Here is a 144,179-nt window from a genome sequence, read left to right on the forward strand (position 1 = left end):
CAAGAGGGCAGTATATGCTGCGGGTAAGGGGCTTTAGCCCTTGGTGACCCTATTTTTTTTATTTGAGGCCATTTCCGAGCCTGTTTTGGAGGCGGAAGTTTTCTGCACGCACTCAGGAAAAGACCCTATTTTATGCTGTGCGACCACTGTTCTACAGGTCGGTGAAAAGTTACTGTAGAAATTGCATCATATGCTTGTGCGCAGAGACATTGGGAGTTACAGAATCATCCTTGGTTCCTATATATGCAAAATCGTCACTAGGAAGTGACTGTGTGGTCAAATACCACTTTCGCCAGTTTTGCAGATTTGCCCTTGTGAGGGTGAAGCTGTGTTTTTTGCAGTGACAGAATTTTTTGCAGTGTTCTGTAATGGCATCTGATTCTCTCTCACACATTGTAACTGAAAAGCTTGACAAGAACAACTTCCAAGTATGGAAGTTTAGAATGACGAATTTCCTTATGGGAAAAGGATATTGGGAATTTGTTGTAGGAAATGAAGAAGAACCAGTTCTTCCTGATGTTCCCAATCAACAGCAAATGCAGGCATTCAAATCATGGCATGAGAGAGCCAGGAAAGTTATGTACTAGTTGTCTATCAGTATTTCAGACTCTATGATTGTGCATATTCAGGATGCAAGTACGCCAAAGGAGGCATGGGATACTTTGTCAAAAATGTATAGCACAAATACGCAAGCCAGGAAAATGCAGCTCAAGCAAGAGTTGCATAATGTGCAAAGAGAAAGTATGAGCATCAATGACTATCACATGAAGGTGAAGAAGATTGCAGATGCACTTGCTTCCATTGGGTCGCCAGTGGAAGATGATGATTTAGTTTCTGTGACCTTGAATGGTCTAGGAAAGGATTATGCACAATTTCGGACATCCATTTCAGTTCGTGAAAGATTTCTTGATTTTGAGGAGTTGATTGCTCTTCTAACTTCTGAGGAGCAAAGAAATGGTGGTGCATCTTCTTCAGGAGGAACTTCAAAAGAAACTGTCTTCTACTCAAATGCTGGAAGAGGTAGAGGCAGAGATAGAGGAGGCCGATTTGGAGGCCGTGGTAGAAATCAGAATATGCAGCAAACTCAAGAAAACCAGTCCTATGGAGGAGGACGTGGTAACTCTAGAGGCAGGGGGAGCCAAAGAGGTCGTGGTGGATGGCAAAGAGGCCAAAATGCAAACAGTAATGTTGAATACTACTACTGTGGTAAAATGGGTCATATGGCTAAAGACTGCTATAAAAAGCAGAATGACATCATGAATGGAAAACTGCAACAAGGGAATTATGCATCTTCTAGTAGACAGGGTGATGACAGAAATGAGCATTTGTTTATGGTGCAGCACATGAACAATTCTGTGACAAGTGCAGAAGAAAGCAATGATGTATGGTATATTGACTTAGGTGCATCAAACCACATGACAGGTCATGCAGAATGGATGGAGGATGCAAGGAAAATGGAAAAACTAGGATTTGTGGAGACTGGTGATGATACTGCACATCCTATTGTGCATATTGGAAAAATTCCTTTGTCTATGCAGGATGGGAAAAAGAAATACCTGTCCGATGTATTTCATGTCCCGAATATCACCAAGAATCTGGTTTCTGTTGGTCAAATGGTTAAGCAAGGCTTGCAGGTCAGATTTAATCCTCATGGATGCTTTGTTGAGGATATAAAAAATAAAGGTCGCTTGATAGCAAAAGGAAAGAAGAAGGGCAGAATGTTTACGTTGGATGCAGACATGTCTGAATTGAGTGCAGCAATGTTTGCACATGGAACCGGTGTAGTTACAGATATTGATATCTGGCATAAACGCATTGGTCATGTTAATGTACAGCGACTTAAATCAATGCAGGCCCAAAATATTGTTGCAGGATTGCCTAGATTCAAGGTTACAAAAATGCATAAGGTATGTGAAGCCTCTCAGTTTGGAAAACAGGCAAGGAAACCATTTCCTAGACATGTTCAAGAGAGTAAGAAGCCATTGGAATTAATCCACTCTGATGTGTGGACTACTAAAGCTGCATCTCTTGGAGGCTGTCATTATTTTGTCACTTTTATTGATGACTATAGCAGAAAAGTTTGGGTGTATTTTATGAAAAAGAAAAGTGAAGTTTTTGGGCATTTCAAAACTCTTAAAGCTATGGTTGAAAAAGAAACAGCAGGCCTGCAAATAAAATGCCTAAGTTCAGATGGAGGGGGAGAGTACCTCTCAAATGAGTTTGCAAGGTTCCTGCAGGAGCATGGCATAAAGCAGCAATATTCATGCAGTCATACCCCACAACAAAATGGAATTGCAGAAAGGAAAAGCAGGCATATTGGAGAGGTATCTCGCGCCATGCTCAATGAAAAAGACTTGCCAGATTTTTACTGGGCTGAAGCAGTTGCTACAGTAGTCTATATAATGAACATGACTCCCACTGCAGCAATACATGGGATGACTCCAGAGGAGAGGTATACTGGTAGAAAACCAGATATTCACATTTGAAAATTTTTTGTTGCATTGCCTATGTACATGTGCCAGATGAGTTGAGATCCAAGTTGGATCCAAAAGCTGAGAAGTGCATCTTTATTGGTTACTCTCTGCAGCAAAAAGGGTATAGATGCTATAACCCTTCTACTCGTAAGTTTACAGTGAGCAGAGATGTTGTTTTTGATGAGATGAGTAGCTAGTATAAACCAGTAAATGTGATTGATGATGTAGATGCACAAAACGGTAATGCTGCACAGAATTCTCAACAGCAGTCACAAGATATTAGTGGACCTGGAGCGTCCTCTAGCACTGGTTCACATTCTTCGCCATGGACAGGCAGATTGAGATCAGGAGAATCTTCTCAAGGCAGTGCAAATAGTGGTATGCAGGTGTCACGAAAAGGAAAAGAGAAGGTAGATCAGCCCATGTTTGATGTGAATGCAGGTCACTCTTATGTGGATGGTGAATCTAGTGGCTCAGAACAGAGCATTGATGATGAGTTGGGTATTCCTTCTATTGTTACACCTGGAGTAAGGAAGACCAGGGATGTTTTGAGAGCACCTAGGAGTGAACCTACTTTGCGCAAGTCAACCAGAGTTAAGTATCCTGTGGATAGGCTGAAATATGATGGATTTACAGCCATTCACTATGCATATATGGTCAAAGTGATACAGGAACCAGAACCCACTTCTTTTGAGCAAGCCATGGGAAAAGAAAAATGGGAGAAAGCCATGGATGAAGAAATGGATGCCTTGGAAGCAAATGCTACATGGGAATTGGTACCTTTGCCTAAAGGTAAGAATGCAATTGGATGTAAGTGGGTTTATAAGGTAAAGCACAATTCAGATGGTTCTGTGAACAGATACAAGGCAAGATTAGTAGTCAAGGGGTATGCACAAACATATGGCATTGACTATGAAGAAACATTCAGTCCGGTTGTAAGGATGGCAATCGTAAGAGTAGTCATTGCTATGGCTGCATCAAAGGAATGGTCTTTACATCAGATGGATGTAAAGAATGCCTTCTTGCATGGTAATTTGCAAGAAGAGGTATATATGGAGCAGCCACCAGGTTATGTGCATGCTGTTCATCCTGAGTTTGTTTGCAGGTTGAAGAAAGCATTGTATGGCTTGAAGCAAGCACCTAGAGCATGGTCTGACAAGATAGAACAATATCTTGTCACTATTGGCTTTCAGATTTCCAAGGCAGATTTCTCACTTTATGTGAGAAAAACAGAGAAAGGTATTATGCTACTTGTCATTTATGTTGATGATTTGATTATGACAGGTGACAGTGATGAAGATATCCTTCATGTGAAAATGCTATTGAAGCAGAAGTTTGAGATGAAGGATTTGGGAGAGCTGCGTTATTTCTTGGGCATTGAGGTGATTAGATCACCAAGTGGGATACAGCTCTTGCAGAGGCAGTATGGATTGGACATGCTGTCCAAATATGGGATGACAGGCTGTAAGCCTATTTCAGTTCCTTTGGAGCAGAATGTGAAGCTGAGCGCAGATGCAGGTGAGCTTTTGGAAGACCCTACTATGTACAGACGCATAGTGGGAAGTTTGATTTATATGACTATTACCAGGCTAGATTTGAGCTATGATGTTGGATTGGTAAGTCAGTTTATGCAGGCTCCAAGGAAATTGCATTTGGATACGGCTAGACGCATACTCAGGTATGTGAAGTCCACATTGCAGTATGGACTATTTTATGAGACTAGGGTTCAGATAGAGTTGCATGGATACACTGATGCTGATTGGGCTAGTAGCATTTCTGATAGACGATCTACCAGTGGATATGTGTTCTCTTTTGGGAGTGCTGCAGTCACTTGGAGCAGCAAGAAAAAGCCTACAGTTGCCTTATCCAGCACAGAGGCTGAGTACAGGGGTGCAGCAATGGCTGCATGTGAGGTAGCTTGGTTGCATAAGCTACTTTATGATATGCATCAGCCTACAGATGGGCCAATTGTCATTTATTGTGACAACATGAGTAGTATACACTTGGCAAATAACCCAGTCTATCATGCTAGAACAAAGCACATTGAGGTGCATTATCACTATGTGTGAGAGAGGGTTTTACTAGGTCTTATTGATCTAGTTTATGTCAGCACAGAGGATCAGGTAGCTAACATATTTACGAAGGCATTGGGCGCAGAGAAGCTGCGCAAGTTCAGAGACCTGCTTGGTGTGCAGGAATTGGGATTGAGCTCGAGGGGGAGTATTGAGAGATCGAGCTCCACTTGTGATATGCCAGGGTGACTGTTGTGCATTTATGTCACTGACTTGTCAGTTTTGCAGATGCGGTTGGTACACCGCCCATGAATAATAGCTACATGATAGCTATCCTTATCTACTCTAGTTCGTGGCTCAGTTAGTATGCCACCTTAGTTAGTTGAGTTTGGTTTGAGACCCATATATAGGGTTCTTCTATTTCTTTGTATTAGAGTTCTTTTGGCTTACACAACTAAGAAGAGGAAAACTGTTTTCAGCCTCCACCCTTGTGTGTATTCCCCCATTGTGGAAGCAAGAAAGCTACAAGTGAGACTCCTTCCTTCTCTCCCACAATCTTGACAAAATATATATATGCAAATTTTGTAATGAGTAATAAATGGGTGTATTATCAATATACAAAGTTTATTTCTCCCGATATAATAGGATCACCCTTACCGAGTGTGTAAAGCCAAAAATTTATGAGCTTCCAGAGTATCCCAATCTCCCAAAATCTTATCGATTCCTAGAGATGAAGGCCAAACCACCTTGTTTTATAATAAAGAAGTTATGGAGATACATTACTTAACACTTTTACTTTCTTATGATAATAAAAATATCTCTCTTTTTCTTTTGATGAATGTACTATGGTATTTCAAGATTTTGAACTAACTTATAATCAATTTATGGCATTCAAACTTATGTACAATACTGCTTGGCAATCCTTGAACATTGAGTTTCGAGAATCCATAATGACAATTCTTGAGAATATGGCAGACCCTCACTACACCTAAATCCAACAACGGGGTTGGTTTAGAGGAATGCCATGGAGAATAGCTCGCAACTTCTTCACAATCAACCTTAATCATACAAGGAACCTCAAGACCCGATCTCAAGAGAATTCGGTGGCTTGAAGAACTAAAACTAGTTTGATGTTTCTTATTTGAAGGGTAGAGGGTTAATGATACTATGACAATTAATGGGGAGAAAATGACCCTACATCGTTGAGTGTATGAACAAGTCATCCAAATTATACCTCCTAACCGTTTAGTAGTCTATGGGAGATATGTCTGAAATGGATACTCTATCAGAGGATACCCTCCTTTAACCTAATGTTATAGAGCCTTAGAGATAGATAAGAAACCCCCTTACTTTGTAAATGTACCATTACATGAAGTTCATGACTGATCTCCATTGTATTTCTTATTTTGATAAATAAAGATTATCTTATTTTCTAAAGTTGACTAAGAGAGAGTAAGTACTGTAACTCTTGGAAAATCAAATCTAACATTCATCTTGTGTGGTAATCAAAATCGCCAACTAGTGTGAATTGATTAAACATACAAGGAACTCCAAGAGAAGAAGTTTCTTCTCAAGCAGACAACACCACCTAGTTTTAGCAATTGAAGGCTTGAAGGGAGAGGCAGCTTCAATTACCCCCGACTGTCTGCATGACCCTAACCAAGGGGGTTGTTAAACCGCGTGGGGAAAGTGGACCGAACCCGCCACGAGAGGTCTGTCCATTGAGCGCTACTTGGAGCAGGAGGACGCTTGGGTGCCAGGGGGGACTCTGGCCATAAATCCCTCGCCTTCCGCGCCCTGCACAAGAGGCTAACATGACTCGGGATTGAATCTCGAAGCCCACATACTAGTCTACGGATAGAAACTTGGATTGGTAATCCCTGTGGATTGCTAGATAGCCTTCGAGCAGATTGTGGATAAGCCTACGAGCTGGAATTTTTGTATTTCAAAGATAAATATGATAACCTGTTAATAAGGAACTTGTTTGACATTGTTTTTCTATGTCAAGTGATATGATTATGTGAAAGAATCAGTGCCTAACGAGCTAAATAAAGAAGCTGATTGATACATGTCCAACTAATGTATTAGGTAATTAAATAACTAGAACAACCCGTGAAAAGTGCGGAGGATGGGCCATAGGCCCGTCTTACGGATGAGTGTTCCCGGTTGGCCGGGAACTTTCTCAAATCACGATGGATAGTAGAAAGATCATCAAAGAACACGAACAACAAGTATGATTGATCCCAATTTACACTCTTTTAGGGGAACAGAATGGGACTATGCCTTATGGCAAAGAGGTTGAGCTTTGCATCCCTCTCATTTCCCATTCTCCTTGAACCAAGTGCAGCGTGAATCCGCTTCGGACCTGGCGTTTCTGCGTAATGTAGTTCACTTGGGTCCGACGCTAGTTGTCATTAGGAAATGACCAATAAGGAAAACCCTAATTCAGGTCGATCCTAAGTGGGAATTGTTGAGAGAGAGAGAGAGAGAGTACAAGAGAGATACACAAGACATGCTCCCAAAGAATGATTCATATTGATGTAGAGTTAGTATATATAGGTGAGACCCAAGTCAAGTGAGAGATGATATATATAGTTGTAACATCCCCACTCAAACAAAGGTCTCTGGCTGCGAGTGAAAAAACCCTTGGGGAGAACAAGGGAAAATCCCGAGCCCCTACACATACCTATGATACAAAAATGATTTACTATAAAGTTTTCTTGAATACAATGATACATGCCTCAATGAGTGAGACAAGAACTTGGAACAATACCAAGTGCATGTCTTAATGAGCTAAAGCGAGCTTCACTAAGAGCTTTTGTGAAGATGTCTGCAACCATTTGATCACTGGGACAATGCTCAACCATAATGGAACCTTTCTTGACTTCATGTCGAGCATAATGATAATGAATAGCAATATGCTTTGATTTACTATGTTGTATATAGTCTTTGGTAAGACTAATAGCACTTTGGTTATCACATCGACAAGGTGTACTAGATGATGAAGGATGCCCCAAATCTGCAAGTAGTTGTCGAAGCCAAACTAGCTCGCGAGCTGCTAATGATGCAGCAACATATTCGGCCTCAATTGTAGAAACCGCAACACATCATTGTTTCTTGCTGGACCAAGAAACCAAACATCCATTTACAAAGAAACAATTCCCACTTGTAGATCGCATGGATAAGTGTGAACTTGCCCAATCAACATCTGTATATCCAATAAGATCAAGAGAAGTTGAAGAAGATAAAGAAGAATCCTCTTGACGACGATAAATAAGACCAAATTCCTTAATACCCTTGAGATACTTAAGAATACGTTTTGCAGCACTCCAATGAATAGTGGAAGGGGAAGAAAGATACTGTCCCAAAAAATTAGCTGCAAATAAAATATCTAGTCTTGTGTTTAAACCAATAAATTGAAGACAACCAACAAGATTAGCAAAAGTTTGATGAATGGTTGATTCTTCATTGCGTGTTGTAGATGTACCCTTGGTAGAGCTTGAAAGAATGGGAGTGTTGGCAGAGTGCGCATTTGTCAACCCAAACTTCTTAACAATATCATTAATAAACTTTGTCTGGCGAAGAAGAAGAATGCCTTGTTGTCGGTGTCGTTGAACTTGAATACCCAAACAAGAATGTATCTCACCAAGATCCACCATTTCAAATGCAGTTGATAAAAGCTTCTTCATAGCATCCAAGAAAGCAATATTATTTGACAGAATAGTATCATCAACATATAGAGCAAGAATAATAAAATATTTATCCTCCCTTTTGATGTAAAGATTTGGGTCAGCAAAACATGCAACAAAACCTTTAGATGTGAGGAACTGATCTATCTTAATATACCAAGCACGAGAGGCTTGCTTCAATCCATATAATGCACGATGAAGCTGGCATACAAGATGCTCCTTTCCTGCAATCATAAAACCTTCAGATTGCTCCATATAGATTTCTTCTTCAAGATCTCCATTGAGAAAAGTCGTTTTAACATCAATTTGGTGAATTTCTAGATCAAATAGTGTTGCAAAAGCCAAAATCATACGAACAGTTGTGGAGCGCACAACGGGAGAAAATGTTTCTTGATAATATACTCCTGCAATATGTGAGTAACCTTTTGCAACAAGTCGTGCTTTGAACTTATCAAACAAGCCATCAACTTTGGTCTTGGTTTTATAAACCCATTTACATTTGATAGGAACACGATTTGGGGGGAGTTCAGTAAGAATCCATGTACCTTTGGAGATTAAAGAATCATACTCAGTTTGCATAGCTTCTTGCCATTGATCTCTTTGAGACAAATTGATAGCTTCCATATACGATATTGGATCCTCTTGGACAGACATAGCATCATCAAAGACATCATATTTAATAGAATAGAATCCATGCTCTATCTCAATAGGAAGATCGACATAGATCTCCAAATTTTCATCAATCTTCTTTGGAGGTGAAGGAGGTTTATGATCATCAGAATTAGTAGAATCACAAAGCAAGTAAGGAAATGCACTAAGCAAAGACTATGTATCATCTGAAACATCTGACGACCATGTGCCACCCATAGTCTTCTCATCAAATATAGCATCACGACTAATGATAACCTTTTAAGTAGAAGGATCATAAAATTTGTAACCTTTGGAATGATCTGAATAACCAAGAAAAATAATCTTCAAACCTGGAGGATCCAACTTATGTCGAGTGTCCTTGGGCACATGAATATAAGCAATGCAGCCAAATATGTGAAAGTGAGATACTGAAGGTGTCTTCCCTGTCCAGATTGTTATAGGAATTTTATGAGCAGGTGCAGTAATTGGAAGATGATTTTGAATAAAAACGGCTGTTAGAAGTGCTTCAGTCCAAAACTTTGGAGACAAACCAGAGTGTATAAGCATGCAACGTATAGCATTAAGAATAGTGCAATTTTTGCGCTCAGCAACACCATTTTGCTGAGGAGAATAAGGAACTGTAAACTCATGATGAATACCTTGATCCTTACAAAAGTCATCAAATAGATTGGATACATATTCACCGCCATTGTCACTGTGAAGCGTCTTTATAGAAAATCCAGTTTGAAGCTCCACACTTATCTTGTATTGTTTAAATATAGATAAAGCCTTAGACTTATGTCGAAGAAGATAGACATGTGTGTACCATGAGAAATCATCAATGAAAGTTATAAAATATCGATATTGAGACTTTGAGGCAGGAAAAGGACCACAAATATCGGTATGAACCAAATCCAAAAAAGCATAGGAATGTGATGAAGTAGAAGTGTCGAAAGGCGAACGATGGTGTTTTCCAAGTGCACAGTACTCGCATATTTGCATACGTGGATGAGATTTAAGATCCATACCTTGCACAAGACCATGACGATGAAGATCAAGAATTTTGGCAAAATCAGAGTGTGCAAATCGTTGATGCCATAATTTGCAATCTGCATCTCCAGGGGCAGTAACAACATTTGCAACTGTATCGTTCAATGATAGCTCAAATAGATTACCATGTCGAGGAGCCACTGCTATAGTATGCCCGTCTTTCTCTATACGACATTGATTATGATCAAAGCCAACAAACAAACCAAGATCAACTAGATGAGCAACATAAAGAAGATTTCTTTGCAAATCTGGAACATGAAGAACTCCTCTTAATATTCTAGTGGATGAAACAGTCCCCAAATATAAATCACCCACTCCTTTGACTTGACAAGTTGTATCATCTGCAAGGTAAACAAACTTCTTGATAGGAAGAGAATGATAATTGTGAAGCCACTGCGACTGGTATGTCATGTTTCCAGTGGCACCTGAATCAACGATGAATAGAGAACCATCATGAACATGAAGTACCTTTTCTGGAGAGATATCATGATGGACGAAATTGAGCTCCTGATGAGTATGATCATCATCAGTTGTAGTTTGTTGAACAATATAAGCTCGAGAACGTTCTTCATCATATCTGCGTTTATAACAACGACGAGATGGATGATCTGTATGTGCACAATAATCATAAGGAGGAAAACTTTTGGACGAGCGAGGTTGCTTTGTAGTAACTCCATGCTCCTCATCATATTGACGTGCCCAGCAATCAGAAGCCACATGACCTTTCTTATCACAATAAGAACAATGTTTGTTAGGATAAGCAAGACGAGAAGATTTATTACCTTGATTAGGGCATCCACCCTACTAAAAACGTGAAGCGGGACGCTTGCGAGCAACAAAAGCAGCATCAAAATCCCCTTGTTCGCGAGTGACCAAAACAGCATCAGATTTTTCCAAATGATGCTCATGACGTTGAGAATATTCAATAAGAGATATACATGCTTTGTCAAAGTGGATATCATCCTTGTTAGACAAAATAGTGATGATATTATCATATAAAGGATCTTTGATAGTATGAAGAAGTTGAGTAACAATCTGATTTTTAGCAACAGGAGCGCCGGCAGCACCAAGCTGATTGATAATGTCTTTAAAAGCCTCGATATGAGAGTGCATAGAAGTACCAACCTTATATTGAAGATTCTTTAAACAAGTTTGGAGATATAAAATTTCGATGACCGATTTCTTCTCAAACGTTGAGATAAGATACTCCCAAATAGCATGAGAGGTTTCCAGATGAAAGACATTCAACATAAGTGAGTCAAGAATTGCAGACAATATATAACAACGAGCCGCTTTGTCATGACGAATCCAATCAGTATGATCAATTTTCCATTGTTCAAATAATGGACCATCAGTAATCACAGAATTGTTATTCATCACATCAATAGGTTGAACTGGGCAAGACAGGTCAACCAAAACAATATCAAATAATTCGTCACCTTCAAGAATTAGCATCATCTTTGCTTTCCACCCAGGAAAGCCTTGTCCTTGGAAGAAGGGAACCGAACGTTGGCCAGACGAATATCCATTAACAATTACGCAATTAGCCATGCCTGTATGTCGAGAGAAAACAAATAAGACAAGATCGTAGAATCTGCAAACCATGATCAAGACGAGCGTAGTTGAGATGCATGACAATCAAAATAGGGATATGCATGTAAGAACGACGAAAAGTATTGAGTGACTAAAAAGAAAGCCCGAAATAGAGAGGAGTAACGTGCAAGACGAGATGACGCATATAAGAAAAGTACTATTTCGGTCGAGTAAAGAACGTGAACGATAATCAAACATCGCTAAAAATAGCAAGATGTTTGCTTGTCGTAATCAACATCATTAATGAAGATTAGCAATTAACACACTGTAATTGGGGATTAACGAGCTATAATTAGAATTACAGTTTTAAATAAAGAATCTCAGATTCAAGCAGAATTGCTGTCTTGAATCTTGAACTGTTATAACTTTTGATCCAGAACTCCGATTGACAAGCGGTTTTGACAGCATTCGAGAGCACAACGAGAGCTACGCACCTGGACAAGTACTTCTAATACTTCTAATTTGAACAAGTAATACTTCTAATTAACTAATACTTCTAATTTGAGAGAGAGACAAAATTAACTAATACTTCTAATTTAAACAAGTTCATGTATCAAATCATCACTTGTGCAAAGAATTCAATCAAGTATAAACAATGAAACAACTTATCTTCCTTGTTGTTGCTACGCATCCATAGCTCTGATACCATGTTGAGAGAGAGAGAGAGTACGAGAGAGATACACAAGACATGCTCCCAAAGAATGATTCATATTGATGTAGAGTCAGTATATACAGGTGAGACCCAAGTCAAGTGAGAGATAATATATATAGTTATAACAGGAATGGCCGGAATACTTCCGCTATGTGGCTAAGTGGAAAGCCCTAGATCGCAAACCCCATAACATTCCATGGGAGTGCCGGGCAGAGCTTTCTAGACATCCTTTCCGATGGACTGCTAAGACGTGTCCTGAAGATACAAGTGGATACGTTACAGTTGGTATCAAAGCGAACCAACGAAGAATTTATTTTTATAAAATCTTAATAAGATAAAGTAAAGCAAATGCTGTTGTCTGAATATTTCCTTACTTCCAATGTTGTCTTGCAGAACTATGAAGCATGGAACAGGTTCTTGGTATTTCGATTCATGTTTATGACCGTGATGCATTCCCCGCCTTACTGACAAAGGGTTGAGATGATGAACATCCTAGAGCGAATCTATAATCCATCGCCTTTGTACATGGAACGAAGATGGACGGGTGCATCAGGAATCTACTATATAGCTGCCCATCGGTTTGCTTATCTAAAAACCAACCTAAAGAGGATCAAGTGGTTGGAAGACTTGAAAGTCGTGAAGCTGTTTATTTTTGTGGAAGCTCATGTAAGCTCAACTTTACATATTCGAGGTCGAAGGGTTGAGATGAACTCATATGTATATGAGGAAGTAACCCGTGTGATCCCTGTCAATAGGATTAAAGTATTGGGGCGCCAAGAGAAGAATGGGTTCCAAAGGAAAGGATACCCTGAACTTCCAATGACTTACCGATTCCTGAAGATCCATGACCCGAAACCATACTATTATACAATTCCTATGGATAAATGTAATACAACATTGTTCTTCCCAAACTAAATGTAACAGTCACTACAAGGGTATACACATATAGCGATGCTAAGTAGCGACTTTTTTTTTGCGTCGGTATTAGCGTCGCTAGAAACGTCGCTATTTGCGTCACTAAATAGCAATGCAAATAGCGATGTTTTTAGCGACAGAGATAGCGACGCTAATAGCGACGACTTACCGCAGTAACATTTTGCGGAAACCCGAACATTTCTTTCAAATGAGCGCACGAAGGCGGAGAGAAAGAGAAAGGGAGGTGAGCAAGGAAGCAAGCCGCGAGCCGCACGCGAGGAGAGGAGTGTCTCCCGCACAAAGAGGTCGTGGAAGAAGAAGAGAGCACGACGGTATGCCCTGTTTTGGTTTCTTTACAATCTTTGTTTTGCTTTGCAATGTAGGTTAGAAAGTGTTGGTTTCTCTTCGATCTTTGTGTTGCTTTGTGTTGCTTTGCAATGTAGGTTAGGAAGTGTTGAAAGAGAGAGAAATGGAAGCGAGTGTTTTCAAATTTTTTCTTGAGTTGGTTTTTATTCTTTGTAATGTAGGTATGAAAATGTATGTATGTGAGCATAGATTAGAGCCGACCTCAAAGATAGATAAGTTTAGAGACGAACTCAAAGAGATATGTACGAAAATTTTTAAAAAAATACCTAAAATATATATAGTGGATTGGTCCCAATATACAATATAGAATCGTTATTAAATTATCATTCCATTACATCGTAGTCAAGATGTCTAGCACTCACAACCAACATGGTGGTGATCGCGAGGCTTGGCTCAATCAACGTGCCCCTCTGTCCATGCACGCACGTACTATATGACATGTAATTGATTTAAGTATAACAATTTGGGGTTATCTTACAAGTTAGCTCCTTAACATCCTTTACAGGGTCAGGGCCATGTCGATACATTGCAGTCCGCAGATCTCTTGCGTCCAGTAAGACGGGTTCGTCCGCGCTCGATACAAATGCCGTCCGAGATAACTAATTGTCTCATAGAAGGTGATAACTCTCAACCCCCTTCTATGGGTGAGAATGTTGGAGACATGGACGATCCTCCTGCTTTTTTGGAGCCCGAGTTAGAGGACATGATCGAATCATTACTTCCAACGGACTCGGAATCCCAAGATCCTTTAATTGCGGAGGCTGCCATTCCATTGTATGATGGGAGTCGGGTATCCCGTTTGAAGACACTTCTTGCATTGTTGAGCATACAAACAAAGTATGGATGGAGCGATGCGAGTGTGACAAAGCTATTCAGGTATATTATGATGTGTATGATTCTTTATTGAAAGCCATTAAAATGTGCTATGTAGTACTCTAATAACGTGCTTCATTGCAATTTGTAGAATATTAAAATCTTACATTTTGCCTACCCAAAACATGATGCCTGAGTCTCGTGATGATGCAAGACAAGTGCTACGAAAGCTAGGCATGGATTATAATTGCATTCATGCTTGCCCCAATGATTGTGTTCTCTTCCGGGCAAAGTTTGAATTGTTGGCCAAATGTCCCAAGTGCGGTGCGGACAGGTATCAAAATGACTTGCAAGGACAGACTATTCCGCAGAAGGTTTTGAGGCACTTTCCGTGATACCGAGTGTTCGTCACATTTTTCGGACCAAGAGTTTTGCAAATTTGACTACATGGCATGCGGAAAATGTTAGCTATGTATAGTCTGTCTATATATAGCGCCCTAGGTCCCCTCTATATATTCCTATCATGTGTGCTCAGTTGACACACTTCTGGGGTTCCACTTCCGGTGTCTCATATCTCTCTTCTCTCCTCTCTTCCTTTCGTCTCTCATCTTCCTTGCAGTTTCCAACAGAAAATCGATCCATTGATGGTGTACAGCATACACCAGCTGACTCAGAAGCGTGGCATCACATTGACGAGACTTTCCCTAACTTTGCAAAGGAGGCGAGGAATCTACAATTTGGTCTTGCCATGGATGGGGTAAATCCTTTTGGTCTACGTTCCACATCCTATAGTGTATGGCCCGTGGTCCTTGTTAACTACAATATACCGTCATGGCTTTCCACCAAGAAAGGACACCTTTTGCTCAGCTTGCTTGTGCCTAGACGATACAAAGTCAAGAATATGGATGTCTACCTCTCTCCACTGATTGATGAGCTAAAGGAGTTGTGGGAGGGAATTGTAGTGGAGGACGTAAGCAAACATATTGGTAGGCGATCCGCAACTATAAGGGCAATTCTTATGTGGACCATGCATGACTTTCCAGGTTATGGAGAATGCTCTAGTAAATCCTGTTTTCTTATTTTGCTAGTTTTCTTTGAGTGATGTTGGTGTTATGACATGCCTCGTTGTACATGTGTGTTCTCAGGGCTAGTCATGTTAGGTTACCATGCATGCCCTCTGTGTGGACCAAGGTTGGATTCTCGTATGTCAAAATCTATGAAGAAGATGGTATTTGAGGGACATTGGGTTTTTTGCCAGAGGGTCATGTCATGAGAGAAGGATTTCTTGGTCACCCTCCTGCGAGAATGAACGCACTGAGATGGTTTGATCGCAGGATGGTGGACCAAGTCTTGCTTCCCTGTGGAATGCGATGCTTCTCAATTTTCTATGAGCTGACTTATTGGAAAAAACTATAAATTAACCACCTTTTAGATCCCATGCACATTTTTAAGAATGTGGATAGCTTGCTATGGGACCATGTAATATTTCCGTGTGATCGTACCGTAAATATTAACCTTGCGCACGCCGTGTAAACCCTGTGCAAAGGGTATTTCTCGCATTTAAATTATTGACAATATAATATGTGACCCGCGCGCGTGAAATAGGGTCCTCCGCTTTGGTAAATCAAGACCGGGAGATAAAAACCGCAAGAACCGCAAAAACACCCTCTTGGGAGGGGCAATTTAATTAAATTAATGCAAATTTTTTTTATATTTATCCCTTCCCCCAGCCGATGCATGGCTGGAGGAAAGGGAGTGTGGGGGGGAGGATGGCAAAGTGAGGGTTGCATGGGGAAGTTCTCCACGTGGGTGGAGACCCCCTTCCCCACCCCCAAGGCCTATAAAAACACCCCCCATCAAGGGGGTGTGCTTAGGAAGAGGAGGAGAGGAGACTCTGTGAGGAGGAGAGGCTGTGTGAAGGGAAGGCTGAGAGAGAGAGGGAAGGAAGAGGCTGGGGAGGAGGAACGTGGAGTCGCCTTGCTGCCGTCATGAAGGGAGGAAGCACCGCCATCGTCAGGAGCCGCCGTGCAAGAGCCGCCAACACCTTCCCTAGTCCGCCGCTGCTATCGCCCAGGCCGCCAGGCCGCTGACGCTGCCACCATTCTGTCCGCCACGTCGTCCACGACCCCCCTGCCCACGTGGAGCTGAAGAAGCAGAAGCTTCTTTAAAGAAGCTTCTTTAGAAGCTTCCAAAGGGGGCCTCATTAACCCCTTTCCCACGACACTTTCCCACCCTTTTCCAAAGGCTCTTTCCCACCACCGTCCCGAAATACCCTTTCCACCACAATTCCGAATAGGTCATTAACACCCCTTTCCCGGGAATCGAAGAGGGCCATAAGGATCCCACTAGACCATCGGAAAAGGTCCCGCAATAAGTCTTTTAAAGGCCCTTCACCGCAAGCGACCTACCGTTAAAGAATCTTCCGCCTACGAGGAGAGGCAAAGGCCGGAGGGTTGCTCGTCAAGGCAAAACAATCCGTAGGCGACGAAAGCGAATTCAGAAACCGAACCTACGTGTACCATGGCCCCGAAAAGATCCCAAGAGGCGACCCCGGGAGGCTCGATTCCGAATGTACAAGTGGACATCTCCCCGACTCCACAAGTCCAGGTTCTTCCGTGTTAATTCCGCATAAGGAAATGATTAGGCGCACTTAACCCATAAAAGGAAATTGCATTTTTCGCTTAAATTTCAAAGCATATGGAAATGGGAAAGAAATACATCTCTTGAACATTAGGTAAGATTGAAATTGTCATGAATTTGAACGATTAGAAGGTTAGAGGCATGCAGTTTTGGTACCGTTTCAAGGCAATGAGTCTAAACCTAGGCAAAGAAATGGAATTTATAAGTGCATTATCTTCGTCCTAGACATGCTAGAAATAAGCGTATACTGCACATTAGGTAACATACTTCTCGTAATGATTTCATAGAAAAAGGTTAGCACCATAAGGTATCATTCGGAAAGAATATTAGGGTACTAAAGTGAACGTATGACTTGCAAATAGCTTGTAAGATGGAATAAATTAACACTAGTTTTGCATGAGTTTCATCAACTACTTCGTAGCTAGGAGAATGTTATAAATTGCGTAATCGTCATGGGAAAAATGTCATTCATTAAGAGCCGCAATTAGGAGTCAAAGCATAAGATGCCAAAGTGTAGACAACAAGGTTGTAGGTACGACTATTGATGTAAGACCTAGAAGGTCCTAGGAAAGTTAGTAGCCAGATTATCGTGCACCAAGGAAAGATAAAGTTATCATGGATCATGTGATGCGTAAAGGCAATGAATCGCATGATTATGCGTGTTGGTGTAGTTGTAAGTATTGTTACTCGTTAGATTTAGATTATTACCCTTGAGAAGGATTATCCTTGTCGCAAGACAAGCATAATTGAATTGATTAAGTAATCTAAACCACAAGGATTCGTATGGACATGACTGAGTCAATATGATAGGAATCCTAAGTGTTAACTAGGGTTTAGTGCAATAATAATTCAACCTAGCTTTAGGCAAATACCGTGAATCTAAAGATCCTACACACATTCACAAATTGTCAAAGCAATTGGATGTTCATGTATGAAATGATCTAAGGTTTTATCCTAAGGATCATTCGTCTTAATGATGGAACTCCGACAGATTTGCATATTCTAGAACCAGGGCCAACCTAATTAGGAATGGGTTGGGGGATACCCTAAAATCCTGTTACTCGATGGAGGTAAACTCCGTGATCGGGAAACGCTAAGCAACGGATAGAAGGATTCTGTGGAATAGATGCAATACTTGTGCACAAAGCCGCAACATTGTTGACAAGTTATTGAAAGAATTTAACTTATAAGAGGATGGGTAATCATCCTGTTACTCACTTTTCTTGGGGGATAACTGCCGAGGAAAAGGAAAGGTTAGGTGTTTGCCTTGAAGTAAATGACCAGACAATAAACTAAAGCGACATGGTCGCTGGATCCTGCCACAACAAAACCTAAGGTATTGGTAGGGTATGACCCTAACCCAAGAATGATAGGAATCTTGCCAAGTTGCAATTGATTCCGGATCGAATGCGGGTTGCATTCGGAGAAAAGGAGTCACTCCTTAACAGTTTGCAGCTAAACGACCATTGAAATTGATTGTGTTTGTAACAGTTTAGAAAGGACTGTTTGCATTGTTTGCTCAATGAACTAAAAGATGAGAATATATCTAAATACTTCAGGTTGAAGGCCTGACCTGAAGGGAGTGGCAGCTTCAGTTACCCCCGACTGCCTGCCTGACCCTAACCAAGTGTCAAGATTGTGGGAGAGAAGGAAGGAGTCTCGCTTGAAGCTTTCTTGCTTGCACAATGGGGGAATACACACAAGGGTGGAGGCTGAAAACAGTTTTCCTCTTCTTAGTTGTGGAAGCCAAAATGAACTCTCTTACAAAGAAATAGAAGAACCCTGTATATATGGGTCTCAAACCAAACTCAACTAACTAAGGTGGCATACTAACTGAGCCACAAACTAGAGTAGATAAGGATAGCTATCGTGTAGCTATTATTCAGGGGCGGTGTACCAACCGCGTCTGCAACTAACACGTCGGTGACATAAATGCACAACGGTCACCCTGGCATATCACGAGTGGAGCTCGATATGTCAACACTCCCCCTCGAGCTCAATCCCAATTCCTGCACACCAAGCAGGTCTCTGAACTTGCGCAGCTTCTCTGCGCCCAATGCCTTCGTGAATATGTCAGCTACCTGATCCTCTGTGCTGACATAAACTAGATCAATAAGACCTAGTAAAACCCTCTCTCGCACATAGTGATAATGCACCTCAATGTGCTTTGTTCTAGCATGATAGACTGGGTTATTTGCCAAGTGTATACTACTCATGTTGTCACAATAAATGACAACTGGCCCATCTGTAGACTGATGCATATCATAAAGTAGCTTATGCAACCAAGCTACCTCACATGCAGCCATTGCTGCACCCCTGTACTCAGCCTCTGTGCTCGACAAGGCAACTGTAGGCTGTTTCTTGCTGCTCCAAGTGACTGCAGCACTCCCAAAAGAGAATACATATCCACTGGTAGATCGTCTATCAGAAATACTACCAGCCCAATCAGCATCAGTGTATCCATGCAACTGTATTTGAACCCCAGTCTCATAAAATAGTCCATACTGCAATGTGGACTTCACATACCTAAGTATGCGTCTAGCCGCATCCAAATGTGGTTTCCTTGGAGCCTGCATAAACTGACTTACCAATCCAACAGCATAGCTCAAATCTGGCCTGGTAATAGTCATATAAATCAAACTTCCTACTATGCGTCTGTACATAGTAGGGTCTTCTAGAAGCTCACCTGCATCTGTGCTCAGCTTCACATTTTGCTCCAAAGGAACTGAAATAGGCTTACAGCCTGTCATCCCATATTTGGACAGCATGTCCAATCCATACTGCCTCTGCAAGAGCTGTATCCCACTTGGTGATCTAATCACCTCAATGCCCAAGAAATAACGCAGCTCTCCCAAATCCTTCATCTCAAACTTCTGCTTCAATAGCATTTTCACATGAAGGATATCTTCATCACTGTCACCTGTCATAATCAAATCATCAACATAAATGACAAGCAGCATAATACCTTTCTCTGTTTTTCTCACATAAAGTGAGAAATCTGCCTTGGAAATCTGAAAGCCAATAGTGACAAGATACTGTCCTATCTTGTCAGACCATGCCCTAGGTGCTTGCTTCAAGCCATACAAGGCTTTCTTCAACCTGCAAACAAACTCAGGATGAACAGCATGCACATAACCTGGTGGCTGCTCCATATAGACCTCTTCTTGCAAATCACCATGCAAGAAGGCATTCTTTACATCCATCTGATGTAAAGACCATCCCTTTGATGCAGCCATAGCAATGACTGCTCTTACGGTTGCCATCCTTGCAACCGGACTAAATGTTTCTTCATAGTCAATGCCATATGTTTGTGCATACCCCTTGACTACTAATCTTGCCTTGTATCTGTTCACAGAACCATCAGCATTGTGCTTCACCTTATAAACCCACTTACAGCCAATTGCATTCTTACCTTTAGGCAAAGGTACTAACTCCCATGTAGCATTTGCTTCCAAGGCATCCATTTCTTCATCCATGGCTTTCTCCCATTTTTCTTTTCCCATGGCTTGCTCAAAAGATGTGGGTTCTGGTTCCTGTATCACTTTGACCATATATGCATAGTGAATGGCTGTAAATCCATCATATTTCAGCCTATCCACAGGATACCTAGCTCTTGTAGACCTGCGCAAAGTAGGTTCACTCCCAGGTGCTCTCAAAACATCCCTGGTCTTCCTTACTCCAGGTGTAACAATAGAAGGAATACCCAACTCATCATCAATGCTCTGTTCTGAGCCACTGGATTCACCATCCACATAAGAGTGACCTGCATTCACATCAAACATGGGCTGATCAACCTTCTCTTTTCCTTTTCGTGATACCTGCATACCACTATCTGCATTGCTTTGAGAAGATTCTCCTGATCTCAATCTGCCTGTCCATGGCGAAGAATGTGAACCACTGCTAGAGGACGCTCCAAGTCCACTAATATTTTGTGACTGCTGCTGTGAATTCTGTGTAGCATTACCATTTTGTGCATCTTCATCATCAATCACATTTACTGGTCTATACCAGCTACTCATCTCATCAAAAACAACATCTCTGCTCACTGTAAACTTACGAGTAGAAGGGTTATAGCATCTATACCCTTTTTGCTGCAGAGAGTAACCAATAAAGATGCACTTCTCAGCTTTTGGATCCAACTTGGATCTCAGCTCATCTGGCACATGTACATAGGCAATGCAACCAAAAATTTTCAAATGAGAAATATCTGGTTTCCTACCAGTATACCTCTCCTCTGGAGTCATTCCATGTATTGCTGCAGTGGGAGTCCTGTTCATTATGTAGACTGCTGTAGCAACTGCTTCAGCCCAATAAAAATCTGGCAGGTCTTTTTCATTGAGCATGGCACGAGACACCTCTCCGATATGTCTGTTTTTTCTTTCTGCAATTCCATTTTGCTGTGGGGTATGACTGCATGAATATTGCTGCTTTATGCCATGCTCCTGCAAGAACCTTGCAAACTCATTTGAGAGGTACTCTCCCCCTCCATCTGACCTTAGGCATTTTATCTGCAGACCTGTTTCTTTTTCAACCATAGCTTTAAGAGTTTTGAAATGCCCAAAAACTTCACTTTTCTTTTTCATAAAATACACCCAAACTTTTCTGCTATAGTCATCAATAAAACTGACAAAATAATGACAGCCTCCAAGAGATGCAGCTTTAGTAGTCCACACATCAGAGTGGATTAATTCCAATGGCTTCTGACTCTCTTGAACATGTCTAGGAAATGGTTTCCTTGACTGTTTTCCAAACTGACAGGCTTCACATACCTTATGCATTTCTGCAACCTTGAATTTTGGCAATCCTGCAACAATATTTTGGGCCTGCATTGATTTAAGTCGCTGTACATTAACATGACCAATGCGTTTATGCCAGATATCAATATCTGCAACTACACCGGTCCCATGTGCAAACATTGCTGCACTCAATTCAGACATGTCTGCATCCAATGTAAACATTCTGCCCTTCTTCTTTCCTTTTGCTATCAAGCGACCTTTATTTTTCATATCCTCAACAAAGCATCCATGAGGATTAAATCTGACCTGCAAGCCCTGTTCAACCATTTGACCAACAGAAACCAGATTCTTGGTGATATTCGGGACATGAAATACATCGGACAGGTATTTCTTTTTCCCATCCTGCATAGACAATGGAATTTTTCCAATCTGCACAATAGGATGTGCAGTATCATCACCAGTCTCCACAAATCCTGGTTTTTCCATTTTCCTTGCATCTTCCATCCATTCTGCATGACCTGTCATGTGGTTTGATGCACCTGAGTCAACATACCATACATCATTGCTTTCTTCTCCACTTGTTACAGAATTGTTCATGTGCTGCACCATGAACAAATGCTCATTTCTGTCATCACCCTGTCTGCTAGAAGATGCGTAATTCCCTTGTTGCAGTTTTCCATTCATGATGTCATTCTGCTTTTTATAGCAGTCTTTAGCCATATGACCCATTTTACCACAGTAGTAGCATTCAACATTACTGTTTGCATTTTGACCTCTCTGCCATCCACCACGACCTCTTTGGCTCCCCCTGCCTCTAGAGTTACCACGTCCTCCTCCGTAGGACTGGTTTTCTTGAGTTTGCTGCATATTTTGATTTCTACCACGGCCTCCAAATCGGCCTCCTCTACCTCTGCCTCTACCTCTTCCAGCATTTGAGTAGAAGACAGCTTCTTTTGAAGTTCCTCCTGAAGAAGATGCACCACCATTTCTCTGTTCCTCAGAAATTAGAAGAGCAATCAACTCCTCAAAATCAGGAAATCTTTCACGAACTGAAATGGATGTCCGAAACTGTGCATAATCCTTTCCTAGACCATTCAAGGTCACAGAAACTAAATCATCATCTTCCACTGGTGACCCAATGGAAGCAAGTGCATCTGCAATCTTCTTTACCTTCATGTGGTAGTCGTTGATGCTTATATTTTCTCTTTGCACATTGTGCAACTCTTGCTTGAGCTGCATTTTCCTGGCTTGCGTATTTGTGCTATACATCTTTGACAGAGTATCCCATGCCTCCTTTGGCGTACTTGCATCCTGAATATGCACAATCATGGAGTCTGAAATGCTGATAGACAGCCAGTACATAACTTTCCTGGCTCTCTCATGCCATGCTTTGAATGCCTGCATTTGCTGTTGATTGGGAACATCAGGAAGAACTGGTTCTTCTTCATTTCCTGCAACAAATTCCCAATATCCTTTTCCCATAAGGAAATTCGTCATTCTAAACTTCCATGCCTGGAAGTTGTTCTTGTCAAGCTTTTCAGTGACAATCTGTGAAAGAGAATCAGATGCCATTACAGAAGACTGCAAAAAATTCTGTCACTGCAAAAACCACAGCTTCACCCTCACAAGGGAAAATCTGCAAAACTGGCGAAAGTGGTATTTGACCACACAGTCACTTCCTAGTGACGATTTTGCATAAACAGGAACCAAGGATGATTCTGAAACTCCCAATGTCTCTGCGCACAAGCATACGAAGCAATTTCTACAGTAACTTTTCACCGACCTGTAGAACAGTGGCTGCACAGCATAAAACTGAGCCTTTTCCTGAGTGCGTGCAGAAAACTTCCGTCTGCAAAACTGGCCCCGAAATGGCCTCAAATCAAAAAAACAAGGTCGCCAAGAGCTAAAGCCCTTTCCCGCAGCATATACTGCCCTCTTGCTTCACCGCGAAGGGCGTCTCAACCTGAGACAATGCACTCCTGCACTTTCCGGCTGTGCTACCTGCAGAGATCTGCTCCCAAAACAGAAAATGAAAGCAACACTGCTCCTCTTACCAGAACACCGCGAGCTTGGCTTGCTTTCTTGAGCTCCTTACCACGAACAAGGCTCTGATACCATGTCAAGATTGTGGGAGAGAAGGAAGGAGTCTCGCTTGAAGCTTTCTTGCTTGCACAATGGGGGAATACACACAAGGGTGGAGGCTGAAAACAGTTTTCCTCTTCTTAGTTGTGGAAGCCAAAATGAGCTCTCTTACAAAGAAATAGAAGAACCCTGTATATATGGGTCTCAAACCAAACTCAACTAACTAAGGTGGCATACTAACTGAGCCACAAACTAGAGTAGATAAGGATAGCTATCGTGTAGCTATTATTCAGGGGCGGTGTACCAACCGCGTCTGCAACTAACACGTCGGTGACATAAATGCACAACGGTCACCCTGGCGTATCACGAGTGGAGCTCGATATGTCAACACCAAGGGGGTTGTGAACCGCGCCGGGAACGTGGACCGAACCCGCCGTGAGAGGTCTCTCCGTTGAGTTCTGCTTGGAGCAGGAGGACGCTTGGGTGCCAGGGGGGGCTCTGGCTGTAAATCCCTCGCCTTCCGGGTCCTGCACAAGAGACTAACGTGACTCGGGATTGGATCTCGAGGCCCGCATACTAGTCTACGGGCGGAAACTTGGGATAGTAATCACTAAAGGATTACTGGATAGCCTTCGGGCGGATTATGGATGCGCCTACGGGCGGGAACTCCTTGTATTTCAAAGATAAAAGGATATAATGATAATAAAGGAGTTGTTTGACATTGTTTTCTTTATGTCATGTGATAAGATTACGTGAAGGAACCAGTGCTTAACAGGGCTAATCAAGGAAGCTGTTTGTATATATCAAACTAATGTGGTAGGTAATTACATAACTAAAACAAACCGAGGAAAGTGCGGAGGATGGACCATGGGTCCGTCCTATGGATGGGTGGTCCCGGTTAGCCGGGAACTTTTCTCAAAGTCTTCGACGAACAGAAGGTTGATCAACATCACCGAAACAAGTAATGAGAACGATGACTTGGAAGTACCGATTACCCGATTCAGGCTGTTTTAGGGGAACGGAATGGGACTATGCCTTTTGGCAGAGAGGTCGAGCCTTGCATCCCTCCCGTTTCCCATTCTCCTTGAACCAAGTGCAGCATGAATCCGCTTCAAACCTGGCGTTTCTGCGTAAAGTAGTTCGCTCGGGTCTGACGCTAGTTGTTGCTAGCTAATGACCAAACAGGGAAACCCAAATTCAGGTCGATCCTAAGTGGGAACGGCCAGGATACTTCCGCTACGTGGCAGACTCGGGAAGACCTAGATTGCAAAACCCGTAACATTCCATGGGAGTGCCGGGCGGAGTTTTCTAGACATCCTTTCCGATGGACTGCTAAGACGTGTCCTGAATGGTTCTAGTGGACACGTTACAGTTGGTATCAGAGCGAACCAACAAAGGATTTGTTTTTAGGAAATTTTAATAAAAAGAAGTAAAGCAAATGTTGTGTCCCAAACATTTCCTTACTTTGATTGCTGTCTTCCAGAATTATGAAGCATGGAACAAGTTCTTAGTGTTCCGAGTCATGTTTATGACCGCGATGCATTCCACGGATTATCGACAAAGGGTTGAGATGATGAACATCCTAGATCGCATTTACAATCCATCACTTGTGTACGTGGAATGGAGATGGATGGGTGTTACAGGGATCTATTATATAACTGCCTATCAACCTGCGTACCTTCAAATTAACTTGAAGAGAATCAAGTGGATGGAGGATTTGAAGATCGTAAAGCTGTTCGTTTTTATTGAGGCTCACGCAAACGCGACCCTACAGGTTGGAGGTCGAAGGGTTAACCAGAATAAGTATGTGTACGGAGAAGTAATTCAAAGAATCCCTGCCGACCGAATCAAGGTTTTGGGGCGTCGTGAGAAGAATGGATATCAAAGGAAAAGATACCCTAATCTTCCAATGAACTACCGATTCCTGAAGATCAATGACCCCAATCTGTACTACTACTCAGTTCCTGTAGCTGAATGCAATAATATCTTATTCTCCTCGAATTAATGTATTAACTTGTTCCATCGGCCCAAGAAATAATTGTGCCCCGAAAGGGCTATGTTGATATGAATGGAATAAAACTTTTTCCCGATTGTCTTGACTATGAATATTGATAAAAGTAGTAAAGTAAATTGGTCACTTGGCTGAAGGAATACATGGACGTAGTTCTGAAGAGTTAACAGAACTTCCGCTTTAAAGAGAAGTAGATCTTGAGATCAAGCCAGTAATAGGAGCTGTGCCAATTGAGAAGGGAACCTATAGTATGTCTATATCGGAAGCAATTGAGTTGAAGGAACAACTCAAGCAACTGTTAAAACCAAGGTTACATCCGGCCTAGCAATTCACCATGGGGAGCTCCAGTCCTATTCCAGAAAAAGAAGATGGAACACTTCGACTATGTATTAATTACCGTGGGTTGAATCAATCAACAGTCAAGAACAAATATCATATTCCTAGAATAGATGAGCTTTTTGATCGCCTTCAAGATGCAAAGATCTTTTCCAAAATTGATCTCAGATCAGGCTACTATCAAATCAGGATCAAGGATGAGGATATTCCAAAAAAGGCCTTCAATACAAGATATGGGCACTTTGAATTCTTGGTTATGTCATTCGGACTTACAAATGCACCTGCCACTTTCAATAGGTTAATGCAGGATATTTTTAGGCCATATCTTGATGATTTCGTACTTGTCTTCTTCGACGACATTTTAGTCTATTCTAAACAGGAAGAAGATCATGAACCTCAACTACGGATTGTTTTGGAGACAATGAGGTATCATAAGCTGTATGCAAAAATGAAGAAGTGTGCATTCTTCAAACGTCAGATTGAATATCTAGGATTCATAGTATCATCAGAAGGAATATCAATAGATCCAGCCAAAGTCAGAGTTGTGCTTGAATGGCCAATACCAGTATCTGTCAAAGAGATACGTAGTTTTCTTGGCTTGACAGGATGGTATAGGATCTTTATCAAAAACTATGCTTTGATTGCAAAACCCATAACATTCCATGGGAGTGCCGGGCGGAGTTTTCTAGACATCCTTTCCGATGGACTGCTAAGACGTGTCCTGAATGGTTCTAGTGGACACGTTACAGACCACCTCACTGGGCAGCGAGACACACTAGGAGCGAGGATGGATTTGAAAGTAGTGGGAAAGATGGAACCATATTGGCCTGTAAGTGGCGTTGACAGTCGAGTGCAATTGCCGCGCACTCCTTGGGTTTTGTCTGGCAATGAAGTGCGATGAGTAAAGGTAAACATCAAGTCCTTTCGCACGCCGACTGGCCTAATGCGTTCTCTCAAGACAGCATTCACAAAGGATGACCAACTGACAGGACTCAAATCCCATGATTGGCATAAGATGTGTCAGGTATGTACGGTATGAAGCTACGTATGGCATGATTCTGCATATTAGATTTCAGAATCTCCATTTGTTTATACACAATATTAATTACATGGTTTTCACAATTCGTATTGTCGATCGCAATCGCGGCGTCTTTGACATCGAAGGTACGGACAGCCATTTACAAATTGTCCGAATTGGTTCAGTTTGTCTCCCAAAAAGAGATTCACACATCATTGATTGAATCCGCGAAATGCATGGCAGTAGAGACTCCTTGTCTTTTGGAGAAGTATCTTCCCACTAGCATGCTCACGATACAAACCCATCTTCTAGTGCATATTGTAGATGAATTGCAGGTTGCAGGTCCAGTCCATAGTCGATGGATGTTTTTCCTTGAACGGTTCATGAAGACCTTAAAGGGATTTGTGTGACAATGGGCTCGTCCTGAGGGTAGCATGGCTGAAGGTTGGTTAGTGTCGGAGGCCTTGGTGTATATTTCTGAGTGGTTGTCAATTGTGGACCGGGACAAAGGCTTGATATGGTCACTTAAGGAGGATGATCATCTGAATGGAGATGTCCTAGTGGGAAACGGAATAGAGAAGAAGATGGACGCATCCATGGAGTCCAAGGTGAACCGATTTTGTATGCTACATAGCGCTACGATGGAGAAGTGGCTGCAAAGGTATGAGGATGCTCGAGCTGAGCGAGAGTCTGTAAGATCTAACTTTCGACGGAGTATGCGGCAACGGCCCATTCGATATCTGAAGGGCTTAGAGGAGATGCCTCTACTCATGTCCACTAGATGGCTACATGAGGCCCTAACCAAAGCATCTCAAGATGGAGAAACAGTTACTGAAGAAGAGTGGGACTTCTCACATGGATGAAATCCCAAGGTATGGATGCAATCCCAAGGTATGCAATCCTAAGAAATTACAATCTATATTGCAAATCGCAACAAATATACTTGTTCTTCTCCCAGTATAAGGTCCATAGTGCAGCATGGTCACATGGACGACATTTCAAAGTAGAGCACATCGATAAGTTACACTCGACAATGGACTGTGGAGTGATGGCAACATTTGAGTAGGAAAGCCGATGACGTGCCACAGATCCAAACCATGTAGTTGCAGAGATGGAGTATTTCGGATGTTTACAGAGTATCCTTGCAGTGGACTATCGAAGTTTCTCCGTGAGCATATTTGATGTGCAATGGTTCAAGGTTACTCTCGAAGGAGTAGGTGCAATTGTTCGGCGAGGGCCAAGTGGCTTTGTTGAGATTGACTCAACGAAGAAGTGGACCGATTTGAGTGATACATTTGTTTTGCCAAATCACTGTGAGCAGGTGAGAGTCCCTAATACTTGACGCGCTTTAGCAATCTCAAAGTGGACTTTTATACTAATCGTAATCTGGATCAGGTCGTCTTTTTCCCTAATCTGCAACAACCTCAATGGTGGTATGTCATTCCCATGACATCTATCCCCATGTTTGCCAGAACCCCCATACCGATCGTAGAAGAGACACCTTTAATAGTGGCAATGACAGAAGGCATACAAGAAACTAGGATGAACCGCCTGGAGGACGACCAAGACATCTCACCTATGGAGATAGAGAATGTGTTTTTTGAAAATGAAGCAGAGTCCTCATTTTGTGGAGAATTTTGTATAGATCTCCCAGTGTATACTGAGCTATGTCAAGATGAGATTGTGAAACCCTAAACAAAAGTGACTCGATCAAAACGTTCCTCCCTCTACAGCAATGCCACTTTGTGCAAATCGGTTAGGAGAGTTTGTATATTTTTGGAGTATGGTGTTTTGTATTATCTATTTTTTTATTATTTTAAAATAAAATCTTGCAAATTAAGTCTTAGTTGTATTATGTCTTGCAATTCATTATCTAATTGACTTATTTTTCCTTGTATATGCAGGTTTAGGATTTGGGCACGGACGACAGGATGAGTCGGGATTTTACAGATGACAACATTGACGCAATGCTAGCGCGTTTCTCATCGGAGCAGCTAGCACGGGTCAGAGATAGAGCCGATGCACAGCTTTCCCGTTCCACCTCAGCACGATCGGCAGAAGGTCCGATGCTTCGGTCTCCAGTAGACACAGTCGCAGGTCTCGCTTTGCTTTAGAGTCACGTAGTCAAGGAGGAGGTAGCTCCTATTGTGGGGATACAAATGCAGTCTCTCCCACTCACACTGCCACCAAGGAGTCGACACCGTCTTTCACTGGCGGTGGCGGGTAGACATCTACTGCTTCCACTCCTTCACGCACCCCACCGATCACCCCCACGGCCCGACAAGAAGTACACGAAACCCACTCTTCCAGGTATGTATTTTCGCATCTTTTTTCGTAGTAGCACTTATCAATTCAAGTTGTGTTTGACACATTTGTATTAATGTCATGAAAGTACCCTGTTGCAAAATCTTGCAGGTTACTCGTATCTCATAGATAAGGCCTTTGGCCATTTATACATGAATGATGATGGAAAAGCTGTCATCTCTAGGATACATGAGTTGTGCCAACAAGTATTTCGGCACAACATTACAAACAAGTGGAAGGAGATCCCAGATGCCAACAAGGAGTACATAATCGATACATTGTATCGAGAGTTCCCTCAGCCCTCTAGCAATGATAGATTTTTGAGAGGGTGGATGATGACGCGTATGCGTGACTATCAGTCGCATAGGCGGTCTGATGCACACGAAGCAGTCAAGCAGGGCAAATCAAAGCGGGAGTGGTTGGATACAGAGGACCGGATTAATCTCCAGGATGAGGCAACATCCACTCCAGACAAGTGGAAGTAGCAGAAGGATGCAGCAAAGGTGCGCTTGGACACAAGATCGGTGCATCACCATGGTAGCGGTGGCCACGCAACATTCCTAGCAAATTTCGTAAGTATTAATAGGGTAGAGTACTCTAATTTAATGACATCCATGTTGATGTATGTATTTCGAACATGAATCTCAAGTACGTTGTTTTTCAATGTTTGTGGGCCACAGCAAGGTTTTATGAATCGCGACCCGACTGCACTAGAGGTGACATACGGGGAGAAGCATGGCTTGAGTGCCCTGATCGAGAAGCTCTATGTTTGTGGGGGACCGGTAAGTAGTAATAAATATCATTCCTAATTTGAGAAATCTGTCATTATATGTCAGTTTGTATTTGGTACTCACAATTATATATGTATTTGCTGTTGCAGACTCCCTTCGATATGCCACTACAGCGAGAGGAGTTTTCTGATGCGGATGAGTCGTAGAGAGCATATTAGGCTACGTAGGATTACTCCCCATCTTGTATTATGTAAGGCCTTATGGCCTCTATTCTCCATATGTAATAGCAAAGTGTATATGATTCGGACTTCTATGTTGTAGTATGACTCCATATTTGCTTTGTCGCAGTAGCACTTCTCAATTTAAGTTTTGTTATTTTCTTTATCAATGCAGTGCACATTTTTGTTAATTAATGTCATGAAAGTACTTGTTTGCAAAGTCTTGTCATTATTTGGGATTGATTGTCTAACTTCTTTGACAGCAGGAATTGTCTCCTAGCCCTGTGTGGCTCTAACTGTGGCAGGGCTATATCTGCAGCTCTGCCACAAAAAAAATTTATTCTCTGCAATCGTCGGTATCAATGTCGAAAAATAATTCTGCAATCATTGGTATTAGCATCAGAAATTCCTCTGTAACTGTAGCTATTTTCGTTGCTAATTTTGTCGGTATTAGTGTCGCTAAATAGCACGACAAAAATAGCGAGGCAAATAGCGATGGTTTTGTAGTGACGCTAATATCGACGATAGGGATATTTTTTATATATAAAGAAAACGTCATTATAGCATGTATATGTTGTAGTGAGTTGGCTTATCATCGCAAGAAATGTTGTATTCTGAAAGGGGCTATGCCCATATAAATGCAAATAAGACTTCCTTTTTATCAATGTCTGATTGTGCATTAGAATTTATAAAAAGTTAAGTGGTTAGATTGCTTGGTTGATAGCGGAATTGGAGATGTAATATAAATCAATAACGATTATCATGTAATAACATTAAGAAACCTTTATCCAAGCACAACCCCAGGTACAGGTTCCTAGTTCGCCTCCTACATCAAGTACTGTTGTAATCCAGGAGAAGAAGTTTCTTCTCAAGAAGATTAAGGCGCCCGAATTTGATGGGAGAGGTAGTTCCGTTCAAGCAGATACTGAAATTTGGATTGAATCCATGGAGGATTACTTCGAAGCGGTCGGTACTGCACCCGCCAATTAAGCTACACTCGCCAAGCTAAAGCTCACTGGCGAAGCCAGGCTTTGGTGGAAGCAATGGTGCAGGGATCAAGGGATCGCAGAAGGATCCGTTACCTGGGAGAAGTTGAAGAAAGCAGTGCAGGGAAGATACCTACCACCTGCATATCGCACACAGAAAATGAATGAGTTCTACGAGCTAAAACAGCTAGGACTCACCCTTGATACATACTACTCTAAATTCGTCCCACTTTTAAAGTATGCACCACAGATGGACATGACACAGCAGGTGTCCAAATTTTTTGATGGTTTAAGTCCCCCAGTAAATACCTGTCTCGAATCTATGCATCCATCAGATCTTCAGGACGCACTCATTCGAGCTATGCCTATAATTCAGGAGGTGCAATCTAGACCAAGGGGTAACAAAACCTAGTCTTATAATGATCCGAACAGAGGAGTATTCGGGCCTCAAATGAAGAGAGTTCAAGGTCATAATCAAGGATAAAGAAAGAAAGCAAGGACTAATAACGTCAACAACTTTGTTCCTACTCAAAGCAATGGCCAAGACCTCCATTGTTTCCACTGCAACGAGCCCAATCACTTCAAGAGGCAATGTCCCAAGCTTGGTGGAGGACATCGCCAAGCACCTTTCCAAGAAATGGGCCGTGGTCAAGGAGCCGCTACCCGAGGCAAAGGAAAAACCGCCTGCGTTGCCAATAGGCAAATGTGCGAAGAAGAAGAAGAAGAAGATCCGACCATGGAAGCAGAGTTTGAAAGGGCAATAGTCCATGCTGCTCTACACAAGAAAGGCTTGAATCGCTAGTTCTCGATGATTCAGACACTGTCTGACTATCAAGCATTAGGAGAAATATGGACTCTCTTTTTTGCCCCTTAAGGGGTTTCTCTCACCTCTCTCTCTCTAAAAAGAGATTCCAAAATAATATTATAAAAAGAGATCTTCTACAATCAAGCAAATCTCATTTTTGTGTTTTCAATAGATTTCACCTATTATTTTATTCCCAAACTGCAGGATAAGGTCACTTTTTCTCAAAATCCTCATAACTAAAAAAATACAATTCTATTTTTTCTAAAAACGTAGCCAATCATTCTTTAATGCCCTCATGACTCTTTAATGCCCTCTTTAGTGCCCTCATGACTTTTCAATCATTCTCATTCTCGCTTCTTAAAAGGGCGGAAGTTAAAAAACGATATAAAATGACGTACACATCATATTTTAAGATTATTTTTTACCCAGAGACACCTTTTTGACTCGAGAGTTTCCTTGTAAATTTTCATCTTTTTTGGACAAGTATATACCAATTTCTGGGCATTTTTTCATTCCCTCAAAAAGCTCTAGTTTTGTCCCAAATTTTGTGCATTCTTCTCTTTCCCTCCAGAATATGGTTTCTTGCATACGAGTTCTTCTGAAGCAGCATTGAGGAGTAGTTTTGATACCATTTGTTGAAATCAAAGAATCTCTATCTACAACACACTCTACCCTGCTACAAGCCATCTTCCTCTTCAGAAATATGCAGTAAGAAATCTCCATCTTCAACAGTCTATACTACAAGCAATCCAGTGATAATGGAGGTATCTTTATTTTTTTAATCTTTGTGATGTTATTATTCTTCTCAATTGTTGTTCAGTCCTTAAGCATCAATTCATAGAGAGAGAGAGAGGGGGAGAGAGAGAGAGAGGAGGGGAGAAGGGGGGGACAGAGAGGACTGTGTGAGATGAACAAAGAAAATAAGTGATAGAGTGACAGATAGTAAATTAGGGTAGAAGATAAGATGATGTTATTGTTTTCCACTAGCCAAGCTTCAGTATGAATGTGTTTAGGGTTTCCTTGATGAATTTTTGTTGAGAGAGAGAGAGAGAGAGAAAGAGAGAGAGAGAGAGAATATTTTGGATAGAACAGAAGATAAGATTTGATGCTAATTAGAGGTAGATTAAAAGCCAAGATTACAGGCTGATTAGGGGTTAATTAGGGTCTATCAAGACTGAAAGCAAGAGAAAGAGACAAGAACCAACTGGGTTTTAAAAAAAACATAGATATAGTGAATGAAAGGGGTGTAGTTCTGCGATTTGAATGTTAATCCAAGTTAACATTTGCATACTTTTTTTTTTGCAGAATGCAGGTGCAGGATGTACCAAGAGAAAGAGAGATATTCACTTTCAATTGGAGGATGAATATGCACCAATGTTCAAAAGAACTATGGAAAGAGATGATGCAATAAGATGCAGGATGCAACAAGAAAGAAATGCAGGGAAAAAAAATGTGGACCTTTGGGTTGATGGGTGCATTTATCCACCCGATCCACTCACTCGAAGGCCACCACAATTTGAAGGGCTTACATCATTTGTAAAGTTTGCTTGTGAAGGCAATGAAGGATTGTATGGATACACATGCAGACTTGTCACACAAGGATTAGCAGGGGCTCATCAAACCTTGACAAATATGCAGACAAGATTACAAGGGAATATGCAGTCTTTGATGGAAAAGGATAGATTATTGGCTGAGAAGGATAGAGAGAACCAGAACCTACAACAAGAAATGTCTGTCATTGAAGATGCTATGCATGCTACACACGTGCAGAATATGGACTTACAATCTAAAGTCAATGACTTGGAGAAGGAGAATCGAAACATAGAGAGGAAGCTCACAAAAACTTTGGAGATTGGGCCCACTTTAAAAACCAAAGAGGCACGTCAGCGTATCCGATCCGTTAAACCAATTGGCCAATTAGCCAAAGGAAGTGGACAATATCATAGACGGATATATGCTCAATCTACTACAATGAGAAATATGTTTCCTCATGTAGAGAATGATACTATTGCCACAGTCCTTAGCAAGAATATGGTCAAAAATGCATTGGAAAATCGTAAATTCAGGGACATTGTGGATGGTGTTGCTAGTGAACGTCTTAGGGATGTGAGCAACTTGTTTACTGCTACAGATGCTCAGGGATTTTGTGACAAGGTGGGAATGAGTTCTGAGTCATATAGTATGCTCTATCAACAATTGGATACAGGTTTTAAGCAAGTCTTCAATACTAAGCGAGTAATGCCTCTGCCAAAACCATTTCACGTGAAGAAGGCTCAAAAACAACTAAATGAGAAAGTTTTAGAACTAATTGGTGAGCCTACGCATCTGGAACACACACACATATTGAAGTATGGTTCCAAAGAAGTTGCCTTTGTATTGAGTGCATCCAACAACTTTGTATTGGATATATGTAGGGTTCAGATTGCTATGGTCAAGTTTTACAATATGTCTATGGAAGAATGTAGAGGCAAGCTTAAGTTTGTCCTCAAACTTGATGAGAGTGAGATTATCAAGGGGCAAAAACTTGAGCGTGTGAGTATAACACTTATGAATCAAGCATTGGATCCCAACATCGATGAAAAACATAATTTATACTTCAGTGTACAATCGAAGAATGAAATATGGTGGCTTGCAGCATTTGAAGTACCAAAGGAGGACCATGAAGTACTTAAAGTTTCTTTTAACCTCACTAATATACCCAGTGTTATTCAACAGCAAAATAATGGAGCAGTTTTACACGTTGAGGGGTTTGGGGACTATCAAGTTGAATGGCATCTTGCAGGTGATTTAAAAACATTGAAGTGTATGTTTGGTTTATCAAATGCAGCAAATGCAAAATTTCCATGCATATACTGTATGCAAACTAGGAAGAAAGGGAAAGATGGAAAGAAAGAATGGCTTGCCAAGGCAGGACAACAGGGTGCTCCTCCGACACGTGATCAGAAAGTCATGAGAAATGGAATGCTAATTCCAGTGGATCCAAACTGGCGCCCTATTTTGGAAATACCACTAACAAGGGTTCACTTTTGCACATTGCATTGTTTGGTTAGAATAATTGAGAAGCTAGTATATGAATATATATGCTTTGCATACAAGATGCAGCCCGTGTCAGAATCTGATGCTACATGCAAGAAGGTAGAACAAGTCCTCTCTAAAGTTGGATTGCACGGAGGCCAAGTAGAAATAAAAAAGGACGAGAAAAAATTGGGGAAGAGTGGAAATGTTCCTTGTAAACCATGCTTTGGCGGACCCAAGGCTAGGAAGTTTTTATCTCCACCTCGAGATGAGGAAGGCAATATACCAGTAAAACAACCAGAGAAGTACGAAGCATGGAAAAAGTTGCACCTTGCTGTTTCAGATTGGAGCAATGGGGGACGAATGAGGATTGCGATGTCGTATTGCTGCGCATTCGAGGTGTGTAAACCACCCAAAAGTCATGTGTGTGATTTGATACTTTGTACATACTTAGTTGTTATGTTTGCTCTTTTATTTTATGCTGAAGACGAAGAAGAACAAGGAGTTTTGGTAGACTGGTAACTCGAGATGCAATCTCATGGCTACACTTATTTCAAGATATGTCGATTATGGGCTTCGTGAGGATGTTTCTAACATCTACAACTGGATGTTCTATGTGTGAAATGGCAGTAGTATGGGCACAGAACCAATTGATCATGATGAGTTTGGAGAGCTTATCAAAGCGTATCCTAGCAAGATGTGCGAATGCCTTCCAAATCTGAATGGAGAGAGTGTTGTGGAGTGTGATCAAGTTTTTTCCATGCTCACAGTGACCTTTACAATAGGAGGGAAACATTTTGATCTTACGCTTGAGTAGTATATCTTGAAAGTTGGAGAGGGTAATGAAATGTAATGTGTTAGTGTATTTATGGGTCTGGATGTTTCTTCAAGGCCTCTATGGATTCTTGGAGATGTTTTTATGGGCATTTATCACACGGTTTTTGATTATGGAAAAACACGTGTAGGCTTTGCAAGGAAAGAGCTTTGTTTTGAATCGGAAAGGGGGGGGGGAAAAAAAATGATACTCTGTGGCTAATTAGAGGAGAGCCCAAAAGGAGACGATTACGGGAACAGAGGAAGAAAATAGACGAATGATGAGAAAAATAGAGGAAGGGGGAAGAGGAAAAACACGCAGGAAAAACAGGGAAGGGAGCTTTTTCAATCAGAGAGGAAAATAAATGGTACTCTGCATGCTGGACGAGGAAAAAAATAGCTGGAAACGGAAGAGGAATCGTTGTGGGGAAGAAAGATTTCTCTGGGAAGGGGATTGAGGAGATAAGGAGGGAAGAAATGGAGTACTAACGCATCCAAGTGGAGGTATTCTCGGACCAGAAGATGGAATGCAGGAAAGAAGAAGGGTTCAGATCTTTTTTAGATCATCGATAGAGTGCAAGGTTCCAGAAAAACGTTTTGAGGAAGAGGAGCTGTACTGCTTTTGCGCTGCGATGAGTGGAGGGATTAAGACACCATCACCAATGCTTCAACTGAATTCTTGTGGTCGCTTGTAGCTGCATTTTCCTTGAGGGAGGATAGATTGGAACAATGTTTGCTTTAACGACTACAATAGAGTGTGGAAAGACAAGTGATGAAACACATGCAGAGAACAAATTCTAAAGGTATATGTTTAGGATGAAGGTTCAGTCGTGAAAATCGTTTGTAGCAACAGGAAAGAAATTTGCAGATTGATCGGATATTGGAGGAATTCTGAGAAGGGAAGACAAAGCAATTAGTTGCTTCGTTGCTGTGATGTTTGAAGTGGAATTGGAAGCCTTCGTTTGGGAGTCTCCCAGAGATTGGCCGCCATAGCTAAACGGAAAGATACGAATCGCACAGGATTTTGGAGGGAGCGATACTGCACACGCCACCGCCCACGCAAATTGCCATGTCCTGATAACACTTTTATTCTTACTGATCAATCGTCGGGAAGGAGTATCACAGATTCACACCTTCCCTTTTTGCCATTGTGTCGTCATCAGAAACCACAAACCACCGAACATTTGGCAGACTCAGTTTGAACATCTCCACAAGAATGCGTGCAATGCGGATTCCTGAGGGACTGCCTATAGGATGTGTAATACCCCATCTTGTAAAACATTTCATTGGAATCATACTTCTCAATATTCTCAGCAGGATATCAGTTTTTTTAAAAAAAAATTGTGTCGTCATCAGATGTTATCTGTGCAAAGAAGTGGCCGAGTGAAATGGCCTAGAGCTCTTTTAAAGAGGAATATGATCTAGAGAAGAGGAAAACTCAAGCCTCTAGGATTCGTGAGAAGTATCCTTACAGGATTCCTGTAATAGTTGAGAAAGCTGAAAGAAGTGACATTCCAGACATAAATAAGAAGAAGTACCTTGTACCAGTTGACCTTATTGTTGATCAATTTGTCTATGTTATTCGGAAGAGGATCAAATTAAATGCAGAGAAAGCAATCTTCATCCTTGTAGACAATGTTCTTCCGCTTACTGCTGCAATTATGTCGCCTATCTATGAGGAGCACAAAGATGAGGATGGCTTTCTTTAAGTTACATACAGTGGAGAGAACACCTTTGGGTTGTGATGAAACTGTACATATGAAGAACATACAATGATGAGGGTGTTCGCAGGACATTGGAATCATAACATAACAGCATATTCTTGAATTCTTATCATCACCCATAAGTCCAAAACTTATCAAGGGAAAATTGCAAAGGCTAGAACAACGATGGAAGATAAAGAGTTAATGGATTTTCTATTTTCTTTCCTGGATTCGGGGAGGATGAACTGAATGAACCGATTTCTTCATCTTGAACCATTGTTTTGTTATTAATAGAAGTTAAACAAAGACTTGGCATCATTTTCTCATCTTGCTTACTTGCATGATGGATCTTCTATCCTGAAATTTATGAAGGACTTCTGAAGTTGCGACTTTGCTTTCGAAACCCTTCGACATCTTTGGTGAACCCGACGTGAAAGCATCGCAGAAATTTCAGGATGGGAGATACTTCAGCCTCTATTTCAGCTTCTTCTACAATTCTAGCTGCCTCTACTTCAACTCCATCAATGACTGCTGCGTCAAGTACTTCAACGGAGGATCTAAAGCAGATTTTGCAGAATATGTCCATGTATATGCAGCTCCAAAATCAACAAACACAATTGTATATGCAGCAGCAGCAACAATTGCATCAACAGCAGTTGTCTCAGCAAAGGCAACTCTATTCAGAGCAGGAGAATGCAAACAGCGCGACTAAGGCTATTGAAGCAGTTGAGAATGAGAAAAAGCTATTTGACGGGCGTAATGTTTGAGCATATTTGAAGACATATGAGATCAAGATGGGGTTTTTCAGAGTTCCAGCTGGACTTATGAGTAAGTACTTCCTTCGTCTTGTCACACCTACTTTGAGGACAAAAGTGACTGATCTTTTTATTCAAAATACACATTGGCAAGATTTTAAGAAGGCCTTGAAAGAAGAATACTTCCTTGAGGACTTTGGTATGGCTACTCGGCGGTCATTCCGAGAGTGGGTCTACATGCCAAACAAAGGTCTCGCTGCTTCGAAGTTGATTCGAGAATTCGAAGAGAGGTATAGTCAGATTGATGCCATTGAACAAAGAGCATTGGATGTTGAAAAAGTTGACCTTTTCTTGCAAGCTGCAGATCCTACTCTTCAAGAAGAATTGGGTGAGCTTCTTGAGGATCGCACGAAGCCTATGGGTCTTAAAACTGATTGGCAGGATGCTCAGGATGCAGTCTCGACTTTGACCAAGAGGAGGATATGGAAGACTCGCCTACAGAATGGTTCCATGCCACCTACACCATCATCAGCTCCTATGCCTACTTCTATCCCTGTTATTTCTTCTCCTCCTCAGCCAGTTTCTTGGCCTATGCCAGTGCCTACTATTTCCACTCCACCTATTCCTCCTGTTCCGCGACCGATGCCTACACCTTCTGCTCCAAAACCATCCACTCCATCGGTGCCTACCTCTCTTGATGACATAATCAAAGGCATCACAGATTTGACACTGGAGTCAGTCAAAGCGGAGTTGGTGGGAAAGTTGAAGGAGCAGTTTGCTTCGACTGCGCCTACTGCTTCTTCTAGCGCTCCTACTGCACCTAGGAATGCTCCTAGTGCACCTAGGAGAGATCGGAGATGTATTTGGTGTGATAGTATGGAGCATCAGCATTGCAGGGATTGTGAATCTTTCCAGGATGCAAGGAGGCAGAATTTGGTATATTGGGGGCAAGATGGTAAGATTTGGTTGACTGAGACAGGAGCTCCACTTGCTACTAACTTTGGTAAAGGTGGAATGAAGAAGTTAGTGGAGGACATGGCTGCGCGTTGTCGTAGAGTTCACGCAAGGGCTGCAGAACACGGGGTTCAAGGTACAGCAATGGAAGAGACTAACAAGAAGAACTCAAAAATTTGATGCCAAAGTTCACTATATTCCTTGTCAAATGAGTTACAAGAAGTTCATGTTTAGAATAAATTGAAGTTTATCATAAACTGTTTCCATTCAGGTGTATGTTGACAGTTGCACTAGGAAGAAAAACATTCTTCACTTTAGCATGTTCATTCATGGCAGTTGCCCTGTTCTTCAATTCAGCATTTATTGTAGTGATCACCTCTTTCGTACATGAAAAGCAGTTACAACAAGTTGTTCATCCTTTGAGTTGTTTAGGAATGACACAAGATTGACAGCTAGTTGTGAGACATTGGCAAAAAACTCCTGTTATGTAGCCACCAGCAAAGCTAATTGCAAGCTGTATAGTATCACAAATTCCATCTTGTGTTGAATGGATTCATGGCTAAAGGAAAGGGCAATGTCACAGCTAAAAGTTCAAGGCATATGTAGCCGTTGTATCCTACTGTGACTGTGGAAATTAGTTGCTCCTGCTGCAATTTGTGACAGAACAGCTTCTACTTCTGTTCAATATTGAAAGGCTCTTTTCATGATGAAGACCCTAAGCACCTATGCCAACCATACTTTCAGGTTTCAGAATCTGTAGATGATTTCTCAAAGTCTGCGAATCTCATGGAATGCTCGATGCGCAATCATCACGGACAAAGCTTCCAGTTTGGAATTGATTAGGAGTATGTCTCCCTCTGGAATTTGAATCAAGAAGTCCCTTTTTCATGAGAGCTTTAGAGCCCAAAACCTCAATCTGCATTTCTTACTCTGTGACATCAAAACACCAGAATTTAGACGTTGTTTTCTGAATTGGATATAACCATCGATTTCTCTGCTAACCGCCAATGAAGCTTCCTCGCTGTCTTCAAGACTGTCCGTTCTTTCATCATCCAATAGCTCGGCTAGAACACATCAAAATGCTGGTATCACTGGAGCAGAACTTCATTGGAACTGTCTATCTCCTTCATAGCAAACTTAATCAAATTGTTTACTTCAGGTGTTGCATGGCGTGATTGAGCATTGGCAAGAAAAAGGACAAGATGCTCCCATTGATTGTTTGCATTATCTCTTTCTTTGTGCCGAGACCAGTTGTTGTTGCCTTTCGTCATCTTCCTCCCGGAATTGTGCATACCCATTGCCAACCTTCTTGAATTTGATAGAAAGGGCTGCTTTTTCCATCCGATTGACAGACAACACCCGTCAGAATTAGTCTCCGTCCTCTCCATCGAAAACCATCCCCTTTGTCTTTTTTCCCACAGGCGGCTCCTCACAGTTTCCCCCCCGTAATTTCCCCTTTTTCCATTATCTTCCGATTTTTGCTTTCCTCCTCCTTCATCATCATTTGCAAGCTCTCGTTATTCCTCTTTTATAGTGTTTGTCATCGGCTTTTCTTCAATTCTGCGTTATCATTGTTCCTCCTTCTATGCCTCTAAGAACGTGGAACATGCCCAACGGCCAAGCTGCTCTCATAACACTGTAACGTCCTCCGTACAAAACGAAGCAGCATGTCTTGATTTCATCTACATTAGTCGAGAGCTCTTATCAGCATGTCTTGATCTCGTTTGCATCAGTCGAGAGCTCTTATCATGCTCAATGATTGCAAGAGCTTGACGAATTGGTTTGTCCCCAAACTCCATATCCAGCACACCTCGTGATGACAGAAGTCATGAGAAGAAGGCGAGTATCGTTATGGGACATGACTGATGCATTCATTCTTCTTGAATTTGATAGATAGGAAATCAAGTTCGTGTTTTAGGCCGTCAAGAGTACAGTCTGGTTATGGTTCGTAAAGCTGCTCAGGGCCGGCACCCTTTTACGTCAGACTGAGACTACTCTGGGACATTGCGAAAAAACCTATCCTCCACCTTCAACCTGCATATTCCCTTCCGATTCACAGACGGCCCTCTGTTTTTAGTTTTTCCTTTCTTGTTCACTGCGTGTCACAGTGCCAAAAATATCCAAGGAGAAAATAGAGCCTGCCAGCATTATTTTTAGCCATCGAAATCAAAAACCATTTTCAGTATTGTATTTTATTCCAAAGTCCTCATGAGGACCACCTGGATTGTGACTTGCAGTCAAAATGAAAGCACCATAAGCTTTTTCACCATTAAAATCAGCTCTGTTCCTGATGACAGCTGAAACAGCTGGTGTTGACAGCAGCCCATTTTGCCCAACCCACACTTGGCTCACACCATTTGTTGCAGCAATCTTTATTATGATCTGAATCACTTCTTTCGAAAAGTATCGGCCGTCACCAAAGACAACAATTGTCGACCCTTTTACTTTTTCAGCAGGTAGTGCATTGATTGTTGCTTGCACAAAGTTGTGTAGATAATTTGGTTGCTTGAAAACAGTAACCTTTTTCCTCAACCCTGAAGTTCCTGGTTTTTGACCTTCATACCGAGATGTGTGGCATGTGGTGACCTTAAAGACTGTCATTGCACACGAAACTAGAACAAATAGCAACAGGACAAAGATCCTTTGGCATCAGTTTTTCATATTTCTCTAATACACACACATCATGCATCCAAACAAAATCATACACATGCACTAAGGGAATATGTACACTGGATGCAGATTATCGAAATGCTTCACACAAACAATGAATCACACGCAAAAAATAACACAAATGCACAACAAAAGAAATGGAGGTGTATACGACTCGAATGCGCAGCAGCACAACATCCACCCCCTCTGAACCTGCGCATCCTCCGGATGTGCCAACTATCCAGGATCATTCAAATCCACAAACAAGTCAAGTCCATCATCTATTTCTAGTAGACCTGTTTCTCCATCAGCTTCATCATCTATGTTCTCTGTTTCTTCTGCTTGTCTTTCTTCTACCTGCTCTTCTTCTGTCAATGCTTCAAGTGCATATTCTTCATCTTCTCTTCTCTTGAAAATCTTGACTCGTTTTCCAGCAATAGGCACCCTCAATACTGTTCCATCTAATTCAACCAGCTCATAGGTATCATTGTCAAAAACCTACTTCACTTCATACGGTCCAAACCATCTTTGAACCATTTTTCTCATGCTACTATGCTGATTTTCTAGACTACTGTCGTAGACTAGAACCCAATCTCCTTCTTTTATGGCTCTAGGCCTCAAGCAATGCCTCAAATCAAACCTGTCCTTATTTCTGAGATGGGCTGCCTTCAAACGATCAACTGCTAGCTGCACATCTTCTGTCCTTCTTTCTAGTTGACAAATCCGAAGGGCTAGCAGCTCTTCCCTTGATAAATTCTCATGCCACGGAAGAACACTCCAAGTGAGAGCACAAATTTCAGTAGGCATGACAGGTTTTTGCCCATACATCAACTCCGCAGGCATATATCCAGTAGTCACACTATGTGTAGAGCGATCAGCCCACAATGCAAAAGGTAGTAATCTCGGCCAATCTCCAATCCGACCTCTACAAGCTTTTGCTAATGCTTTAACTATTGGCGGATGTCCTCTTTCACTTTTGCCATTTCCCTCTGGATTATAGGCAGTAGTAAGAGCCAATTTAATCCCAAGCCGTGAGAAGAATTCTCTAGCCTCATCTGCATCTAGCTCTCCACGATCAGCTATAATCTTGCCTATACATCCATACCTGCAAAATATTTCTTCCAACAAGAATTTACATACTGTAGTGGTGGTCTTCGTCCGCAAAGATCTGCCTTCAACATAGTTTGTAAGATCCTCCCTAGCCAAGACAAGATATCTCATCTGCCAAAGTCCCACTGGCAAAGTAACCAAGTCTACTACCCACTTATAATGCATACATAGTGGATAAGTCGGATGCAACTCATCACGATGTCGCACTAAAGAGTAAAGCTGGCAGTCCCTGCAAGTCTCTACAAAGTGAGAAAGATCTTTATACATCCCTTTCCACCAGTATCTTTCTTTGATTTTCTCATAGGTAGCCCACACACCTCTATGTCCAGCCCATGAGCTCTCATGAAACTCTCGCATAATCTGTATTTGCATCGCTACATCACAAACTACTCTCAAGGGCAAGCCTCCTCTCTTCTTTGGATGCTTCCAAAGAAAACCATCTTTCAAGAAATACCCATAAGCCTTCCTTCTGATTTTCTTGAATTCATCATCTGTCCAATCAGCTCTTCGAGTCAATGAACTTAGATACTGTCCAATTTGCAGCCACTCATCAACATAAAGTTCTTCAATAAAGGCTTCAACAATAGATACATGACAATCATGAACAAGGACAGAAGCAGCAAAATCTATCTCATCATCTTCTGCAAGCATTGACTCCTCATCCTCATATCTCGCTCTAGATAGCATGTCAGCAACTGGATTATCTTTCCCTGCTATGTGTCGAAATTCTGGATTCAATGATTTGATATAGGCAATCCATCGAAGCATCGCTATATCTGGAGTCGAACAACTAGTAATCATGCCAAGCAAAGGCAAACAATCTGTTTCCACAATAACTGAAGCTCCAATAAAATACCCTTTGTCACACTTCAGTGCAGTGACTACTCCCCACAACTCTCTTTTAATCTGCGGATATCTCCTCTGTCGCTCATTAAGAACTTTAGCTCCAAAGCGGATAGCATATCTATTTCCATCAGCGTCATCCTGTCCCACAGCCCAACCTATGCCAATAGGGCTAGTATCAACTGTCAACATGATCGGCCGTCCACACTGATAATCCACCTTGCGTAGAGTAGGAGCTGATTGCAACAGCTTCTTGAGCTTATGCATGGCTTTTGAATGCTTCTCATCCCAATGAAATTTATGCCCCTTTCGAAGCAGCTGATAGAGAACATCTGCTATATGAGCAAAATGAGGAATCCAAATCATGTAAAATACACAAGCTCCCACAAATCTCCGCACCTCTGAAGTAGTCGAGCAATACTCTATAATCCTATTTATGGCATCCACCTTTGCAGGAGAAGGCTTTCTGCCATAATATCCAACCATATGCCCAACTATGATGAATTCATTAACACCAAAGACAGATTTCAGCCCTGAAAGTGTCAAATTTACCTCCTCTAATCGTGTCAATATTTTCTCACAAGCAATCAAGTGGTCAGCCACAAATTGTCTACATCCACGCAAATCAAGACTTTCATTCTTTTCTTCTTCCCTTAATAGGCACATCATCTAGAAAAGGCATGGTATACTGCGGAATATAGTCTCGTAAAACTCTGTGCATAGCATTCATCATATGAGCAACTGAGTTTGTGGCACCTTGAGGCAAGGTACACATCCTCACAAGACCAATAGGTGTCCGCATAGTAGTAATATCCCTGCTTTCCAAGGCAAGCTGAAACTGATCATAACCTGAATACAAGTCACCTAGAGAATAGATGGCTCGTCCTGCAAAAGCCTCAGCAAATTCATCCACAACTGGACGTGTTCCCACATTCCTGATTGTCACTTTGTTCACGGGCTGCATATCCTGAATAAATCTCAAAGTACCATTCTTCTTTGGTATAGTAAACCACCTGTTAGAATAGGGTGCAGAAGAGGGTTCCAAAATCCCCATTTTAATCTTCTCATTCAGCAACTCTATCAGCTTTGGCAAGTGTGCTTTAGGCACAGGTATAGGACGTATATTCCATGGTACATGAGGAACAGTGAAGATGACCATAGGTGCAACCAATTCAGGACTAATGCAACCAATTTCATGTGGAAAGAAAGCAAATGCCTTACCATGACGTCCAAGCATCTCTCTAAAACATTCTTTTTCCACTGGAAGCAAAAATTCATCATTTCCAATCTTCAATTCTGCAAGAGTTTCAGCTGTAAACTTATGTCCAATATTTGCAGGGTCCCTCAACATAGGCTGCTTCATAGCTTTTTCAATCTGTTCATCACTATCAGAAGGAAGCGAGCCTGCAACCGGCTTAACCTTCTTATCAACTGTTTTATATTTTGTGTCAACCTTGGCATCACTCAAGCACTCTTTTCTTTGCTGCAATTTCTGCAATTTTTCAGCAACTTTCAATTCTATTGACTGAAAATTTTCAGCCTTTTGCTCTATGGACTGCATAGGTGCAGCCTGAAACTCTGTATACAGAAATTTTTCTGCATTCAACTCTGTTGGCTGAATGGATTCAGCCCCATCGGCTCTATGGACTGCATAGATGCATCCTGAAACTCTGTATGCAGAAATTTTTCTGCATTCAACTCTGTTGGCTGAATGGATTCAGCCCTCTGCAATTCTGTTAGCTGATCAAGATCAGCCATAAATTCAATTTGCTGAGTTTTCTCAGCCTCTAACTCTGTTTGCAGCATAAAACCAGAAATTTCCTGAAACATATCCAAGGTTTGCACAGGTATGATCTTTGAACCCTTACATACATCAGTTTTCAGCATTGCTCTCATCTCAAACAATGTATCTGCATAAGACATCCCTTCATACAATCCATCTACATGCTCTTCTGCTTGCAAAATACCTGCATTCTTCAACTCTTTCTCCTTAGGCCAATGTACTGCCTGGCAGCTCTAGACAAATCTGAAATTTTCTGATAACTCACTGAACTATCTGAAGAAAAACCAACAAAATTATTGGAGAAATACTGGCTCCCAGGAGGCGAGATCTCCTCTTTTCTCCGCTCTGTACCACTGGCGTCTCGCAAGACAGCGGTACCTAATGAAAATCCAACTCCTTCGCAGGTAGTGGTGCCTCACGCAAGGAGTCCCTGTTTCTCGGATGATTTACCCCAACAGTCATAAACTGAACAGCTCGCATACCATCTTTACTGCGTATCCGCGCATAAGCTGACCCGTCATCCATCACTTTCGTTTCCATTCTTGCTTCTGTAATGAAAGGCTGTCCAAGAATAATCGGATAAGAGCATGAATCCTGAACAAAGCAATGATAATCCTCTTCAACATTACCAATAGAAATTCTGATACTTGGACAAGCAGCATACATATCACCAGAAGTATTATTGGCGGCTCTCATGCGCCAGCCATGCTCTGCATCCATAGGCCACTTGCCACTCTCATAAACACCTCGAGCAATAAGATTAATCTCAGAACCATGATCAACTAAAGCGACCAATGGAATTTGTTTCTCTCCAATCCTTACCACTGTCTCAGTGGTTGCTCTAGCCCAATGACTTCGTGAAAAATGGCTGCGAGGAATGAGAATAGGGGTCTCATCATCTTCATACTACATAGGCTGCACTATTTTCTCCAATTGCGGATTAACAGAAGCATTCTCAACCATCACTACATTATCATGCTCTTCCCCAAGAGCTCCATGCCACAATCCCTGTAAAGCAGGTCCTTCCATCGCATGTCGTTTCCTCCGCAAAAGATCTTGCATCTGATCCTGTATTTCTCTTCTAGCAATCCCAAGAGCTTCTCCAACAGTAAAAGTAACTTCACTATTCAAAATTCTTTCATGAAAAATCTTACTCATATCCGTTTGCATTTCAAGATCTGACAAAAGCTTGAATCCTGGCTCTTTTCTTGGTTGCCTCTTTTCTTTCAACTTGGCTCCCATTGGTTGATCAGAACCTGTTTGAGCTGGAGAATTTGACATAGGTGGAGCTGTAACAGGTGGTGAAACAAAGTCACCCCCTCTAGTCTTTTTGGAGGAGCTAGGACCTTCCTCATCTCTTCTTCTCTTTTCCTCAACCATGGCATCTAAACCCTACGTTTTAGCCATATAAGCAAAAATAGAATACCTATCAACAGGAGAATCCCATCCTATTTCTCCTCGGATGCTGGAGCCCACACAAGTCATAGTAGATGCCTGAACTTTCCCTCTTCTCGCTATCTCCAAGGCAGAGGACCATAAAGCAGAGTCTCCATCAGATTTCTGCTCAAGCTGGACTCCAAAAGCTGAAGCATCTCCTCTAACACTCACATAAGCTGATCGCACAGCCATATCATCAACAAGCTTCTTTATACCTCCCTTACCAAAGTTCGTGTCAAGAGGAGCGCCAGTCTCTGTCAGCCATATCTTCCCATCTTGTCCCCAGAACACTACATTCTTCTTACGTGCTTCCTGAAAAGCATCACAATCTCTGCAGTGTTGGTGCTCTGTACTATCACACCAAATACATCGTCGCCCTTTTCTTTGACCAGCTGGAAAAGCAGTCGCTGGAGCAGGCGCTACAGCAGGTACTGACATAAGTTGCTCCTTTAACTTACCAACTTCAGCTTTGACTGCTTCAATCGTCAAATCCGCCAAGCCTTTAATAACATCATCTACAGATAAGGGCACTGGAGCAGCAGGAACTGGTGGATTCACAGCAGGAGGAGTAGGCTTAGGCAAAGAAGTTGCAGCAGGGGTAGAAGAAGAAGTCTCCAAGGATTTTTCAGGAACTAATCCTGTGTTTCGATGCAATCTTACTCTCCTGCGCTGCTTCTTAACAAGAGCATTCACAGCATCAATGACATGTCTCCACTCAGTCTTTAAACCTGAATCAGTAGCTTGATCTTCCAAAAGATCATCCAACTTTTCTTGTAAATCAGCATCTCCAGCTTGTAAAAATAACTCCACTTTCTACATCTCCAAAGCTTGTTGTTCAGTCCCATCCAACTGATCATATCGGCTTTCAAACTCTCGCAGAAGAGCGGTAACAGAAAGTCCCTTATTAGGCATAGAAACCCATGCTAAAAAATTCCTGCGATTCATAAGACCTGTATCTTCCAGGAAATATTCATCTTTTAATGCCTTCTTAAATTCAGCCCAACCTGCATGTGCTTCTTGAATTTCTGCAATTCGACCTTCAAGAGCGCGCACCACGATCCGCAAGAAGTAGCGGCTCCAAACATCTTGAGAAACCCCAAAAAAATTCATCTTTTCTTCATACAAATGCAGGTAAGTTGACACTTGCTGGCCATTAAACTGCTTCATCTCCTGTTGGACAGCTTTCAAGGCATCCATAGCATCACTGTCTCGTTTTGCATGAGCTTGCTGCTGCATATACATGGTAAATGACTGAAACAGGTTCTTCATGACATTATCATCTGTCATCTCTTCTTGCGAGTCTCCCATCTTGCTGAAAAGTGACACATCACTTTCACGTCGGGTTCACCAGAAATGTCGTAGAGTTCACGCAAGGATTGCAGAACACGGGGCTCAAGGTACAGCAATGGAAGAGACTAACAAGAAGAACTCAAAAATTTGATGCCAAAGTTCACTATATTCCTTGTCAAATGAGTTACAAGAAGTTCATGTTCAGAATAAACTGAAGTTTATCATAAACTGTTTCCATTCAGGTGTATGTTGACAGTTGCACTAGGAAGAAAAACATTCTTCACTTCAGCATGTTCATTCATGGCAGTTGCCCTGTTCTTCAATTCAGCATTTGTTGTAGTGATCACCTCTTTTGTACATGAAAAGCAGTTACAACAAGTTGTTCATCCTTTGAGTTGTTTAGGAATGACACAAGATTGACAGCTAGTTGTGAGACATTGGCAAAAAACTCCTGTTATGTAGCCACCAGCAAAGCTAATTGCAAGCTGTATAGTATCACAAATTCCATCTTGTGTTGAATGGATTCATGGCTAAAGGAAAGGGCAATGTCACAGCTAAAAGTTCAAGGCATATGTAGCCGCTGTATCCTACTGTGACTGTGGAAATTAGTTGCTCCTGCTGCAATTTGTGACAGAACAACTTCTACTTCTGTTCAATATTGAAAGGCTCTTTTCATGATGAAGACCCTAAGCACCTATGCCAACCATACTTTCAGGTTTTAGAATCTACAGATGATTTCTCAAAGTCTACGGATCTCATGGAATGCTCAATGCGCAGTCATCACGGACAAAGCTTCCAGTTTGGAATTGATTAGGAGTATGTCTCCCTCTGGAATTTGAATCAAGAAGTCTCTTTTTCACGAGAGCTTTAGAGCCCAAAACCTCAATCTGCATTTCTTACTCTGTGACATCAAAACACCAGAATTTAGACGTTGTTTTCTGAATTGGATATAGCCATCGATTTCTCTGCTAACCGCCAATGAAGCTTCCTCGCTGTCTTCAAGACTGTCCGTTCTTTCATCATCCAATAGCTCGGCTAGAACACATCATAATGCTGGTATCACCGGAGCAGAACTTCATTGGAGCTGTCTATCTCCTTCATAGCAGACTTAATCAGATTGTTTACTTCAGGTGTTGCATGGCGTGATTGAGCATTGGCAAGAAAAAGGACAAGATGCTCCCGTTGATTGTTTGCATTATCTCTTTCTTTGTGCCGAGACCAGTTGTTGTTGCCTTTCGTCATCTTCCTCCCGGAATTGTGCATACCCATTGCCAACCTTCTTGAATTTGATAGAAAGGGCTGCGTTTTTCCATCCGATTGACAGACAACACCCGTCAGAATTAGTCTCCGTCCTCTCCATCGAAAACCATCCCCTTTGTCTTTTTTCTCACAGGCGGCTCCTCACAGTTTCCCCCCCGTAATTTCCCATTTTTCCATTATCTTCCGATTTTTGCTTTCCTCCTCCTTCATCATCATTTGCAAGCTCTCGTTATTCCTCTTTTATAGTGTTTGCCGTCGGCTTTTCTTCAATTTTGCGTTATCATTGTTCCTCCTTCTATGCCTCTGAGAACGTGGAACGTGCCCAACGGCCAAGCTGCTCTCATAACACTGTAACGTCCTCCGTACAAAACGAAGCAGCATGTCTTGATTTCATCTGCATTAGTCGAGAGCTCTTATCAGCATGTCTTGATCTTGTTTGCATCAGTCCAGAGCTCTTATCATGCTCAATGATTGCAAGAGCTTGACGAATTGGTTTGTCCCCAAACTCCATGTCCAGCACACCTCATGATGACAGAAGTCATGAGAAGAAGGCGAGTATCATTCTGGGACATGACTGATGCATTCATTCTTCTTGAATTTGATAGATAGGAAATCAAGTTCGTGTTTTAGGCCGTCAAGAGTACAGTCTGGTTATGGTTCGTAAAGCTGCTCAGGGCCGGCACCCTTTTACGTCAGACTGAGACTGCTCTGGGACATTGCGAAAAAACCTATCCTCCACCTTCAACCTGCATATTCCCTTCCGATTCACAGACGGCCCTCTGTTTTTAGTTTTTCCTTTCTTGTTCACTGCGTGTCACAGTGCCAAAAATATCCAAGGAGAAAATAGAGCCTGCCAGCATTATTTTTAGCCATCGAAATCAAAAACCATTTTCAGTATTGTATTTTATTCCAGAGTCCTCATGAGGACCACCTGGATTGTGACTTGCAGTCAAAATGAAAGCACCATAAGCTTTTTCACCATTAAAATCAGCTCTGTTCCTGATGACAACTGAAACAGCTGGTGTTGACAGCAGCCCATTTTGCCCAACCCACCCTTGGCTCACACCATTTGCTGCAGCAATCTTTATTATGATCTGAATCACTTCTTTCGAAAAGTATCGGTCGTCACCAGAGACAACAATTGTCGACCCTTTTACTTTTTCAGCAGGTAGTGCATTGATTGTTGCTTGCACAAAGTTGTGTAGATAATTTGGTTGCGTGAAAACAGTAACCTTTTTCCTCAACCCTGAAGTTCCTGGTTTTTTACCTTCATACCGAGATGTGTGGCATGTGGTGACCTTAAAGACTGTCATTGCACATGAAACTAGAACAAATAGCAGCAGGACAAAGATCCTTTGGCATCAGTTTTTCATATTTCTCTAATACACACACATCATGCATCCAAACAAAATCATACACATGCACTAAGGGAATATGTACACTGGATGCAGATTATCAAAATGCTTCACAGAAACAATGAATCACACGCAGAAAATAACACAAATGCACAACAAAAGAAATGGAGGTGTATACGACTCGGATGCGCAGCAGCACGACAGCGTACTTCATATGTGACAGCTAGAGGTGATGCTTCTGCATATGGAGTACAGATTGAGAAGGGATCAGAGACTCAGTCCGCACTATGGACTTATGCTATGGAGACTGCAAACAAGGGGAAAATTCAGCAAATTGTTTTGACTAGTGCAGGCTCTAGCATCAGATCAGAGACAGGTTGGGACTCGCCTGTTGACAGGTACTCTATTTATGCTTATTTGGCTAAATCTCATGGTGCAGATGTATTTGTTGAGGAGAAGCGTAAGAGGGATGAAGAAAATCCAAGTGCAGCTAAGAAGACTAGAGGGGGTGAGTTTGTTACTCCACCTACTGTAGGACCGTCTTCAAGACCAAGGCCAGATCGACAGATGGAGGATGCTCAAAAGAGAGAAAAGAGGCAAGAGCCTAGAGAGAGAAAGCAGCCAGGATTCAGATTGATGTTCGATATTAAGACATCTACAGATATGAAGAAAATCTTTAATGATAAGATACTTGGTAGCGAGGTGACTTTCACTATTTCTGAGATTTTGGGCATCTCAAAAAGAGAGTTTCAGGATCAGTTTCAGGAGGTCTTGAAGAGGAAAAGACATGCATTGTCTACCACTGATACACAGGGAGTTTTGATTGGGGAGTTGGATGAGGATGAGGATGAGGTTATGGTTGATAATGCTTCTGTTTTTCCGCAGGTAGAGAAGAGGGTTCAGCCTATGCATTATGCTGAAATTGATGAGCCTGTCATGATACCGCGTAGTCACTTTTCGTGGAGCCATTAGGCTAGGGAAACTACAGAGACGATGGTAAAGATTGGAGAGAAACAGGTGCCTTATGTTGCATTGGTTGATCATGGTTCAGAGATTAATCTCATAGTTCGTGGAGTTTATGAGAGTAACAGATGGCCTATGGATGTAGAGCATGGGTGGCGTATGAGAGCCGCCAATAACACTGCAGGTGATTTGTATGCTGCCTGTCCTAGTGTCAGGGTTTCTATTGGTGATGTAGAGGAGGATTTTCATTTCTTTGTGCAGGATTCATGCTCTTATGCTATAATTCTTGGGCAGCCATTCATTACAGAGATGCGCATGGAAACAAAGGTCATGGATGATGGATCTGATTATGCACGGATTCGCAGTAAAGATGGTATGAGAGCAGTTCAGTTTATGACTGTATGTGTGAACCATGTTAGAAACAGGGATACTCTCAGAGATGCACCCTTGCCCACTGTGAGGGATTCGGATTTTCATTAGGTACCGCCGTTTCGCGAGACGACGGTGGTACAGAGGAGAGGAGATTGGAGTTCTCGCCTCCTGGCAGCGGTGTTTTCTCCTCCGGTTTTGTTGGGATTTCAGCAAACAGTTCGATGAGTTATCAGAAGACTTCTAGGTTGCCTAGAGCTGCCAGGTAGTATATATGCAGGAAGGAGAAAATTTTGAAAAATGCAAGAATTTTAGAGGATGATGAGCACATAGATGGGATGTATGACAGTGTGATTTGTGCAGATACGATGACAGAGATGGGAGATATGCTGAAAACTGATATGCTGAATTGTCACGGTAATGTATTAGTGCAGTCCGTGGACATGTTTCATGAAATTGCAGATTTTATGTCACAGATTGAGTCAGAGGCTGAGGTAACTTAGCAAAGAGTGTTGAGTGCTGAAGAAATTCAGCAAACAGAGTTTCCAGCTGGTTATGATCAGCTTTCAGAGATACAGAGGGCTGAAAATTTTCAGCCAACAGAGTTTACTGCTGAAATATTTCAGCATTCAGAGTTTGGGGCTGTTTCTATGCAGTCCATAGAGCAGAGGGCTGAGAATATTCAGCCATTGGAGTGCAGAATTGCTGATTTACAGCAAGGTTTATGTAATGCAGAAGAGCATAATGAAGCCAGGGTTGACACGAAATACAAAACTGTGGATAAGAAGGTGAAGCCGGTTGCTGTACTGCTTCCGCCTGACAGTGATCAGCAAATAGAGAGGGCTGCTAAACAGCAAATTTTGAGGAATCCGGAGCATATTGGTCATAAATTTTCAGCAGAGACTCTTGCTGAATTGAAAATTGGAAATGGTAATTTCTTGTTACCCATAGAGAAGCAATGCTTTCAGGAGATGCTTGAGCGTCATGGAAGGGGATTTGCTTTTTTTCCGCATGAGATTGGATGTGTGAATCTTGATATTGTTGCTCCTATGGCCATTTTTACTATTCCTCATATCCCATGGAATCTCCGACCTATTCCAGTGCCTAAAGCACACTTGCCAAAGTTGATTGATTTATTGAATGAGAAAATCAGGATGGGAATCCTTGAGCCTTCATCTGCACCATACTCAAACAGGTGGTTTACAGTTCCAAACAAGAATGGTACTCTTCGATTTATTCAGGACATGCAGCCAGTGAACAGAGTTACTATCAGGAATGCTGGTATAGGTCCAGTTGTGGATGAGTTTGCAGAGGCATTTGCTGGACGTGCCATCTATTCTTTGGGTGATTTGTATTCAGGATATGATCAGTTTCAGCTGGCTTTGGAAAGCAGGGACATAACCACCATGAGAACTCCTATTGGGCTTGTCAGGATGTGTACCTTGCCTCAAGGTGCCACTAATTCTGTTGTGCATATGATGAATGCCATGCATAAGGTCCTTCGTGATTACATACCTCAGCTTACCATGCCTTTCTTGGATGATGTGCCCATTAAGGGGTGTGCAGAAGAAGAGAAGAATGAGAGTCTAAATGAGCAGGGATGTAGATACTTTGTGGCTGATCATATTTCAGCATGTGAGAAGATTTTGGCCAGGTTAGAAGAAGTGAACTTGACACTTTCAGGGCAAAAATCTGTTTTTGGAGTGAATGAGGTTGTCATTGTTGGACATATGTGTGGATATTATGGCAGAAAACCCTCACCTGATAAGGTGAATGCTATAGGCAAGATTACGGAGTATTGTTCTACCACTTCAGAGGTACGGAGATTCATTGGTGCTTGTGTGTTTTATATGATTTGGATACCTCATTTTGCACACATAGCAGATTGTTTGTATCAGCTGCTTCGAAAGGGGCAGAAATTCTATTGGGATGAAGCCATACTAGAGCTATGCGGAAATTGAAGAAGTTATTGCAGAATGCTCCTACTCTCAGGAAAGCGGATTATAATTGTGAAAGGCCTATTGTATTGACAGTTGACACTAGTCCAATTGGCATAGGTTGGGCTATGGGTCAAGATGATGCAGATGGAAATAGGTATGCTATTCGGTTTGGGGCGAAAGTCCTAAACGAGAGACAAAGGAGATATCCGCAAATCAAGAGGGAGTTATTGGGGATTGTCACGGCTCTCAAATGTGACAAGGAGTACTTTATTGGAGCTTCAGTTGTGGTAGAGACAGATTGCTTGCCATTGATTGGTATGATTACGAGTTGCTCTACTCCGGATATAGCCATGTTGAGATGGATTGCATACATCAAGTCATTAAATCCGGAATTTAAACACATAGCAGGGAAGGATAATCTAGTGGCAGATATGTTGTCTAGAGCCAGATATGATGATGAGGAGACTCTACTTGCAGAAGAGGATGATGCAGAAATTTCAGCCACTATGGTTGATCATGTTTGTCATGTCTATGATATTGTGGCTTTTATAGAAGAACTTTATGTTGGAGATTGGTTGCAGATTGGCAGGTATCTTAGTACACTAAGCAAAAGAGATGAATGGACAGATGAAGAGTTTAAGAAGATCAGAAAGAAAGCCTATGGTTATTTTCTCAAGGACGGATTTCTTTGGAAGCATCCGAAGAAAAGAGGCGGATTACCTTTGCGGGTTGTCTGTGATAGAGAGACACAGTTACAGGTGATGAGGGAGTTTCATGAGAGTCCTTGGGCTGGTCATAGAGGAGTGTGGGCTACTTATGAGAAAATCAAGGAGAAATATTGGTGGAAAGGCATGTACAGAGATGTTTCTCACTTTGTTGAGACTTGCAGAGACTGCCAGATGTATTCAGTAGTGCGTCATCGAGATGAGCTTCATCCGACCTATCCGCTATGCATTCATTATAAGTGGGTAGTTGATTTGGTTACTATGCCTATGGGTCTATGGCAGATGAGATACATTGTTTTGGCTAGAGAGGATCTTACCAATCATGTTGAGGGTAGATCTTTGAGAACGAAGACCACTAGTGCAGTGTGTAAGTTCTTATTGGAGGAAATTTTCTGCAAGTATGGTTGTGTGGGTAAGATCACTGCGGATCGTGGTGAATTGGATGCAGATGAAGCTAGGGAGTTTTTCTCTCAGCTAGGAATCAAGTTGGCTCTAACCACAGCATATAATCCAGAGGGAAATGGGAAGAGTGAAAGAGGGCATCTGCCGATAGTGAAAGCATTAGCCAAAGTATGCAGAGGACGGATTGGAGAATGGCCGAGACTTTTACCATTTGCTTTGTGGGCTGATCGTACGACTCATAGTGTTACCACAGGATATATGCCTGCAGAGTTGATGTATGGTCAGAAACTGGTTATGCCGACTGAGACTTGTGCTTTGACTTGGTCAGTTTTACCTTGGCAGGAGGATTTGACGAGAGAAGAGCTCTTAGCTCTTCGGATTCGACAGTTGGAGAGGAGACCAGAGGATATTTAGCTAGCTATTGACAGGTTGAAGGTTGCTAGACTAAGGAATAAGGACAGGTTTGATAGCAGGCCTCGTTTGCAGCCTAGAGCAATAGAAGAGGGAGATTGGGTATTGGTCTTTGATAGCAGCCTTGAAAATCAGCATACTGCACTTCGGAAGATGGTGAAAAGATGGTTTGGGCCATACATAGTCAGACATGTCTTTGATAATGCAACATATGAGCTGACAAAATTGGATGGGACAGTGCTTAGAGTGCCTATTGCTAGAAAAAGAATCAAGATTTTCAAGAAAAGGGATGATGAGGAATATGCATGGGAAGAATTTTCAAGAGAAGAACAACGAGAAGAAATTCCAATGGAAGAAACAGATGACATGACACCGGAAATGCATAACGAAGAGATTGATCTGTTTGTGGATCTTGATGATAATGATCATGGGTAGTTGGCCCATCCGGAGGATGCGCAGGATTAGAGGGGGTGGATGTCGTATTGCTGCGCATTCGAGGTGTGTAAACCACCCAAAAGTCGTGTGTGTGATTTGATACTTTGTACATACTTAGTTGTTATGTTTGCTCTTTTATTTTATGCTGAAGACGAAGAAGAACAAGGAGTTTTAGTAGACTGGTAACTCGAGATGCAATCTCATGGCTACACTTATTTCAAGATATGTCGATTATGAGCTTCGTGAGGATGTTTCTAACATCTACAACTGGATGTTCTATGTGTGAAATGGCAGTAGTATGGGCACAGAACCAATTGATCATGATGAGTCTAGAGAGCTTATCAAAGCGTATCCTAGTAAGATGTGCGAATGCCTTCCGAATCTGAATGGAGAGAGTGTTGTGGAGTGTGATCAAGTTTTTTCCATGCTCACAGTGACCTTTACGATAGGAGGGAAACATTTTGATCTTACGCTTGAGTAGTATATCTTGAAAGTTGGAGAGGGTAATGAAATGTAATGTGTTAGTGGGTTTATGGGTCTGGATGTTTCTTCAAGGCCTCTATGGATTCTTGGAGATGTTTTTATGGGCGTTTATCACACGGTTTTCGATTATGGAAAAACACGTGTAGGCTTTGCAAGGAAAGAGCTTTGTTTTGAATCGGAAAGGGGGGGAAAAAAAAGATGACACTCTGTGGCTAATTAGAGGAGATCCCAAAAGGAGACGATTACGGGAACATAGGAAGAAAATAGACGAATGATAAGAAAAATAGAGGAAGGGGGAAGAGGAAAAACACGCAGGAAAAACAGGGAAGGGAGATTTTTCAATCAGAGAGGAAAATAAATGGTACTCTGCGCTGGACGAGGAAAAAAATAGCTGGAAACGGAAGAGAAATCGTTGTGGGGAAGAAAGCTTTCTCTGGGAAGGGGATTGAGGAGATAAGGAGGGAAGAAATGGAGTACTAACGCATCCAAGTGGAGGTATTCTCGGACCAGAAGATGGAATGCAGGAAAGAAGAAGGGTTCAGATCTTTTTCAGATCATCGATAGAGTGCAAGGTTCCAGAAAAACGTTTTGAGGAAGAGGAGCTGTACTGCTTTTGCGCTGCGATGAGTGGAGGGATTAAGACACCATCACCAATGCTTCAGCTGAATTCTTGTGGTCGCTTGTAGCTGCATTTTCCTTGAGGGAGGATAGATTGGAACAATGTTTGCTTTAACGACTACAATAGAGTGTGGAAAGACAAGTGATGAAACACATGCAGAGAACAAATTCTAAAGGTATATGTTTAGGATGAAGGTTCAGTCGTGAAAATCGTTTGTAGCAACAGGAAAGAAATTTGCAGATTGATCGGATATTGGAGGAATTCTGAGAAGGGAAGATGAAGCAATTAGTTGCTTCATTGCTGTGATGTTTGAAGTGGATTGGAAGCCTTCGTTTGGGAGTCTCCCAGAGATTGGCCGCCATAGCTAAACGGAAAGATACGAATCGCACAGGATTTTGGAGGGAGCGATACTGCACACGCCACCGCCCACGCAAATTGCCATGTCCTGATAACACTTTTATTCTTACTGATCAATCGTCGGGAAGGAGTATCACAGATTCACACCTTCCCTTTTTGCCATTGTGTCGTCATCAGCAACCACAAACCACCGAACATCTGGCAGACTCAGTCTGAACATCTCCACAAGAATGCGTGCAATGCAGATTCCTGAGGGACTGCCTATAGGATGTGTAATACCCCATCTTGTAAAACATTTCATTGGAATCATACTTGCTCAATATTCTCAACAGGTTATCAGTATAAAAAAAAATTTGTGTCATCATCAGATGTTATCTGTGCAAAGAAGTGGCCGAGTGAAATGGCCTAGAGCTCTTTTAAAGAGGAATATGATCTAGAGAAGAGGAAAACTCAAGCCTCTAGGATTCGTGAGAAGTATCCTTACAGGATTCCTGTAATAGTTGAGAAAGCTGAAAGAAGTGACATTCCAAACATAAATAAGAAGAAGTACCTTGTACCAGTTGACCTTATTGTTGATCAATTTGTCTATGTTATTCGGAAGAGGATCAAATTAAATGCAGAGAAAGCAATCTTCATCCTTGTAGACAATGTTCTTCCGCCTACTGCTGCAATTATGTCGCCTATCTGTGAGGAGCACAAAGATGAGGATGGCTTTCTTTAAGTTACATACAGTGGAGAGAACACCTTTGGGTTGTGCTGAAACCGTACATATGAAGAACATACAATGATGAGGGTGTTCGCAGGACATTGGAATCATAACATAACAGCATATTCTTGAATTCTTATCATCACCCATAAGTCCAAAACTTATCCAGGGAAAATTGCAAAGGCTAGAACAACGATGGAAGATAAAGAGTTAATGGATTTTCTATTTTCTTTCCTGGATTCGGGGAGGATGAACTGAATGAACCGATTTCTTCATCTTGAACCCTTGTTTTGTTATTAACAGAAGTTAAACAAAGACTTGGCATCATTTTCTCATCTTGCTTACTTGCATGATGGATCTTCTATCCTGAAATTTATGAAGGACTTCTGAAGTTGCAACTTTGCTTTCAAAACCCTTCGACAGCGAAGGCAGAAGTGTGGATACACCTAGATAGATTAGTAGCTCTCTTACAGAAGTTGGGGTTTATGGATGGTGATGCCAATGCATTTAAAGAGACAGCTGCTAAATTTCATAAGTCCATGGTGGAGGCATGGACTACAAATAGCATAACACACTACATGGTCAGTATTATCACCATCGCAAAAAAAAATCATCATTTCGAATTACGTTGTGTTTCTAATCTCTTTTCTTGTGCAGCATATACTTGAAGCACATGGTCCATACTTTGCAGATCAAGGAAGTTTGGCAATATGGTCAACTCAAGGCATGGAAATATCTCACTGGCAAGCTCGCTATGATTTTCAAAAGGCAACTGATCATGGAGGTGGCATCAATGATTCCAATTCTATGAGGCAATTATTCCAATGGTGGTATAGGAGACTAGAGATACGATACGAGGAAAAAGAAAAGAAGTCCAAAACATCTCAATCAGAATCTATAAGTAGGGCAATATATGAAGTGAGAAAAGAAAGATATGAAAACAGCACAGCTAGACAACGGCACGCAAAATGGTTGGCAACCCAAGAGAGAGATGGCAAGAAATGGAGACCTAGATAAAGATAATAGTTTTGATGCATTTAGAGTCCACAAGAGAGCACAAGTCCCAAGGATATGACACATCAATACTCATATCTCTAACATGAGATGTCTTATAAATTTTCTTTAAAATTTCAAAGGTTTGTCAGTATATTTTTCAAAGTCAATTTCGAACTTTGTTTTTTAATTATGAAAAGTCGATTTTGAAATCCTAAGACAAAGATATGAAAATTCTAAACATTGGAACATTCATTGGCCTAGAGAGAGAGGGGGGGCATGAGGGGGGTGTCAGGAGATAGAGAGAGGTAGGGATGGGGTGGAGAAATGAAATGAAATGATAAATTTAAAATTCATTTACACCACAGTAAGTTTGAAAGTTTCGTATTTAAGTCGTCTCTCCTTTCATTTTTTCCCATTGCTCTCCACTCTACCCTCCACCTTTCTATCCTTCATCATCACAGCCATGGCACGTTCCAAGCTTCCTATCAAAAAGGCGCCTGCGAGAGCAAGAGCTCAACACTCTTCCGAATCTAGTGAGCGTACTATGAGTGACAAAGATCCCCTGGTGACCGATAACGGTGGCCCTACTGCAGCCAATAATGGTGGCGCTACTGTGGCCAACAATGGTGGCCCTAGTATGGTCGATAATGATGGTTCACCATTGTCCAGAAATGGTGGTCCACATGCTCCAGCTCCTCCACCTCCCACTACTGCTCCAGCTCGTAATACACGCCCTCCAACACATAAAAAGCAAAGATGGAGACCAGGCACAACTGCTCTACGCGAGATAAGGAAATTCCAGAAGAGTGCCGACTTGATTATTCCTAAGGCACCATTCTCCAGGTTGGTGCGAGAAATACTGCAAGATCTACAGTCAAGGCATCATCACAAGTTCTTTTCGAGGAACCACGCAAGGAATGTGGGGCGATGGTCAAGCCAAGCCTTGCTTGCTCTCCAAGAAGCAGTTGAAAGCTACTTGATTGATCTAATGAGTGATGGTCAACTTTTAGCCATTCATGCCCAACGTATCACTATTAAGCCCATAGATCTGGTTCTTGTTCGCAGGATCCGCAATAACAAGGATGCATTTAATCTTAATGTCAACAATATGCTTTGAGAAGCTACCTTGTAATTGGATCTATGTTTTTAGCTTAGGTTTGGTTGTAGATTGTAAGGAGCTTAGTTTTGGGTTATCTTTCCAGTAGACCTTCAAGTATTTGATAGTAGTGGCCTGCAAAATGGAGCTAAATTTTCCCTAGCTCTAGTTGTACTTGGTGCGATGCACTATCTACCGTGTATTTCATAGTTTCGCAAAGCTAAATCCAATATGTGATATTCTATTTTTACCATGTTTCGCATTGTGTGAATTTTCAAGTTTCCAATTTTGTAAGTAGTTTTGTTGAGGATAAATTCAATGTGCAACCACGTACACATCGGTGATCAGTTGTACATGGGCCGATGCACTATATCCTTACTATATTTAGTGGTTTGGCAACAATATATCCGATATGCGATATTCCATTTTACCCATGATTTATTTTTTGTCAATTTTTAAGTTTCCAATGTTTCGCATTGCGAGGTTGACAATACATTTAATCTGCAGTTGCGCACACTCATTATCAATACATTTAATCTACAGTTGCAAGGTTGACAATATATTATCAGTGCAGTATAATGCAGTTAACGCATTTTCAAAAAAAGATTGAACCGTCAAATTTATAAATCGGAATCTGGTGAAACTTCACCCTCATGCTGGGCATTAGAAAACTTATTTATATTAAAAATGTGGCCCCATCAGAAGCCTCTGGGTCACCTGTCCGGAGGCTCGCGTCTGGGGCCCTGAATCTAGGGATTCAGGGCCCCAGACGCGAGCCTCCGGACAGGTGATCCAGAGGCTTCTGTTGGGGCCAAAAAAAATTTGGGTGGTTGATGTGTCCTTGAGGAGCCTACAGGTAAAATTTCATGTGAATCGGAGCATTGGTGATATTTTTCCTAAGCGTGGATTCATTAATTGAAATTTTAGGGTTTTTGAAAAGTTTGGCTATAAGTTTAAAGTTTCACCTCATTTTACACATTTCACTTTTGAGTTCTGAGTTCTCTCTCCTAGAAGACATGGTACGTACCAAGCAAGCGGCCTGGAGATACCCCCCTAGAAATTCCATAAAGCAGCCACGTCCTCCAGCTCCACCACCACCACCATGACGCCAACATCGCAAGCGTCGATGGAAGCCAGGCACATTGGCTCTTCGCGAGATCTGCCACTACCAGAAGACCACTCACCTCCTGATACCGAAGGCTCCATTCCAGAAGTTGGTGCAGGAGATCATGGAGGGCATACTGATCAGGAACAACAGGAACCAGTTTCCAGATACATCACGCGCGAAACAACCGGATCGCTGGACTGCCTAGGCCCTCCTCACACTACAAGAAGCTGCTGAAGCCTACCTCATCGACTTATTTGGAGACTCAATCTATGCAGCAGTGCATGCAAAGAGGGTCACTGTCACTGACAGGGATCTGCGGATAGTCAGGTTCTTTCGACGATGGAAAGATAGTCCTCGCAGAGGTCAGCAAGGATAGAGGTGTACAAACTCAAAAGCACATGGAATGTAGCTTCTGAAGACATTTTGTAAAGCCTTGGTTGTAATGGACCCCATGTAAAATTGTTATTAATACAAATACAAAGTTTTTGGCACATCTTATTTTTGTTTAGTCGCTTGATATTTATTTTATTTACGTCGTTGAGTTATCGTTACATGCGTTCGAACAAATACATGTTGCGCACGAATTCGATAAAGCACTGTGTATTAAATTTAGGGTATGAATCGTGTTACGTATAAATTTGACAAATAAACGTAACATTCAAGTAAAAAAACAGTAAATGACACGTATCACAAACTACATTGCACGCGAATCCAACAAACATCAGTTTTCATTACTTGAAGAGAAGATTACAAAGTGCAGTACATCAGTGATGCGATATCAGTAGGCAATAAGTACATCTATTCTCTCCTAGGCTTCTTGGAGCTAGGCTCCCCATGGTCAGAGCTATTCTTGATCATAGGCAACAATACATTTTGCCCCAATAGTTCCTGTCTAATGACAGTGGGGTCTTCAACACCGGCAACCATGCCACGATCCACCATGGAGAAAAGTGGGCCAGACCTAGTACTCGTGAATAAGTAGAGAAGCTTCGAACGTCGAAGCAACACTACTTTCTCCAGGCTGGAGTTGGTCGGGATGGTCTTAAAGGGCCCAGCCTTTGTTAGTGCCCTCAACTTCAAGAAGTTCTCGGCAAAAGCAGGGGAGCATGTCTTATGAAATACAATAATGTCGTTGACAAGCTGCCCAATGTACTCCTTCAATGCCAAGTCTTGCACCCTTCCTTGGCTACCAGATCGGCCACCCTGCCTAGATGAAAACTCATCTATATAGACAATCTCCTGCAACACACAAGTTCAATATCATACTCACTATGCATGGAGTGTGCTGAAAATATATAAATCATATTCATATGAAACTTAACCAGTAGGGCCTCTAGGGCATCGGGAACAAACACATGTGTTTTTGTCGGGATCGAGCCCCCAGATGTGCCCTGGCCGGAGGCTCGCGTCTGGGGGCCTGAATCTGCAGATCTGGGGGCCCAATCCCGACAAAAACACATGTGTTTGCTCCCGATGCCCTAGAGGCCCTACTGGTTAAGTTTCATATGAAACCGAGAACATTACCTTCTCTGCATCATCTATCTGCCGCTGTAATGGAGCATCCAGATCTGCTCCTGCCACTGGGCTGCCCTCGTCTCTCTCTTGGGTAGGCACTGCATAGTCGGGTCGAGGACCAAAAAGGCTTTCCTGCAACCTCTCGAACTCCTCATCAGAGATCTGATACTGTGGCGCCGCATCCTCAATCTGCTCCTGGATGCTCACAATGGCAGAGATGTCATCGATGCTCGTGCCATCATAACGAGCCACCTCATCAACATGTGGTGGGGCATCCTGTAAATCAAAATCTATGAAATCACTAGTGCACCACGCACCATGATACAGTATAGTTCTTCTTCCATAAGCTCCAACAACTCTAGCACATCCTGCATGAGTAGATATTCCACCCCCTCGATGGTGATAGCATGGAGAGAAGAGAGGGGTGGCTCTTCGCTCGTGGGCATCTCATCAGGGCAGGGAGGTGGGTGCACAATGGCCAAGCTCTGTGCTGCCTCAACACTCAGATCGAGAGTAATCTCCTCAGGCTCCCTCTCAAAGTACTCTAATAGTGGCCGAGAGGGTGCGTCGATGTCCTCGTCATTGTCCTCTTGCACCTCAGTGCACATAACATATATGGCAAAGGCAGCATCCCTCTCAATGAGATCCATCGTGACCTGGTCCTGTGACGAGGTGGGCACTGCTCTAGCGCGGAGATGTTGCCCCACATGCACCAGGGCTCAACTTATCACCTTTGCATGGCTGGATCCGGCACACAAACTATACAAAAAATCCATGGGAACCCACCTGAGAGTGGAGTCGGGAATAGAGCAAGTGAGAGGGTTCACTGCATCACAAAACGATGCTAGTATACTAGAGTCAGGGTCTACAGCGGAAAGCGAGCTCTCTAGACTCAAGGTCACGCAAAACCTAGGGTATATCTGGTCCCCTATGTGCGCATAGCATGTGGAACTGATCCATGCGGCGAAGGCGGGAGTGGTAGCCATGGCACACAAAGAGAGAAGGAATGAGAGCACAAGTGTAGGGAAGTGGAGAATGAAAGTGAAAATGAGTTTGGAGTTATAGCTTTTATGTGTCTAGGGTTTTAAATAAAGGTTCTTTATAAAGTTATTAACTCTAAAGTTTCAAATTAAAACTCTTACCTTAGTTTCTTTATTTCAGTACTTTAAAGTCACTATTAAAATTACTCATACAGACAAACGCTTCGTTCTACATTATTATATCCTCGAATATGTTTGGGTCGCTGAGTATATTCAAGTCTAACGAGAGAAAATATATAATTTTTTAAAGAAAATAAATCTAAAAGGACTTGAAATTTCCTTTGGATCCAATTTAATATTAAAATGTAAGAAACGAGCAGCAGAGATGCGCTACAATATATCATTGTGCAAAGACAATATTCTCTAGATTATAGACCTCTAACCTGCAATTTAATTATGATTTTTAACTGCACGATTGAGTAATTACAGTATGTATTATCGCACGCTTGGATCACAGTAAACTAAAATTTAAAGTACTCAGAAGTTCAAAAAATGTATGTATTCGCTCTTTATAAAGTTTTTTTTACAAGGATTCCACTATCTCAAGGATATGTGGAGAAGCACATTGTTTACATGTCATGGATTGCTCACTACGAATCCTGACTTTTCTATTATCTAACTTGAAATAGAAGTTGTAGAGGGGCTCACTGGACATTAATTGGATTTCTTGTCTCAGAAAATAAATGGGCCAATGACTCTCTGCACTGACTACGAAAGGATTATGACCACTCCACAAGATTACCACATCTACGAGCGCTGTATGTGTGTCATCTCGGATATCTTGATCCAAGCTGATCCACTCCCCTCGCAAAAGTCGCCATCTTCTATATCGAAAGCGAATGCACAGAGTTTGTCTAGCAATGAAATACCTGTAATAAAAACAAAAATAATGGTAAGTGATCAATGCGACTAACATAACAATTCATCTAAGCGAGACCTATGTTAATTAAATCAAGGTATGCAAAGTAGTAAAAAAGTTTTACCTGAATGTAATATCAGATTGGTTGATCCTGCACTCAATCATCTCATCAAAATGTGTTCTTTTGACTTCCCAAGACTCACCCAATAGCTGACTCATCCATTCCTCGAATGGACACTTGCATTGATAAGTAATCTTTGTTTTCTTCAAAACATCACATGAACCAAACAAATGTGCAAACAATGAGAATGGAATAAACCAACTAAGATGCACATCTTTGGAGCCTGTGGTGGGTTTCATAGCACTATTGATGTCAGATTTTATCTTCGATTTGCAAGCTCCTGACAACTCCAAGCTACCAATGAACCATTCACCACTAGACAGCGGCGGCAATGGGACATGCTACAATCTCTGGCTTTCTACCACATACAATGAATTATAAAAAAAGATATTTTGAGTGGCAAGTTGACTTGTAGAGGTATTATCATAGATCAAAGAACCTATCTCTTCATGCCAAACATGTATCTTGCCGCTTAAACATTCCACATTCTGCCATTCATGCAAAGTCGATGGATATAGAGCTGTCAATCAAACAAGACTGAATTAGAATACTGCAAAGACTTTTAAAAACAACTCTGATACAAAAGAATAATCAATGATAAAATTTAACAACTTACTGTTTTGTTTATAATTTGCAATGTTATTCTCGTCGTGTACAGAGATTTGTTTATGCGTATAAACATGTTGACAAAACACTTCCGTTACTGCACTTGTGCCATTAAACACTTTTCTGAACTCTAGAATTCTACCTTTCCAATGTTTGCTAGGGTTTGCAACATCCTTGCACTTGACCTTGAAACTCCCTCGAGTACTTGGGTGCATCAAAATCCAATCCAACTTATAATACTTATCACAAATCCAATTACCGCCATTATCTTTCCTGTTGAAGACCTCCACTGCAAGTATGCTACTGATATTTTTCCTCCGTGAAGACATCTGTAACAACCAAATACAAAAGTTACCTATCAACATGTGTATAATTTGTAAATGTTCTCTCCAAATGAAATTAAATTTAAATGGATCAATTTAAAAAAGAAACATTGTACCTGTAATTTCTTTCACAAAGATCCCTAGATATGTTGAACAAGAAGTTGACTTATAGCAAGACCATTATTTCTTCACTAACAGATTCCTGTAGTACAAAAACAAAAGAAATATTGGGTCAACGCATACATATAACTTATATAGGCTTTGTCCAAATGCGTTGAAATTTAACCATGGAACAGTAGTAAAAAATGGCAATATACCTGTGGCTTTCTCTGCAAAAAATCCCAAAGATGTTGTAGAAGTTGAGTTCTTAATAAATCATTGTTCTTCACCCTCGGAGATTCTTGGAGTAAAAAAACAAAGAAAAGCTCAGTATGCATGTAGCTTGTATACATTTTGTCTAAACGAGATAAAATTTAACAGTGGAGCAACAAAAAAACAAGACAATATACCTATAACTTTGTTTACAGAGAAACCCTAAGATGTTGAAGAAGAAATTGAGTATTCAAAATCCCAAAGATGTTGTAGAAGTTGAGTTCTTAATAAATCATTGTTCTTCACCCTAGGAGATTCTTGGAGTAAAAAAACAAAGGAAAGCTCAGTATGCATGTAACTTGTATACATTTTGTCTAAACGAGATAAAATTTAACAGTGGAGCAACAAAAAAACAAGACAATATACCTGTAACTTTTTTTACAGAGAAACCCTAAGATGTTGAAGAAGAAGTTGAGTGTTCAAAATCCCAAAGATGTTGTAGAAGTTGAGTTCTTAATAAATCATTGTTCTTCACCCTCGAAGATTCTTGGAGTAAAAAAACAAAGGAAAGCTCAGTATGCATGTAACTTGTATACATTTTGTCTAAACGAGATAAAATTTAACAGTGGAGCAACAAAAAAACAAGACAATATACCTGTAACTTTGTTTACAGAGAAACCCTAAGATGTTGAAGAAGAAGTTGAGTGTTCAAAATATCACTATTCTTGACTGTAAGAGACTCCTAGAGCATCAAAACAAAAGAAATTGCATGTCAGAGAATGCACATAACTTGCACAGGTTTTCTCCAAACGAGATAAAACTTTACCATAGAACATCTATGGAAGAGAAAAATATACCGGTAGAGTTTTGTGAAGAGAATCTTAGGGCTTTGGTAAAACAAGCTCTGCTCTCATAAAACACATGAAACTCTCTCTATTCTTGTGCAAAGCAAATGAAATTTTACAGGGTTACAGATAGGGCAAGAAACAGTGAGGCTGTAAGATTTCGTCAGGAAAGAAGAAGCGGGGAAAGAGATATGACAAATTTGAGTTCCGCCTAAGAAAGAGGGGGAAACTGAAAAGGGGAGAAAAGAAAAGTCAAACATAAAAAATAAGAAAATGAAAATTCGAGGCACAAACTTCCAAGAAGTGACAGCTTTGTACTCCCCTTTTCCCTTATTTTATTGCTGAGGGAAGATTTGGTCCAAGATATGGCTAGAAGATTCATGTTACATGAATCTGGAATCCCAGCCCTCTCATTGGTTAGGCCTATATTTGTTTATTCACTCCTTAAGGGGAAAAAAAGAGAGTCCATATTTCTCCTAATGGTAAAAGTTTCAAGACCTTGATTGATTGTGGCAGTACACATTCCTTTATCTCACCAGCTTGTGCAAAAAGATTAGGAATAACCACAGTAGAAGCACCTACCTTGCTTATGGAATTAGCAAATGGTTGTGAGGTTACTTGTACCCGACAAACTGCTAAGGTGGAATTCTTTCTGGAAGGAAAGAAGACTTTAGTCAAATTCAGAGTCGTGAATTTAGGTATCCATGAGTGTCTACTCGGAATGGATTGGCTTAAGCCTAACGACGCCCACATTCATTATGGGAAGGGCCAAGTTTCCTTTCGGAACTTTGAAAGGGAATTAGTCACAACTCAAGGTGAGGTTGGAGTGCCAAAAATCCAATTGGCCAAAGCATCTCGGATCATAAAAGGAGTTAGAAAAGGATTACTTGTCTACTTAATTAAGCTCAACAAGCTAGATCAGAAGCAAGAGTCTAGTGAAGGACCTTCTTGGCTAAAGGAATTTGCGGATGTATTTCCTGGAGAGTTGAGAGAACTCCCGCCTCAAAGAGAAGTGGATCATGAGATTAAGCTAGTACCAGGAGCTGCGCCAATTGCAAAGAGACCTTATAGAATGTCCATACCAGAAGCAATTGAGCTGAAGGAACAACTCAAGCAACTGCTAGAATAGGGCTACATCTGTCCTAGCAGTTCACCATGGGGAGCTCCAGTACTATTCCAGAAAAAGAAAGATGGAACACTTCGACTATGTATTGATTACCGAGGGTTGAATCAATCAACTATCAAGAACAAGTGCCCTATTCCTAGAATAGATGAGCTTCTTGATCGTCTTCAGGGGGCAAAGATCTTCTCCAAGATTGACCTCAAGTCACGTTATTATCAAATAAGGATCAAGGAAGAAGATATCCCAAAGACAGCCTTCAACACAAGATATGGGCACTTTGAGTTCCTAGTTATGTCATTTGGGCTTACGAATGCACCTGCCACCTTTAACAGGTTAATGCAGGATATCTTTAGGCCATATCTTGATGATTTCGTGCTTGTCTTCTTCGACGACACTTTAGTCTATTCCAAACAAGAAGAAGATCATGAACCCCAACTTCGGATTGTCCTTGAGACAATGAGGTCACATAAGCTGTATGCTAAAATGAAGAAGTGTGCATTCTTCAAGCGTCAGATTGAATATCTGGGATTCATTGTATCAATGGAAGGAATCTCAGTGGACCCAGCCAAGGTCAGAGATGTGCTTGAATGGCCAATACCAACAACTGTCAAAGAAATTCGCAGCTTCCTCAGATTGACAGGATGATATACGGTCTTCGTCAAAAACTATGCTTTGATTGCAGCACCTCTAACGGACTTACTGAAGAAGCAAACATCCATTGCATGGTCAACTCCCGAACAAACTAGCTTCGACAGACTGAAGCAAAGTTTGATATCAGCACCCATCCTAAAGCTTCGAGACCTCAATAAGGAGTTCAAGGTAGTAACTGATGCTAGCACACTTGCATTGGGATGTGTGCTCATGCAGGAAGGTCATCCTGTAGCATACTCTTCAAGGAAATTGAAGCGTCATGAGAAGAATTGTGCTACGCATGATCTAGAATTTCTAGCTATCATCCATGCTCTAAAGCTTTGGAGACACTACCTGTTGGGTAACAAGTTTACCCTAGTGACTGATCATAAGAGTCTCAAGTGAATCTTTACCCAGAACGAGCTCAACATGAGGCAACGTCGGTGGATTGAAGTACTAGAGGAGTATGACTTTGAAATCAAGTACCGACCAGGAAAAGAGAATGTAGTTGCAGATGCACTCAGTCGCAAGGCATTCCTTAATTCTCTAATCTTGCAGAATCCATCAACGGCTAGATCTCTAGCTACAAAAGTATCTATGCCAAACAATCCAATACTTGAGTTAGCTAGAGAGGATGCATGCCATGATCCAGCTTATCAAACGATGCTAAGGGAAATCTCTATCAAGGATCAGGACCAAAATTTGCAGGCTAAGTATCATGAATTTTCTATCAATAGCGGACTTGTCTACTATAGAACAAGCCTGTGTATACCGGAAAGCTAGTCACTTAAGCAGAAGATATTGTGGGAAGCTCATGATTCCCCTTTTTTAGGACATCCTGGCTATGCCAAGACTCTCAACACAGTTAGGAAGAGCTACCATTGGGAGAGGCTCAAAGGTGACGTTCTCAAGTATGTCACCGAGTGTTTGTCTTGCAATGTATCAAAGCCGAACATGTCAAGATGCCAAGGAAGCTGCAACCTCTTAACATCCCCCAAATGAAATGGGAATTCATCAGTATGGACTTTGTTGTTGGCCTACCCCAAGTTCAAGGAGGATACAAGTCCATCATGATTGTGGTTGACATGCTAACTAAGGTTGCACACCTTATTCTAGTAAAGACAAACTATAAAGCCTCGGACATTGCAAGATTGTTTATCAAGGAGATATTCAAGCTACATGGGCTAACAAGAAGAATAGTTAGTGATCCTGATTCTCTTTTCACATCACACTTATAGAGAGCCATCTTTGGAGCCATTGGAACCCAACTCTGTTTCAGCACAGCTTACCATCCCCAAATGGATGGCCAAACAAAGCGAGTCAATCAAATCATCGAGGATATGCTTAGGGCATACTGTTGTGGTGAGCTAAAAAGGTGGATTCAATACTTACCTTTGGTTGAATTTGCCTACAATGCTTCTTACCAACAAACCATTTAGATGACCCCTTTCCAAAGCATTGTATGGTCATGACTATCGAAGCCCCCTAAACTTCTCAGATCCAACCTTGAGGGTTGAAGCTTCAAGGAAAATGTTGGAAGAGATGGATGACCAAATAGAGTCAATAAGACAGGACATCCAAGCTGCCAAGGATAGACAAAAGGCCTACACGGATTGGAAGCGTCAATATAGAGTCTTCGGAGAAGGAGACATGGTCTTCATTCGCGTACGCCCAAAGAAGAGTTCCCTATCCTTAGGAGATTGCAAGAAGCTAAGTCCAAGGTATTGTGGACCGTACAAGATCCTCAAGTGCCTAGGACCTAATGCTTATAAACTGCAACTCCCTGAGAACCTAAAGGTTCACAATGTATTCTATATCAGTCTATTGAAGAAGTATGTACCTAATCCTAACCATGTACTTGATGACCAACAAATCGTAATGCCTAGTCAAGGAGTCCTTGAACTAAGGCCTGACAGGATCTTAGATGTTAGGGAGAGACAACTAAGATCCAGAACCTTGAGAGAATGCCTCGTCTAGTGGAAAGATTATCCTGAAGAGGATGCCACTTGGATAGATGAAGGCACTCTCAACCATCAATATCCCCAGCTTATCTCAAGATGAGGACATCTCGATTCCTCCAAGGGGGAGAGAATGTAGCATATCGAGCACTACAAATCACGCATGAACCCCCCCTTTTATAAGTAGTGGGGATAATAATAGTACATTTTTGATCATTTAGTAGGATATGGAAAAAAAAAATTCCTTATCCCCCCCCCCAACCGACAGTCATGCTGGAGGGGGAGGGGAATAGAATGCATGTAAAAGCTCCTCGGTGGAGCTCACTGGCAACGAGTTGCCATGGCGTGGCCATGCAAGGGAGGGAGGATTCCCACCCCCTTACCTATATAAATGGGGGGGATGCAAGTGGAATGGGAGAGAGAGGAGGCACTGCCTTACTCCCATTAGGGGAGTCTGCTAGGAATCGTGAGGGAGGGAGAGGCCCTTCAAGTTTTCCCCTAAGGGCCCTTAGGCCCCTTTCCTATAGCCTTAAAGGCTACTTTTTTCCCCCTTTGAAATTCCTCTCTAAGGCTCCCTTAGGGCCTTTCCCCCCCATAAAAAGTTACCCCAAAGGGCCTTTTCCTCCCCCGTTTTTTAAATCCCCCTTAGGCCCTTTCCTATAGCCTTAAGACTACCCCCCCCCCTCTGAATTCCCTCCTAAGACCTCCCTAAGCCTTTTTTCTCCCACCCCCTCAAAGTCCCTCCCTAAGGGTTCCCTTAGGCCTTTCATGTCTTTTTTTTCTTTTCCCTCCTAGCCGAGGTTCATGAGGGATTGTCAAAACAACCCCTACCCCCTCGGGAATTTCAAAGCCTTCATGTGCCCTTGCATATAACACCCCAACCACGAAATTTCCTCCCTAAGGACCCTTATACTCCCTTTTGTTTTACACCTTTTATTCCCTCTTCATGTGAATCTTTATAAGGCCATTAAGCCTTTTCCATGGCTTTAATGGATCTTATTCGCGAAAGATCTTGAAACACCCCTTTTTTGTTGAAATCCCTGCTTCAAGGAAGAAGCCTTTTAAAACTGCTTTCGACGGACGGTGCAAGTTATCGCAAAAGGGAGCCACGATGGAATTTCAAAAAGGAGTTGTAAACCTGCATCCACAACGGAAAGACTACAATTGTGATGCCTCCTAAGAAAGCCCAAGGCACAACCGCAGGAGGATCGTCTCCTAGCATCCACGTGGACATCTCACCCCAAGTCCAGGTTTTCATTCCTAAATTTTTATTTGGTATTGTTATAATCGTGCGAGGATAATTGTTGGAAATAAGGATGCATTTTTCGTCTTAAATGCTTTAGGAAATTGATAAGCATTTAGTCCATATTTACAAAAAAAATGGAATTAAGATAGCGTACTTCGTTTAAACATGGAAGTATAAACTGCATATCACATTATTAAGCCATATCTTCTTCGCAATGAATCATCATGGGAAGTGCTAGGAATCCATATGTTCTTCGCAATGAGGACTAGTATCATAGATGCCACACTAGTCCATCTCTGTATTTCCAAAATCATCTGTAGAACCTTGCTCACTTTGATTCTCCATTGGTTCCCATGCTTGAACATCCAAACTTTCTTGCATGGTAGGTCGTTTCCTACATTGAGGGCAAGGGTTGCACACTTACTTCTTCAACTTTTTGCATGGCTTGTCTTCTCCCCCCTCTTTCAAAGAAAGGACGTGCTCTATGAATGCTATTGCTGAAATCATCATCTAATCGTTGCAATGGAATGCAAGGATAACCACCAATGTTTGGGAGAGATGCCTTATATTGATCAATATCATTCTTCACTTTCTCGAGAAAAGTTTTTGCATGATTAAGTAAGATTGGTTGGGCACAGACAGACTCCATTATGGAATAGCATAAGGAATGCAAATTGTCCTCTGCATCGAAATCATCATAAAACCATCAATACTTATCAATGTTTATATAGAAAATAATGTTTTGTACCTATGGCTTGTATGAGGACAATGTCTTCATGAGCATCCATGTTATGAGTTTGTGGTGAAGGGGGTGAAAGCTCCCTTGTAATATTTGCATCCAATCATAGCTCTCATACTGTAAAAGGACAACAAGTAGCATTGAAATACAAGAGTTTTATCAAACTTAGTTAGAATCTAAATAAACTTATAAGAGAAATGTCTTAAAACTCATGTTCATGGCTATTCATTTGTGCATTATAAAGTCCACCAATTTCTCTATGACAACATGAATTTGTAATTCATTCATTTCTGTAACTTTGATTTGATGCTTACACATATTTCCACATTGTGCCCAGTCACAATCACAACAAGCCCACTCACAATTTGCATTGTGAACATGATACCAATGAGATTCATAAGTGCAACTACAAACATGTGCATCAGATCGTGATCCATTTGCAAATTGCACATTCTCATTGGGGATGCTTGTAGTGCTTTCTATAGAGTTTTGTAGAATATTCAAAACATTGAAAAAAAAAATGAATCTGACATCCTTGAGCATGTCCTCATACCAATAATAGGAGTGGCAATGGCATACCAAATTTTGATTAACCAATCAACCCTTCTACCATGGATAGTCCGATGACTCGATAGAAAACGGCCTTTCAGCAATGCATGATACAACTCCACACCACCATTTGTATCTTGATTTGCATATGGAAGCATCCTTATAGCACAAATCCACATATCTATAGGACATTACAAATGCTTTAGATTATAAAATTAGTAAATTTCAAATATATACCTATGCAGCAATGTCCCATTGGTCTTTAAAGTACTTTAAGAATTCTATCTCTATCAAATACACATCATAGAACTCTCGTAGAAGTTGCATGCCTTCGTCTTCTCTATTCTATGTCCTAACTATGGGTGAACCACGCATATTAATGATGTATCCAAGGTGGCAAAACATAGCTGCTCAAGTGCTTGGATCAAGTACTTTTTTAATCAAATTCTTCAACCAGCTCCTACGAACATGCCATATATAGGTATATTGGCACACCAAACACCTCCCTACAAATAGATAAAAAACTATTGGATTTCACATTGCAAATGATACTTAATGTAATGTGTAGTGGAAAGGAACTTATTGGACTACATTGATTTTTGCTTGGGCATCATCGACCATGAAAGCATTTGGCTCCCAAGACTTATTGTGATCAAGCACTCGATCACGTAGAGCCCTAATCCATGAGTTGATTGATGGGGTATCATTGCAAGAAGTGATAGCCCATGCAACTGGCACACCATTCATGAAGGTGTCAAATACAAGTACTATATATAAGAGAAACTACAACATAATAAAATATTTTAGAAATAAAAACAAACAAAATCCCACAAATTGAATTTGAAATAATTCAATCTCCAATGGTACCTTATATTTGTTTGTACCAAATGTTGCATCCATAGCCAAGACACTATTGTGGCCCCATTTTCTCATCATTTTGAATTGCCATTCTATTTGAATACCGAGTATGAAAGGTCTATTAGCCGCTCCACCAAATTGATGGTAAATGAAGGTGTTACTTTGATTACTTAATGCCCAATTATGGACATTTTTTGCATCATCTACATCTGTTTAAAATGTGAGAGAGTCCAACTTGCTTGCTAATATGATGAGTCAAAACTTGTAAAGGTGTAAAACCCTTGTGTAGTGTTTCGGTTATCCACTTCTTCATGTCAATGGATAACCATGGTGTGAAATATGTTCTCTCACCAAAAAAAGATACATCATGGCATATCTTGCCAACTGTGTCTATGTGCTCATATTGGATATAGCTTATCTGAGTGACATGGGGCCATAGATATAGTTGGCTAATACTAAAGTGGCATGTACATCCTCGTGCATTTATGCCTGATGCACGCCATCTCTTACGTACCATGAGGGGCTGAGATACTTGTTCACGTGTATCTTTAGGACCATATGCACACCAATATCTAAGCATGAACATGACATTGTTTACATAAAACTCGTCAAGACTTCCTTATCTAGTAGATAACATAAATATACTTATGAAAAACTTACATAGTCATTTGCAAATAGCTCTACTCATTTGGTTTTGGCAAGGATCGCATTACTCTTGAGCTTATTCAATGCTTTCGAAAATTTATGGGCATACCTTCTCTTTGTTCCTCCCCATTGACGAAGTCTTGAACATGATCCCAAGGTATATAAGTAATATATAGAGCATTAAACCTTGAGTGGGGGTCAATTATGTTTTCCCAATGCAAGGAAGAGGCTTGTATAGGACCAGGAGGTGGTGTTTGTACTTTTATGCATCTCATGGTGGTCATATGAAGAGCCTATATGCATCACATGACATGATAAAATAAAAATAGAATTAGATCTAGAAGGCACCTAGAATTTGATATGATGAAAGTAGCATTATGGGGTGTTTTATGATGTTGATGTAGTTCCAATCCTTAAATCTATGTTCAAACTTCATATAATGTAGATTATAATTGCCACATATGAAGCTGATTGGAATTAAAAAAGAGAATGAGCTCACCATCATGGGTTTAAAAGTAGATGAGATGTGAAGAAGTTGTAGATTTGTATGTGATGAAGTTCAAATTTGGATCCACATTTCTTGTTTATTTGTCTTTCTCTCCTAGATATGCATTCTACTTTTAAAACGCACACATATAAGATATAAGAGCCATATTCAAGCATGTGTTGTTGTTAGCTTGGAGACAAAAGGGGGTGTCACAAAATGGGATGAAAATGCAAAGCTCTTTATCTGTTGAGTATTAAGCCCTAACACATTAGTTACAATATCAATCCATTGCTTAAGCGGTAAAGGGTGCACCTTCCCCAAACACATTAGTTACAATATGTCCACTACTTAACGAGGTTAAGGGCTACATCTCCACATTATTTTTGGATGAGCAAAGTAGACACTCAGGGACGTTACTATATGTATATCTTCTACATCACGTGCGTTCAAGGCCTATTTATAAATATCCTTATCTATGAATTTTTCTTGAATAAAACATGACCCTTTTCTATTCAATCTGTAAATAACCCCTTTATATTACACCCTATGTATAAAAATGGTATTTTAAAAATACTTATTTTGAACCCATGTGATGTACACATATATTCATGAGTAACTTATCCGAGAGTAGACATAACATTGGATTTGGGTTGATAAGATGAGTTTCCCATTAGTAAAGTAGAAAAAGATGTACAACACTTAAGGACACATCCCCAAATAAAAGAGTACTACACATAGAAGAGCTGCTCAAGTAAGTCCAATAGTAGTACAATGACATGCTCAGGTAGGTCCAACAGCAACACATAGAAGAGCTCCTCTCTCTTTGCCACTAGGGGAGGCGAGAGGAGACAAACACCTTCTTCTTCTTCTTCTTCTACTACTACAAGGATATGAGGCTATAGCGATGTGCGTTAGCAACGACAAATAGTGATGCAAATAGCGATGGTACCCAGAGTAAAAAAACACAGGCCGAAACCCGAGCGCGTCATTTTTTGCGCATTCACAAAAAAGAGAGCGAGAGGGAGAGGGAGAGGAAAAGCAACCATCTTGCTGAGAGAGAGAGAAAGAGAGAAAGAAGGCTTCTCACCGCCACCACTGCTGCCACCGCCACCGTTCGCGAAGAAGAGGAGGTGTATGGAGGGCGAAGAGGAGCCCCCAAACCCTTCTTCGAGTCTTTACGGTGAGTGCATTGTCAATTCTTGCTTTTCTTTTGTGTTTTCTCTCTCTCTCTTACTTGTTTTTGGTATAATTCATGTATATCGAGAGAGGAAGAGGAAATGAGAGAGAAAGAGAGGGAGAGGGAGAGGGAGTGAGAGGAAATGAGAGAGGGAGAGGGAGAGGGAGGGAGAGGGGGAGGGGGAGAGAGAAAATGAGAGAGGGAGAGGGAGTTTTCTCTCTCTCTTTTACTTGTTTTTGGTATAATCTATGTGTATTGAGAGAGGGAGAGGAAATGAGAGAGAAAGAGAGGGAGAGGGAGAGGGAGAGAGAGAGAGAGAGAGAGAGGGAGGGAGACATTAAACATAATAGGGAAATGAGAGAGGGAGAGGAGAGAGAAAAAATGAGAGAATGAGAGGAGAGAGAAAAGATGTTCAACATAATAGGGAAAGAGAGAAAGAGAGGGTGAGGGTGAGGGAGGGAGAGGAAATGAGAGAGGGAGAGGAGAGAGAAAAAGAGAGAAAAAACATTAAACATAATAGGGGAAGAGAGGGTAGGGAGGGAGAAGAAATGAGAGAGGGAGAGGAAGAGAGCAAAAGGAAATGAGAGAGGGAGAGGAGAGAGAAAAATGAGAATGAGAGGAGAGAGAAAAAGAGAGAAAGGATATTAAACATAATAGGGAAAGAGAGAAAGAGAGGGTGAGGGTGAGGGTGAGGGGGGAGAGGAAATGAGAGAGGGCGAGGAGAGAGAAAAAGAGAGAAAAAAATTAAACATAATAGGGGAAGAGAGAAAGAGAGGGTGAGGGTGAGGAGGGAGAAGAAATGAGAGAGGGAGAGGAAGAGAGCAAAAGGAAATGAGAGAGGGAGAGGAGAAACTTATCTTCAACTATCAATTTTAATGAAAAAATATAATATAAAATCACTTGCAAGGAAGGATACTCTTTTATCATTAACCCTCTTTCATACTTAGAATAGTCTTAGGAATAAATTTATGCTCTAACAAGCATATATTTGAGCATAATAACTATTTTAACGTTTCTTCCATGAGTAGTAGTAGCATATATGCAACCATCAAGCTAGAGATCATGCTTTGGTATCTGTCGAGATCCCAATCTCATGCCCTCATAGAGATTGTAGTGTGCAATAGTGTGGAGAGAAGGTGGGTGAGTTATAAATGGTAAAGGAAAATTCTATTGATGATGGAGAGAAGATGAGGTGAATCATCAATTCTATTCTTAGTGAGTGCAACCTACCCATAGTATGGCATCCATGACCGATTGAAATCAGTAAGACTTTGAAATCCTACATCGAGTATTATAACTATTGTTTTGTGGTGGATTCTCTTGCCATAATTCAATGTCAATTTGTGCTTCTGTTCTCCACGGTGTGTTGGCTATGGGTGTCAAATGCTCTAGTCGGATCTCCCTCTCTTTCTCCTCTCTCTTCTCTCAACCCTTCTCTCTCCCTCAATCTTCCCTCTTTCTCTCTTCCTATACTCTCCCTAAATCCTTCTCTCTCCCCCTATCTCTTTTCTCTCGCTATCTCTCTTTCTATTTCTACCTCTCTCACTTCTCTCCTCTTCTTCTCTAACTTTACTCTCTCCCTAACTCTTGTCTCTCTCTTCATCTCTATATAAGTAGTCGTAGTTGTAGTCATGGTCATGGTCGTGGTCGTAGTCCTAGTCGTAGTCGTGGTCATGGTCATCGTAGTCGTGGTTGTGGTCGTCGTCGTCGTAGTCGTAGTTGTAGTCATGGTCGTGGTCATGGTTAGTCGTAGTCGTGGTCGTGGTCGTGGTCTTCATCGTAGTCGTAGTTGTGATCTTAGTCATGGTCTTCATCGTAGTCGTAGTCATTGTCGTGGTCGTGGCCATGATCTTAGTCGTGGTCATGGTCATAGTTGTGGTCTTCATCGTAGTCGTGGTCGTGGTCGTGTCTTCATCGTAGTCGTGGTCATAGTCGTAGTCGTGGTCATGGTCGTAGTCGTAGTCGTGGTGGTCGTAGTCGTGGTCTTCATCGTAATCATGGTTGTGGTCTTCATCGTAGTCATGGTCGTGGTCATGGTCGTACTCGTGGTCGTGGTCATCGTAGTCGTAGTCGTAGTCGTAGTCGTATTCATAGTCGTAGTCATAGTCATAGTCGTAGTCGTGGTGGTGGTTGTGGTCGTGGTCATGGTTGTGGTCGTGGTCATGGTCGTGCTTGTGGTCGTGGTCGTGGTCATGGTCGTGGTCATGGTCGTGGTCGTGGTCGTGGTCGTGGTCATGGTCATGGTCGTAGTCGTAGTCGTAGTCGTGGTCATGGTCGTCCTGGTCATGGTCGTGGTCGTGGTCGTGGTCGTGGTCTTCATCGTAGTCGTAGCTATGATTGTTAAAGAAAATGAGAGAGGGATAGGAAGAGAAAAAAGAACAAGGAATAAGAGAGAGAGAGAGGAAATACATACAGTATAATAAAGAAAGAGAAAAAGAGAGAAAGATGGAAGGAGAGGAGAACAATTTAAGAAAGAAAAAAAGAATGATAATAAAAACAAATTGTTTGTCATAACGTAGACAAAATGTGTTGTTCAAGATCGTGAGGTGTATCTTAATCAACGTGTCCCATGTCCTTGCTCTCAATGCAAGCTGGTAATTAGACGAAAATGTCGATTGTTTATAGAACGCGTATGACGCTTTGGTGAGTTCCAATCTGAGATCATTGATCAGGCGATTGCAGATTTTCAACAAATGGTAAGAAAAGTTAATATCAATCATGCATTGTACTCACAAGCTAATTGAATACCATATACAAGAAGATTGGGTGTGGCTGGCAAATTTTCTATCCAGGGAGGTGACGCCTCGTCCCAAGGAGGAGTGCATCCTTTGCGGCCAATTAGAGGAGTTCGTGGGCCTACGATGGATGGAGTGCATGAGCCAATCCACCACTTGCAAGGAACTACACAATCGATACCGTCAATGCCAGAGGAGACAGGCAACCTTCTAGACCTACCTATAATCTTGGAGCTTGAGATGGAGGCAATGATCGATGCATTGATTCCCATGGATGTCGAGACTTCTGATCCGCTTAGAGAGGAAGCATCCATACCATTATGTGATGGGTGCCGAGTATCTCTCCTGAAGACACTGCTTGCACTCCTAAGTGTGCAAGCAAAATATGGAAGTCGAGTGTGATCGAGTTATTCAAGTATCTTGTACATATGCTTCGTTAATTTCTTTTCGGAACTGTTATTAAAAACATTTGTGCTTTTTCAAGGTGTTTTATGATTTTTTTCAGGTTATTGAAATATCATATATTACCACCTGCAAATACCATGCCTAAGTCTCGTGATGATGCATGACATGTTTTACGAAAGCTTGGCATGGACTACAACAGCATCCACGCATGTATCAACGATTGCATATTGTTTCGAGGAGAATACGAGACTATGGAGACATGTCCAAAGTGTGGTGCTGACAGGTATCGATAGGACTTGCAAGGGAAAACCATCTCTCAAAAAGTTCTCAGACACTTTCTGCTTATCCCCCGCATAAACCACATGTTTCGTACGTCCGACATGGCAAGCTTGACAACGTGGCATGTGCAGAATAGGTCCATAGATGGAGTTCAATGAATATCAGCGGATTCACGCGCATGCAGCAACATTGACTCTACCTTCCCAGGCTTTGCCCGAGAGCCAAGGAATCTTTGGCTTGGTTTTGCAATGGATGGCGTGAACCCATTCGGTCTGCGCTCAACTTCTTACAGTGTGTGGCCTATAGTCCTTGTCAACTACAATATCCCTCCATGGCTTTCTACGAAGAAAGGACACCTCATCCTTAGCTTACTCATCCCGAGCCGTTACAAAGTCAAAAATATGGACGTGTATCTTCATCCATTAGTCAATGAGCTTAAGATTTTGTGGGAGGAGGGGGTCACTGTGGAAGATATAAGCAAGCGCGATGGTCAACGGTCCGCCAATATTCAAACCATTCTCATGTGGACGATGCATAACTTTCCGGGATTCGGAGAGTGCTCAGGTAAATAGGCTTCCGTTCTCATTGATAATATCTATATTTTATCTCGTTCAAGTTTGTATTCACTGGATAGACGTGTTGGTTACCTCAGGGTTATCATGCATGTCCATTGTCCGGACCATAGTTAGACTCCCGAAGGTCACAAACCATGAAGAAGATGGTATATCAAGGACACGCAGCTTTCTTGCCAGAGGGTCATAAACTTAGGGAAGGTTTTCTTGGACAACCTCCAACACGTATAAATGCCGCAAGCTGGTACGAGCTGAAAATGATCCACGTGGAGTCACATCCAAACGGAATGCAGCGGTTCTCAATTTTCTACGAGTTGCCATATTGGACCCACTTACAGATCAACCACTTGTTGGATCCCATGCATATTTTTAAGAATATGGGCAGCTTGCTATGGGACCACATCATAGGAAAGAGAGACATTAAACGGGCACGAATGGATTTGAAGGAGGTAGGCAAGATGGAGGAGCTTAGAGTGCTGATGGTCGCATGCAGCTACCTCGCGCTCCTTGTGTTTTGTCCACTAAAGAAGAGCGCATTGTGAAGCAAGTAGTCAAGTCTATCGGGTATGATGCATTCTCTCAGGTCTACAATTTCTAAAGTCAAGTCATTATTTGCATTGTTATTTGCATTAGTATCAGCGTCGCAAATGTGATGTTTATAATGGCGCAAATAGTGACACTAATACTGACTGTTCTATGGTGTCACCAATAATGACGCTTTTTGCGACGACGGGGGCAAATTTTGTTATTTACATTTTCGTCGCTTTTAAAGTTGGTATAAGGCCTATATCTTGTAGTGTTCTTCTTCTTCTTCTTCTATGAAGCTTCTCCCCTTCACCCAATACAGGGTAGTGTTTGTATCACCGATAGTAGCGAAAGGCAAGCCGAAAGGGTTTGATACACATACAAGCAAGGATGGAGCTCATGAAGCAGTGCTAGGGCTCTTGTGAAGTAGGGGCTCTTCTATATCCTATCGCAAGAGGGCTGGTGTAGGATTAGGGGGGAAGGAGAATCCGTTCCACAACCAGTCTTCTAGTGCAAGTGTAGGGGGAGAGTAAAGAGAGCAATGATTCCATCTGTGCATGATTGGTGGTGGCCCCGGGCTATGATTCTGTTCTACTTGACTGCCATGCTAGACATAGACCATTCAATTGCCATGCTGGACAAGGAAACTCCATGCTACCACACTGGTAGAAACCACAAGTTTCTTAGTGTGAGCAACTGAACTGCGCCTTTGACGACCTCCCCATATTGCCTTGATTTCATGAACTTCCATGTGTAGCTACACCTTAATCTATGTAGATAGCATGGTTTCCATCTCATGTGTGGTTTTCCTCTTTGGTGTGTGGCCAACTTTCCTTAACATATTACATTGACTTGGATGTAGTACCCTTAATATTCATCACTAGCCAACTCATGCTATAGAGCTGTCAATCAACATTCCTGCATTTTTTAAATTTGATTTCTCTTGCATATTAGACTTCTTGTACACACCTTTGTTCATGTGCAAGTTCTTTATAGTGGTTCACTTGTAATTTTATTTTGGTTTGATCAAGCTTTAGTTTTTATAAGCATTTAGACTCCCTTTGCTACTCTCTCCCAAATGAGGTATTGTACAAGTACTTCTCATTCTCATTTCACTTAATTATGATCATATTGATGTCTTTGTGATCACAAGAGTCATTCTTCTAATGTATCTCATGAGGTTTTGGTTGAGTGTGCTATGGTACTCGCTTGTTCTTTTCAAAGAGTGTGTTGGATTGCTCCAACCTATGAAAAAGGAGTCTCTACTTCCAGCATGATGTGGTCACACACATGAAGGTGAAGAGAAGGAACGGTGTGGCATAGTGTCACATTTGCAAAGAAGGAAGATATGATATACATGTTTCTACTTCGTGCAGTGGATATCATGGTAGTGCTTGGTAAAGCACAAGAGCCCATACATGTCTACATCATCTTGGTTTTCTCAAGTCCTATCGATGGATCAAGTAGATGGTTCTTCTTAGCTCTAGTGATGCTGCATGCTCCGACATGCTCCTAGCTAGAAGGGACAAGTATGAGGGTGGATAGAAGGCATTTCGATGGTCTTTCATTATTAGTGGATGTGATATGTGTCGTCAAGTTCAAATCTTCTAACCTCGAGGAAGTTACTATATGTGTATCCTCTACATCATGTGCATTCAAGGCCCATTTATAAATATCCTTATCTATGAATTTTTCCTGAATAAAACATAACCTTTTTCTATTCAATCTATAAATAACCCCTTTACATTACACCCTTTTATATGTACAAAATGTATAAAAATGGTATTTTAAAAATACCTTATTTTGAACCCACATGATGCACACATATATTCATGAGTAATTTACTTGAGCTTCTAACTATCCAAACCTTGGACTAATGTGTCAAGTGCCAAGCCTATGCTGGAATGAGCAACATGATGTGCTTGCACAGTCTTGCATGAGGGGACTCAAAGGACATGCATATGCTCTAGTGGAGGAACCTTAGTGTCATGACAAACTATCCATGGAGCTTGTGTGACTATAAGAGGTGCAAGGTGGCTCGCTTGACTACTTTTCTTTCAAAGAGAGATTGTGGTATTTGGACTTCTTCTTCAAGGTGCTTTCTTACCAAGGCACATCCAGTAGAGTGCATGCTCTTGGAGTATCCATGGTGCATCTTGGGTAGTCTTATTCATTACTTGTTTACCTATACTCTGGCAGAGGGTGTTAAAAGTTGTCATATCATAGGTTCATAAATGCCCACATTCTAATATATGGCACTCTCTTTGTGATAGAATAACTCCATTTTTGTTTATAAAAGGAGTGAGTGTGTCTCCACATTCCAATGTCCATTCAAGTACTTACAATTTCTTGGTGTAGACAAAAGGAGCTTGTGGAGTGTGTGAATGGCGCTCAACCACTATATTCTTGTCATAGTGAATTCGTATTCCTACTTACATCTTGCACATTGTTTCTTTTCCAATGTCATTTCCCTAGTACAATTTGATATTAGCAATTGCCCTTTCAATTTTTTTGTTCAATTATTTTACAAAGTATGAACTCTACATATCTAAAGATAGTCTATCTATAGCATCCAATCTGTTCAGCATGTTTTTCAATTTATATGCATAGTCTTGTACCAACATTGACTTCTGCTTAATTTTCTTCAACTTTTTTAACACATCTATGGCTATTTTATCCTTTTTGAACCTACTTAAAATTGCATTTTTAAGTGCATCATATGAAGCAAGATGACCAATGCCATATGTGATATACCAATCCATTGCCTTACCCTTAAAGATTGCAATAAATTGCTAAAGTTTGACCTAATCCCCATACATATTATTAAAGCCACTAGCAAGCCATCTTCTCTCAAATTGAGCCACATGGCACTTTAGATCTCTCTTCTTCTTTCCAAAATATTTAGAAGCCCTAACCTTAGGATTGAAAAGTGGATTTAGCTTCATTGTGGATTATCTTCTTGTCTATCTCAACAATAGTACTGCTACACAAATATGTAATAAGACCGCTCTAGCCAACACTAAATGCTACAATCTCTCAGTCACTTGATGAGGAGGAGTAGTTTGAGTTAGGATAAGAGAAATTGGCTCCTCCTCTTGTATAGGACTAGTAGAAGAGTGATATATTGTAGCAATGCTGAAGGGGTTTTGGTCGAAATATCATATCCACCAAGGATTAGAGAGAGAATTAGAGAATAAGAGATAGAAGAGAAGAAAAAGAATAGGCAAGAGGTACACAAGATAAAGACAAAGCTCAATGAATTAAAGCACTATGTATTAATAGAATCTAAGAAGATAAACAAAATCCTTGTCTAGGACTACTCAAAAGCAATTTCCAAGCATTAGATCTCCTAGAGCTCCTTAGTAGACCAAAAATGCGCACCAAACATTAGCTTCTTCTCTTCTCCTCTCTTAGACCGCAAATCCAATGGTTTCGTTGGCTTCGAAAGGGGGGTAAAACCCCAAGACACTTAAATTCTCTTAGATTGCTCTTTCTTCTTTTTCCCAATTTAGAATGTTGTTTGCTGCTTAAAAACTTTGCCACACGATTTCAAAAGCCCTTCCTTTTTGCATAAAATCTCCTAAACTAGCTTAAAAGAAACTTTCTTTTTGTATGTCACCCTATTCTAGAAGTTTAATACGCCTTTTTTAAATATTTACAAGAAATAATAGCCAAAATATTTAAAAAAATCTCGTATTTTTAAACCATCCATACTAGAAACACTAACACTATTGACTAATATGGAATTGACTCTCTAGATTAATAAGAAAGCTAGATGATGATGCACTCCAAGGTTTTTCACACTGTGTCCCATAGCGAGCACGACATTCACCCTCCTTGAACTTGCACATCCAGTGGTATGTACCACCAATACACCACCAAGGTCAAACACCCATAACGTTAACTTGACGAGCATCATGCACATAAGAAGGCATCTCCCTAGATCATAGATCAAAATGATTAGTATTTTCACAACTCTAACACCATACCAAGCATCCACTCCAAGGTCATGAGGCCTTGCGTCTGCGTCATATACTAGAGACTATTGAATCTCCACATATAGGCTATCAATGAACCCATGGACAAATACATAGCAACGTCATGTCTACTCTTTGAGAGTCTAGTGCATGGAAATCTGCTTATATTGATAATTGTGTACCACATCAAACATAAACTGAGTCTCACTTGCATCCAATGCATGCTAACCATCACCAAAAATAGTGATGCAATCCATATCTTGAAGCATCTCTGCATTTTCTATCTCAAGGCATCAGACAAAGCATCCGAAGCAGTTTCTAGCTGTGGAGCATTACATCTAACATCATCTAAAGGCATATCATAGAGCTCATAAATTATCTTAGAAACGATAACTATATCATGCAAATCATATGTATCCAACACTTCATCAATCTCCCTATGAATACCTACATCAAGTAAAACATGAGGTTCATAAACCTCTTCAAATGCATTAAGAAAATCTATATATGCAATCGCTAACTCTTTCACTACAAGATCTTCCAAGGCATCCATGGATGTCTCAATATCAAATTGCAGCTTATATCCCAGTTGTTTGCTCTTATTTTTGCACTCTTATTTGCTATCATGTTTTTGCTTTTGTTGAGAACTTCTTCCATAACATGATTGAGAGGTGGTTAATTTACTGCTTTAGGCTAATCCACACTTTTACTTTTCACTTTCTTAGATATCTGAGCATTATCTTCATCTCTCTTTCATTTCTCTTCCACAAGTACATCTGTGTTTTACCCTTGTGCTAAATATGCATCCAATGAATATACATCTACCAGTGATTCCTAGCTAGTTATATCACGAATGTCTTGCCCTGTATGAGACATTTCACTATTAGTAACTTTCCTCTTTTCAGCTGCATGAAAATCATGTTTCCATATTGCAACCTTTGAATCAAGCATCACTTGGCCATGCATTCTATCCAACTATAGATTAAAAGTAGAACCATATAGAATCGCATAAGCATTTCAGACAACCAAGACTTCCAAAAACTCTTGCATATCTCCCTTTCCAAAATTCAAAGTAAGAGGTAATCCCATTTCTTGTACATGGATGTTGCCCTCTTTTGAAAAGATGAGCTATCATGCCAAGGCCTCCTAATAAGTAGCACAATCCTTCCTTTCATGCTGCAAACTATCACACCACATATATCTTTTCCTTGGTTTAGGGATTGCTGCGCATCCCCTTTCCTCTTATCCTTTCTCATCCAATTTTGTGACCTTCAACTAAAGATCATGCATGCCTTTGACCAATTCATCTAATACATCTTTCCTAAAACAGTGGGAATAGTAGGTGTAGCCATAGGGTTAGCCACGAAAGTGGGTGACTCACTAGATACATCATCTATTTTACCCATAATAGTGCTAGATACATGCCATCTTTCTCTTCTTCTATGCTTTTTCACCCATGTAGTAACAACTTCCTTAACATGTCTACACTCTGTTTTAAGCCTTGTCTCTATAGTCTCATCCTCTCACAAATCATGAAGCTTCTCTTGAAGCTCTGGATCTACTACTTGTAGAAATAATTTAATTTTCAAACTTGCACGAGCTTGTTGCTATGCAAGATCTAACTACTAAACTGACTTTCAAATTCTCTTAATAGCTTTGTAGTCACAATACCCTTATTGTGTTGTAGAACCCACTCTTGGAAAGTTTTGCGAGTAATCAAACTGATATCTTGAATGTAAAATTATTCCCTGAGTGTCTTCTTGTAAGCTACCAAATCAGCACCCTATATGTACAATTTAGTAACTCAGGATTTTAATTCATGTACAGTGATGCGTACAAAATATTGGCTCCATGCAAGTTGAGCCACCCCAAAGAACTTCATCTTTTTAGCATAGGTATGCAAATATGCATACATTCCTTCCACTAAACAACTTCATTTCACGCTCTATTGCTTGCATAGCATTCATCTCAATAGTTTCTAGAAATTTGATGAATTTGTGTTTCATACATCCGGAAAATTTGAACAAACAAGAAGAGATCTGTTTGAGTGGAATCCTGCATGAACTGTTGTTGTTGTTGCTACATAAGCATGTTCATATTTTGCACTAACTACTATAAAACATCACTACAAATTGTGCTTGAAGGTTCTCCCATCCTATCTTTCCTTTCGACGACCTCACATCGGTTTCACCAATGTCTAGTTATACTGGTAGTTATATTGAATGGCCTACAACTGGCACCTCTTCTTTATACTGGTATCTATGAGGTGGTTATACTGAAATGAGCTACAACTAGTAGGCACTCATATTAGTAGCTATATTAGTAGCTTTGAGTTATAGTTCAATTGATAGCAACAAGTACAAGTGTAATGAAAGTTGTGAGTACAACCTGTTGTTTTGCGAGTAGTGTGCAAAGGTAACCCTCTCACACAACGCAAAATCGAGACGACAAGGAGTGCTAATAAATGAATGACTTTTTCTAAATACTACACTTAACGATATATTTTGATAATTTACAACCAAAACACGAGCACATTCAAAACAGCAAGCCAACACAATTGCTTCTGATGACCACAAACACATAGAAAAATCTCACAAAAATGTAGGCATCCACAACCTCAAAAGGTATAGCAAAAGTCATTTCTTCATACCTATGCAATAAGCTTGTAAAGTCTACACAAATTGCTCCAAACGCACAGCGACCCTCCTCTCCTCATCAAAGCTAGAAAATAATTACAAGAGAAGTCCCCCTATCTCTTCCTAACTCTCTCCTTTATACATGTATTTCTTTTCAAACACGAAAAGCTTAATTGCTTCTCATTATGTTAAGCCAGGAGGCTTTTCTTTTTGTGTTTCGACCTCATGAAAAGAGTTATTACTTTTTAAAAGATGCTTTTGGTAAAAATCCTTAATGGGTTTTTGAAAAAATATCGTGCTGCCACCTTTCATACGCAGCATACTCACACGTATGAGGCCGCCACCTCTCAAAAATCTCCATTATTGATGGACTTCAATCATTACGTGTGAGATCGGACAACATTCCTCTTCCAAAATCATATATAGTCTGTAACAGATGATGAAGCTTCTTCTGATGACCACCTTTCAGGAGAAGAAGCCAATTGCCTCGATTAGACAAGCTACAATTCCATCCCACACGACGACATTAGCTTCTGATCTCTATCTCCCACTTCATGATCATACATGCACTCCAAAGAGAGATCGAGCTCCCCTTCTCAATGATGATGTCTTGCCAATCTATTACCATAAGAGGCAGCTAAAATCACCATTGTAGCTAGGATTTTCTCTCCGTCGGCCAATTACCTTGCTGTTGTAGTCGGTGGGCGAAGATAAATATCATTATGGGCCCTAGATTTTTGTGAACGTGTCGGCTCTCTCTTGGTGACTTGCTGGTCGCTTAATTTTTTATATTTATTTGAATAAATAATTTACATGATGCAAGTCTGTCATCATCCTCTCACGCGGGTGCATGGTTCTAAGCGTATGCCTCTGACTGACAGGGTGCATGGTTCGAAACCTGGGGAGTTTGTCGAGGAGAGACCAAACCTCATTTTAGGGGGATTTTTAATGTGTGGGACCCATAATTACTTGGTATGGGCTAAACCTGTCAAAATCTGTGGGGCCCGTGCTGATATATATCCACACTCGCTATAGTCAGCCGATTTGTGGCAAATCGAGTCTCTCTAGAGTTGCCAAAAACATGCAGTTCTTGAGCAAAATCGGGTTGCTACAATACCCACTTTTCACGTGTAGTTCCTAATTGCAGGTTCTTCAATGAATCAAACTCCACGTGGAATTTTTTAACCTTTATACTTTGCAACTCCCTATGATGCATGATCCTGAGAATAATGATCACAAAGCTTTTGGCTCTCTAAAATCATTGCCAGGCCATTTTACAGTTTTCATTCACCTTATGAATGTCGGATGACATGGATTAGCCCTCTTGAAGATTTCCCTCTTCTAGCCCTAGTTGACATCATTTTTATTATAGAATGCTCAGCCCCTCCATAAATACAAAAAAAAACCTAGTTTTCAAGCTATTACGTGCTGCCTACTACACAGCACCAACAAGTGCAATGCTATCATTAGTCTCAAGCCATGCTTGAAATCATGTTGAGATGCTACAATTAATTCTTGAATCACAGGCTAGGAATCCTCAAAATCTATCGTCCCCCTGTCAACTTCCTAAAGGCATGCAAGGCAAGCCTAAATCATTAACATAGTTTGCACACAAGAAAATGGCCTTTTACAAAGCTTCCTTGGCCACCTTATACTTTCAAACCCAAACAAAGCATTCTCTCATGACTTTAAAAAAGGAATGATTTTCCAATGTACCTGCCTTTGATTCCATGCAATGTGTCCTAACAAAAATATGCTATTGAAGATTGAACTTCATGTTCAATCACGCATGATTTGAAAGAAATGCAAAGTTTGAATTTTTGCCATGCTATCATACAAACAATGCCATACATGACAAGATAGATGCACTAAAATATATAGTGCCTAGCCTATATACAAGTGCCCATGCATTATACAAGATGAAAACACATTTCATTGGTTTAATTATGATCCTTAATCTCACCTCTCATCACCCAGCAAAGAAGAAATGTTGTACTCCACTCCATCCTCCAAAAATCTTACATTCTCTCAAGGAAATAGTGGGCCTCATGATGTTGACTAGGTAAAACAACCCATCTCTTGACTATAGGTGTCCTTGACGACACTCAAAACTCAGTGTGCCACCTTTTCCACTCATCATGAAGTTCTTATTTAGGTGATGAATACCCCAACTCTTGTGCATGCAAAGAACTGTGTGTGCACAATGAAAGTGCTCTCTCAAGTGTGCATGCACCTAAGATTTACTACATATAGCTAGAGCAGGCATCATGCCATGCTAGTGCTCAATGATGGTGCAAAAAATGCATCAACCCAACCCTTGGCATGGAAGTAATTGATAAAATCAGGAGACAACCCCCCGAGTGCAATGCATTGGACAAGTGATATGTGTAGTGCTCATGAATCCATAATCTTTGTGATGTGCAAGAGTATCGACAAGAAAACATACATGTTCCTAGATGTAGGGTTGCTACCATCAAAGTCCTACTCCAATTTGTCAAGACAACTCCAACAATCTTGACCAAGGCTATCAAGTTTTCAAGCTCAAAAAATCCAAATATAATGACAAAAATAATTATTGATCTAGACAAATCCAAAAAAATCCAACTACAAAACAATAAAACAAATAATTACACAAACAACTAAGCTAAAAATCCTACCTATCTAATGTTTTTCTAGGGGTTTCCATTTTATGGGAAAGAGCTTGACATTGTAACTACTTATTATCGTACAATTGATAGTAACTAGTACAAGTAAATAGTAGTTGTGAGTACAACTGGTGCCCATGCTTGGTCGCTATCCGTTATCATACAATTAATAGCAACAAGTACACATATACTAGTAGCTACAAGTTGTACATTTGATAGAAATAAGTACAAGTATACTCATAGTTGGCAGTAGAAGGGGTAGCTACGTGGTATGTACTTGTTATATTGTCATTACACTTGGTATTTACAACCGGTACAACTAGTAGTCTCTACTATACTACTAGAAATCTATACACTTAGCATATACTAGTGTAAATGGAAGCTACCAATATAAGTTATGGTCACTTGTTGTATTGGTAGCCAATAATTATACCAATAGCCATGTCCACTTTACTTGTTGCTATGAGTGCTACTTGGGTCTACCAAAATATTAGGACTATGGTAGTGTCTTATCCACTACAACAAAAAGGCCTCATAGACGCACATTTAGACGCGATTTTTGAATATAGAGAAATTCTTATGGGCGCGGCTATCCGCCCGTCTATTTGCGCGTCTACCATTTCGCATCTATAATCGCATGTATCAACGAATTTACACACACAAATAGATGCGCAATAGACGCACATATACACGTGCATATAGACACGCTGGTAGACGCGCTTTTACAAGCACTGATAGATGCAAACAAAAAACAAAAAATATTCTTTTTTAAAAAAAGATATTTAATTTCTTTTTTAAATTCGAATTATAAAGCGCGTGTATAAGCGTGTGTAGTCTGCATTATAGACGCGCGTAAAATTTCCGTCCATCCACAAAACTATATGCTTCATTCCTTGTGTTCGCAACCTGTTGGCTTCGATCTCATATATTAATACTCGATGATGTATACTTCTCCAAGATGTGTAAATCGGATCTAGCTGGAAAATTAGCTTGTATTTACGTGTGCTTGCGCCTGTGTTATTTGAAGAGGTATTGCTAGACATTTTAGCAAATGAATCGAGCAAGAATCTCACAGTGATAGGAAGTAAGTGCAACAAAAAGAATGGCGAAAGAGAATAGTGTGTAGAAAGAAAACGCGGGAGCAAACAAATGTGATTTTCGTCCAAAAATCTCGAAAATACAAAATCTCTCGAGTTCCAAGACAAAAACGGCCGAAAAGGTGGCCCCTGACCTGGATTAAAAGATGAGGGCAATTAATGGCCGACCTCTTCAGTGAACCAAATATTCTCTCGTTAATCACATCTGGACAACCAAATTTAGAGGTTTTATTCTTCCTAAACCTCAACTAATTAGCAACTTAATCACTTTCTTACAAGTGTCATTTTTGAAGCGTTTTTGGCACTAATGGGAAGGTCGATAGACATGTCACCACAAAAGGATGAGTCTATCTCGTTCTCAAAGAATTCTTGGACTCCTATATTTCCATCATTGTTAGCCGATACTAGCTCCAAGATTTCGGTGGCCTCCACCCCTTGCAATATCGACTCCTCTATTTGCATATTGTCTTCATCTATGCTCGGAACATCGCTTTGATCATATACTCTCGCACTTCAGGGAGCTGAAGGTATAACATACCACCATCGAGGTTGTCAGGGGTTTGGATAGAAGATTTCCTATTAACAAACACATACAAGAGAGTTTAAACTATTGTGACATGTACCATGTCGTAATACAATTAACAAATAAATGAGTCCATACACCTGTTCACAATGGGCCGGCAACACAAAGGTGTCGCGCAAATCTGTCCATATAGCAACTCATAGAAAACTAAGAACCACCGCATTCCATTTGGATGTGACTCTGCATGGACCATTTTCAGCTCGTACTAGCTTGCGGCGTTCATATGTGTTGGAGGTCATCCAAGAAAATCTTCCCTGAGTTCATGACCCTCTGGCAAGAAAGCGGTGTCCTTGATATACCATCTTCTTCATGATTCGTGACCTTCAGGAGTCTAACTGTGGCCCGCACAATGGACATGCATGATAATCTGAGGTAACCAGACCTATTCCAACACCACGACCCAGTGAATACAAGCTTGAACGAGATAAAATATAGATATTACCAATGAGAACGGAAGCCTATTTACCTGAGCACTCTCCGAATCCTGGAAAGTAATGCATCGTCCACATGAGAATGGCTCGAATATTGGTAGACCGTCGACCATTGCGCTTGCTCATATCTTGCACAATGACCCCCTCCTCCCACAAAAACTTAAGCTCGTTGACTAATGGACAAAGATACACGTCCATATTTTTGACTTTGTAGCGGCCGGGGACGAGTAAGCTAAGGATGAGATGTCTTTTCTTCATAGAAATCCATGGAGGGATATTGTAATTTACAAGGACTATAGCCACACATTGTAAGAAGTTGAGCGCAGACCGAATGGGTTCATGCCATCCATTGCAAGACCGAGCCGAAGATTCCTTGGCTCTCGGGCAAAGCCTGGGAAGGTGGCGTCAATGTGGCTCCATGTGCATGAATCCGTTGATATTCATTGAATTCCATCTATGGACCCATTCTGCATATGCCGCGTTGTCAAGCTTGTCATGCCGGTTGTATTGAACTCACCATGGCCCCAGTACCTCTTTGCTTTAGTATAGTTGCCTTTTTTTGTTTTTTAAGTAAGTTAAGAAATCTCCGGCACTCTAATAAGACGTGAAACGAAACATGTGGTTTATGCGGGGAATAAGCAAAAAGTGTTTGAGCACTTTTTAATGGATGGTTTGCCCTTGCAAGTCTTGTCGATACCTCTGAGCACCACACTTTGGATATGTCTCCATAGTCTCGTATTCTCCTCGAAACAGTATGCAATCATTGATACATGCATGGATATTATTGTAGTCCATGCCAAGCTTTCGTAAAACATGTTATGCATCATCACGAGACTCAAGCATGGTATTTGCAAGTGGTAATATATGATATTTTAATAACTTGAAAAAAATCATAAAACACATTGAAAAAGCATAAATGTTTTTAATAATAGTGTCGAAAAAAATCAACGAAGCGTATGTACAAGGTACATGAACAACTCGGTCACACTCGCATCGCTCCACCCGTATTTTGCTTACACACTTAAGAGTGCAAGCAGTGTCTTCAGGCGAGATACTCAGCATCCATCATATAATGATATGGATGCTTCCTCTCTAAGCAGATCAGAAGTCTTGACATCCATGGAAATCAATGCATCGATGATTGTCTCCATCTCAGGCTCCAAGATTGTAGGTTGGTCTAGAAGGCTGCCTATCTCCTTTGGCATTGACGGTATAGATTGGCCTTGCAAGTGGTGGATTGGCTCATGTACTCCATCTATCGTAGGCCCACGAACTCTTCTAATTGGCTGTAAAGGGTGCGCTCCTCCTTGGGATGAGATGTCACCTCCCTGGATAGAAAATTTGCCAGCCAGACCCAATCTTATTGTATATGGTATTCAACTAGCTTGCGAGTACAATGCATGATTGATATTAACTTTTCTTATCGTTTGCTGAAAATCCGCAATCGCCTGATCAATGATCTCAGATTGAAACTCGCCAAAATGTCGTATGTGTTTTACAGACAATCGACGTTTTTGTCTAATTGCCATCTTGCATTGAGAGCAATTAGGACATGGAACACACTAATTAAGTTACGCCTCGCAATCTTGAATAATAGGGCCTTCATCGTTTTCCATTTTGTCTACGTTACGACAAACAATTTGTTTTGTTATCATTCTTTTTTTCTTTCTTAAATTGTTCTCCTCTCCTTCCATCTCTCTCTTTTTTTTTCTTTCTTAAATTATTATCCTCTCCTTCCATCTCTCTCTCTCTTTTTGCACATTACGACTACGACTACGACCACGACTATGACTACGACTACGATCATGACCACGACTACGACCGCGACCACGACCGCGACCACGACCATGACCACGACCACAACCACGACTACGATGACCATGATGACCACGACTACGACCATGACTACGACCACGACCATGACTATGACTACGACAACCATGACCACGACCCATGATGACGGCCACGACCACGACTATGACCACACCCGTGACCATGACCATGACCATGACCATGACCATGACCATGACCATGACCACGACTACGACTACGACTACGACGACCACGACCCACAACCACGACCACGACTACAACGACCACGACCATGACCACAACCATGACCACGACCACGACCATGACCACGACCACGACCGTGACCACGACCATGACTATGACTACGAGCACGGCTACAACCACAGCCATGACTAGGACTATGACTACGAACATGACCACAACCACGACCACGACCACGACCGTGACCATGACCACGACTATGACTACGACTACGATGGCCACGACTACGAGGACCATGACCACGACCACGACCACGACCACGACCATGATCACAACCATGACCACAACCACAACCATGTCCACGACTACGACCACGACTACAACTACAACCACGACCACGACCGCGACCACGACTACGACCACGACTACTTATATATAGATGAAGAGAGAGAAAAGAGTTGAGAGAAGAGAAAGGAGAAAGAGAGAGAGATCTGACTAGAGCATTTGACACCCATAGTCAACACACCGTGGAAAATACAAGCACAAATTGACATTGAATTATGGCAAGAAAATCCACCACAAAACAATAGTTATAATACTTGAGGTAGGATTTCAAAGTTTTACTAATTTCAATCGGTCATGGATGCCATACTATGGGTAGGTTTCACTCACTAAGAATAGAATTGGCGATTCACCTCATCTTCTCTTCATCATCAATAGAATTCTCATTTACCATTTACAACTCACCTACCTTCTCTCCACACTATTGCACACTATAATCTCTATGAGGGCATGAGATTGGGATCTCCACATATATCAAAGTATGATCTCTAGCTTTATGGTTGCATATATACTGCTACTACTCGTGGAATAAACCTTAAAATAGTTATTATGCTCAAATATATGCTTGTTAGAGCAGAAATTTGTTCCTAAGACTATTCTAAGGAAGAAAGAGGGTTAATGATAAAAGAGTGTCCTTCCTTGCAAGTGATTTTATATTATATTTTTTAATTAAAATTGATAGTTGAGGATGAGTTTCCTAAGAGATCTTGTGGTGATGCTGTTTTAGTTTTGCGAAGCATATGAATGATACTATTTTAGTTTTTTGTATTTGTCTTTTTAAGAAGAGATTGATTTTTATGGAATATCGAAAGTTATTTTTAGATTTACGTCATGAAAAATGAATGTTTTTCATACTGATAGGTTGATTGCCTTCGTTGTATACTTGTGCGGTGGAGGCTAGAACAAGCCCCATGTATGAGAGGTCTCTTTGCAAGAAGAACTATATGCTAGGAGGCACAAGTATGCTAGGGTTCTCTAGCCATATATCCCTTAGGTTTGTTCAGGATCAACCTAACCCCTATGAGCCTAGGATGAGCTTATTGTAAGGTCGTATTTACTTTTCTCTCTTTCTCTCCCTCCCTCATTTCCTCTCCCTCCCTCACCCTCACCCTCTCTTTCTCTCTTTCCCTATTAGGTTTAATGATTTTTCTCTCTTTTTCTCTCTCCTCTCCCTCTCTCATTTTTTTTCTCTCGTCTCCCTCTCTTATTTCTATTTCTCTCTTTCTCTCCCTCTCTCATTTCCTCTCCCTCCCTCACCCTGACCCTCTCTTTCTCTCTTTCCTTATTAGGTTTAATGATTTTTCTCTCTTTTTCTCTCTCCTCTCTCTCATTTATTTTTCTCTCTCCCCTCCCTCTCTCATTCCCTTTTCTCTCTTCCTCTCCCTCTCTCATTTCCCTCTCTTTCTCTCTTCCTCACCCTCTTTTTCTCTCTTTCCCTATTATGTTTAACATCTTTTCTCTCTCCTCTCATTCTCTTATTTTTTCTCTCTCCTCTCCCTCTCTCATTTCCTTTTTCTCTCTTCCTCTCCTTCTCTCATTTCTTCTCCCTCCCTCTCCCTCTATCATTTCCCTATTATGTTTAATGTCTCCCTTCCTCTCCCTCTCCCTCTCCCTCTCTCATTTCCTCCCCCTCCCTCTCCCATTTTATCCCTCTCCCCCTCCCTCTCCCTCTCTTTCTCTCTCATTTCCTCTCCCTCTCTTAATATACAAAAATTATACAAAAAAAAGTAAAAGAGAGAGAGAATGCACTCTCCCTCCCTCTCCCTCTCTCATTTCCTCCCCCTCCCTCTCCCATTTCCTTCCTCTCCCTCTCCCTCTCTTTCTCTTTCTCTCCCTCCCTCTCCCTCTCTCATTTTCTCCCCCTCTCTCTCCCTCTCCCTCTCTTTCTCTCTCATTTTCTCTCCCTCTCTCAATATACACAAATTAAACCCTAAACAAGTAAAAGAGAGAGAGAATGCACTCACCGTAAAGATTCGAAGAAGGGTTTGGCGGCTCCTCTTTGTGACGGCGGCAGCACAACGTTAGGGGGATTTCAAAATCTCAAGACCCCCCCTCATGTTGTGCAAGTCCTTGGTGGTTTGAGATGGGGAGACTGGGACCAAAAACACAATGCAAGGGGGGGTTCAAAATCTCAACGCCCTCCCCTTGCATTTTGTTGGTTCTTGGTGGTTATTTTGGGATGGGGGGATCACACAACTCGAGGAAGGGAGGGGGGTTCAAAATCTTGAGGCCCTCCCCTCATGTTGTGCTAGTCCTTGGTGGTTGTTTTGGGAGGGAGACCACACAACATGAGGGGGGGCGGATCTGCTCTTGGCGCTCGGCTCTTTATAGCCTCGAGTATTGCACACATGGTGACTACGTATGCATTCACTACGGCATGTTCGAGGAGTCTTGGTGGTGGACACATGGCACCTCACTCATTTCTTCACATGCAAAGCAACCATGATGGCAGTCACGTGGCATGTGTCTTTAATTCTCACATGTTTGGCACATGTTTTTGTTGATGTGGCATCGACTGACGTCAACATATGTAAGCATCATATATAGCACAAAATTTAATAGTCAATTGATATTTCACTTTGCACGTTGCAAGCCTCTCAAACCTCCATAGCTCTCTCAGCACTCATCTATGGTGGTGAGTTTTTTCCCCTACGAAGCTTGGATAATGCAATATGGCCGTAACGAGCTGAAAGAGCACTCACCCCTTGCCTTGTGACCACCTAGGTCCTGCACATTGTGAGGGGGTGTGAACAAATCTTGACTTGCCTCCCTTGTGTTGTTTCATCCCCCCTCGGGTGGGGGATCCGCACAATGCGAGTGGGGGCCCTCCCAATCTTGTGACCCCTTGCCCTCACATTGTGCGGTCCTCCCCCACCTCGTCAAGAGCTACACAATGTGAGGGGGAGGCCTCCTACTATTGTGACCCCTTCCCTTGCATTGTGTGGTTTTCTCCAGTCCCCCATAATCCAAGGGGGGGACTCCTAATTTTGGGACCCTCTCTTGAGTTCTACAGTTCCCCTCGCCTTGCACAATGTGGGGCTCCTAGTTTTGGGAATGCCTCCCTCATGTTGTGTGGGTTCGGTCTCTTTTATCACATTTCTCTAGTTTTTCACCATTTCCTCATTGGGAGTTCCAATATTATGTTTGTACTCTTTCGTAGACATGGCTAAAACAAAGTAGACCATAAGGGTAGTATCATCCAGAGACCCACACATTGCATAGCAGGGAGCATCCTCTGGACAAAATGTGCAGAAGGATGCATCGGCCCTTGGCCCAAGCTTGCAACAGCAAGGATTCAATTTTGGGAAGAGGATGACCCTCTTGCAAACTAGAGCTTGTTGTAAGAGGTACTAGAAGCATGCCTTGGTCCTTAAAGAGCTAAGGAGGATCATGAACCACCATAATCCTGCAATTGTGAAGATGCCATTTAGTAGGATTGTTAAAGATATATGCAAAGCAAACAACCTGGCATGCCTCAGCACTAGATTGCTTATATGAAGCTATCGAGGTCTTTATGCTAGACTTTTTTCAAGACTCCTACATTTTGGTAGCTCATGCCCATAGGGTGACAGTGATGCCTAGGGACTTCACATCCCTTAGGTTACTCATGTTCAGATATGACAAGTTACTGGTCCCACAAGGCATGGACAAGAAGGTGAAGGAAATTTTAGAGATCCCTCCCCTCAAAAAGAGCAAGGAGGTGACTGACATCACACCCTTGCATTCCTACAACATGACGCTAAACTCCCAAAAGGTTGCCCATGAAGAAAGGGAGGCTCATGAGACGAAGGCCAGGGAGACATCAGAGTCTAGGTAAGTAGACGCTGAGAGAGAGACTACATAGAAAAGAGAGAGGCATGTTAGCATGCATGAGGATAATCGTGAGGTGCTTGAGATGGTGGGTCCATTTTTTGATGTTGTGCTGCCTCTAAGAAGGCCACACTAGCAGCACACCAATAGCTTAGTGCCATCCGCTTTCGCAAAAAGGAGGATATTTGAGTCTTCTAAGACCTTGAGAAGGAGGTCAACGATCATGTAATGACTGTAGTCTTAAGGTATTATGAAACTTTGAAAATTTTGTTGTTTTCCTCGTACCTTACTTCTTGTAAACCTTCCCTCTGATGTTCAAAAGAAGGTTTTCGTCATAGGTTCTCTTCTATTGATAGTTTTGACCCAGGAGAGAACATCGTCATATTTGGACATGTGCCCGTAGTACCGAGATTGCAACTTGGATCTTGTACAATATTTGGTTATGGAATACCATGAAATGTAAGGCCATTTTGGTATGTTTCTTTTAAGTTATCTCAAATCTTTTTTTAATTTCCAAACTTATTGTCCTCTTTGCCTTGTAGATCTCATTGGAGCCTAATTGTTTATGATATTCCCACATGAAGATGCTTTCTAGCCAACTCAACTGAAGGATACCATGACAATGTGAAGTAGTAATGAGAGGGAGAGGGAGAGGGAGAGGGGAAGAAAGAAAAGCACTTATTGTGTTTTCTTTTACCAAAATAGCTCTTTGGAAAAGCTAGTAAAGGGCTTCAATGCAGTGGTTCAAGACCACGAAATGTGTGGACAACACAAGAATGATTCGTTGCAGAGTGTTGGAGCAAGGTGACGACCGTAGCTACAGATGGAGATCAGTTTGCTACAATGGAAAAATTCTCTTGGAACATCTACTTGGGCAACAAACGGGTGATGTACGTTTTCTTTTTTTTAATTTAACCCCGCATAGCCTTAAAACTTTTATATTTAGTCTCATTTCTACGATTCTATGCAGGGTGAGCACTTGGCAACTTATACAAATGATGAACTTCTTCTGTTTAGAGTAGAGATTGTTGAAAATCTAATCAATTGTGCTTTTCATCAAAATCTCTCAATACCACATGCGTATAATGCTCCAGCTCCATGCCCAAAACCTTGAGTCGGAATGCCATATTCTCATCCCAACGAAATTGACTTAGATGATATGTACTTGACTGTGATGACACCAACTATTTGGACACTTCAAATACAGAGAGGATGCAAAGATTGTAAATATGCAAAAATTATAGTATTCCAATAAAAAATTGCCCTCTTGTACATAATCTAGAGCTTTTGTAATTAAATTGCCATAATTGAAAATGGAATTCAAATAGTTTTGTATCACTGTTCATCCTTCTTACGATTTTGCATCTATATTTCCATTTGTACTATTGGATAGGTTGTTGAGGCAAGAGGAAAATTTATGCAGTGTGAATGTTCTTACATAAAGTATTTCTCTCTTTTCTCTAGGACATCTCCACATAAGGTTCACCATGATTCACATTATTTGCAAATAAGAAAAATGTACCTTAGTAGACAATATACCACACTTTTGGATTACATATTATATTTACCTTGCAACCATTGCACTTGAACAAATAAGCAGCAAGGATATTTAGGTCCTCATTTGTTAGGTTCATTCGCAATTGATATAAAGAGGCATTTACCCTTACGCTGAGCATTGTTGAGAGCTCATCCTCCAAGAAAACCTCTAACATCATCAGAGGATTATTAGCATCATCTTGTAAGTCTTGATCATTGCCATGATCATTCCATTCACATAATGCCTTCTCATGTAATATAAAGTTAGATTTTTCTTGATGCAATCATATATTTGCAAAAAGTAGGTTTCCATTTCACTTTGGACATAATTCCACACACTTCTTTTATATCCCAGCTTTAACCTAAAAAGTCCATACATTTCTCTGATTTGCATATGGATATTAATGTTGTTTTTCAAACTTCCTCATCATAAAAAAATCCATAAAGACATGTAATGGTATGAAGTTTGTGATCCTCACCTAGCTACATTAGGCCGTAAATATATTTGAATATCTATATAGATCTTTAATTTATAAGATTCACATGTTTCCACTTCTATGATTGACCACTCTGTACTTTCCAAAGCTGGAAGTGGAAGAGGGTTGAGAGATCCAAGTCTTGTTATGCTTAATGGTGCATTGTGAAAATTGTCATTAAAAAAGCCCATCCTTGGCTAATGACCTATTAGAGGTTTCTTTGTACAACTACTCACCAATAGAGCCGTTGTCGTGATGTTGCACATCTAGCACTACAAACCTGAGGGTGGAGTTTTCTGCCAAAATTTTGTACTTTTAAGTCAACGTCATTATGAGTTTATTTTCCGTTGTGTGTAACTTTTGTGTTTGCATTTGCATGACGCACGAGCACATGTAGTTAGGATAGGCATAAATTCTTCAATGCATCCATAAATTTTTGTGTGGAGTATTGCTCGATTGATTGCATAGCATGGAATCTAATTTGTAAATTGCATGAGTGATTGGGCACGAAGTTTTTTTCAAAAGCATGTTTTTGATAGGGCACAATACATGAAAAATGGATTCACATGAATATTTCTGTTGATCCTCCGCTTGGACATTTTTCATGTAACTTATAAACCAGATGTTCTGAAGTGTAGATAATATGTCAACATTTTGCAACCTACAAAAGCTAAAAGTTATCCGTTCATATGATGGACATATAACATTTGCATTCGTTACGAAGAAGAAGGAGACTTCATGTGCTTTGGGACTACTCTATTATGGGGTCATATTTTAAGGCTCAAGATGGCCATACAAATTGGAGAGCTATTGAAAATGCACTCAAGCTAGAATTGCTATTTCAATGGCAAAGCATACTTTTTGATGATGCACCTTCCCTTGAGACTCAACTAGTACATGGTGATGATTCTGACTATGGACAAGATGTAATTTTCAATTAAGACATTGAGGAAGCAATTGCAATGGCAATGGAATCCTTAAAGACCCTAATTAACATAAAAGGAGTTGAAATGTTAAGGTGATAAACGATGTGGAAGCACAGAATACTATTGGTAGGGTCATGCCCTCTAATACATGTATCGAAGTGACAAAGGGATAACTCTTTTATCCTAAAGAGCACTATGTCCATGTGTATCTTGATGGTTGTTAGTTGGAGATTCCTCTATTTAGCAACTGTCAAGGGATGTAATTTGAGGGTTTGCTGCCCTACGATCATCATCTCCATTGTCATAATGCCACCTTGCATTTGAGTTCAGTGTTTTTTCTCTATTATGATATGTTGTCATCATCTATCAATCAGATTTCTATCCTATTTGTAATTTACGAATACTAAAGTCACCATGTCGTCGTCCTCCTCTACTGCTCCTTGGCCCTCTCAAGAGGCCCGTGAACGCATGATAGATAGTCCTCAAAATGGCCCAGCGGCACTATGATGAAAACTTTGAAGTCATTCAAAGAAACGATTTGATTGATGGCGCTCAATACAGAAGGCAGTAAAACATCATCATTGACGTTAAACGACCTAAAGCGAGGCATGGGAGAAGCAGCGGAATGAATAACAAAAGTTTTTTTTGTAAAAGCCAAGATAAAACGACGACGAGGAAGCGCCGGAGACGAACGAAGAAAAGCAATAATGACGACGGCTGATGGTGAAGCTGGAAGCGTCGACAACTACTGCTGGAACAGAGGAGAACGAGGGACTTTGGAGAGCTTGAAATGAAGATAAAGACGAGCCAGCAAAAATAGTTTTGAAGATGAAGCCGACGACATCTGCGAAAACGCACAGCAGAAGAAGGATCGAACCAAAGGAAAAGAAAGGTGACGCATCAGACCTAGCTGCGATGATGAGGAAGGAGATTTGAAGTTGATGACGTTGTTATTACAAGTTCGAGTGTTCTGTTGTCTCCCATAACTCTCTCTCTTTCTTTCTCTCTGAAAGTCTTCCCAAACTGGAGCCTTTCATGGAATGTTTTAAAATTTTCATGCTGTTATCGTGGATCTCTTCACTTAAAAAATTGCCACAACCTTTATGCGATGAACTGAAGGGAGAGAATACGAAGACGTCAAAGGCTGAAGAAGGAGAAGAAGAAGGCAACGACAGAGCTATCAGGATGCATCAATAGACGAGAAGATGAAGACCGCGACAAAGCTGCTGTAGAAGGGACGAGAGGCTGTCTCTGTGTGAGGACGAAGAAGAGGCTCAAGTACTGAGGTGGGAACGAGCTTACGGTGGAACACGAAAACAGGAGGTGGCGAACAAAGGTGTTGGATGAAAAAGGTGATCAACATCAGCATGTGCGATTTGCATTATGGGAGATCGATGGCATCTGCAGCAAATCACGAAGGAAACTACCTTAATGTTAAATGAGAACTTTGTGAAGAAGCAGAGATAGAAGGGACGTGAGCTGTCCAGAAAAGGATTAGTAGCTACTGGAGAAAGCTAGTATTCTATCATCATGGAAAATTGGTGCCGTGGAAGAACGTCAATTATGATTTCCCTGAACTGTAGCTGATCATTAGTCTGGTGTACGATAAAAAAGATAACATATCTTCTCTTCTTCCTCAGACGGCAACATCTCGAACAGACTTGCAATATGTATTTGATCAGCAGATAGGCTGATTAGCTCTTTATGACCTTAATTCCTTCTCCAAATATAACTACTTTGCCTTCCATTCTTATTCCTATGCTTAGTAGAAGTTCCATCACCCTAATTACCCGATTTCCATGTTTGGCTATGACAAATTATTCTCTCATGTAAGCAAGACTTTTTAATTATCTTTTAAGAAAGTTAATGGCAAAAAGCAACTTGCCAGAAGGGAAAGTGATCTTTTTCTGCCTTCACCTTGCTCCTAATCATTATCAACAACAATTGAACATCTTTTTATCTATGGTCTTTAACATGTACAACAAATATACATCCATGGATTTATCTTGAGTTCTCTCCATCTCACTTAGTGTCCCTGTGGGGAGTGAGTGAGTTTACAACCCCCCGCACGAATTCTGTATGACACCGTGAGTGGCGTCAAAGATTCCAAGCATGCTTTTGATAGGTTTCCAGTCTTCAAGGTTTGTTGGATATATATCTACAACCCTAAACAAACTTCAATGAATTTTTGAAACATAAAAACTCAGTTTCAAACCTATTGAATTTTTTTGAACTTACAATTTGGTCTATGGCATGGCACATCAATAGGCTAGTTCTGCAAACGCAGTTCTGAGTGCATATACACATGTTGTATAAGTATCTCCTTGATTTTTTCCCTTGGTCCTTCAATATTGAAATCCTTGACTCCCACCATTGTAGGTGGTGTCAATGAATTCATTTCCATTTCGTCTTCTCTTCCTTGTCTACAACATAACCCAACTACTAATAGAGATGGTAGTAAGAATCCACCAATTGTTGTCAAGATCAAAATTGATGTAGATTGTGATTGCGCTGATAGAAGAGGAGGGACACCGAGGATGTGAGGCTTCGATTGACATAGAAGATGAACTAGAAGAAGACGTTGAGTGAAAAGAGAGAATAGAATAGAAAATCTTGTGTAAAAATGAAGGGATGACCGGTGCACTTTGTTGAATTGTTTTAGTTTTTTGGAAAAAAGGGAGGGATACTACCTTTGGAGGGAAAACATTTGGGGGTATTATTCAAGAATTTCAAGAAAATGACCAGGATATTGCAAGGTTATGCGGGATTGATAAGAAATGTCTCCATCTACTGTCTTTAATTGTGCCAATACCTCCTATTTCTTGTGCCTCAACGAATTTATGCTCCAAAAATATCTAAAAATGCTTCTTTTCAAAAGTCTAAAAAAACAAGATAAAAGACTTCAAAATTGGAAAAACTCTATTTTATCATAACGGTAGCTCTCGTCCTATTGGTTGAGAGGCTTTCTCTCTCTAAAACTAAAAGGCCCAAACTTGATTCCAAATCTCCCCTATAATGATCAATGCTAGCATGCATCTACATCTCATCATTTTTCATATCTTTAATAGTGACACATATTTATTCAGATATCATATACACATGTTTTCTCTCTTCAATATGCATGTGAACTTTCGAACATCATGTACCCTTACATTCATCAATTGAGTCACTAATTGCATCTAGGTCTTCACATTTTTTTCTTGAATTTTTTCTTAGACCCTTTGACAATTAAAATGCTTGGGCAAGGAAAGGGATCTTTAGTGTAGCCACTTTTATGTTCATGCTTGCAGAAGTTACTTCTTTCCCATTGTCTTATTCTTCACCCACATTTTCAAAATCTTCCTTTGCATTTGCATATGCAAGTAAGGATGCCAAATATATGATATCAATAAAATAAATTTATAGACATTAATTATTGTTGATTATACCCTCAAAAAATACATGTTATAAATCTTCAAGTTTGAGACTACTAGTGGTCCTTAGCCTCCTTTCTAGAGATAGATTTTGTGCATGAGAAATAGTACACTAAGAATGATAGTATGCAATACTTACTACTTGAAATTGTAAAGCTACTATTTCAAATAGTAGACATTATTGTTTCTGGACTCTACATTTGCAGATAGTTTCTCTTCTTTCACCTTCTTTTGAGGTATACCATCTACAAGCAAGTGATAATATATTAAACATTGATTAGCCTACAACAATTATATTGATAAGTCACTACCACAGTCCTAATATTTTGGTAGACCCAAGTAGCACTCATAGCAACAAGTAAAGTGGTGGCTATTGGTATAATTACTGGCTACCAATACAACAAGTGACCATAACTTATATTGGTAGCTTCCATTTACACTAGTACATGCTAGGTGTATAGATTTCTAGTAGTATAGTAGAGACTACTAGTTGTACCGGTTGTAAATACCAAGTGTAATCACAATATAACAAGTACGTACCACCTAGCTACCCCTTCTACTACCAACTACCAGTATACTTGTACTTATTGATATCAAATGTACAATTGGTAGCTTCTAGTATATGTGTACTTGTTGCTATTAATTGTATGATAACATATAGCTGCACCAGTTGTACTCACAACTACTATTCACTTGTACTAGTTGCTATCAATTGTACTATAATAAGTAGTTACAATGTCAAGCGCTTTCCCATAAAATGGAAACCCCTAGAAAAACATTAGATAGGTAGAATTTTTAGCTAGTTGTTTGTGTAATTGTTTGTTTTATTGTTTTGTAGCTGGATTTTTTTGGATTTGTCTAGATCAAAAATTATTTTTGTCATTATATTTGGATTTTTTGAGGGTGAAAACTTGATTGCCTTGGTCGAGATTGTTGGAGTTGTCTTGACAAATTGGAGCAGGACTTTGATGGTAGCCACCCTACATCTAGGAACATGTATGTTTTCTTGCCAATACTCTTGCACATCACAAGGATTATGGATTCACGAGCACTACACATTGCACTTGTCCAATGCATTGCACTCGGGGGGTTGTCTCCTAATTTTATCAATTACTTCCATGCCAAGGGTTGTGTTGATGCATGTTTTGCACCATCATTGAGCACTAGCATGGCATGATGCCTGCTCTAGCTATATGTAGTAAATCTTAGGTGCACGCACACTTGAGAGAGCACTTTCATTGTGCACACACAGCTCTTTGCATGCACAAGAGTTGGGGTATTCATCACCTAAATAAGAACTTCATGATGAGTGGAAAAGGTGGTATGGTGAGTTTTGAATGTCGTGAAGGACACCTATAGTCAATTAGAGATGGGTTGTTTTACCTAGTCAACATCATGAGGCCCACTATTTCCTTGAGAGAACGTAATATTTTAAGAGGATGGAGTGGAGTACAACATTTCTTCTTTGCTGGGTGATGAGAGGTGAGATTAAGGATCATAATTAAACCAATGAAATGTGTTTTCATCTTGTATAATGCACGTGCACTTGTATATAGGCTAGGCACTATATATTTCAGTGCATCCATCTTGTCATATATGGCATTGTTTGTATGATTGCATGGCAGAAATTCAAACTTTGCATTTCTTTCAAATCATGCGTGATTGAGCATGAAGTTCAATCTTCAATAGCATATTTTTGTTAGGACACATTGCATGGAATCAAACGCAGGTACACCGGAAAAATCATTCCTTTTTTAAAGTCATGAGAGAATCCTTTGTTTGAGTTTGAAAGTATAAGGTGGCCAAGGAAGCTTTGTAAAAGGCCATTTTCTTGTGTGCAAACTATGTTAATGATTTAGGCATGCCTTTAGGAAGTTGACATGGGAACGACAGATTTTGAGGATTCCTAGCCTGTGATTCAAGAATTATTTATAGGCATCCCAATATGATTTCAAGCATAGCTTGAGACTAATGATAGCATTGCACTTGTTGGTGCTGTGTAGTAGGCAACACGTAATAGCTAGAAAACTAGGTTTTTCTTTGCATTTATGGAGGGGTTGAGCATTCTATAATAAAAATGATGTCAACTGGGGCTAGAAGAGGGCAATCTTCAAGAGGGCTAATCCATGTCATCCGACATTCATAAGGTGAATGGCAACTGTAAAATGGCTTGGCAATGATTTCAGAGAGTCAAAATCTTTGTGATCATTAATCTCAGGATCATGCATTATAGGGAGCTGCAAAGTATAAAGGTTAAAAAATTCCACATGGAGTTTGATTCATTGAAGAACCTACAATTAGGAACTGCACGTGAAAAGCGGGTATTGTAGCAACCCGATTTTGCTCAAGACTTGCATGTTTTCGGCAACTCTGGAGAGACTCAATTTGCCACAAATAGGCTGACTACAGCGGGTGTGGATATATATCAGCACGGGCCCCACAGATTTTGGTAGGTTCAGCCCCATACCAGGTAATTATGGGTCCCACAGATTAAAAAGGCCTCTAAAATGAGGTTTGGTCTCTCCTCTACGGAATCCCCAAGTTTCGAGCCCTGCACCCTGTCGGTTAGAGGCATATGCTTAGAACCTTGCGCCCACGTGAGAGGATGATGACAGACTTGCATCATATAAATTATTTATTCAAATAAATATAAAAAATTAAGCAACCGACAAGTCACCGAGAGAGAACCAACACGTTCGCAAAAATCTAGGGCCCATAATGATATTTATCTTCGCCCACCGACTACAGCAGCAAGGTAATTGACCGACGGAGGGAAAATCCTAGCTAGAATGATTATTTTAGCTACCTCTTGTGGTAATAGATTGGCAAGACATCATCATCGAGAAGGGGAGCTCGATCTCTCTTTGGAGCGCATGTATGATCGTGAAGTGGGAGATAGAGATCAGAAGCTAATGTCATCGTGTGGGATGGAATTGTAGCTTGTCTAATCGAGGAAATTGGCTTCTTCTCCTGAAACGTGGTCATCAGAAGAAGCTTCATCATCTGTTACTACAGACTATCTATGATATTGGAGGAGCAATGTTGTCCTATCTCACACGTAATGATTGAAGTTCGTCAATAATGGAGATTTTTGAGAGGTGGCGGCTTGCATGCCCTGAAGAAAAGTTATAGGTCGATGGTGTTGAAGAAGACAGAGCTCGTACGTGTGAATATGCTGCGTATGAAAGGTGGCAGCACGGTATTTTTTCAAAAAACCTTAAGGCTTTTTACCAAAAGCATCTTTTAAAGAGAAATAACTCTTTTCATGAGGTCGAAACACAAAAAGAAAAGCCTCCTGGCTTAAATAATGAGAAGCAATTAAGCTTTTCGTGTTTGAAGAGAAATACCTATATAAGGGAGAGAGTTATGAAGAGATAGGGGTCCTTCTCTTATAATTATTTTCTAGCTTTGATGAGGAGAGGAGCGTCGCAGTGTGTTTGGAGCAATTTGTGTAGACTTTACAAGCTTATTGCATAGGTATGAAGAAATGACTTTTGCTATAGCTTTTGAGGTTGTGGATACTTAAGTTTTTGTGAGATTTTTCTATGTGTTTGTGGTCATTAGAAGCAATTGTGTTGGCTTGCTATTTTGAATGTGCTCGTGTTTTTGTTGTAAATTATCAAAATATCTCGTTAAGTGTAGTATTTAGAAAAAGCCAATCATTTATTAGCACCCCTTGTCGTCTCGATTTTGGGTTGTGTGAGAGGGTTACCTTTGCACACTACTCGCAAAACAACAGGTTGTACTCACAACGTCTTTCATTACACTTGTACTTGTTGCTATCAATTGAACTATAACTCAAAGCTATTAATATAGCTACTAATATGAGTGCCTACTAGTTGTAGGTCATTTTAGTATAACTACCTCATAGATACTAGTATAAAGAAGACATGCCAGTTGTAGGCCATTCAATATAACTACTAGTTGCTAATATAACTACTAGTATAACTAGTGGCTAGCAGGTAGCTACTAGTTGTATTAATATCTACTTGTATATTGCTGGTATGAATTGTATTATAATTAGTAGTGGCTACTTGGTAGCTATCACTTAAATTGATAGCAACATGTAAAATTGTACTTGTAGCTATCAATAATACTAACACTGGTAGCTATCAGGTGTAGTAAGAGTTATCCATATGCTTATGCTTGTAGCTATTAATTATACTAGTAGCTATTAATATACAAGTACAATCACTTTCCTTCTCAATTATTTGATCTCGATAGTATTATAGGGCCTAGATGATTTGAGCTCTCTTGTTAGACTTCCAATCAAGCCCATGGCATGCTCATTATAATGAAGTTTAGCCTTTTACCCATCTAGCCACACTACAAACTTAGTAAGTTCTAATAGAGCCATAATGGGGGTTTCTTTCCACTATCTCCAAGAGACTATGTAAATGAGGAAGTGGTGGTGGACCAAAATGCATTCATGCTAATGGGTTGATAATTAAACCGATTGCTCTTTTGTGACCATCTTCAACCATCAAGAACTCTAAGGTACAATAATTGAGTGGAATGCTACCCACCTCTATTTTTTTGCTAGGAGCTTTCTTGAGTCCATGCTAGCAACAATGCTCTCTACAAAACACCGCCTCGTTAATCGAGCCCAAAAGATGCATCCATATGTTGTAGTGAGAGAGAAAGCTTGTAGCAATAAAACCTTCCTATAGTAGGGATAAGCTATTCAAAGGCTTAATTCTACATTTCTATTTGTATGCAAGAGATTTATCCCTGTTCCTCCAATGTGATTTTGGTAAGGTAAAGATCCAAAAATTTGTGGGAGTTATTTGTAAGAAACCAATGGTAGGAGTCATTGCAAGATGAAGAAGGACAAGCAGGAGCATCCACAACCCTAGACGAGGAAGGAGAAATAACCTATGTAGAGGATTATCATGATGTGGAGTGGATATGGATACCTTTGTGAATATCGTTGTCGTACCGCTATGCGGATACAATGTGAAAAACCTTGGAGTGCATCATCATTCGACTTTCTTATTAATCTAGAGATTCAATGTAATATTAGTCATTAGTGTTAGTGTCCACAGTATGGATGGTTGAAAAATAGGAGATTTTTGGATAATTTTAGCATATTTTTTATATCAATTCTTCATAAATATCTGAAAAAGGTGTAGAAAACTTCTAGAATAGGGTGTCATGCAAAAAGCAAGTTGCTTTTTAGCTAGTTTGGGAGATCTCATGCAAAAAAGAACAGCTTTTGAAATCATGTGGTGTGTGATCAAAGTTTTTAGGCGACAAATAGCCCTGAGGAGTCCATCTTATAGAATATGTAAGATACTACATGAGTTCAAAAGAAAGGGTATTACATTTAGGAAAATTTACAAGATTATATTTACAAAATGGGGTTTTTAATTAAAATTTGAAAAAATTGCGTAAGTTTAGTAAAGTCAAAGGGGCCATTTTAAGGGCTCATAGAATGTAAAGAAAGGATATTTTTTAATATCCTTTGAATGCATGTTATACAAATGATTTCTTATAGGTGGACTCCCCGGGCAAACAACACTCCGAATTGGGAAGAAGAGGAAAGATAGATTCTAGAGAATTTTGAGTAGGTGCCCTAGAGTTTTACCCCCCTTTCGGAGCCAACAGAACCATCAGATTTTGCGGTCTGAGTAATAGAGAAGAGGCTAATGTTTGGTAGTAATAGAGAAGAGGCTAATGTTTGGTGCACGTTTTTGGTCTACCAAGGATCTCTAGGAGATCTAATGCTTGGAGATCACTTCCAAATAGTCCTAGACAAGGATTTTGTTTATATTCTCAGGTTCTATCAATACATAGTGCTTTGATTCATTGAGCTTTGTCTTTATCTTGTGTACCTTTTGCTTAATCTTTTTCTTCTCTTCTATCTCCTATTCTCTACTTCCTTCTCACTCTGGTCCTCGGTGGATATATGACCTTTCAACCAAAACCTCCTCTGACATTGGTGAACCTGATGTGAAAGGTCGTTGAAAGAAAAGATAGGATGGGAGAACCTTCAAGCACAATTTGTAGTGATGTTTTACATTAGTGCAAAATATGAACATGCTTATGTAGCAACAACAACAACAGGTCATGTAGGCTTCCACTCAAACAGAAACTATTGTGATGAATGTTCTACAAGCAGTAGAGTGTGAAGTTGTTTAATGGAAGGAATGTATATGCATATTTGCATACCTATGCTCAAAAGATGAAGTTCTTTGGGGTGGCTCAACTTGCATGGAGCCAATATTTTGTACGCATCACTGTACATGAATTAAAATCCCAAGTTACTAAATTGTACATATAGGGTGCTGATTCTATAGCTTTCAAGAAGACACTCAGGGAATAATTTTACATTGAAGACATCGATTTGATTACTCGCAAGACTTTCCAAGAGTGGGTTCTACAACACAATAAGGGTGTTTTGGCTACAAAGCTATTAAGAGAATTTGAAAGTCAGTTTGAGTAGTTAGATCTTGCATAACAACAAGCTCTTGCAAGTCTGAAAATTGAATTGTTTCTACAAGCAGTAGATCCAAAGCTTCAAGAGAAGCTTGATGATTTGTCAGAGGATGAGACTATAGAGACAAGGCTTAAAACAGAGTGGAGACATGTTAAGGAAGCTGTTACTACATGGGTGAAAAAGCATAGAAGAAGAGAAAGATTGCATGTATCTAGCACTATTATGGGCAAAATAGATGATGTATCTAATGAGTCACCCACTTCCGTGGCTAACCCTATGGCTCCACCTACTATTCCCACTGTTTTAGGGAAGATGTATTAGATGAACTGGTCAAAGGCATGCAGGATCTTCAGTTGAAGGTCCGCAAAATTTGATGAGAAAGGACAAGAGGAAAGGGGATGGGCAGCAACCCCTAAACCAAGGAAAAGATATATGTGGTGTGATAGTTTGCAACATGAAAGGAAGGATTGTGCTGCTTATTAGGAGGCCTTGGCATGATAGCTCATCTTTTGCAATGAGGGCAAGATCCATGTACAAGAAATGGGATTTTCTCTTACTTTGAATTTTGGAAAGGGAGATATGCAAGAGTTATTGGAAGTCTTGGTTGTCTGAAATGCTTACGCGAGTGTATATGCTCCTACTTTTGGTCTACAGTTGGATAGAATGCATGGCCAAGTGATGATTGATTCGAAGGTTGCAATATGGTCACATGATTTGCATGCAGCTAAAAAGAGGAAAGTTACTAATAGTGAAATGTCTCATATAGGGCAAGACATTCATGATATAACTAGCTAGGAATCATAGGTAGATGTATATTCATTGGATGCATATTTAGCAGAAGGGTAAAACACAGATGTACTTGTGGAAGAGAAATGAAAGAGAGACGAAGATAATGCACAGATATCTAAGAGAGTGAAAAGAAAAAGTGTGGATTAGCTTAAAGCAGCAAATTAACCACCTCTCAAGCATGTTATGGAAGAAGTTCGACAAAAGAAAAAGTGTGGATTAGCTTAAAGCAGCAAATTAACCACCTCTCAAGCATGTTATGGAAGAAGTTTGACAAAAGAAGAAGTGTGGATTAGCTTAAAGTAGCAAATTAACCACCTCTCAAGCGTGTTATGGAAGAAGTTCGACAAAAGAAGAAACATGATAGCAAATAAGAGGGCAAAAGTAAGGGCAAACAACCGGGATATAAGTTGCAATTTGATATTGAGACATCCATGGATGCCTTGGAAGATCTTGTAGTGGAAGAGTTAGCGATTGCAAATGTAGATTTTCTTAATGCATTTGAAGAGGTTTATGAAGCTCATGTTTTACTTGATGTAGGTATTCAGAGGGAGATTGATGAAGTGTTGGATACATATGATTTGCACGATACAATTATCATTTCTAAGACAATTTATGAGCTCTACGATATGCCTTTAGATTATATTAGATGTAATGCTCCACAACTAGAAATTGTTTCGGATGCTTTGTCTGATGCCTTGAGATAGAAAATGCATAGATGCTTCAAGATATAGATTGCATCACTATTTTTGGTGATGGTCAGGATGTGTTGGATACAAGTGAGACTCAGTTTATGTTTGATGTGGTACACAATTATCAATATAAGTAGATTTCTATGCGCTAGACTCTCAAAGAGTAGGCATGCTGCTATGTATTTGTCCATGGGTGCATTGATAGCCTGTATGTGGAGATTCAATAGCCTCTAGTATATGACACGGACGAAGGCCTGATGACCTTGGAGTGGATGCTTGGTATGGTGTTAGAGTTGTGAAAATACTAATCATTTTGATCTATGATCTGGGGGGATGCCTTCTTATGTGCATGATGAGCAACAAGTTAATGTTACGGGTGTTTGACCTTGGTGGTGCATCGGTGGTACATACCACTGGATGTGCAAGTTCAAGGAGGGTGAATGTCGTGCTCGCTATGCGGACACAGCGTTAAAAACCTTGGAGTGCATTATCATCTAGCTTTCTTATTAATCTAGAGAGTCAATTCCATATTAGTCAATAGTGTTATTGTCTATAGTATGGATGGTTCAAAAATACGAGATTTTTTTTTATGTTTTGGCTATTACTTCTTGTAAATATTCAAAAAAGGCATATTAAACTTCTAGAATAGGGTGACATGCAAAAAGAAAGTTTCTTTTAAGCTAGTTTAGGAGATCTCATGCAAAAAAGAAGGGCTTTTGAAATCGTGTGGCGCATGCAATTTTTAGGCAACAAACAACACTTTGAATTGGGAAGAAGAAGAAAGAGTGATCCAAGAGAAATTAAGTGTCTTGGGGTTTTACCCCCCTTTCGAAGCCAAGGAAACCATCAGATTTGTGGTCTAAGAGAGGAGCAAAGAAGAAGCTAATAGTTGGTGCACAATTTTGGTCTACTAAGGAGCTCTAGGAGATCTAATGCTTGGAGATTGCTTTCGAGTAGTCCTAGACAAGACTTTTGTTTATCTTCTCAGATTCTATTAATACATAGTGCTTTAACTCATTGAGCTTTGTCTTTATCTTATGTACCTCTTGTCTATTCTTTTTCTTCTCTTCTATCTCCTATTCTTTACTTCTCTCTCTGATCCTTGATGGATACGATATTTCGACTAAAACCCCTCCGGCATCGCTACAATATATCACTCTTCTACTAGTTCCATACAAGAGGAGGAGCCAATTTCTCTTATCCTAACTCAAACTACTCCTCCTCATCAAGTGATTGAGAGATTGTAGCATTTAGTGTTGGCTAGAGCGGTTTTATTGCATATTTGTGTAGCGGTACTATTGTTAAGATGGACAAGAAGATAACCCACAATGAAGCTAAATCCACTTCTCAATCCTAAGGTTAGGGCTTCTAAATTTTTTGGAAAGAAGAAGAGAGATCTAGAGTGCCGTGTGGCTCAATTTGAGAGAAGATGGCTTGCTAGTGGCTTTAGTAATATGTATGTGGATTAGGTTAAACTTTAGCAATTTATTGCAATCTTTAAGGGTAAGGCAATGAATTGGTATATCACATATGGCATTGGTCATTTTGCTTCATATGATGCACTCAAAAATGCAATTTTAATTAGGTTCAAAAAAGATAAAATAGCCATATATGTGTAAAAAAAGTTGAAGAAAATTAAGCAGAAGTCAATGTCGGTACAAGACTATGAATATAAATTGAAAAACATGCTGAATAGATTGGATGATACAGATAGACTGTCTTTAGATATGTAGAGTTCATACTTTGTAAAAGAATTGAATAAAACAATTGAAAGAGCAATTGCTAATATCAAATTGTAGGGAAATGACATTGGAAAAGAAACAATGTGCAAGATGTAAGTAGGAATATGAATCCACTATGACAAGAGTATAGTGGTTGAGCGCCAGCCCACACACTCCACAAGCTCCTTCTGTCTACACCAAGAAATTGTAAGTACCTGAATGGACATTGGAATGTGGGGACACACTCATTCCTTTTATAAACAAAAATAAAGGAGTTATCCTATCACAAAGAGAGTGCCATATATTAGACTGTGGGCATTTGTGAACCTATGATATGACAACTTTTAACACCCTCTGCTAGAGCACAGGTAAACAAGTAATGACTAAGACTATCCAAGATGCACCATGGATACTCCAAGAGCATGCACTCTATTGGATGTGCCTTGGTAAGAAAGCACCTTGAAGAAGAAGTCCAAATACCACAATCTCTCTTTGAAAGCAAAGTAGTCAAGCTAGCCACCTTGCACCTCTTATAGTCACACAAGCTCCATGGATAGTTTGTCATGACACTAAGGTTCCTCCACTAGAGCATATGCATGTCCTTTGAGTCCCCTCATGCAAGACCATTCAAGCACATCATGTTTCTCGTCCTAGCATGGGCTTGGCATTTGACACATTAGTCCAAGGTTTGGATCGTTAGAAGCTCAGGTAAATTACTCATGAATATATGTGTGCATCATGTGGGTTCAAAATAAGGTATTTTTAAAATACCATTTTTATAAAAAATTTACATATAGAAGGGTGTAATGTAAAGGGGTTATTTATAGATTGAATAGAAAAGGGCTATGTTTTATTTAGGAAAAAATCATAGATAAGGATATTAATAATTGGGCCTTGAATGCACATGATGTAGAGGATACACATATAGTAACTTCCCCAAGGTTAGAAGATGTGAACTTGATGACACATATCACATCCGCTAATAATGAAATGCCATCAACATGCCTTCTATCCACCCTCATACTTGTCCCTTCTAGCTAGGAGCATGTCAAGGCATGTAGCATCACTAGAGCCAAGAAGAACCGTCTACTTGATCCATCGATAGGCCTCGAGCAAACCAAGATGATGTAGACATGTATTGGGTCTTGTGCTTTACCAAGCACTACCATGATATCCACTGCACGAAGTAGCAACATGTCTCTCATATCTTCCTTCTTTACTAATGTGACACTATGCCACACCATTCTTTCTTTGCAAATGTGACACTATGCCACACCATTCCTTCTCTTCACCTTCATGTATGTGACCACATCATGATGGAAGTAGAGACTCCTTTTTCATAGGTTGGAGCAATCCAACACACTCTTTGAAAAGCACAAGTGAGTACCATAGCACACTCAACCAAAACCTCATGAGATACATTAGAAGAATGACTCTTGTGATCACAAAGACATCAATATGATCATAATGAAGTGAAATGAGAATGAGAAGTACTTGTACAATACCTCATTTGAGAGAGAGTAGAAAAGGGAGTCTAAATGCTTATAAACACTTAAGCTTGATCAAACCAAAATACAATTACAATTGAACCACTATAAAGAGCTTGCACATGAACAAAGGTGTGTACAAGAAGTCTAATAGGCAAGAGAAATCAAATTTAAAAAAATGCAGGAACGTCGATTGACAGCTCTACAGCATGAGTTGGCCACTGATGAATATGAAGGGTACTACATCCAAGTCAATGCAATATGTTAAGGAAAGTTGGCCACACACCATAGAGGACAACCACACTTGAGATGGAAACCATGCTATCTACATAGATTAAGGTGTAGGTACACATGGAAGTTCATGAAATCAAGGCAATATGGGGAGGTCGTCAAAGGCACTGTTCAGTTTCTCACACTAAAAAACTTGTGGGGAAGCTTGTCGTTTCTACCACTGTGGTAGCATGGAGTCTCCCTATCCACCAATATGGCAATTGAATGGTTTATGTCTAGCATGGCAATCAAGTAGAATAGAATCATAGCCCGGGGCCACCACCAATCGTGCACAGATGGAATCGTCGCTCTCTTTACTCTCCCCCTACACTTGCGTTGGAAGACTAGTTGTGGAACAGATTCTCCTTCCCCCCTCATCCTACACCAGCCCTCCTGCAATAGGATATAGAAGAGCCCCTGCTTCATGAGAGATCTAGCCCTGCTTCATGAGCTCCATCCTTGCTTGCGTGTGCATCAAACCCTTTCGGCCTGCCTTCCGCTACTATCGGTGATACGAACACTAACTTGCATTGGGTGAAGGTGAGAAGATTCATAGAAGAAGAAGAAGAAGAAGAAGAAGAAGAAGGCGTTTGCCTCCTCTCGCCCTCCCCTGGCAGCCAAGAGGGAGGAGCTATTCTATGTGCTGTTGTTGGACCTACTTGAGCACGTCTTTGTACTACTGTTGGACTTACTTGAGTAGCTCTTCTATGTGTAGTGCTCTTTTATTTGGGGACATGTCCTTAATTGTTGTACATCTTTTTCTCCTTTACTAATGGGAAACTCATCTTATCAACCCAAATCCAATGTTATGTCTACTCTCGGGTAAGTTACTCATGAATATATGTGTGTATCACGTGGGTTCAAAATAAGGTATTTTTAAAATACCATTTTTATACTTTTTTACATACAGAAGGGTGTAATATAAAGGGGTTATTTACAGATTGAATAGAAAAGAGTCATGTTTTATTCAAGAAAAATTCATAGATAAGGATATTTATAAATAGGCCTTGAACGCAGGTGATGTAGATGATATACATATAGTAACTTCCCCGAGTGTCTGCTTTGCTCATCCATAACTAATGTGGAGCTGCAGCCCTTCACCTCGTTAAGTAGTGGATTAATATTGTAAATAATGTGTTCGAGGAAGTTGCACCCTTTACCTCTTAAGCAATGGATTGATATTGTAACTAATGTGTTAGGGCTTAATACTTAACAAATAAAGAGCTTTGCATTTTCATCCCATTTTGTGACACCCCCTTTTGTCTCCAAGCTAACAACAACATATGCTTAAATATGGCTCTTATGTCTTATATGTGTCGGTTTTAAAAGCAGAATGCATATCTAGGAGAGGAAGACAAATAAACAAGAAACATGGATTCAAATTTGAACTTCATCACATACAAATCTACAACTTCTTCACATCTCGTCTACTTTTAAACCCATGATGGTGAGCTCATTCTCTTTTTTAATTCCAATCAACTTCATATGTGGCAATTATAATCTACATTATATGAAGTTTGAACATAGATTTAAGGATTGGAACTACATCAACATCATAAAACACCCCATAATGCTACTTTCATCGTATCAAATTCTAGGTGCCTTCTAGATCTAATTCTATTTTTATTTTATCATGTCATGTGATGCATATAGGCTCTTCATATGACCACCATGAGATGCATAAAAGTACAAACACCACCTCCTGGTCCTATACAAGCCTCTTCCTTGCATTGGGAAAACATAATTGACCCCCACTCAAGGTTTAATGTTCTACATGTTACTTATATACCTTGGGATCATGTTCAAGAATTTGTCAATGGGGAGGAACAAAGAGAAGGTATGCCCATAAATTTTTGAAAGCATTGGACAAGCTCAAGAGTAATGGGATCCTTGCCAAAACCAAATAAGTAGAGCTATTTGCAAATGACTATGTAAGTTTTTCTTAAGTACATTTATGCTATATACTACATAAGGAAGTCTTGATGAGTTTTATGTAAACAATGTCATGTTCATGCATAGATATTGGTGTGCATATCATCCTAAAGATACACATGAATAAGTATCTCAGCCCCTCATGGTACATATGAGATGGCGTGCATCAGGCATAAATGCATGAGGATGTACATGCCACTTTAGTATTAGCTAACTATATCTATGGCCCCATGTCGCTCGGATAAGCTATATCTAATATGAGCACATAGACACAGTTGGCAAGATATGACATGATGTATCTTTTTTGGTGAGAGAACATCTTTCACACCATGGTTATCCATTGACATGAAGAAGTGGATAACCGAAATGCTACACAAGGGTTTTACACCTTCACAAGTTTTGACTCATCATATTACATTGGTGTCTCAAACTGCAATACAAGGTCACTTTCATCCCATTAGGGATACATTCTTGACCCTACAAGACATCCTCAATGTGGCAAGCAAGTTGGACTCTCTCACATTTCAAACAAATGTAGATGATGCAAAAAGTGTCCATAATTGGGCATTAAGAAATCAAAGTAACACCTTCATTTACCATCCATTTGGTGGAGCGGCTAATAGACCTTTCGTGCTCAGTATTCAAACAGAATGGCAATTCAAAATGATGAGAAAATGGGGCCACAATAGTGTCTTGGCTATGGATGCAACATTTTTTACAAACAAATATAAGGTACCATTGGAGATTGAATTATTTCAAATTCAATTTGTGGGATTTTGTTTGATTTTATTTCTAAAATATTTTACTATGTTGTAGTTTCTCTTATATACAATACTTGTATTTGACACCTTCATCAATGGTGTGCCGGTTGCATGGGCTATCACTTCTTGCAATGATACCCCATCAATCAACTCATGGCTTAGGGCTCTATGTGATCAAGTGCTTGATCACAATAAGTCTTGGGAGCCAAATGCTTTCATGGTCGATGATGCCCAAGCAGAAATCAATGTAGTCTAGTAAGTTCCTTTCCATTGCACATTACATTGAGTATCATTTGCAATGTGAAATTCAATAGTTTTTTATCTATTTGTAGGGAGTTGTTTGGTGTGCCAATATACATATGTATATGGCATGTTTGTAGGAGCTGGTTGGAGAATTTGATTAAAAAAGTACTTGATCCAAGCTCCTGAGCAACTATGTTTTGCCACCTTGGACGCATCATTAATATGTGTGGTTCACCCATAGTTAGGACATAGAATAGAGAAGACGAAGGCATGCAACTTCTACGAGAGTTCTATGATGTGTATTCGATAGAGATAGAATTCTTAAAGTACTTTAAAGACCAATGGGGACATTGCATAGGTATATCCTAAAGTCATTTTATTTGAAATTTACTATTTTTATAATCTAAATCATTTGTAATGTCCTATAGACATGTGGATTCGTTCTATAAGGATGCTTCCATATGCAAATCAAGATACAAGTGGTGGTGTGGAGTTGTATCATGCATTGCTGAGATGTTGTTTTCTATCGGGTCATCGGACTATCCATGATAGAAGGGTTGATTGGTTAATTAAAAAATTGGTATGTCATTGCCACTCCTATTATTGGTATCAGGACATGCTCAAGGATGTCGAATTCAAAAAAAATTTCAATGTTTTGAATATTATAAAAAACTCTATAGAAAGGGCTACAAGCATCCCCAATGAGAATGTGCAATTTGCTAATGGATCACGATGTGATGCACATTTTTGTAGTTGCACTTATGAAACTCATTGGTATCATGTTCACAATGCAGATTGTGAGTGGATTTGTTGTGATTTTGACTGGGCACAAAGTGGAAATATGTGTAAGCATCAAATCAAAGTTATGGAAATGAATGGATTACAAATTCATGTTGTCATAGAGAAATTGATGAAGCTTTACAATGCACAAATGAATAGCCATGAACACGAGTTTTAAGACATTTCTCTTATAAGTTTATTTAGATTCTAACCAAGTTTGATAAAACTCTTGTATTTCAATGCTATTTGTTGTCCTTTTACAGTACGAGAGCTACAATTGCATGCAAATATTACAAGGGAGCTTCCACCCCCTTCACCACAAACTCATAACATGGATGCTCATGAAGACATTGTCCTCGTACAAGCCATAGGTACAAAACATTATTTTCTATACAAACATTGATAAGTATTGATGGTTTTATGATGATTTCGATGTAGAGGATAATTAGCATTCCTTATGCTCTTCCATAATGGAGTCTGTCTGCACCCAACCAATCTTACTTAATCATGCAAAAACATTCCTCGAGAAAGTGAAGAATGATATTGATCAATATAAGGTGTCTTTCCCAAACATTGGTGGTTATCCTTGCATTCCATTGCAACGATTAGATGATGGTTTCAGCAATAGCATTCGTAGAGCACGTCCTTTCTTTGAAAGGGGGGGAGAAGACAAGCCATGCAACAAGTTGAAGAAGTAAGTGTGCAACCCTTGCCCTCACTACAACAAAAAGGCTCCATAGACGCGCTTGTAGACGCAATATTTGAATTGTGAAAAAAAATATCGGGTGCGTTTATTAACGCGTCTATTTTTGCATCTACAAAATCGCGTCTAAAAGTGTGCTTATGATCAGAGTTATACACACATTTAGACGCGCATATAGACGTGCGTATTGACGTGCTACGTAAATATATAATCATATTTATAAAAAAGTGGACATATTCATATTGTGCATCTATACACGCGTGTATCTATGCGTCTAAAACCGCGTTTACTCTACAAGTTTTTGGCGAGAATAGACGCGCATTTATCCTGCAATTTAGACACGCTGATAAACACGCAAAATAGAGGTATGAAAAAAAAACCAGAGAGCATGTGGCTTTGCATGCCACATGCTCTCTGGTTTTTTCCCCCCCATCAACATCAAATTGTATGCTTAGGGAAAACAGAGAAAGATTATTTTGAAGATTGGATACTGAAAACAAAACAATGTATGCAGCACACGAAATTTCATATATATAGATGAAACGTTTTTACATTATGAGTTCTAGTGCTTGTGACGTCATGGTCGCAAGCACTAGCTGAAAATAATACATATCAAAAATGAAATTTACAAGCCAAGGGGAGGCATGCATGCATGGGGCTCCTCTATATCTCCTCAGAAGAGGCATCATCATCGCTACCACCACCACTACCTGTCCCACTGCTGTTGCTGCCACCGCTACTGCTAGTCCCCCCTTCGCTATCCTCAACTACATCAAGGTTCACCTACACAAAGGATTAACGTATATAAATACCATTACAAATAATAAATTAGAGTTATCTATACTTTTCATGTAAAAAATAAAACATACCTCTTCTGGTGGTGGAATCCTCATGGCGCGATTATATTGCTCCTCCATGATGAGTCCCTCCTCGTAGAAATGCTGCCAAGTGGACTCCCGGTTATGACCTCAATAGTAGCCTACCTCTCTAGGAGTAGGCATCCTACCAACGATATGATACTACAAAACAATTTGAACATACAACGTATTAAAACACACTACATAATGAAGTGAAATAAATTATAAAATTTAATTTAAAAAAAGAAATCAAATAATACTTACAAACTCAGCCTCCCATGACTCCCTGCCACCCAATCCATAATGCGACGATCCCATGGTTGCCATCTGGATACGTCGCGCCTCTGCATGCTGGCAACTTGTCATTTTGCTCCGCTGCTCTCTTCTTGGCCTCTTTTCACTCCTTGCGGTGGCAATTGGGTGGTTGGCCATATCCAGGGCGCCCCTGCTCTTGTCTCCGCAATGACTCCTTGGCGCGCGTCATAAGGTGAGACCTCTTGTTATGAAGCGCGTCTCTCACCTTTGACCGTCCCCAATCATCTGAGAATCGTGAATTCTCAGGATTAGGGTACCTTTTATGTACTGCCCGCAGCACCTCTTGCCACAAACCATTTTTTTGGTGCTTGAAGGGAATCGTGCAATCTTTGTATGTGGCATGCACGACACTCCTCAAGTAGGCTATCACTTCCCTCCCCTCAAAGTCATGCAAGATACCACCAACATCAGTGATAGAGTAGTACATTTGTGGAGGCTCACCTCTCTCATTTTTCGGTGATGGTGATCGAGAGCCACCACCTAGGCAACCCCCACAAAGCCCTCGACCTCCTCGTCCTCCCGCACCACTCTCTCGCCTCCCTCAATGTGCACTACCCTCTACCTCACTCGACACACGTGCTTCTACAGATGCATGTGCTTTGACCGATCCATGCAACTGATCCCTGTGTAGGCCAAGATGTGATAGGTGTCCCAGACATCACACTGAAAACCTCCTCTGCAGTGGGAGGGCGACCAAGATAATTGATCATCTCCCCCATGAATTGCTCCTTGTTGAATGGGGTGCTGGAGGATCCAGGATTCCACATCTACACAAGAAAAATCATATTACCCTGTGTAGATAAAACATATTACATGCATCATCTATACCTGCGTCTCTGTGCGCGTCTATACCTACACCTCTGTGAGCGTCTGTCAGCGTGTCTCTATGGGCGTCTCTGTGGGCGTCTGTCAGCGCGTCTATTTCCGCATCTACAGCTGCGTCTACACTGTCATCTGGACGTGCTGACAGACACGCACAGTCGCACCAATTCTTCTCAAACTTGCTTAAAAAACAAAGCTAAAAAACCTCCATAGATGACAAGATCCAGCATGTGAAGAGAGAGAAGAGAGAGACAAACAAACAAACAAAGCAAACAAGATTGAGAGAGAGAAGAAGAACTCACCTTCTTTGCTTGTTCCAATGGGTGGCGGCTAGGTTGCAAGCTCCTTGTCCTCCTTCTCCCTTCCCTTGGTAAGTTGCTTGAATCTTGTTCTCTTCCTTGCTGTTTGGCTCTTGTTCTTTACTCTTTGGCTCTTCTTTCCTCCTATCCTCTTTTTACTCTTATTTCCTTGCCTCATTGTCTTCATGAAGTGATAGATAGACATGAGTAGTGATGTCGAGCTCGAACTACAGAAAACGCGCAAAAAACGCAGGAAAGCACAAGTTTGAAAAGAAAGCCACAACTTTTTTTAAATTTTTCTATACTTGCATGGCGCGTCTGTCAGCGCATGCACGTGTATATGTGCAGATAATTCCTGTTACACGCGTCTACAGACGCGCAGGAACAATTTAAGGAATCAATGCATGCATTTAGGGAATCAATTGACCTATGTGGTGACATATATAACAAATCTTGAGAATAAGAGATAACACATTGGCAAGTCAATTGGCACATATGTAGTGACTTACTAGACCATCCCACTTACAATTGCATGCAAGTATCAATAGGTGGATAAAGCACGAATGGTTTTTAGCTAGAGAGAGATAATGCAATGAAGGTGTACATGAAAGAGATAGAGAAAGGCATATTATCCATCAATCAATCAAAGATATGTACATGAAGTGACTTGATATAGTAATTAAAGTATCGTCATTTTTAGGATGCTCCATTGACTTCTACAAGTTCCTATAACCTTGAAGTAGAATATAGCCAACCACACTGTCCATGGAAGGAAAACTTGGCCTCATCAAATTAACCAAGTTAATTTACTTATACATTTTATATATAAGAGATTTGTAGTTGGCTTGTTGATATTAGTCACCAACAAGTGGACACACTGGCTAAAGATGATGAAAACAGGACATGTGCACATTGGTTACATGTGGTCCACCTTATCTAAAATTGTATGTGAGCTATAAGTGCACCTTATAAACGCGCCCGCTTTTTCACGTGTACAGTGCGCGTCTATAGGGCCTTTCCCTTGTAGTGCCTCAACATAGGAAATGACCTACCATGCAAGAAAGTTTGGATGTTCAAGCATGGGAACCAATGGAGAATCAAAGTGAGCAAGGTTCTAAAGATGATTTTGGAAATACAGAGATGGACTAGTGTGGCATCTATGATACTAGTCCTCATTTATCTAGTAGCCAATGTCCTTGAAGTCCTTGTAATTTGAGATGGTGATACTTGTTATAGTTGATGGTACTTTTATAATCAAGATTTGTTCTCTTCTTTAGTTTGACAATGTCGTTTATACATGTTTGTACTAGTCTTTTATAATCTATTGGTATTTGGAAGCAACTCTTCTATGAAGGTGGTTGTTTTTATAGAACTAGACACAATAATAATCTAGTCAAATATTTACATTGGCCTTCATATATGTTAAAACATTATAAGTAAATAGGCTTAACGCATGTTAGGGAGCATCGTATCTATCTCTTTTTTGGGGTTTATGAAACATTTTCTTTCATAACCATATTTAAGGGATGTTCCTAGATCCCATGTTTGTATATAATGCACATTCTATTACCACCATGTTCAAGGGGTGTTCTTAGTTCGTATGTCCATGATTGATGGTGGGAGGAACTAATGCTTAAATGTAAGGTCCTTAAGCGAGACATAGGTGAACAATGTGAGTGTTGCGTGTCTAGAAACATGAATTGTTGTTGAATGCAACCTACCTTAGAAACATTAGAGTGCATTCTTAGACGAGAACTTCACATAAAATATTGTTTATAAGTTAGTGGTATAGGATATGAAGCACGAGACAAAATGATAAAGGATGGTGCAAGATGAAGAAGGTGATGGAGGGTGGTGGTGAGGAAGGTCGATCATAAAGGAAGGGAGGATAGTGAGAGATGGCAAGCTAGCCATGGTGGTAAAGGATATGGAATAGGAGGTGTGGGATGAAGAAGGTGATGGAGGGGGTGGTGAGGAATACAAGGCAAAGAGAATGTGATAATAGGGAGAGATGATAGGGTATTTTTAAAAGAGGCCAATTTTTTTCTTTTATAAGTATGTATCTCACATGTACCCTCTAAATATTATGGCAATAGAGTAGCATTATGTTATTTGAGTTTTATTATAGCATTTTTTAGTTTGTTGAATAGTATCTTCCTTAGTATTGATAGATTACGAGGATTATGAAATATTAAACTAGCTTTGTTCCTATATATACGTTGTATGTTAGGTTATTTTGTTGTAATACTTAACCCTTATAGATATGTTGCATGATATTATAGTAGTGTTTAAAAAATGTTTATGAAAGAAAATGTATATGGTTATGAAAAATTAGGAAGATTATGAAATATTAAACCATAGCGTGTTAGGTTAGTTTGTATTAATGTTTGACCCTTTATAGGTATCGTGCATGACATTATAATAATTTTATTAACGTGTGTAGATGTATTTTATCTCATGGTGCTATATTAGATAGCATATTGACTTAATTGTTATGTTTACAATGGTGACGGAGTAATGTGTCCTTAATCTTTTATCATAGTGATATTGTTATAGAGAGAGAGAGAGAGAGAGAGAGAGGAGTTAAAGGCGGAGAGAAGGAGAGGGAATATTAAAGGCGAGGAGAGAGAGAGAGAGATTGGCGGGCCTGCGCAGGTGGTGTGGTGGCTCCCGCTTCCCCGAGGCAGCGTGGCAATCCAGCATGGCAAACACGACAAAAGGTACGGCAAGTTATTTATCCTGACCCATCCGATTGATATGCTTGCGATTGACATGTTTGCCATAGCTCTGCCCAACGCTTTGCTAATGTTGCATGCCTGCTGTTGGTATACTTTTGGTACCCTGATATTATCTGACCTTCTGCCAACTGGTTTGATCTTTTCTTGACGCACTCCACTCCTGTCCTGATCATCATGTTTATGAGGCATTATATGGTTTGTTGATGCTTCTGCTGGTATTGCGCATAAGTTGCATTTTTGACAAACTCAATCGGAAGCATCACATGCAAAGATAACCAATCACCACTCAAATCCACAAATGTACCAGCATATGCGTCATGGAAACACTGTCACTAGCAGCCACCAGACACACGTAGAGCAATGCAAAGACAGTCAGTGCAGGGTTAAATATTTACAGGCACCGCACGTTGAAATCCAAGGCAGCGCACGTTGATATCTCATTCAATCAACCAGACATTATTCATACAGTCTAAATATGTGATATCACGTTAGAATAGCAAAACACATAGCGAATTAATGAAAGACAAGATCAAAGAAAGAGCCATTACGCAAGATGTAACCAGGAATAGTAACCCACTATGACAAGAGTACAATGGTTAAGTAGTAGCTCACACACTTCACAAATCACAAGCTCTCTATCTCCACATCAAAAATCTACAAGTTCTTGAATGGACAATGGACTATGGCCACGCTCCCTCCTTTTATAGACAAGAATAAAGGAGTTGTCCTACCACAAAATAGATTGGCCAATTACCAAATAAAGAATAAAGAGAGTACCATAAATCAGATTGTGGGTATCTATGAACCTGTAATAGTGAGTATTTTTAACAAATGCTACCATAAATGTTCTAGTTGATGCTACACAAAGGGTAGAAAAGAGACATAGAAAGAGCAAGCCTAAGAAGAGGGCCAACAAGGACTCTTTCAACTCCAAATTTGATGGTTCAGATATGAAAAACGGTAATGATGAGAAGGATTCCTTTTTAGGATCAGACTCAAATACTAAGTCTAGTGATTTAGATTATGGAAGCGAAGATGATGTACGAAGAAGTCCACGAAGGATAGACGATCCTCTAGGGATAACAACAATGGAAAAGATAAAAATAAAAAGATAGCCTAAGAGAAGTGGGTGAAAAAGAAAATTAAGAAGAAACTATTGGTTATGGGAGTAATGAATGCTCCAAGAAATGTAAAATCTTGCAAACTTTCTTAGAAAATTGGCTCTAAAGCCAAAGAATATTGCTACAATACAACCATTAGGAATGCAAGGATGTAGAAAGCACTACTAGGAGCACTTGATCAAATTATACCTGAAATGACACTATAAAGAGGACTCAGAGGGTTTGGCAATAAGGATCTACTACCAAAACAATGGGCCAATGACCAACCAAGACCATGGAACAATTCACAAAATAGAGGCAACACGGGGACCTTGTTACTACCACAAAAGGCAAGGATACATGTGAGGACCTAACTACAAGTTATGGTGGGTATGCCATAGTATGAGAGAGGGATATAGATTCAGAATCAACAAGAGATGCAATTAGCAAGAGCATCTCAAGCTCAATAACCATTGACACCCATAGTAGCAATCTTAGTGGAAATTCTTATAGAGATTGCAAAAGAATAGTTCGTAGGTTACTAGTTGAAGCAAAGAATCAAGAAAATTATGATTACAGAGGTGTCATGTGAAGAGAAGAATTGTATAGACTAGTAGGTGTTGGATAAACATATGGGGTGTGATTGCTCTAATCGCATCATAGTTGAGGATTTTCTAGAGAACATTGAAGTCTTGGCCATTACAAGAGCCTAAATAAAGAAAAATATTGCTAGGGATGTGCAACTAGAGAAAGCTAGAGAAGCATAGGTAAAAGAGGTGGCAAAATAGTAAAGAAAGCAAGGGCTAAACCAATTGAACCGTGCAAACCCACTGCAAGACATGGAAGAGAATCAAGTATTTGAGAAAGAACAACTAGGACTATAGGAGATTTTGTAGTAGCACAATGGTAATGAAGAAAGTTTGGATATTCATGAGCAGTAGTAAGGCTTTCATGAACTATTTATAATATTAGCAAAGTCTTCTTTATAACTAACCTTAGAACAAATCCTTAATCTCACTCTAAGTTTCAAATAGAAGTTGTCGTTAAGATTTATATCTCAACAAGGACAAATATGAAGACAACATGTGAGCAATGAGCTAGGTATAATGGGGTGTTAAGCCATAATACTGACTCAAATAGAGGTGATGGACTACAAGGTACACACTATCCACATGGAATAGTTACGCATGAAATTTGATAATGTTTTGTTGAATGCAGAATTAGCGGTGAACATAATCCCCAAAGAGTTATATTTGGCTCACAAACTTCAAGATTTAGTACAGCTACTCTTCCAAGTCAAAATATTGGACCATAGGAGACTTCAACATTAGGGAATTCTAAAAAATCAGATTATCATTAAAGTGGAAGGTTCTAAATTCAAGATTAGTTTTGTTGTCCTTGGAATGGAAGGATTAGGAGATTCTTATCATATGTTATCTCGAAGTCTATGGTTCATAATTTCTAAAATAAAGCAAGATTGGGGTGCAAACACAATTATCATTCCATAGAGTAAGAGGTCAACTTTCTACAAGTAACTAAGTTGTTTCAAAACCCAAAATTTGATAATTAGTGGCTCAAACTATAAATCTGGCACCTGAAATAGGAGATGATAAAGTGGAGTTATTTTAGAAAGGTAGCCCTATTGTTGTTGTAGTATCTAAGGTTGATATGGAGTAGATTTTATCAAAATACAATGTACTACTAGAAATTCCATTGTAGGATGCATGAATTCCCCTATAAGAAACATGCAATCCATTGTGGAAAATCGCAATCCCACTATATGAAACCTCAACCCTATTCTAGGAACACTACAAGATACAGGCCTCATACGGACGTTCAAAGCGATGAAAATGTTCACAAAAAAAATTGCCCCTCTCATCGCTAAACATGTCCGTATTATCGATGCCATAGAACCCTCGCTATCCATGTCACTATCAACGATGCTATTTGCATCACTATTTAGCAATGCAAAAAGCATCGCTAATAGCGATGTTTTGCGATGTAGACTATGACACTAATAGTGAGGCGTGCAATAAATTTACGACACTAATAGCAATGGTTACAGAGATTTTGTTTTTTGTGGTAGGGCAACACATGTAGCACTATGTGCTGCATTTGGGCTATACAAAAGGGTTAAAGTAAGGTGTACAATGGTCGTCAAAATGAAGGCAAAGTGTACTTGAATCCACAACTAGTGTGATACATAAAATAAATACAAGATCGCTTAATGAAAGTGCTCATGGAATCATGGCAAGATACAAAGGATGATAATAACATAGTGCATAGAAAATGCCTACATAAATCATAGGACCAAAAAAGAAGAGGATGTGTGCTCCACGCATCCAAGTGCAAGCTTTAGATCCTCGCCATCTGAAAGGTTGTCCCACTGCAAAGGAGCATTGAACGGAATCTGCACAAAAAAGAAACAACTACACATCAGTCCACCATACAATAATGCATTTTAATTAAAATTAGTAACTACTGACAAGAAAGATGAGTGACTTAGAGGGCCGCCCCGTGCATACAATCTATCGATCAATGTCGTGAGACCATGTCTCTCTGCATATTGAGTCTCTAGGCGGCCGATGGGATCGTGGTTTGTAATGGAGTGTTGCAAAGAAAACAAAATACAACTATTAGAAACACAATTGTAAGTACAAGAGATATTGCAAAGAAATAAGCGAGAAGAACAAAAGAAAAACTTACAAAGTCCTCCAGATAAGTGTTGTGGCCACCACTCCCAAGATGATAGACCACTCCTGCCTCCAGTCGTGCCCTCGTTGCCTCGCGCTGCTGTCTCTAACATCCTGGAGAATCTGTAGACTCCTCCCTAAGTTGGCGCCAGTCATCTATGTCTAGCCACTCAGGCTTTGAGGCCCCACTCTTAAGCGCCTTCCGTACGTTTGATCGTTTGTGTGACATGTATGCATGCATGCACTCCATCATCCAGCCTACGGAGAACTTATCTCCTGTAGTGGATATCAGAAACTCCTCATGCAAGGATGGTACTAGGTAGTCCTTGCTCCCCTCTGGTATGTTCTTCCAATGATCCAAGATGTGCTGAAAAACTTGTTGGCACAACTTTCTCATACGAGTCATCACCCTCCTCCCCTCATCATTCATGATGACGGCTTCTGTCCTCTCATCTATAAGGTATCCATACCCCTTTGGGGTATGTCTAAGATGTGTCCTCTCCCACCTGCGATCGCGCTCTTGGGCATATCTAGGAGACCCTTATACATCTAGTGTACCCATGGGGGTAGTATCTCTTGGAGTAGCACCCATAGGGGTGCCACTTGTAGACAGTTGTGAGAAAAAGCTTGAGTGACTGAAGTAGACGTCCCCACAGGTGTGACAAATCCCATAGGTAACACAAATCTAGTAGAACGATGAGACAGAGACACTACGTTGGTACCTCCACAACAACCACTTAAGCTACCCTCTCTCAAACACCTGCACGAGAGCAAGGAGTAGCACCTGTATCTCAACCTGACTTCGGGCTCACCGCATCCATGTCTCTACAGTATCTCCTAAAACCACTCCCTCCGTTCGGTCCAAGTCTATAGTATCGACCTCGTCTACTGAAAACCGAAGCATCAGAGCATGCTAAAGTAGATTGAACAGAATGGCTTGATAGTGTCTAAGATAGCTTTTGGTCCACCATATCCCTGAATCAAGCCATCTGATCTGGAGACATACGTATGAAGATCTCTTGTAGCTCCTCGTCGATCATCCCTCGACTCATCGTGCTGTCCAAATATCCACAAAGGTCACCTGCACAGACACAAATTAATGTTAGCATAATCCATATAGAGATTCAAGCAAAGCACGGTATCAACGGGTTTTTGAAAGCAAAGTCGCGTCCACAAAGGACCTTGACAAATTTAAAGATAGAAGATCCATCATGTGAATAATCCTATTGTCCAATTTCCCACACAGCAACAAGTTCTGGACGGCTCTGTTTTATGGTTGTGGGTGTACGTTCAAGCTCTAGGGCAAAAGCATCGTGCATAAGACATCAAAGTACAGCAAAGTATATTTTAGAGTCAAATAATCTGACGAAATTCTTTGGCTATATGGAGCTTCCAAATTCTGATGTGCAATTAGATGCTGCTGCATCCCTGTCTTTCTGAGCAGTAGGTCAAACAAAGGAGCAAAGAATCCTAGGAATGGATTAAGTGGCAACCCAAAACATGAGATTTGATATGAAGTTGTATGGTCTTCCTTATCAATAACAGGCTCCATCACGCCTTGTTTTTCATTCCTCTTCTGTCCATACGTATTTTTATGGCTTTATCACACACTTTCATCAAAGTGTCCATATCTTTGTACTGCTCCCCATTAGGTAGGATGACATGCTCAACCATAAAAATGGGCACCGCCATGTTTAACAGTAGCAGTAACCTTGTTCAAGTATAAAGGTGCAACACTTGAATTTGTCACAATAAGAACTCAAATGCAGCTTCGTAATTCTCAGCCTCAAGGGCCTCTCTAGGACCATCAATGCAGTTGGCGCGCTCCATAATGGCATCAATCCGATCGAGCGTGGCCTGGACCCGCGATCGCGCCAGCTCCCTATCCCTGTTTGCTAACGGCCTATTTTTTTTCTCTTGCTTTTTCTCTCCAGGCGGCCTACAACACGCCTCTTTCTAACCAGAAAAGAGGCCCCTCCCACAATAGCAGAATTCCCTGGTCCCCATCACCAAACATTAGGGCAAAAAGGAACGGGAATGTCACAATTGTGAACACGGCTGGATTAACTTCTTGGTACTTTGCTATTCCATAAGCATCTACTATCTCCTGGAAAGCCCCAGCAAACTTGTTTGTTTTGAAGTACGTTGGAGGCATCTCTCTTGTGTAGATGACTTGAAATATGGTTGCCAGTTGAGAGTTACTATCGAAAGTAGCACGCTGCAATGCATATCGAATCCGAGGCTTAGCAAAGACCGGACACCAGCCCTCAACCACCAAACATTTCCTTGTGACATCTATGCTTAGCATATTCAGTGTATGATAAACAGCTTTTTCTTTGTAGACCATATAAGTCCACAACTCAACGTTGTCGTAGAGTTCGTGCAAGAGCTGCAGAACACGAGGTTCAAGGTACAACAAGGAATTAGGCTAACAAGAAGATCTCAATAACTCAATATTTGATGCCAAAGATCACTATATTGCTTGTCAAGTAAATTACAAGAGGTCCATGTTCAGAAAAATCTGTAGTATCTCATAACCAGCTTTGCATTTAGGTGTTCAAGAACAGTTTTGCCATTGGCACATAGGCTTGATGAGTTCTATTGGGCAGCAATCCCTGTGATCAATTCTCAGAAATCCATACAGTGCCAATACAACGAAGTTCTGTGAGCAACTGGTATAACATATAAAACTGCATTCACTGCAAAACTGTGGTATCAAAGTACAACTAGTACAACTGAACCATCGGCCATACTTCAATTTGGTCATTAATTGCTTCAATTTTCCCTCTAGTGCATGAACCAGAGTACACCCAATCAATCTTCACACTGATACATTCTCTTGCAAGAACATAGTTCTCTGAAAAATGTAGCTTTGCATCAACAAGTTTTAGTTTAGAAACTTCAAAATTGTATTCAGCAGCAAACCTGACTGACTCTTCTGTATATAATGACTCAAAAGTATTGGTAGCTTTTCAAAAGCTATGATTTTATGTTCCACAAAAGCAGCAATTTTTAAATTGGTTTCCATCAAGGTGATTCCTGCAGTTGGCTTAATCAACTTCATTGACAGTTTCATCCAGATAGAATGTGGCTAGTAGATCAAGCGACAGCAACTTCCTTCAAGTTACGATCACTCCTCCGGGACTATATTGACAACGGAACTGCCTCTTCCACGAAATTGTCTATTGCGTAATACCCCTCACTGAAAACATGTAGACAGGGCTTGTTTCATCGGCCCACACTACCACCAGTATTGTTGTAGACATGCTCCCATCAGTATTTCTCTTCGAATTCTCATTGACAACTCAGTACACAACTATGGACCTTCAACAACCTCTATCCAGGATAGCATCGACCTCTTGCTTAGCTTCACGAATAAACAAGTCCTGGAAGATCCTTTTGAGATAGGCAAGATCCGGCTTATCATCAAAGCGTATCGCATATTAGTAATGGAAATATGTCACAAACTCTGATCCAGGAAAAGACCTGCAAAGCGCCAACTCAATAGGAGTTGATGTTTTTCTTGCACAAATCCTCTCTCTTATCTCTGCTTTTTGATTCCAGCTTTCAAACCCCATCATGGAAGACTTGTTTGCAGAAAATACATCAGCACGTAGCCAGCCAAGGGACTCCAAATCACCATCCCACCTGCTTTGTTCTCTTCCCAAGTGTGTGTTAACTTTCTGGTCGATGACATCAACAATGACAACCAGCGCTTATCCCTCTAATAATGGACAGAGTGGAGTCTTTCCACAGTGAGAACGAGAGGAAGATAGCTCGAATTGGTACCGTCCGCGGCTCAAGGCTCACTTCGATTTAGGATCGAGAGGTCCAGTCAAGGCTGATAGCTGTATTGTCCTACCTGTTGTTGAAATCTCAGCAAATCTCGTGTATGCATAGGGAGGACGAAGACATTTTTGCCAGTTGATGATGCCGGAAGAAGGAGAAATGTATGATGACATTGATATTTAGTTTGATCCATCAGACCATTGAACATTGGAAAAGAGAAGCTGACTAAATCATCCGACGCCTCCTCTGATCAAGTGGTAGGCACCACTGCATGTGGTACCCAAAATTGCCAGAGCCAAAGATAGGCTATGGTGGTCCCGAGAAACAGGGCGTATCCGAGAATAGAGACTGTAGTCTCCGCGCCTCCGTAAATTTCTAAAATTTTCCATGTCAAACGGGCAGACCCCCCCCCAAATCTCAACATAGCATTGGTAAGGCTATTTTGAGAATGCAAAGCTTTTTATCTTTCCTCCAACTTTCGAAACAGGAAGCCTAACCCACCTCTTACACTTGTTCTAGACACTTGTCTCTTATCTCCCCCAAGACTGTTTTGACAGAGAGAACAGAACCAATCTCCCTCCGGTATGCAGGATAGACCAGCACATTCTATGTGTTATGCTCCTGGGCATCCATCACAAAGAATAAGATCTCCCCCCATCGCCACATTTCAAATACGGATTTCGTCGAGAACCCCAACCAGCATGAGCTTCAAATGATGAACAGCTAACCACTTCATCGCAGCATCCACAGTGAATTCCCGAGCCTTCCTTCGATTCCACGATATCCTGCACTTTTCTTGGAATTCATCATTGTAATTGACAACATAATATTACTGTTTGGCATCATTTTTTCATATTTTTTTGACACACACACAACATGCATACAAACTGAAACACACACAAACACAAACACACAAGTGGAGTATGTACATTGGATGCGGGTACTGAAAGGACGAGAAGATAATGCAGCAATCACACACAATGAAACACACGCGAAAAGATAACACAGATGCACAACAAAAATGGAGGTGTTTACGGCTCGGATGCGCAACAACATGACATCCACCCCCTCTAAACCTGCGCATCCTCCGGATGAGCCAACTATCCAGGATCATTCAAGTCCACAAACAGGTCCAGTCCTTCATCAGCTTCATCATCCATATTCTCTGCTTCTTCTGCTAGACTTTCTTCTACCTGATCTTCTTCTGCCAATGCTTCAAGTGCTTACTCTTCATCTTCTCTTCTCTTGAAAATCTTGACTCGTTTTCTAGCAATGGGCACCCTCAATACCGTCCCATCCAATTCAGCCAACTCATAGGTAGCATTGTCAAAAAGATGTTTCACCTCATACGGTCCAAACTATCTTTGAACCATTTTTCTCATGCTACTATGCTGATTCTCTAGACTACTGTCGTAGACTAGAACCCAATCTCCTTCTTTTATGGCTCTAGGCCTCAAGCGATGCCTCAAATCAAACCTGTCCTTGTTTATGAGTCGGGCTGCCTTCAAACGATCAACTGCTAGCTGCACATCTTCTGCCCTTCTCTCTAGTTGACGAATCCAAAGAGCTAGAAGCTCCTCCCTTGATAAATTCTCATGCCATGGAAGAGCACTCCACGTGAGAGCACAGATTTCTGTAGGCATGACAGGTTTTTGCCCATACATCAACTCTGCAGGCATATATCCAGTAGTCACGCTATGTGTAGAGCGGTATGCCCACAATGCAAAAGGTAGTAATCTCGGCCAATCTCCAATTTGACCTCTACAAGCTTTTGCCAATGCCTTAACTATCGACAGATGTCATCTTTCACTCTTGCCATTCCCCTCTGGATTATAGGCAGTAGTAAGAGCCAACTTAATCCCAAGCAGTGAGAAAATTTCTCTAGCTTCGTCTGCATCTAGCTCTCCACGATCAGCTGTAATCTTGCCTATACATCCATACCTGCAAAATATTTCTTCCAACAAGAATTTACATACTGTAGTGGTGGTCTTCGTCCGCAAAGATCTGCCTTCAACATAGTTTGTAAGATCCTCCCGTGCCAAGACAAGATATCTCATCTGCCAAAGTCCCATTGGCAAAGTAACCAAGTCTACCACCCACTTATAATGCATACATAGTGGATAGGTCGGATGCAACTCACCACGATGCCGTGCCAATAGGGCTGGTATCAACTGTCAACATGATTGGCCGTCCACACTGATAATCTGCCTTGCAAAGAGTAGGAGCTGACTGCAACAGCTTCTTGAGTTTACGTATGGCTTTCGAATGCTTCTCATCCCAATGAAATTTTTGCCCTTTTCGAAGCAGCTGATAGAGAACATCTGCTATGTGAGAAAAATGAGGAATCCAAATCATGTAAAATACACAAGCTCCCACAAATCTCCGCACCTCCGAAGTAGTCAAGCAATACTCTGCAATCCTGCTTATGGCATCCACCTTTGCAGGTGAAGGCTTCCTGCCATAATAACCAACCATATGCCCAACTATGATGACTTCATTAACACTAAAGATAGATTTCAGCCCTGAAAGAGTCAAATTCACCTCCTCTAATCGTGTCAATATTTGCTCACAAGCAACCAAGTGTTCAGCCACAAACTGTCTACATCCTCGCAAATCAAGACTCTCATTCTTTTCTTCTTCTGCACAACCCTTAATAGGCACATCATCTAGGAAAGGCATGGTATACTGCGGAATATAGTCTCGTAGAACTCTATGCATAGCATTCATCATATGAGCAACTGAGTTGGTGGCACCTTCAAGCAAGGTACACATCCTCACAAGACCAATAGGTGTCCGCATAGTAGTAATATCCCTGCTTTCCAAGGCAAGCTGAAACTGATCATAACCAGAATACAAGTCACCTAGGGAATAGATGGCTTGTCCTGCAAAAGCCTCAGCAAACTCATCCACAACTGGACCTGTTCCCACATTCCTGATTGTCACTCTATTCACGGGCTGCATATCCTGAATAAATCTCAAGGTACCATTCTTCTTTGGTACAGTAAACCACCTGTTAGAATAGGGTGCAGAAGAGGGTTCCAAAATTCCATCTTAATCTTCTCATTCAGCAACTCTATCAGCTTTGGCAAGTGTGCTCTAGGCACAGGTATAGGACGTATATTCCATGGCACATGAGGGACAGTGAAGATGACCATAGGCGCAACCAATTCGGGACTAATGCAGCCAATTTCATGAGGAAAGAAAGCAAATGCCTTACCATGGCGTCCAAGCATCTCTCTAAAACATTCTTTTTCCATTGGAAGTAAGAAATCATCATTTCCAATCTTCAATTCTGCAAGAGTTTCAGCTGTAAATTTATGTCCAATATTTGTAGGATCTCTCAACATAGACTGCTTCATAGCTTTTTCTATCTGCTCATTACTATCAGGAGGAAGCGGCCCTCCAACCAGCTTAACCTTCTTATCAAGTGTTTTATACTTCGTCTCAACCTTGGCATCAGTCAGGCACTCTTTTCTTTGCTGCAATTTCTGCAATTTTTCAGCAACTCTCAACTCTGTTGGCTGAAAGATTTCATCCCTTTGCTCTATGGACTGCATGGGTGCAGCCTGAAACTCTGTATGCTGAAATTTTTCAGCATTAAACTCTGTTGGCTCTATGGACTGCCATGATACAGCCTCATACTCTATATGCTGAATTTTTCCAGCATTTAACTCTGCTGGCTGAAAGGTTTCAGCCCTCTGCAACTCTGAAAGCTGATCAAGATCAGCCATAGATTCGATTTGCTGAATTTTCTCAGCCTCTGACTCTGTTTTCAGCATAAAATCAGAAATTTCCTGATACATATCCAAGGTTTGCACAGGTATGATCTTTGAACCCTTACATAGATCAGTTTTCAGCATATTTCCCATCTCAAACAATGTATCTGCATAAGACATTCCTTCATACAGCCCATCCACATGCTCTTCTGCTTGCAAAATACCTGCAATCTTCAACTCTTTCTCCTTACGACCAATGTACTGCCTGGCAGCTCTAGACAAATCTGAAATTTTCTGATAACTCGCTGAACTATCTGAAGAAAAACCATAAAAATTAGTGGAGAAAGACTGGGTGCCAGGAGGCGAGATCTCCTCTTTTCTCCGCTCCGTACCACTGGCGTCTCGCAAGACAACAGTACCTAATGAAAATCCAACTCCTTCGCAGGTAGTGGTGCCTCACGCAAGGAGTCCCTGTTTCTCGGATGATTTACTCCAACAGTCATAAACTGAACAACTCGCATACCATCCTTACTGCGTATCCGTGCATAGGCTGAGCTATCATCCATCACTTTCGTCTCCATTCTTGCTTCTGTAATGAAAGGCTGTCCAAGAATAATCGGATAAGAGCAAGAATCCTGAACAAAGCAATGATAATCCTCTTCAACATTACCAATAGAAATTTTGATGCTCGGACAAGCAGTATACATATCACCAGAAGTATTATTGGCTGCTCTCATGCGCCAGCCATGCTCTGCATCCATAGGCCACTTGCCGCTCCCATAAACACCTCGAGCAATAAGATTAATCTCGGAACCATGATCGACTAAAGCAACCAAAGAAATCTGTTTCTCTCCAATCCTTACCACCGTCTCAGTGGTTGCTCTAGCCCAATGACTGCGTGAAAAATGGCTGCGAGGAATGAGGATAGGGGTATCATCATCCTCATACTGCATAGACTGAACTATTTTCTCCAACTGTGGATTGACAGAAGCATTCTCAACCATCACTGCATCATCATGCTCTTCTCCAAGAGCTCCATGCCATAATCCCTATAAAGCAGGTCCTTCCATCGCATGTCGTTTCCTCCGCAAAAGATCCTGCATCTGATCCTGTATTTCTCTTCTAGCAATCCCAAGAGCTTCACCAACAGTAAAAGTGACTTCACTATTCAAAATTCTTTCATGAAAAATCTTACTCATATCCGTCTGCATATCAAGGTCCGACAAGAGCTTGAATCCTGGCTCCTTTCTTGGTTGTCTCTTTTCTTTCATCTGCTTGTCTCCCATAGGTTGTTCAAGACCTGATTGAGCTGGAGAACTCGTCATAGGTGGAGCTGTAATAGGTGGCGAAACAAAGTCACCCCCTCTAGTCTTTTTGGAGGTGCTGAGACCCTCCTCATCTCTTCTTCTCTTTTCCTCAACCATGGCATCTAAACCCTGTGTTTTCGCCATATAAGCAAAAATAGAATACCTATCAGCAGGAGAATCCCATCCCGTTTCTCCTCGAATGCTGGAGCCCACACAAGTCATAGTGGATGCCTGAACTTTCCCTCTTCTCGCTATCTCCAAGGCAGAAGACCGTAAAGCAGAGTCTCCATCTGATTTCTGCTCAAGCTGGACTCCATAAGCTGAAGCATCTCCTCTAACACTCACATAAGCTGATCACGCAGCCATATCATCAACGAGCTTCTTCATGCCTCCCTTACCAAAGTTCGTGTCAAGAGGAGCACCAGTCTCTGTCAGCCATATCTTCCCATCTTGTCCCCAAAACACTATGTTCTTCTTACGCGCTTCCTGAAAAGCATCACAATCTCTGCAGTGTTGGTGCTCTATACTATCGCACCAAATACATCGTCTCCCTTTTCTTTGGCCAGCTGGAAAAGTAGTCGCTGGAGCAGGTGCTACAGTAGGTACTGACATAAGTTGCTCTTTTAACTTTCCAACAGAAGGAGTAGGCTTAGGCATAGAACTTGCAGCAGGGGTAGAAGTAGAGGTCTCCAAAGATTTTTCAAAAACAGATCCTGTATTACGATGCAATCGTACTCTCCTGTGCTGCTTCTTAACAAGAGCATTCACAGCATCAATGACATGTCTCCACTCGATCTTTGGACCTGAATCGGTAGCTTGATCTTCCAAAAGATCATCCAAGTTTTTCTGTAAATCAGCATCAGCAACTTGCAAATATAATTCCACTTTCTGCATCTCCAAATCTTGCTGCTCAGTTCCATCCAACTGATCATAGCGGCTCTCAAACTCTCGCAGAAGGGCAGCAAACTGAAAGTCCTTTATTAGGCATAGAAACCCATGCTAAGAAATTCCTGCGGTTCATAAGACCTGTATCCTCCAGGAAGTATTCATCTTTTAGTGCCTTCTTAAACTCTGTCCAACCAGCATGTGTTCCTTGAATTTTTGAAATTCGAACTTCAAGAGCGTGCACCACGATCCGCAAGAAGTAGCGGCTCCAAACATCTTGAGAAACCCCAAAAAACTTCATCTTTTCTTCATACAAATGCAAGTAAGTTGAAACTTGTTGGCCATTGAACTGCTTCATCTCCTGTTGGACAGCTTTCAAGGCATCCATGGCATCACTATCACGTTTCACGTGAGCTTGCTGCTGCATATAGGATGTAAATGACTGAAAGAGATGCTTCATGACATTGTCATCTGTCATCTCTTCTTGCGAGTCTCCCATCTTGGTGAAAATTGACACAGCGCTTTCACGTCGGGTTCACCAGAAATGTCGTAGAGTTCGTGCAAGAGCTGCAGAACACGGGGTTCAAGGTACAGCAAGGAATGAGGCTAACAAGAAGATCTAAATAACTCAATATTTGATGCCAAAGATTACTATATTTCTTGTCAAGTAAATTACAAGAGGTCCATGTTCAGAAAAATCTATAGTATCTCATAACCAGCTTTGCATTTAGGTGTTCAAGAACAGTTTTGCCATTGGCACATAGGCTTGATGAGTTCTATTGGGCAGCAATCCCTGTGATCAATTCTCAGAAATCCATACAGTGCCAATACAACGAAGTTCTGTGAGCAACTGGTATAACATAATAAAACTGCATTCACTGCAAAACTGTGGTATCAAAGTACAACTAGTACAACTGAGCCATCGGCCATACTTCAATTTGGTCATTAATTGCTTCAATTTTCCCTCTAGTGCATGAACCAGAGTACACCCAATCAATCTTCACACTGATACATTCTCTTGCAAGAACATAGTTCTCTGAAAAATGTAGCTTTGCATCAACAAGTTTCAGTTTAGAAACTTCAAAACTGTATTCAGCAGCAAACCTGACTGACTCTTCTGTATATAATGACTCAAAAGTATTGGTAGCTTTTCAAAAGCTATGATTTTCTGTTCCACAAAAGCAGCAATTTTTAAACTGGTTTCCATCAAGGTGATTCCTGCAGTTGGCTTAATCAACTTCATTGACAGTTTCATCCAGATAGAATGTGGCTAGTAGATCAAGTGACAACAACTTCCTTCAAGTTACGATCACTCCTCCGGGACTATATTGACAACGGAACTGCCTCTTCCACAAAATTGTCTATTGCGTAACACCCCTCACTGAAAACATGCAGACAGGGCTTGTTTCATCGGCCCACACTACCACCAGTATTGTTGTAGACATGCTCCCATCAGTATTGCTCTTCGAATTCTCATTGACGACTCAGTACACAGCTATGGACCTTCAACAACCTCTGTCCAGGATAGCATTGACCTCTTGCTCGGCTTCATGAATAAACAAGTCCTGGAAGATCCTTTTGAGATAGGCAAGATCTGGCTTATCATCAAAGCGTATCGCATATTAGTAATGGAAATATGTCACAAACTCTGATCCAGGAAAAGACCTGCAGAGCGACGACTCAATAGGAGTTGATGTTTTTCTTGCACAAATCCTCTCTCTTATCTCTGCTGTTTGGTTCCAGCTTTCAAACCCCATCATGGAAGACTTGCTTGCAGAAAATACATCAGCACGTAGCCAGCCAAGGGACTCCAAATCACCATCCCACCTGCTTTGTTCTCTTCCCAATTGTGTGTTAACTTTCTGGTCGATGACATCAACAATGACAACCAGCGCTTATCCCTCTAATAATGGACAGAGTGGAGTCTTTCCACAGTGAGAACGAGAGGAAGATAGCTCGAATTGGTACCGTCCGCGGCTCAAGGCTCACTTCAATTCAGGATCGAGAGGTCCAGTGAAGGCTGATAGCTGTATTGTCCTACCTGTTGTTGAAATCTCAGCAAATCTCGTGTATGCATAGGGAGGACGAAGACATTTTTGCCAGTTGATGATGCCGGAAGAAGGAGAAATGTATGATGACATTGATATTTAGTTTGATCCATCAGACCATTGAACATTGGAAAAGAGAAGCTGACTGAATCATCCGACACCTCCTCTGATCAAGTGACAAGCACCATTGCATGTGGTACCCGAAATTGCCAGAGCCAAAGATAGGCTATGGTGGTCTGGGGAAACAGGGCGTATCCGAGAATAGAGACTGTAGTCTCCGCGCCTCCGTAAATTTCCAAAATTTTCCATGTCAGACGGGCAGACCCCCCCAAATCTCAACATAGCATTGGTAAGGTTATTTTGAGAATGCAAAGCTTTTTATCTTTCCCTCCAACTTTCGAAACAGGAAGCCTAACCCACCTCTTACACTTGTTCTAGACACTTGTCTCTTATCTCCCCCAAGATTGTTTTGACAGAGAGAACAGAACCAATCTCCCTCCGGTATGCAAGATAGACCAGCACATTCTATGTGTTATGCTCCTGGGCATCCATCACAAAGAACAAGATCTCCCCCCATCGCCACATTTCAAATACGGATTTCGTCGAGAACCCCAACCAGCATGAGCTTCAAATGATGAACAGCTAACCACTTCATCACAGCATCCACATCGAATTCCCGAGCCTTCCTTCGATTCCACGATGTCCTGCACTTTTCTTGGAATTCATCATTGTAATTGACAACATAATATTACTCTTTGGCATCAGTTTTTCATATTTTTTTGACACACACAACATGCATACAAACTGAAACACACACAAACACAAACACACAAGTGGAGTATGTACATTGGATGCAGGTACTGAAAGGATGTGAAGATAATGCAGCAATCACACACAATGAAACACACGCGAAAAGATAACACAGATGCACAACAAAAATGGAGGTGTTTACGGATCGGATGTGCAGCAGCACGACTACATCATATGCAATCCCTGAGAGCATGTTGTCTCGATGTCTATTACCAGCTTCTATGGTAGCTTTAAGTTCAGCTAACCTTGTTGACACCTCCTCTATCATTCGAGCTCACCGCCCAATCTCCTCAAATAAGAGACTGTTTCATGTGCAGATTCCAAGGGAATAATTAATTATCTGGTAGGTTTCCATACTTGGCATACATGCCAACTAGAGCATTACAGATAAGTTCCTCTTGCCCCAACCCCCTCTCCAATATACTTTCCACGCAGAACAAAAATGCAAATACAACGACTAAGTATGTACAAAGTAACAAATGTCACACACGCAACTTTTTGTTGGATTCCACACCTCGGATACGCAGCAATACGACATCCACCCCCTTTGATCTTGTGCATGCTCTAGATGGGCCAACTACCCATGATCATTGTTGTCAAGATCCACGAATAGATAAATCTCTTCATTGACTATTTCCGGTATATCATCAAGAATATCTGTCATATCATCTGTCTCTTCTACTGGAGTTTCTTCCTGTTGCCCTTCTCTTGCAAATTCTTCCAACGCATAATCCTCATCATCTCTTTTCTTGAAAATCTTAATTCTTTTTCGTGCAATAGGCACTCTAAGCACTGTCCCATCCAATTCTATCAGCTCATATGTTGCATTGTCAAAGACATGTCTGACTATGTACGGCCCAAACCGAATAGCGTACCTATTTCCATTTGCATCATCTTGACCCACAGCCCAACCTATGCCAATTGGACTGGTGTCACCTGTCAATACAATAGGCCTTCCGCAATTATAATCCGCTTTCCTGAGAGTAGGAGCAATCTGCAATAACTTCTTCAATTTCCGCATGGCTCTAGTGTGGCTCTCATCCCAATAAAATTTCTACCCCTTTTGAAGCAGCTGATATAAACAATCTGCTATGTGTGCAAAATGGGGCATCCAAATCATGTAAAACACACAGGCTCCAATGAATCTCCGTACCTCTGAAGTGGTAGAACAATACTCCGTAATCTTTCCTATAGTATCCACCTTCTCAGGTTAAGGTTTCTTGCCATAATACCCACACATATGTCCAACAATGACAACCTCATTTACTCCAAAATCGGATATTTGCCCTAATAGTGTCAAGTTCACTTCTTCTAACCTAGCCAAAATCTTTTCACAAGCTGAAATATGATCAGCCAACAAAGTATTTGCATCCTTGCTCATTTAGACTCTCATTCTTCTCTTCTTCTGCACACCCCTTAATGGGCACATCATCCAAGAAAGGCATGGTAAGCTGAGGTATATACTCACAAAGGACCTTATGCATGGCATTCATCATATGTGCAACAGAATTAGTGGCACCTTGAGGCAAGGTACACATCCTGACAAGCCCAATAGGAGTTCTCATAGTGGTTAGGTCTCTACTTTCCAAGGCCATCTAAAATTGATCATATCCCGAATGCAAATCACCTAAAGAATAGATGGCACGTCCAGCAAATGCTTCTGCAAACGCATCCACAACGGGATCTATACCAACATTCCTGATAGTAACTCTGTTTATTGGATGCATGTCCTATATAAATCGAAGAGTACCATTCTTCTTTGGAACCGTAAACCACCTATTTGAGTATGGTGCAGATGACGGCTTTAGGATTCCTATCCTGATTTTCTCATTCAACAAATCAACTAACTTTGGCAGGTGTGCCCTAGGCACTGGAATAGGTCTAAGGTTCCATGGAATATGAGGAATAGTAAAG

At 40.8% G+C, this 144,179-nt stretch overlaps 1 long non-coding RNA gene and 3 pseudogenes across 1 annotated transcript; 1 reads left to right on the forward strand and 3 right to left on the reverse strand.

Moving 5' to 3' along the window:
- Positions 1 to 41,467: 41,467 nt before the first annotated feature.
- LOC148017984 (putative phosphoglucomutase, cytoplasmic 1 pseudogene) lies at positions 41,468 to 41,920 on the reverse strand (annotated as a pseudogene).
- An 8,631-nt stretch (positions 41,921 to 50,551) lies between these two features.
- Positions 50,552 to 58,042, reverse strand: LOC148017985 (putative phosphoglucomutase, cytoplasmic 1 pseudogene; annotated as a pseudogene).
- Positions 58,043 to 58,132: 90 nt separating this feature from the next.
- On the forward strand, positions 58,133 to 65,106 carry LOC148017986 (autophagy-related protein 8C-like pseudogene; annotated as a pseudogene).
- A 427-nt stretch (positions 65,107 to 65,533) lies between these two features.
- Positions 65,534 to 66,281, reverse strand: LOC148017987 (uncharacterized). Its single transcript, XR_015687616.1, has 3 exons — positions 66,219 to 66,281; positions 65,922 to 66,108; positions 65,534 to 65,693 (listed from the first exon to the last, which is right to left on the reverse strand). It is a non-coding gene; the product is annotated as an uncharacterized LOC148017987 (long non-coding RNA).
- Positions 66,282 to 144,179: the final 77,898 nt, after the last annotated feature.

Source organism: Lygodium microphyllum, chromosome 21 (genome assembly GCF_053477565.2).
Source record: "Lygodium microphyllum isolate KBCC chromosome 21, Lygodium_microphyllum_v1.1.10, whole genome shotgun sequence".
In the NCBI taxonomy this organism is placed as follows: domain Eukaryota; kingdom Viridiplantae; phylum Streptophyta; class Polypodiopsida; order Schizaeales; family Lygodiaceae; genus Lygodium; species Lygodium microphyllum.